The sequence below is a fragment of the Ctenopharyngodon idella genome, chromosome 3 (assembly GCF_019924925.1).
Source record: "Ctenopharyngodon idella isolate HZGC_01 chromosome 3, HZGC01, whole genome shotgun sequence".
Lineage (NCBI taxonomy): Eukaryota > Metazoa > Chordata > Actinopteri > Cypriniformes > Xenocyprididae > Ctenopharyngodon > Ctenopharyngodon idella.
In genome coordinates this window covers 38,203,619-38,347,797 of record NC_067222.1, presented here as the reverse complement: position 1 = coordinate 38,347,797, position 144,179 = coordinate 38,203,619, and the positions used below count along the sequence as shown (strand labels likewise).

General features: G+C 37.5%; 3 protein-coding genes and 1 long non-coding RNA gene across 35 annotated transcripts; 1 reads left to right on the top strand and 3 right to left on the bottom strand.

Annotated features, from left to right (window-relative positions):
- Positions 1–40,813: 40,813 nt before the first annotated feature.
- Positions 40,814–100,219, bottom strand: baiap3 (BAI1 associated protein 3). Its single transcript, XM_051888530.1, has 34 exons — positions 99,905–100,219; positions 88,108–88,269; positions 75,206–75,293; positions 69,460–69,537; positions 69,252–69,359; positions 67,346–67,405; positions 66,702–66,768; positions 66,124–66,337; positions 65,969–66,013; positions 65,803–65,880; positions 65,579–65,684; positions 65,371–65,478; positions 62,484–62,576; positions 62,294–62,397; positions 61,953–62,070; positions 59,454–59,578; positions 58,997–59,087; positions 56,811–56,867; positions 56,262–56,359; positions 55,753–55,804; positions 55,486–55,637; positions 55,138–55,261; positions 52,392–52,535; positions 52,127–52,225; positions 51,626–51,841; positions 49,405–49,473; positions 49,216–49,295; positions 48,906–49,014; positions 47,424–47,495; positions 47,260–47,343; positions 46,330–46,450; positions 45,120–45,243; positions 44,818–45,023; positions 40,814–42,701 (listed from the first exon to the last, which is right to left on the bottom strand). The coding sequence occupies exons 2-34, from the start codon at positions 88,254–88,256 to the stop codon at positions 42,598–42,600; spliced, it is 3,543 nt and encodes a 1,180-aa protein (XP_051744490.1). The 5' UTR covers positions 88,257–88,269; positions 99,905–100,219; the 3' UTR covers positions 40,814–42,597.
- A 3,695-nt stretch (positions 100,220–103,914) lies between these two features.
- Positions 103,915–108,524, bottom strand: LOC127509198 (uncharacterized). Its single transcript, XR_007929166.1, has 3 exons — positions 108,293–108,524; positions 105,589–105,649; positions 103,915–105,378 (listed from the first exon to the last, which is right to left on the bottom strand). It is a non-coding gene; the product is annotated as an uncharacterized LOC127509198 (long non-coding RNA).
- A 1,169-nt stretch (positions 108,525–109,693) lies between these two features.
- ube2ia (ubiquitin-conjugating enzyme E2Ia) lies at positions 109,694–118,904 on the bottom strand. Its single transcript, XM_051887507.1, has 7 exons — positions 118,737–118,904; positions 115,188–115,282; positions 114,625–114,708; positions 114,366–114,438; positions 114,153–114,262; positions 110,676–110,755; positions 109,694–110,581 (listed from the first exon to the last, which is right to left on the bottom strand). Exons 2-7 carry the CDS (start codon positions 115,251–115,253, stop codon positions 110,521–110,523), a joined length of 474 nt encoding a protein of 157 aa, XP_051743467.1. The 5' UTR covers positions 115,254–115,282; positions 118,737–118,904; the 3' UTR covers positions 109,694–110,520.
- Positions 118,905–119,513: 609 nt separating this feature from the next.
- LOC127509048 (interleukin-21 receptor) lies at positions 119,514–141,721 on the top strand. 32 transcript variants are annotated; one of them, XR_007929111.1, is made up of 28 exons: positions 119,514–120,054; positions 120,395–120,518; positions 120,737–120,845; positions 120,990–121,186; positions 121,845–121,990; positions 122,083–122,333; positions 123,318–123,411; positions 125,191–129,747; positions 130,013–130,155; positions 130,255–130,378; positions 130,470–130,663; positions 130,752–130,903; positions 131,071–131,260; positions 131,625–131,736; positions 131,828–132,021; positions 132,110–132,261; positions 132,429–132,615; positions 132,983–133,097; positions 133,189–133,382; positions 133,471–133,622; positions 133,790–133,979; positions 134,344–134,455; positions 134,547–134,740; positions 134,830–134,981; positions 135,148–135,337; positions 136,502–136,586; positions 136,679–136,763; positions 140,382–141,721. XR_007929111.1 is itself a non-coding variant. In XM_051887500.1 (21 exons), the coding sequence occupies exons 12-21, from the start codon at positions 133,283–133,285 to the stop codon at positions 140,886–140,888; spliced, it is 1,767 nt and encodes a 588-aa protein (XP_051743460.1). In that variant the 5' UTR covers positions 125,880–129,747; positions 130,013–130,155; positions 130,255–130,378; positions 130,470–130,663; positions 130,752–130,903; positions 131,071–131,260; positions 131,625–131,736; positions 131,828–132,021; positions 132,110–132,261; positions 132,429–132,615; positions 132,983–133,097; positions 133,194–133,282; the 3' UTR covers positions 140,889–141,721. The 32 variants fall into 32 exon arrangements, 25 of the variants coding, with proteins under 25 accessions (XP_051743460.1, XP_051743439.1, XP_051743438.1 ...); XR_007929112.1 differs by lacking the exons at positions 133,189–133,382; positions 133,471–133,622; positions 133,790–133,979; positions 134,344–134,455 and having other exon boundaries at positions 134,552–134,740; XM_051887500.1 differs by lacking the exons at positions 119,514–120,054; positions 120,395–120,518; positions 120,737–120,845; ... (2 more) ...; positions 122,083–122,333; positions 123,318–123,411 and having other exon boundaries at positions 125,880–129,747; positions 133,194–133,382.
- Positions 141,722–144,179: the final 2,458 nt, after the last annotated feature.

Below are 144,179 nucleotides of genomic sequence, written 5' to 3'. Positions count from 1 at the left end.
TTTCTGCTTTTCTAAAAGCGCCACCTACTGACAGAGAGTGAATTCACATTTTCATTCAGCCTGTCTGCCATTTTTTTACACATTGATCTGAACAGGCAAATCAAATTTAAAAATCACACATAATTTTCATGTCCAACATTCGTGATGGTGTGAACAGCCCTTTATTTTGGTATATATAATTTTGTCTCGTACTTGCAATTCCATTTTTTTTAAATAAAAAAATACAAAAATCCATGTTGTTACCTTACCCAAAGTCACAATGGTAAGGCTAATGGCAGACATGCTATACATCAGACAACAGATTTTGTCTGCAAGTAACTTGCAATGTTATGTTTGAACCAAAGAATCAGAATTCTATAGTGTATCTTTAAAGACTATGGAATTTAAAAAACAAATGTTTAATGCACGCTCAGATGTTATTGCATATAGCTAGGCCTATATTCTGGTGTGTTGTGCTCTGGTCTGGGTCTCATTAAAGATATTTAGTATTGTGCGGTTACTCTGGCACGCAGCCCACTCCCTGTGGCCCGCTATCCGCAGAAGAGTTTGCCAAAGGGTGTGTGCGCTTGTGTTTGTATCTATAATGTGCATAGAACTGGAGGAAATAAAAGTTATAAGCTTCAAATTTCAAATAATTACTGTTTATAATCTGTTGTGGCTTTCCGAACTGTTTTCAGTGCATCTAGATATAGGACGCTGCCTGAGCTCAGTTCAATCAGCTGATAGAAGTGCATGTGCGCTAGAGCCAAGTAGAGCAGTGATTTTCTAAATACATGACCATTAACTTCTCACAAGACTGTCCTGTGATGGGTAGACTCACCTCAGGAAGCTGTATGCACTGAACATGTTTATTGTTTGTTTTATTGATGGCTTGTGGGCATTGATATCACACGTCAAAATGTACTGTAAATGCACTACCATATCTGGAAACTGTGAATAAGATGCATGACTCTGTGCTTTTTCTGATAATCTTCAGATCAGCAGGTCAGCAAATGCTACTTAATTGTGCTGCCTCCTAAAGGTGCGGTCACGTTAGGAAGATTTTGGCAAAATTTCATGAGCAAAAAACGTCCATTGTTTACTGCCAATAGTCTAGCGATGTATGAAGCACAGCTCACGCAGAACTATTTCAAACCAAGCAGCTTTCTGTTGGTCAGTGTGGTGAATTCGCATGATCAACTTGAACTTGTTGTGTAATCTATATGTGGAAATCTCTGAGGCTAAATCACATGAATTCCTACTGAAATGGCTGGATATTGTCTATGAAAATTCGCCAAACAACAGTAAATGTGACTGCGGACAGATTTAATTTATGTGTTTATTCACATATAAACATTCATCAAGGCACACATAAGTTATGGTAAAGCTTAAGCATGTTTGCTTGACATGTGAGAACCAATGAGATTCATCCATCACGCAGCACGTTTGAACTTCGACAAGAACCAATGAGGCTTGTTGTAGCACGTCAAGCAGGTTCGGTTGAGCTTTTGTTTAAGTTACCTGATCAATGTTTATATGTGAATAAAAGGCTAAATTCAATCTTCATTTTTGGGTGAACTAACCCTTTAAAGGTTTTTTAACAGAGCTTGTGTTTCTGCTTCATATAGTGCTCAACTATTGCATTTGACCCCATTAGTTTAAAAACTGTACTGTTGTTCATCTCCTGTTGTTGAGGTTTGCATACGAGGAAGGCTGAGAATCTGATGGTCATTTTGTCCAGCATTTGTTGTCTCCGAATGTAATAGTCAGAAACATTTTTTGTTGTTTTCCTGTACACATTTTGTAGTTAGCATGGTAATGTTTGAGATTGATAAATGGCCAGGGATGACATAAACTGACCACATCCTTCTTAAGAAACCATTGCAGAATTGTTGCACATCATAGTTGGTTCCTTGAAAACAGTCCTGAAGGTTTTTTTCCTCAAACAAAGAAGCCTTGGTAAGGCATATGAGACACTGAAATAGTCAATGCCTTTGGCTGCCTGAACGCAGCCTGTAAAAAGAAAAAGAAAAAAAATCTAGTGAAGTTAAGTGAATTCGATCCATGAGCTTTGACTAGAGGGCCATTTACTTTCAGTTTGCTTGTGGTGATTTATCTTGGTAAATTGGAAGCTTGGTTGGTTGCTGTGAGAAAGGTGACTCTTAACAGGAGTATCTCAACAGGTACTCCATATTGATTCTCCCAGCAGCCTCTGAATTCATGGTACTTTGAATTCTAAAAACATGAGCAACAAGAGGGCAAATATAGTCAGGGAGGGGAAAAGGGGAGGAAAAAAAACTCTAAGCGTAGTCCTCACAGCTCATTTTGTAAATGCTTTCAACCAGGGGAAGCAACGATCTGAAAAGTGGGGGACACACATTTTAAACCTTATCAGCCTGGCTCATGAATATTAATTAGGTGATGCAACATTCACATTTTACTGATCTGCAGTACATGTAAAACGAAGCTCTTAAAATCTAATACATTTATAACAAATATAATTTAAAATCATATATAATTAATTATAAAAATATTTATGTATTAATTATATATTTTATAGAAAAAAAAGTGTAATAAATCTATATATAATGGTTGCTAAGTCCCTGTTTTAACAATTATTGTGTTTGTTAAACTAGCCTGACACTTCACCAACTCTTGTTTAATGCGGTAAGTTCCTCGACTAATTGAAGACGAAATCGAGACCAACTGAGGGCAAAGTATTTAAGCAACCTGTTTAAAAACACCCATATATTTTGCCATGCGATCTTATTATATAAACAAATCTTTTTTATCAATTGTATTCCTTTACTGAAAAAGTACTATAAACTACTTACTATAACTACTAAGTAGGGCTGCATGATATTGAGGAAAATTGCGATACACGATAACTCGTTAAATAATGTGATGCGATAATGCTTTAAGTGTGTAAAATAAGTTTAAATTATATTTAAATATATTTTAAAAAATGACAAAAATATAACCAACATGCATTTTACATTCTTAATGTGAGAAGAAAGCACCCCTTCAGCTTCTGAAAGTGAACAGCAGTGATTTACTGTAGCATTACATAAAAAGTAAATGTCATTTTAACATCATTGTGAACCAGGAGGGTTTGGGGTTTAATCAAATGTAAAAAAAAAAAAAAAAAAAAAAAAAGCTTAATTTTATGAATTAAATATATACTGATTCTTATTAAAGCTACAAAAGTTATTCAGTCAAGAGCATAGAGTGATTTTTCTTTTGTCGTTTGATTAACATTAAGCACACAGACGGAAACTGCTGTCACTTTAAGAGCTGCATAGATCCAATATATTGTTACCCATGCGCTTTCTGTTTACTCCACTTAAGACATAACTGACTGTGTTTAAACGAATACTCACCAAGACGGGCATTTTGACACAATTCGGTGTGTCTTTGGCCATATAAGTTGCAGAAGAGAACTGAATTCAGGATCACATGCTGTCAGAGCATGTGAGTACTTCACTTATTGCGTTAAATGACATTATTTTCTGCTGTCTGCATCGACTTAAAACTTGGAATTTTTGTAATCTTTTCGATTATTAAAAAACGCATATCGTAATATATATACATTTGCAATATTTCGATAATTTCGATATAACGTACAACCCTACAACCATGGTTAGCATGATGTTTTGCTTGATTTTTAGACACGTTAAATGAATATCATGTTTTTTTTTTTTAATAACTTGAAGCAGAATGGTTCAATATTCAATACTATTGCATACACCAACGTACCATGCTATTATCACTTATTATCACCATATCATGGTACCACCAGTACCTATTTGTAACCTACCAGCTAAATTTGTTTCATTTAGCTTGTAGTTTCACATATGGAGGAAAGGAGTGGCGCACCAGTCATGTGCAACTGGCTGTATCGGCTGTAAAGGGAACATAAATTTACTGGTTATGGTCTGTGCTGTGCATTTGCTCGTTCTCCGGAGTGTGTTCACAGACAGATCAGTGGTATTATGATGTCACGGGGTGCTTAGGGCTGAAGTGAACCAACACTGTGAAAACATTCGCATGCATCTTTGTTCTTTTGCCTGAGAAGATTCATTGCATAACCCCAAAAGACTTTAGGCTTTAGAGTGCTTGTATTCTGGCTTTAGGTAGAAATGGATTTTATTTCCAAGCCCTACCACTGTACATATCCAGTTTTAGCTGCCATTAGCTTTAAATGCATGTCTCTGTTAGGCCTGAACTCATCCACCGGTAATGGAAGAGCTACTCTGACATAGTATAAAAGACATCTTGTAACTTTGCTCTCACCCCTTTCCTCAAACTCCCACCAGACTGAATGGCTTTCCTTTGTGACACTGCCCCATTTATGTTCACTCCTGCGATGTCATACCTTTAGTCTGCTTCCAGTATAAAGATATTATAGATTGTCATTGTTTTAGTTTGTCATTGATCTGAACCGCAGTCAAAGAGTACTTGGGTATCCGAGTCTCATGCGTGTTTGTGTTGCACCAGGTGATCCGAGATGAAAGGCTCTTAAAAGCCGTTTGGAAGTGAAGCTCCCTCACTGCGGAGTGGCATAGGGCCTCCTGCGTGCAATCTTAATGGAGCAGAAATTGAACCCCTCCTTCCCACCCAGTTCCACAAGCTAAACCGGCCGAGCTGGCATGGGGCCCCTCGATCAGATAACACTAACACTGTTCTGCTCACTGGCCCAAACCGCACTGAAGGCAACCTTTGGCTCCAGCACGACACACAGGCGTTTGAGCATCTGTGTGCTAGGCAGATTTTTAAGGCGTGATGTTTATCTTAAAAATATTCCACCCTCAGCATCCATCAGATAAGACTGTATTACGTGTCTCTGACACATTGTTTTTACTCCCGTGGTTATGTTTCAGCGCAACAACAAAGAAATGCAGCATGTCTGCCCACAAAAACTCTTTCTGGCCACATGCCATCTGGCCATCCATTCAAAGGTGTTGCTTTCTGGAATGCCAACGCAACACATTCTTCCTCAGAACCACCAGTTACAGACGGATTTCCCAAGAATAACCTCTGTCCTTATTTTCCTGGATTACAAAAACACATCTATGTCACACAGATTGTTGAATTTCCCTATCGCTTACCATACTTTGTTTATACAGAGAATGTCATCATTATTTCCCTCAACTTTCTCTGTGTCTCACCAGATCAAACACATCAGTGGGTTTTTTATGTGGGACCTGCTTCTGTATTAACTTGCTTGCAGATTGCGGTGCACCAAAAAGAGTGCAGTTAAATAACCAACATTTATTACCCATTAGCATGCTACCCGAAAGCGGGGGAACTTTCCTATGCTTCAGTCTTCTCACATATCATGTTTGGCTACAAAATGTGTTTACATAGTCTAGCTCAAAGCCATTAGTGTGATATGGGTCAATGCAAAAGGAACTAGAGGAAGTAGACATGGTGGAAAAACTGCAAACAAGTCACCTTTGATACAGTCACGCCTGGACTCCATCATTTGTTTGCATGTTGAATTTTTGTTTTTCTGCAGATATATGGATATAAATAATACATTCTTTTAAAGGCACAATATGTAAATTTTCGCCACTAGAGGTGGCTTACTAAGGCGTAGCTTGATGATTTTTGCAGAATCATGGGAAGTGTTGTCTTCACGTCTACAGCCGGTGGAAAAGAAACAGGACAGGACTTGGGCAGAAATTATGTTCATGGATGAGATTATTAACGTAACTGCAGAATGAAGCAGAGCAGGGCCGAGTGCTGTGCGTGCAGAAACGAGGCCGCTGGAGCGACTGCTAATGAGAGACGAGCGCGACACACGGCTTGAGAGCAGCAGAACTTTTATTAAAAGCTTCCGCTTCTTCCGGGCAAGCATATGTGGGGTAATGCAGCGCTGTTTTATCATATTAGATACATTTGTGTGTTGAAAGTTGTTATACATATTTTTCATTTAATGATGCACCAAATGTTCTCTATAGGTGAAAGATCTGGACTGCAGGCAGGCCAATTCAGCACCCGGACTCTTCTACAACGAAGTCATGCTGTTGTAATTGCTGCAGTATGTGGTTTTGCATTGTCCTGCTGAAATATACAAGGCCTTCACTGAAATAGACATCATCTGGAAACCTTTATATACCTTTCATATACTCATAGCATCCAAGCATGCACTTCCAAAACATGCAAGCTGCCCATACCGTATGCACTTATGCACCCCCATACCATCAGAGATGCTGGCTTTTGAACTGAACGCTGATAACACGCTGGAAGGTCTCCCTCCTCTTTAGCCCGGAGGACACGGCGCCCATGATTTCCAACAAGAATGTCAAATTTGGACTCGTCTGACTATAGAACAGTTTTCCACTTTGAAACAGTTCATTTTAAATGAGCCTTGGCCCACAGGACACAACAGCGCTTCTGGACCATGTTCACATAAGGCTTCCTTTTTGCATGATAGAGCTTTAGTTGGCATCTGCAGATGGCACGGCGGATTGTGTTTACCGACAGTGGTTTCTGGAAGTATTCCTGGGCCCATTTAGTAATGTCATTGACACAATCATGCCGATGAGTGATGCAGTGTCGTCTGAGGGCCCGAAGACCACGGGCATTCAATAAAGGTCTTTGGCCTTGTCCCTTACGCACAGAGATTTCTCCAGTTTCTCTGAATCTTTTGATGATGTTATGCACTGTAGATGATGAGATTTGCAAAGCCTTTGTAATTTGACATTGCTTTTAAAGTATTCCACAATCTTTCCTTCTGAGAGACTCTGCCTAAGACATCCCTTTTATAGCTAATCATGTTACAGACCTGATATCAATTAACTTAATTAGTTGCTAGATGTTCTCCCAGCTGAATCTTTACAAAAATTCTTGCTTTTTCAGCCATTTGTTGCCCCTGTACCAACTTTTTTGAGACCTGTAGCAGGCATCAAATTTGAAATGAGCTCATTTAGCTGATAAAAGTGTAAAATTTCTCAGTTTAAACATTTGTTATGTTATCTATGCTCATATGATTTAAAAGTCTTTTAGTTTTCATTTTATTCGAATTTAAAAAACGTCTCAACTTTTCCGGAATTAGGGTTGTTTATAACGTGATTAGTTTTTTGTCGATGAATGTATTTATCCAAACAGTTGCTCATCTGTCTAATAAAACACATAATATATTAAAGCGTCTTTGGTGTTTCCATGGTTTCTAGAAACCGAGGGTAACGCGGGTATACCGTCATTGATAGGTGAGACACTGACACGCTCTGTGTCCTGGTTAAAATTGCTTATTTCTCTGGATTTAAACATTCTTGGAAACATTTGGGATAATGTAAGTACACAACAAAACATATCAAAATATATAGTCAACGAAATATATCACATTGTTCTATTGGTTTTTGGATATTTTAATCAAAAAATCGGTAAGACTTCACAATAAGGTTCATTAGTTAAACATTAGTTAATGTATTAACTAACATGAACTAACCATGAGCAACACATTTGTTACTGTATTTACTAATCTTCGTTAACGTTAGTTAATGAAAATACAGTTGTTCATTGTTTGTTCATGTTAGTTCATAGTGCATTAACTAATGTTAACAAGAGTTTAATAATGTATTAGTAAATGTTGAAATTAACATTAACAAAGATTAATAAATGCTGTATACGTGCAGTTCATTATTAGTTCATGTTAACTAATGTAGTTAACTAATGAACCTTTTTGTAAAGTGTTACCAAAAAATCTTACATATTGTGCCTTTAAGTACTTGGAATCTGAGATTGAAAAAAGGAGAAACAGTAAGACTTTCAAGAGACTGTGGCTATAAATATTGTTGGTGCAGTAAAGCGATCAGAGTTTGCTGTGGTTTTGTATAAGCCAGGTACACATCAGAACACAAGACGCTCTCTGTTTGGCAGCAGCTGCTTTGAAGAATCCAGGCCGAACTGGAGGAAAATGTCTCATCATAAATTCTGTGGCTTGCAACAGTGCTGTCTTCTGGCATCCGCTCTGTTGCTTGCTCAAGGCTACGCTTTTGGATTGACCTGTACTTTTGTGTAACTAAATTCTGAGATCAGATGGCATTCTTCAATGGATATTACAAAAGTGAGAAAGTTCATCTGTCTGTTTTGTTGAAGTTTAAAGATCAAAGTGTGCAGCCAAGAGAAATACAAGGTATTTAAGAAAGTATGCTGTTGCTTAGTTTCATGTGTTGTCAAAAACAGCTAATTGCTTTTATGGTATACACTACCTTTCAAAAGTTTGAGGTCGGTAAGATTTTTTAAATGTTTTTCAAAAGAAGTCTCTTCTGCTCACCAAGGCTGCATTTTTTTAATGAAAAATACAGTAAAAACAGTAATATTGTAAAATATTATTGCAATTTAAAATAACTTTTTTATGTTAATATATTTAAAATGTAATTTATTCATGTGATGACAAAGCTGTATTTTCAGCATCATTACTCCAGTCTTCAGTGTCACATGATCCTTCAGAAATCATTCTGATATGATGATTTGATGATCAAGAAACATTTATTATTATTATCAGGTGTTGAAAACAATGTGCTACTTAATATTTTCGTAGATGTCATTTCTGTCCCTTTTTTTAAGTTATATTTTTGGGCATTTTTGCCTTTATTAGATAGGACCATCAAAGAGAGACAGGAAGTGATAGGGAGGAGAGAGGGGCACAGGATCAGGAGTGGACCACGAGCCAAGACTTGAACTCGAACCATGGTTCTGTCATTTTTGTCACTTTTGATCAATTTAATGTATCCTTGCTGATTAAAAGTACTATTAAAAAATTATATATCTTTAAATATATTATTAATATATTGTATATTTACATTTATATTTCTATCTATCTGTCTACCTGTGGAGTGCTCACTAAACTTTACTCCACTTTTCACTTAATGGCCATCAAAATAAGAAAGTCATTTATAGAATATTTTTGTGATTCATTTAGTTCATTTAGTATAGTTCAAGCAAATGCTGACATAACAGGAAGCTGAGCTCATCTCAAGATTACGCATGAGATTACTTCCTCTGTACTGGTATTAGCCACAACATTATTTCATGACTGATAGCAACAATAGTTCCTGAGGAAAAGTTCATTAGTGCTGCTGGTGAAGGCTCTACTTGAAGAGTTTTGTGACCTAAGTATTGAGAAATGGGTTCTGGCAATTGAAAAAAACATAAACGCCTTAGCAACATCCTGACAACCATCTACAAAACCCTAAGATATAAAAGTTTTCTGCAAGCTCCACCAAAAGATAGGTGATTTTTGTGATTCATTTAGTTCATTTAGTATAGTTCAAGCAAATGCTCACATAACAGGAAGCTGAGTTCATCTCGAGATTACGCACATAGTCTATATAGAGAAAGAATGAATAAGGATGATGGGAAGAGATGAAGAGAGAAAAAAGAGGCACTTAGCAATCATTGTGTCAATAGGGAAATGAGGGCACCGATCTCTGGGAAATTGGATTGTCAGACTAATTCATAGCTGCTTTCTGATGCAATGCGTATTTCTAAAGAAATGTACTTCTTGCAGAAAACCTGCAGCTTATATATATATATATATATATATATATATATATATATATATATATTGTAATTATAATGGGCATTTATGTATGCAGTTATTTATTAAAAATTGATTAATTCATTTTAAGTCAACTGTCCCTTTAAGGATCCTCTGTAGGGGCTGCTCCATTTATCCTCATGTGAATCTGGAACTTGTATCAAATTTCAAACATATTGTCAAAGCGGCACTTTTCAAAAATATTAGTTTGCTTTTCAACCTGTTGAACAAAGAGAGGTCACACCTAAGATCTTATTTAATCTTCTTAATCCTGTAGAAGTTTAACAGTATGGTCAGGCGTTTGTTTTGTGATCAGGTTGTCCTCATGTTGTGTGGCCTGTATGTGCTGAAGCCCTTGCATGGGCCTCTTCTAGACTGAAGTCCTGCTAATCTCTTGTGTTATTTTGGTGGGTGTGTTCAAAGAGAGCTGTCAATATCAGTGGAGCTTGGCTCTACCCCAAACCCTCACACACACCTACACACACATTTATTTTGCTAGCTACTTATAGACTTCCATTGTTTAATTATAAAGCAGAAAATAATTAGTACAGATTAAGTACAGTTTTGCTTTTCAGAAATGAAAGTTAAGAGATTTACATTGTTACAAAAGATTTCTATTTCAAATAAATGCTGTTCTTTTGAACTTTCTATTCAGCAAAGAACCATGAAAAAAAAAAATCACAGTTTTCACAAAAATATTAAGCAGCACAACTTTTTTTTAACATTGTTAAGAGTAAGAAATGATTCTTGAGCAGCAAATCATCATATCAGAATGATTTCTGAAGGATCATGTGACACTGAAGACTGGAGTAATGATGCTGAAAATTCAGCTTTGACATCACACAAATAAAATGTATTTTAACATATATTAAACTGTTTTTACTGTTTTTTTGATAAAATAAATACAGTCTTGGTGAGTATAAGAGACTTCTTTCAAAAACATAACCAACCTCAAACTTTTGAATGGCAGTATGTACTGTAAGATAGTGTGGACTTTTCATAGTTAATAATACAAATATTTTTGGAGTACGTTTTGTAACGTAGGGTTTGCCTGAACCACACACACACACACACACACACACACACACACACACACACACACACACTCATATGTCTGTGCTTCATACTCCCTACAGCTGGATTATCCACTCAGTTCGTCCCTCAGGAACAAACAAACTAGCAGATGGCTTAACCTTCAGTCCATAAAAGAGTTTTGTTTGCCGTACGCTGTTCGCTCTCTGTATAGAGATTAGCCCAAAACCTTGTCTTCTTTTTGGGAACCAGGCTGATTTCATGATGAGTTTGCAAAATTGGCTGCAGTCCATGTGCATGACATGTTTTATAAAAGTAAAGATTAAGGATCTGAATTACTGAGAGCTTTTTGAATGCCCAATCAGACTTTTACTTCCTCTGTACTGGTATTAGCCACAACATTATTTCATGACTGATAGCAACAATAGTTCCTGAGGAAAAGTTCATTAGTGCTGCTAGTGAAGGCTCTACTTGAAGAGTTTTACGACCTAAGTATTGAGAAATGGGTTCTGGCAATTGAAAAAAACATAAACGCCTTAGCAACATCCTGACAACCATCTTCAAAACCCTAAGATATAAAAGTTTTCTGTAAGCTCCACCAAAAGATGGAGTCTACTGTGAGGTCATAGCTGAGGTGGGGCCCATAGAGAGGGAGAGGATCATTAAGGGAGTCTCTGTTTTTCCCTCCTCTCATCGAGCACCCATCACTGCCAAGAACGTGACTCGAGTTCTGCTTTTGTCCGCAATGTAACCTCTCCTGTTTCACACTGTAACACTGTCAGGACCTTCTGAGCTGCAAACAGTTTTGGTGCTGATGATATCTTGAAACAACTAAGCATTTCTTTGTTGTCTGTTACTTACAGTGTTTAATTTTTTTATTGTCTCCCTGTTTGCATGGTTCTGGGTTTGTTTAGTGCTGGAGCTACTACAGCAACTACAGCTCTAGGAGCCATGTAAATTGTTTTTGTCATGTGTATGTGTATCATGTGTTTGTCATGTCACATGATGACTGAGGTCGTTCAAGTAAAGACACCTGCGAGGAATAGTTAAAGGATTAGTTCAGTTCATAATTAAAATTTCCTGATAATTTACTTACCCCCATGTCATCCAAAATATTTATGTCTTTCTTTCTTCAGTCGAAAATAAATTAAGGTTTTTGAGGAAAACATTCCAGGATTTTTCTCCATATAGTGGATTTCAACAGGTTCAAGGTCCAAATTGCAGTTTAAATGCAGCTTCAAAGGGCTCTACATGATCCCAGACTAGGAATAAGGGTCTTATCTAGCGAAACAATCGGTCATTTAAAAAAATAAAAATAAAAACGTATATACTTTTTAACTAGAAATGCTCGTCTTGCACTAGCTCTGCGATGCGCCACGCATTACGTAATCATGTTGGAAAGGTAACCGTGTAGTACCGTGGTAGGGCGAAAAACATCTCATTTTCTCCTCCAACTTCAAAATCATCAGATATCATTATTTACCTTTTTTTTAAGTGCGTTTGACTTAGTCTTTGCACTTTCGCTTTGTAAACACTTGCTCTGTACTTACGTCACGTGTTTCTCTCGTGATTATGTAATGTGTGGCGCATCGCAGAGCTAGTGCAAGATGAACATTTGTGGTTAAAAAGTATATAATTTTTATTTTTTTTAGAAAATGACCGATCATTGTGCTAGACAAGACACTTATTCCTTGGCTGGGATCGCGTAGAGCTCTTTGAAGCTGCACTGAAACTGCAGTTTGGACCTTCAACCTATTGTACCCTGGTGAAGTCCACTATATGGAGAAAAATCCTGGAATGTTTTCCTCAAAAACCATAATTTCTTTTCGACTGAAGAACGAAAGACATAAACATCTTTGATGACATGGGGGTGAGTAAATTATCAGAAAATTTTAATTCTGAAGTGAACTAATTACATGAACTAACACCATTTTCAACTAAAAACAGAAAACTTTTTATGCATTTTGGCCATTCATTTACATACCAATACCGTTATCGTCCATGTGTAAACTACAAAAACAGTGACGTCATGTGTATCACGTGTTCAGTCTATAGACACATAATGTTTACAAAATGACATCGCCAACTACTGGCCTGGCATGAAAAATGCAAATGAAAAATGTTTCTGTTGCCGTGTAAACTTACCTTTATGTTTTGGATGATGAACTTTCATTTGAACTTTTCATGATGAATCCATTTGTAAATATATTTTACACACACACACACACGTTTTATATATATATATGTATATATATATATAGTTGTACTATACATACATACATACACTACCGTTCAAATGTTTGGGATCGGTAATATTTTTAAATGTTTTTGAAAGAAGTCTCTTATGCTCACCCAGGCTGCATTTACAGTAAAAACAGTAATATTGTGAAATAATTATTACAATTTAAAATAAATGATTTCCATTTCTATGTTTTAAAATGTAATTTTAGAAATCAGAAATCATTCTAATATGCTTATTTGGTGCTCAGGAAAGTGTATAATATCTAATAAAAAATGTTTGTATGTTTACAGTATATACGTGCAGTGTGTTTTATACACTTTATATAGCCTACAAGTGTTTACTCCCTTGCACAGCCCCTCAGTGATGTATTCATGTGTTTTGAAACTTGCCATCAGTCTGGCTGTGTGTGACTGTATCACTGTACAGTGAGGCAGCAGTGCGCACTCATCCCTGGAGCCAAACTGTCCCCTTTCAACCCTGCACCGTCAGCCTGTTTTAGAGCTGGAACAATGGCACAGCCTGAACCTCTTCTCACACCGCATCAGATAAGAACAAGCTCCAAAAACAGACACAGAGTAAGCTGAGCATTCCTCTCGGCCACACACAAGGAGCTCTTTGTGTGCCCTGCCATATTTGTGGCCTACATCGGACAGCGTTGCAGTGATGCCAGAGTGCAGGATGCATGCTGTTTATTAGATTGCAGAAGGCAGTGATCTCCTGCACCTAATTGGATCCTCTCAGGAAGGGGATTTGATTAAAGGCCACATATTCAGTCATTAATAGGAGTTTTCCCCTTAGGCAGGGAGGACCACCCACCCGGGACGCACTTGAACGGTGTTCTGGCAAGCACCGGCATAGCTGCCTTTCCCACAATTCCTGCATAGGCTGACAGCGAAATTTAAAGGCGTTCATAAAAGACAGTGCCAGTGGTTGGAGAAGTATTCGCATGAGTCAAACATGATCTTAGTCATTATTTACTGGTTGTTTACTGGTTACTTATTAAGACAGCTAGAGTGAAGCTGAATTTTTTTTCCCAGGTGAATCTTGGGAGAGTTTACGTCAGAGAAAAACTGGCTCACACTGTCCAAAATAAAGGCTGGAATACACTTACATGGCTTTTGCCCAGACTTTTGCCACAATTTACAGTCTGGATGAGCTGATGCTAGTTGCTGAAGCTCAGAGCCAGTCTGTAGATTTGAGTTGAAAGAAAATTCACCAAAAATTGCATAGTGTATGATGGGCACAGACTTTGATTTTTTAGCTTCAGACTTTGTTTCCATCTAGTTAAAGGATCTTAAACATGTTTGATTATTTGAGCTGATTTTAGAACACCTATTGTTTTCATTTGTCATGTGTCTCTGAGCAATGAGGTACTTGTTTCTGCCTGAGTTTGTTCTGTTTGGAACGACTTTAAAGTCTTGTAGTGTGAGATCCTCAGTCGTTTAGTGTACGACGCCATTTTTTTCTGTAACCAAAATTGTCAAGTGAATGATGCCTAGTTTTTTAAAAATTTGTTCAGATTTAAAAAAGTTGTGGGTATACTTAATTTTCCGCGTTCCGCTCCATCTTGCACACAGTTGAAGGATGAAGCCTTTCAAAGTATACTCCTTGGCCATAAGCATATACAGTTATTTTAAAAGCTCAAATCACTCGCACATGCAATGTCGCTGTCCGCGTGACATAATTTTTGTCATCAGGAGGTTTCGCGGACGTCCGCGAACTATAGTTGGCTTCCAACGACTGAAGAGACTTGCCAGTTGCAGGTGGAGAAGAGTTGAAAACGGAGACATTAAGTCAAACACTTTCTGCTTCTCTTACTGTTGTCTCATGAGGTGTTTGTGTACTTTATCACAGGTGAAGTAGATTAGACGCAATATTTGTCAAATACACCAACGTTTCAGACGTTTTCATGCAGCAACATAAACTTTTTTCATTTGAATACTTTATGTACTGCTTACAGGAGATAATATATGAGGGTCCATGTCTATACCATTGGAGAAAGCATTCAACTTGGATAACGTGTGCCTTGATAGCCAATCAAATTACAGTCTTGACGTCACTGAATTTCGTTCAGAGTTGTGCGACAGTCAGTCACTGTTTACGGATACCATAGAAATGAATGAGGAATGCTGTAAACCAGTGTTGTCAAGTCCACGGTTTTCCCGTGGAATTGGGCTACTTTAAGTTGTTGCCGCGGGTAAAAAAAAATTCCACACGTTGATTTCCACCCCTGTATGTACTGTAACACCTCCAAAACACCCCCCAGATGTACAAATTCAGTGGAAAATTTGGCCCCCCGATGAAGAAAATGGGCTATTTTTGTTGCACAAACCTGGCAACCCTCCTGTAAACTGAATCATACCTGTAGCAAAAAGTCTGTGACTTCTCTTATAACAGCGTTTTTTGTGTGTGTGCGTGTGTGTGTGTAAACTCTAAAAATAATTAAATCTAAAATGATTGTTTAATGGCACACATGTTGAAAATTAGACGTTAGGCTGTCGATTTATTAAATAATAAGCGTAGTGAAGCCTCTCCTCTATTGAAATCCATTAAAAAGAAAAACACTGTCCGGTCTCCTTCCCTATGTTTATTTTTTTCATTCCCTTTTTTTTTTTTTTTTTTTCGAACCTTGAAGGCTTGTCTTCAAGCAGCTTTGCTGCAGCTCCTGACCCATGTGGCTGGTCTTGTCTTGCTCTCGCTGTACTTTCATGGCACACGTGATAGTGACGCACCAGCGTCGCCAAGCAAAGTCTGACAGAATTTCTAACCGGAACTGGCACTGCGTTTGTCAGGCACTGATCGGTCTGTGCGGCGAACTTACCTTTTGTGTCGTCACACACGGACAGTGCGCAGATGTCCGGAGTATATTTTGGGCTTAATCCAGGTTTAACACCAACATTTTAAACATTCTTAAGTTGACTGTTGGATTTAAAACAGGAAAAAAAAAAAACATAATTTTGTCTTCTGTATGATAAAAAATTGTCTCTTAAAGAGGGTTAGTATTTAACTAGGACAATGACAGTTCATGACCTGGTCCTTTACTTTCTGTTTTGATACATAATGTTATGATCATTGTAACATTTGTTACAGACTCTCTTAAGTTGCTCAGCATGAGGCAATATCCCTGTTTTCCCAATGGGGATGTCAACAAGAGTTGGTAATACAGTATCAGTCCACAGAAAGGAGTACGATAGACACATATCATAACTATGACTACACAGCATTCCTATGCCATTGATTGTTACTTGTTAGCAAAACTATTGCATCCACCCTGCTGTTTCTGTTTTCTATCAGAACGATGAAGCATTTTTAACAAACTTCCAGACGTTTAGTCTTCAATCAATTTGTTAGCTTAGCAGCGCAAACATAGACCAGAAAATATTCATTATTACATGAAATGTTTTTTTTTCCCCCATTTCAAATTGGTGAAATAAATAAATAAACAGTTTTTAAAGTGTTGAAAATGCATTATGTCATGTCAAGATAAACCATAACAGAGTCGAAAGTGACAAGGTTGACTGTTTTACAGTGTTTTACAGTTTATCACTGTGCTCACAGTCATGAAAATACAAGTTGTTAATTAGAATAGATTTTAATGCTGATATTTATACAAATATCAACCTTTCAATAATATAAAATCATAATCTATGGTAGACTATTTGAGACTGTCTTTTGCTGAAAAAAATGTAATAAATAATGTGATAAAGGGCATTTACTTGTCTTTAAAGTGTTCAGATACTGTCATTAGAGTATTAGTAGACTGTTAGGTTAGTGTTAGGTGTTAGGGTTGGGTTAGTAAAATAAGTTGAAATGTAGTTACTTATAGTCATGTACTTATAGGTCTGTTGGGAGCATCAAAATAGTGTTAGCAGATATTAAGCAGACAGTCTAAGAATACTCTAAAGAAACTTAATTGACATGTAGTTGCAAAGTTACTTGTAGTTAATGTCTAAAGTGAACCGTCAAAATAAAGTAGATGTCAGCTTTTCATTGTTAATGTTCACACAAAGGCATTCTGCTCAAGGAATCACTCTCAAAGTGTTTGTATTTGAATCCCGAATTTGTATTTTTCTTCTGAGAAACAATGTTTTCTTCATAAGCCTTCAGAGTAAACACCCTTATTTAATTAGATGTGAGCAAAATGAAAGCTGTGATGGATGTAAAAACAGTTGCTTCAATTATTCAGTTTTAATCATTCCACCAATGAAACATTGATTACAAAATTTTCCCCCCTCTGGAAATTCCTTGAAAATATATCAAAGTTTTCTGGGCTGCATGGGTGACATCCAAGTACACAATAACTGAAGTATTAAACACACTGTATTTCCATCCCTCACATGCTCATTTCTGTTTGTGTCATATTCAATATGCTGTGTGAAACCGCTAAAATGAGTGTTTCATGCAAGGTGGAACATAAAGTTCTGTTGTTGTCAACTAAATTTTTCCTACAGTGAACGACAGGACAGCAAACCTTCAAAGACATTTTGAAGTCTCCACAAATTATTTTTCTCCACTGTACTGAAAGAATCCCAAAGCATGCTTTTTTTGTCTGTCTCTGCATTGTGAATATAATCCGAATGTGGACATCATTATTGTTTATGGGAAGCGGGGGGAAAATTAAATCATTTTGTTGAAAGATTCCTCGCCAAGTGATGCATAACGTTTTGGCAGCATATGCGGCAGCGCTTACTGCTGGAACACAGCCAGAGTTTGCACAAATAACTGCATGATTACATGTAATGAATACAGTCTTAAAGCAGCTCTGAGTCATGTATGACCCCTGGTTATTGAATATTATACGCTTCTCGTGCAAGCCCAGTCTGCATGTAGTTTCAAGCAAAGTCGTTTTAGTACAAAACTCCAGTTTTCTGGGAAAGTGTTGTCATATTTATGTACACTGTACTGAGCTTGCAGCATCTTGATGCTCATAATCTTCCTTAATAGCTCTCCCCTAATGTTTAGGACAATTAAAAAGAAGCAGACGGGGTCGTGCAATGAGCCAAAGCAGCGTTTTTTGCTTTTGCTTTCTTTGTGTGTTGTTGGCAGACATCAGCCGCTAGCAAGTTTTAGTTTGCCAAAGCAGAACTGATTAATGAGCAATACTGTATGTCAGTGAAATCATCTGCTTATGTGCATTTGTGTGCGCATGAGACAGTTTGTGGTTGTAATCTGCTGTAAAGTATGTCAGAGATGTCATAGCACCTCTGCTTCAGGGAAAGCAAATAAACCATGGAGGCAGACCTTGGCACTTTTTTCTTCCCTGGAAAGCTTTTAGCCTGCGGCCTGCTTTTTCATGGAGTGATTCCAGAGGAGCAGAGAATCTAATGTGTTTTTCCGTAACATTTCCCATTAGGTGAATCAGCCCTGCTGGGACTTCCTCATCTAAAAGTCCCCCACTGAGAAATAAAAATAGTTAATTACACACTTTATTTTCCATTTATTTTTACATTTTAATTGTTTGATAAAAAAGTTTTGTTTGCATTATTACACTACCATCACAAAATCACGTCAGCTCAGTTGCTGCTGTCATTAAAGGGGACCTATAATGCCCCTTTACACAAGATGTGCTATAAGTCTCTGGTGTCCCCAGATTGTGTCTGTGAAGTTTCAGCTCAAAATACCCCACAGATCATTTATTATAGCTTGTCAAATTTGTCCCTATATTTGGGTGTGAGCAAAAACACGCCGTTTTGTGTGTGTCCCTTTAAATGCAAATGAGCTGCTGCTCCCGGCCGCTTTCCAGAAGAGGGCGGAGCTTGAACAGCTCACACTTCGGTTGCTCAACAACAACAAAGCTGGAGAATCTCACGCAGCCAAAATGACGATTGTCAGTAACGGTGTTCAGCCTTACATTGTTCAAACCGGAGTCAGACACTGATGGAGAGACTCAGGAAGAAGTTACAACTTTTACAATTCATCTGGAAGTTTCTGAATGGTTTGTGGATAAATTTATGTAGTTGAAATCCAGTGTTGAATTGACCCTCCTTTGTGAAGCAGTCCGACATAAAAAAAAATGTTGTGGTGTTGCTTGTTAACAACACCACAACAACTCTTCCTCTTCTCTAAAGCAGCCCAACATGGCCTCACCCCCTTTGTTGCATGTTCTTGGGGTCAGGGTTTATGTAAATTTTAGGGTTAGTGATGTCACTAACCCGGGAAAAAGCTCGTCCCTATCAACCATTTGTTGTAGTCCTTAAAAAGCGATTTCTGTAAAAGAAAATATCTCCCTTTGCATTGAACTTTGAGCGTTGTAACTTTGCAGATATTGTTTATGCTCAAACAGCAACATTACACACTAACTAAAGTTAAAAAAGTGAAATCATAATCAATCACCCCTTTAAAACCAAAAGGGTACATATCCAATACTGAAAAATGCTAAATTAAAATAAATTAAATTAAAACAATTTAGAATGAAAACATTTTGTTTAAAATTAGAAAAATTTGAATTTCTATTTTTTACTATGCTGCTGTCATTGATGCAAAATGGGGGACACAATCAAGAAATGCAAAATAAAATAAAATAAAATTGTACTGAAAATATTTTTTCAAATTACAAAAATGTGAACTTAATTTTTACCCTACTGTATAGTCCAGTACATTGTTTGATCCTCCAGCTGCATCGAATAGTGTGTCTGGATCATTAATTGCTGTTTATAAAGTGTGCAGTAATGAAAGAGAGGAATGGAACCAGGAGGAGCAGAACAGGAAAAACAGGAGAGGGGAAAAAAGGAAGAAACAAAAGAGACCATTTGGGGGTTGTATCCAGACATTGATGTGCCTCCTGACAGCTATAGAAGAGCAAAGGGACAGTGCAGGCTGGTGTTATCAATTAACAGGCATCTGGATCTAGTTGCTCTCCCGGCTGGGCTTCGTCTTCCCCAGGCGGTGCTCACCAAACAAACATCTCCCCTTTGATTAGATCCAAACCCGCACACATACACGCTAATTTCATGTGTGCTTGTCAGGATCCCAGGTTTAACAAAGGTTACATCAGGAGTAGCCTCAGCTGGAGTTGATAGAATCCTCTTTAAGTGGGCTGCAGTAAGACTTTCTTGCTTTAGTGAAACGTCTCAGCCTCAGACGTCATGCCCATGGACCGCCCACACCCCGTTTGCTGAACGTCTAATGGATTTGGCACACAAAACTGGAAACACTTTCACAAAGGCAAAAGTCTGAATCTGATTGGCTGACTTCTATGGGTTTTTCAGGAGCCTGGTGTGCAGCGATCATTAACGGTCCGTCAGGAAACAAAGCCATGTTTAAAAGTTACAATACTGCAGCAACGAACACTAAACACTGGATAAAAAAAAAAAAAAACATCATAGAAACTTCAATACATCAAGCTTCAATACAAGAGATGTGTTTGCATGTTTACCAACGGGATATAGGAAAAGTGTAGGGCTGCCCTCAACTAAAGATTTTTCTAGTTGACTAGTAGTCATTCTTTTAAGTCATTAGTTGACTAATCACCTAGGGTGGCTTGAGGGTGAGTAAATAATGGGATAATTTTCATTTTTGGGTAAACTATCCCTTTAATAATAGTGCACATTTATCTAGGACTAGGCTAACATTAGAGCGAGCGGACTAAAGTAATGCTACTACTTATTTGTGTAGTAGTGATAAGCCATACTTGATGTCGATGAATGATAGGCGAATGTTTGGATTTCCTGCCGTTAACGACCACTCCCTCATGGACTGCGTGACTTCAATAAAATCTTGGTTGACCAAGCCTCTTCTAGTTGACTAACGGTTAGTAGACTATTAAGTGCTATTTTCCAAGCTTGGGCAACCCTTTTGATTTCCACGTGATCCCATTATATTAGTTGTGTGTGTTCTCACGTATATATCACGTATATATTTAGTAAGAAGGAAATATCTGTGGCATATGCCGGTCCAACATATACACGCCCCTAAACATGACACTGAACAAAACTGTGATTGGTCACGATTGGTAAGTGGGCGGTCCTTAGCTAATTGCAGTGGTTATAGAGCCCAGAACTTTTGTTGTTAGGCAAAAGTCAGGCTACATGGGGACCCAATGTCCTACAAAGTTTATTTCCAACCTGATTCAGCATGCCTGCTTGTGTGTTTTCAAGTAACCCTGAAGAGCTTGATGAGCTGGTCCAGGTGTGTTTGATTAGGGTTGTAGCTAAACTCTGCAGAAAAGTGGATACCCAGGAGCAGGGTCGAAGACCTAGGCTATCTCTGAAATCGTTCCCTTATACCCTTAAATAGAGCACTATTTGAGGGGACAGACATTTGTAGTGGTGTCCGAAACCATAGTGGACATTATTGAGTGCACTTATTCAATTCCACAATGCACCACAATAATGAGTGTACAACCTATGTACGCTCAATGGCTAGAGAAAACCAGTAATGCACTGTGAGGGTCGTGCCAAATGAATTCCCATGTCTCACCAGAAGATGCCAACCACAGATGAATCATCCATCCATCCATTTTCCAATCCGCTGGTCCAATGTGGGTTCAGCGTAATAGCATACAGGTATAAATGACTTTTTAGTTGATAATTAAATTGTTTAATTAAGGTTTATACATAGTTTCCATGACAGAGTTCAAGATAAATCTTTTCATTACTACTGGAGCTGCTATGCTAAGTTTCAAATGATTATTAAACAGCAAGCACAAACTATGCAAAAGCGGCAGCCCTTCCAGCACAATCAGTGTCCAAATTCACTCTCTTGTTTTCATTCACTCCTTCAAGCGAACTACTAATGGAGTAATGTAGGGAATAGCGAATGAGGGTATAGGGGGCGATTTTGAACACAGCCCTAGAGTTTAACCTCAAGTCTGTGGTTGCTGAATGCTAAAAGGACATGAGAACAGAGCTGTTAGTATAACCTTGAGTGTGTCTGAACATGATGGATGGAGTGACAATGTAGATGCAATGTATTTGAATAATCTTGCCCAGTGAAATGTACCTGATCTGTCTTTGCTATTAATGGTAGATTTCTCAAAGTGCTTGTGTTAATTTCACAGAGAGCTGCCTTTTTGACAGGGCTCCTGTTTTTGATAGATGGCGGTGTGTAAACAGGTCTATTAAAGAAAACTGTTTGCTAAAGCTCCTGTTTGTCAGCAAGGGCACATTACAGGAGCAAAAAAAGATCCCTTTATGCATGCAGTGAAAGTAAATGACAGATCTTTGAGAGTTGAATGAGTCATAATTTTCCCTCCAGATTTACAGAGCATTACCATACCAAAGCAGTACCAGAGAGGGGGCGAGCTTTGTGTAGGCAAGGGGGCTCATTTCAGGGGGCTTCAGTGTCTGTCATATGACAGTCACATAACATTTTGGCCGCACAGGATAATGTGTCAATGTGAGTCATACGTCATTGAAAAAGTGACTATGGTGAATTACGTCAACTCAGGTGGACACCAACTGTGATCACATGACTCTTTTCAATGGCGCAATGGAGGACGAAGGCTCAAACTAATATTTTGCTGACCTTTAAAGCCCCCATGAAATCAAAATTTATGTTATTTGGTTTTTAGTATAAACATGCTAGCCTTAAAGGGTTAGTTCACCCAAAAATGAAAATAATTCATAAAATAATAATTAGTTCACCCAAAAATGATTTGACACGCTGATTCATAACGCTCCAAAGCTTCATGGAGCAGTGTTTTGAAATCGGCCATCACTATATAAGTTGTTATTTTGTTTTTTTGGCGCACCAAAAATATTCTCGTCGCTTTATAATGTTAATATTGAACCACTGTACTCACATGAACTGATTTAAATATGTTTTTAGCACATTAATGGATCTTGAGAGAGGAAATGTCATTGCTCCCTATGCAGGCCTCATTGAGCCATCGGATTTCAACCAAAATATCTTAATTTGTGTTCTGAAGATGAACGAAGGTCTTACGGGTGTGGAACGACATGAGGGTGAGTAATAAATGACATTATTTTCATTTTTGGGTGAACTAACCCTTTAAGGTTAAGCTGGTGTGCTCCAAAACAATGACAAAATTGACATTCAAAAGATATAATTATTCAAATCTTACAGTCTTTTACTTTCGCCAATATGGATCAATGATCCTGCAATTCAGCTTCTCATTAGATTTTCTGTCCAATCAAATGCTCTCTAGAATCTAAAGCATCCTGCCCCTACACTATCAATAGCTGAAAATGCTGAAGCTAGGCTAAAATTAGTAATTTATTCACACAATTACTGTTCTATAGTGAATGACACATAATGCATAATGCTCCTTCAATATAAGCCTGCTCATTTAGAAAAATAATAGCACAGCTCTCCTTAAGAAGCTGCACTGTTTGAGGTATCATTCGTGATGTGGGATTAACTACATGCCGAAATGTTTAATACTTAGGATTTGGGGTTTTGGATATTCCAATACCAATAGTAATGCTATTATAACAAACACCACTACAAATGAATTTCATCCAAATACATGTCATACTTAAGAAAGAACACAAAAGACATGAGCGTTAAATAGAAAAACACATGTTCTCAGTCAAGTTCACAGGGGAGGAGGAACAGCTGAGACAGTGCCTGCTGTTGTTGAAACATTGTTTCTGTGCATTTTGGAAAAAAAAGAAAAGAAAAAAACGTTAAGATAACATTTTAACAGCTGCTCAGCACCCATCAAAACACTTCACTTGCTCACCTCCTGTAGTGGAGTATATAGGCCACACTGCCTGCCTCAGGCTGTTTGCAGCCGATGACAATGGGTGGTTTAGGGGCCATTGTGTTTTTGAGTAGTGGTGAGGGCAACATGGAATCTTTCTGTGCGGTTTTGACACACAGGGCCTGAGAGAGTTGCTGATGTCCTGACCAGCCCTAGTATACAAGAATACTGTACCCTCAAGCCCTCATGACCAGCAACCCTTGAGGAATTTGTGTTTCTCACACTCTGACATCCCAAGTGGAAAACATTCCCACAGTTCCTCAGCAACTGGCTGACCAGGAGCTCTAGAGGTCAGAGGGAAAGAAGAATGATGGCTTTTCTGAGCATGCGCCTCACACCAGGGGACATTTTATGGCACTTTTAATTAAGCCGTAGGATAGTAGTTTCACCTGATATTATTCAGACCTGATATTTTGGGTGTCTTTGACAAATATCCTAATAAACACATCTTTAGCACTTTGATTTACAAGGGCTCTCATGTAAATTCTGCCTAGGCTGGTCTGCCTACTCTGGTCCATTCATTGTACTGTGTAATGTTAGGGGAGATGTGAAATCACTGGGAATGTATGCGGTAGCCCTGGCCATCCATCCAGGGTGTTTTCTTGCCCTTGGCCTGGGACGCTGGGATAGACTCCAGCATCCATGTGACCCTAAAAAGCACATTGTTTGGAAAATGGATAGATAAGATGTGATATCACTCACATACACCTATTTTAGCTACTTTTTAACAACATGTCAAACATGAAGTTGAGATCAAGATAAAGAAAAAAGAGGTACTGTATATTTACAGTTTCATGTCTACAAAGCATACACAATAAAGATTCAAAAAGAGCGATTTCAGGTATTAAAATCACACTTTTTTCTTTTAAACCTGTCAGTGCATTGACTTATTTCTATTTTAAAATGTGTAAAATTCAATTTTTGCAATAAACATTGACATTATGGAACTTTTGTGCTGTTTAATTGCATCAGATCTGATACTAATCTATGTAACCATGGGGGCTCTTCAGAACCTGGACAAGATCATAAAAACTGTATTGCATTGTATTGAAGGTCGGATAAGGCCATTATGCAGAATATCGGCACCATCTGAGTCACATGTCATGATGAACCACATGTCCTTGTTCAGTTGTTTCACTGCCCCAGTGCTTCACTTAACAATATAGGTATTCAGCTGTTGTATTTTCAGTAGCACAAGGCCAAGCATGATAATCAGTGTGAATGATTGAACAGAGGTTCATCCATGAATTACCACCACTGTGCCCTTGAGCAAGACAACAAGACTCAGTTTGCTCTAGAGAAACTGTCTCTGTAATGAGTAAACTGTAAGTTGTCAGCTCAATGAAAAATTTGAAATTCATTCATTGAGGCCTGGAACTAATTCCCTTGGTTTATTTTTCTGAATTATTCTATGATAAAGGTCTATCTTGCTTGTTATCAAGCTATGAAGAAGCTTTAGAGGCTTTCAAACTCAAACGGTCGAAGTGTTGGTTCCTACAGCTTGATTGTATAAATTGAATGTGCCAAGTTGTGCATCAGCAGAACACTGAGAAGTTCCAGTGACCTATAAATGAACCAGGAGACTGCATTCATGGCAACCGGGGTCATTCTTTTTCTTTCTCTGCTGGTGGTCATGGCTACCATGGTCTTTGTTACTTCACTGATCATGAAAGACATCAAAGGGAAGGAGCTGTGGACACTTTGGCTCGGCGACTGACCACTTGACCGGCAAATGCCCGGCTTTTTAACACCATGATAGGAAATGAAGTATAGATTACTGCAGTGCGGTGTCACTGGATCTTGAAGGGGGGGGCACTGCTGTATTAGTTAAGCCTCTGATGGTATTAGTGCATCACAGAAAGAGGAACAGACATAAGCAAACACAAGTGCGGTGGTCCTTCACATTCAATTAAACCTTGTGCTGAGTAAGCCTGTGCTTCTCTTTGCTTACCCTTGTCCTTACTTTAGATCGAAAGCCTATAGAAGTGGAACTAATGGGAGGTGTTTAAATTAGGATAGACAAGTTCAAATATGTCCTGAAGTCTCTTTTATGGCCCATTCTTCTTGATGTATGACTAGATGGCTCAAGTTATGCTACATTAACTATTGTTGTTGATGAATTTCGTATTTGAATTTTGGATTTAGATTTGTTATGAGAAATTTCAGATTCAATGTTATGCCAAAAAAATAGCTAATCAGCGTCTTTGGATGTAAATGGTGAAAAAATATTAGGAGGTCGATAGAAACATAGAAGGATTAGTTCACCTAAAAAGTCTGGCATCATTTTCCAAACCTTTATAGCTTTATTTCTTCTGTGAAACACAAATGAAGTAGTTTTGAAGAATTCTACTGGCTGATCTTTGTCATGTAGTGAATGAGGACTGGTGAATGGTTTTGTCTGGATCAACTAATTCATTCAAAAGATCAGAAAGACTCAACAGAACAATTTGTTCTTGAATCAGACATCTCTAATGAACAGTAGCTTCATTTACATGGACCCTAATAACCTGATCGTAATTCGACTAGAAGCCCAATCGGAATAAAATAAGTCATGTAACCACGTCAATTGGAACGAATTGGCCAGATCCGATTAAAATTTCATTCGAACTGTAAGGGGTGGTTTATTCCTTTTCTAATCCAATCGAGAGGACATGTAAACACTTGATTGGATTGCAAACTGAAACTGGAGAGTACTCTGTATGTGCAATGATGTAGAAATAGCGTAATGATGTATGACACGTGGAACTAGTTGTTCTTCCTGTGGAATAAAATGTCATAAATGAGTGTCCTGTCATTCTAAAATTCTCTTTCCACTCATCATCTGTGAAGTGGAGCAGGACAAAGTCCCGCCAGTCCTTGTTTCAGACTCTCATCCACAGACGACTGGTTTTGGCTGCATGAAGGGGCACATTTACTGCTTGATAAATATAAGCAGCACAGCACAACCGTTCATGTGCTTGTGAGGGCCTAATTAGGACCTGAAATAGATAAATCAACCTGATCACTTTATTGAGCGTTCACGTAAACACTACGTTTGGATTCATCAATTGGAATGAATTCATTCCGACTGAAGCAAAAAGTGTCCATGTAAATGTAGCTACTGTTGCAGTATTTAAGGCTGGACTCAGTGTTTAAAGCCTGGAACACACCAAGCCGACGGTCGGCCGTCGGGCAGTTTTTGTTCGTCGGACGACTAAGTTTTCTCAGTGTGTTCTGCACCGTCAGCTGAAGTTGGTCCTCATCTGCTTTTTTTTTTGGCCAATTCGACATGTTGAATCGGTGTCGGAATTTGTCGGTCAGTCGGGCCATCTGATCATTCTGTTCGGCTGTTTAGCCACTGCCACCTGCTGGTACGGAAAGGCATTTCTTCTTACGCAGACGCAGAACGGACGTGCTACTTGGCCGTTGGGTGTCAAGCGTCGGTTTGGTGTGTCAGGGCAACTTTGCACCCAGACGCTGCCGACGTGAGCCAACCCCGCAGTCTGCTTTCGTCACCACTAGTTCGTCGGTGTTGGCTTGGTGTGTTCCGGACTTAAGAGACCAGGACCATATTTTCATGGTTCAGAACACTTGTAATTTAGCACACAAGTCGAATGAACTACTTTATACTACTTTTGTATCATTTCTGAATTCTGAAAACTTTCATTCATTATTACTGCAGGTAAAAAAAAAAAAAAAAGAAAGTCATACAGGTTTATAACACCACAAGGGTAAGTAAATGACAGAATTTTGTGATTTTCGGGTGAACTATCCCTTCAATAGGAAGTTAATAGGAAAGTTCTGGTCCACTTGCCGTCATTTGAGCCTGAGTGTGTGAGGTTTGCTCGCTGGAGCAGTGATGTGCGTGTGAGGAGACTGCAGAAAAAGGAGGCAGAATGTCTCAGTATGCAGAGCTGTAGGCATAAACAGAGGGTTGATGTGGCCCAGCCTCACCACAATAATGGGTACTCTGCAGTTCCCCCTCCGCTCCACCCAGAAGAACAAACATCCACCGCATTAGAGAGCTCCCAAAATGAACATCTCAGGATTCAGAAAATGCTCCCAAAGTGGGTTGACGTCACTCCCCGACAGTCCCCTACTTTTGTTGGGAAGGCCTTTCTGCTTTTATCCACACACAAAATTGCGAGCGGAGCCCAAATTTGGCTGAGGGCAGGAAAAACAAATGAGTCCGCCAATCTGATGTTATTCGATTGCACCGAAGGAAGAGAGCCAACCTTAGCTAATTAATTGCACAAGCTAAAGGCCCCTGAGACTATGAAACGTATGGACTGTTTGGCTCCTCTCTACAACACTGGCTTAACGCCATTCTGTTTCAGAAAACAATATCAACAGCAGAAGCACAAGGACAAGGGAAATAAATCAGATTAGGCTCATGTGATTCCCTGCCAGTGTATTTCTGGACACAACGGCTCCAGAAATGCTCAAAAAAGCAAGTCTCCTAGCAGGTATTCATGTAAACTCCTTCTAGTGAGGCCACATATAGAAATGGCTTCTAGCTCACTGCATACAATGTAATGCTTATATTCAGAATTGACTTGCTCCCACTTCCTAACCCTGAAGCTCTGCAGTGGTGTCAGCTGCTCTTTGTAATTGTCATCATGGGTTCTGTAGAATACTGTTTATGATTAGACGTTACTGTGATGCACAGTGTTTAATGGGTCTTTATGTTACATACTGTACATTGGCCCTGGGTTGTTTAGTCATTAAAGTTACTTCCCATAAAAAAGATCACGCAGAGGCATTTCTAGCCTTTCATCGGAACTAGGATAGAGGCTCTTTATTGATACTATTTTGGATATATGGATATAAATTGTCTTTACCTTCAGTAAAGAGTCATTTACAAGCTGCAGTGCAATAAAGAGCTGCTTTGAGAAATGATTCAATGTACGAGTAAACGGTCTAAATTAATCAAACTGAATGTCGAACAATTGGCAAACATTTGACCGATTAGATCAAAAGGGACATTCAGTTGTGAATCTGGCATCGCTAGTTGTGATTATTAACGACTTGATTAAAAAAAAAAAAAAGATCATTAAAATTATTCTCAGGTATATTGTAAATTACTGTACAGTAAGCTCCATGAACAGACAAGAATTTATCAGTAACATTTTAGGAGGGCAGTATTTCGTTGGGGCTCCTGCCCCAGTAAAATGAGTCTAGCGATGCCTATGGTTTCATGAGCCAGTATGATGAATGGCCACGAAATTAAATGAGCAATGTGGAAAACTATTTTAGGAAAACTCATTGTAAAATTTCAAGCTGACAGTGAAAATAATTGTAAAAGTAAGAAATAATAAATCCTAAATAGTCCCACAGAAAATCACACTCAAAACAAAAAAGTCCCTACTTCGAATCCCAGTTAAGCCAGGAAGCCTTTCTGTATAGAGTTTACTCCCTGTTATCCCTGTGTTAGCTTGTCTTTGTTACGATTTCCACTACAATCCAAAGACATGCAGGACAAGTGGTTTGGAAAATGTATGGTTGGACTTTACAACCTGGGCAACTGGACAAACAGAAGTAGATGATGATCTACTTCTGTTTGTCCGGTGATTCAGCACCATGTTACTGATTCATTGTTGTCCATGAAACTGTGTTGCTTATCGATTTGGCCTCCTAATATGCCGTAGTTAAAATAGCAACCCATATATTCCTTCTTCATTTTCCAAACACACTGTACTTTTACTTCAGCAGAGATTCTGCGCTTTCAGAAGTCCTCTAAGGCGAGAGGGACAGGGACGGTGGAACAGGGTTGAGAGTTTGCCGGTCCATTGCCAGTCCAGCTGCATTCCTCAAGGGCGAGCTGTCCAATATCATTTCTGCTCCCTTTGACAGGAGCTCTGGCAGCCACAAAGGAGTCTCTGTGTCGGTCTATCCTCACCCCAGCTCTCCCAACCTTCCTTTCTGAACTGCTTAATTACCCTGACGCCACTTCCAATCTGCAGCCCACCTGTGGCCTTCTGCCAAAGGTCCTTTCAACAGGTGCCTCTTAGCAACTTTTATCTGTGGGATTCTAATGATGTGCTCTGGTACAAAGCAAAAGATTTTACACCGCTTTTTTATTTATTTATTTTTTTTGTAGAACAGTTTGCCAAAAACTTTCTTTTCGCTTGTTAGTATAACTTTCATGGGATAGTCTGATTTCTTTGATTCTGTCTATAGATTCGTGAGCTGTGCAAAACCTTTTGTTTTAAGAGCGGATCAGTTTTCTGTGCCTTTGAAGTCAGCTTTGACTTGCTGGAAATCTGGAAGTTCCCCGCGAGAGAAGTTCAGCTTCTAGACAACATGTTTTAACATGAGAGAAGTAAAGCGAACCCTGCTGTTAATAACAGCCCAGCATGCATAAATCTCAAATGGAAACATATCCCCTCTGATATCATTACTAATCCTGAGGTGTGGGCTGCTCAGGTGAAGCAGAGGAACGTGCAGGTGTAGCTATGTGGCGGAGCCGCAGGGAGTTGGCCTGCTATTGATGAAACTCTTTACTGCTACATTTCTGTGGAAGGATTAGGGCTGTGTGAGAACAGATAAGGGACGTGAAATCAGAACGCTGTTAAACGTACCTGACAGAGCCAGATCCAAACTTAGACCCACCCTTGAACACAGATCTCCGCCAGCATTCCTCTCTCTCTTTCTCTCAGGCCCTTTCTCTTAAAAAGAAAACAAGAAATAGCAATATATTAAACTTTTTTTTTTTTGCTTATTCATACAAGTGAAGTTGATAATTTCTGTGCTACTAGCATCACAAAATGTAATTACAAAAACAAAGACAGTTTTCAAATAGGTTTCCCAAACTCCCACTCACACCATTGGTTAAGTCAGTTTTGAGCACTGGTTGAGTCCAATTTGCTGTGTGGGGCTGGTTTATCAAAGCAATGACTGATTTTGGAATGGCATACAATACTAGAATACAACTCTTAATATTTCTGCTATAGGCTGGAATTATATTTTTAATATTTGGCATAAATGTAAGATTAATATGCTAGGAGTGGTATGCTAATATGCTGCTTTGAATTTAACCAATGGCTGCATCTAAATATGCATAGAGTATGTGGAAAAGCAGTATGCGTAAAGAGTAGCATGTCAGAATTCACAGTATTTATAAAACTGAAAAGTACCCAGATAACCTACTACTTCCGGTGAGATTTAATGGACACTTTACTATCCCATGAGGCCACAGGAAAGGAGTTGTGTATGGCAGGAAAATGACACCGCTGATGCTGGTAGGTCACACATGACAACATGATGGATGTAGTCATGATTTTATTCATAGGCCTACTATGCACATTCATATGATATTGAACATACTTTTTAATGGTTACAAATTAAGTAGAAGTATGCAATTCTGGATGTGCAAATGTTTTGTTAGCACCATAGTTTACACTTTTTTATAAAATTAAGAATATGCTAGTATGCTAATCTGAATTTAGCCAACGTTTGTTAGCTCCATAGTTTACACTTTTCTGTGAAATACGGATTAGCATGTTAAGAGTAGTATGGTATTTCGAATTTAGCCAAAGCTTTGTCAGCACCAGGGGCGGAGCTACGGGTGGGCCTGGGCCCACCCAGATTGACAGCTTGCCCACCCAGTCAGATCCAGGTAAATATATATTTTTTTAATAAAACAATTTTCTAACGTTTAACAATTCTTCAATAACTTTTTTAAATTTGATTTGTTTTTGTTTTTTTGTTTGTTTGTTTTTTTTTGTTTTTCATGCATTAAAACTCTTAATAAGAATATGCTAATTCGTCTCTTCTTCAGTTACGTCACACGCCAGTAGTAGCTATTATGTTCTTCGCGCAAATATCCGGATTTCAACCAGCAGCGCCCTTTTTATGTTAAAAAATGGCTAACCCGCTATCTATGATGCATTTAATAAAGAAAAATGTCTTGACAAAGGTGACAGGACGCCGTTACAACTTTTATCGTTTGAATGAGAACTAACAGATAGGCTAAATGAGTTTATGACGATATCAACATCTTCAATTCAAAACCCAACCGATTCTGACTTGTTTAGAACAGACAAGAGCCATACAAGGTAAGCTATAGGTGTTTAGTCTGGCCCGCCGTGGCATGATAATGCAATATTTTTTGCATGTAATTTGTGAGCAAGGGGTTTTCTGAAATGTACACATATAAGTCAGTGGCGTAACTACAGACAGTGCAACCGCACTGGGGCCCGTGAGGCGGGGAGGCCCGCAACGCACGTGGGCCCTGCCACATCGCAAGCGGCCCCTGGCGACTAATATAAATATTAAGATAAATATAAATATTAATAGTACAATATAATTAGTGCCGAGATTCTTTACAGCAGTGAATAAATACATAAATTCGCCGATTTTTTTCGTGTACTGTAATGGTCTCGTGGTAGAATTTTTGGCAAGCGTTTTTGAGGTTCTGGGTTCTAATCCGTCCTCATATCTTTTTTTTTTTTTTTTTTTTTTCCTCATTAAAACCAAAGGTGTTCATCAGTGATTGTACATCAAGAGCAAGGACACGTTGTGTGCATGTTGTTTTGTGCTTTTACCAGAACGAAACGCTCGATTGTCTGTGTGAAGACTGCGCATGTGCACGAGCGCCAAGAGAACTGATAATAGCAGCGAGCACTGGCCATGATTTCAAAAACACATTCCAGCGGATAGATCAACTCTTATTTAACACAGACCTACGAATTTCTTATCGAATGGAGATGTTTCTTTCTTTTAGGTACAATTATTCGCTGTGTTTGAGTTCATTTTTGAGACGTTTCAGAAAGATTCTCGCAGAAAAACAGCTGAAAGCGCACCCGGTTTTTTATTTATTTTATTTTACAAAAGCACAAGGTTTTGTTGTTATTGTGAGCGTACACGAATAAAAAGTAGACCGTTTGTAGTCTTTCACCAATCTGTAGTCTATCGCCAAAAATGACGAAAGGCCTATTTTAAGTTGTTTCTGTCATGAGGTAAAAATCCATCAGAACGCGCCGGCGCGTTCGTCGACCAGAGGGATAAAAATAGCCAATTTAGTTTCATATTTAAATTTAAATATTAGGCTATAGAGCCTAATATTATTTTTTAAATTTTACCTATGTTGATTATGAAAAGTGAATAGCATGACGGATGCGCATGCAATGTCGGGAGACATGCAGCGGGTCAGACATGAGTTTGACCACTTCATTAAGTTTTGTTTTATAGTAAGCCTTTCTTTAAAGTGAATTTCGTTTTGTAGAAATTGTATCTTAACTTCAATCAATGTTTCATCAGCCAATTGCCTGTATTTAATAAATAGGAAGAAAACCAAGAACGTCGGGTGTGGAATGGATTGAAGTGCGTAACAAACGAACCCATGTTTCCGCGGCCTTTGAAGCAATATTCTGTTTTTACTGAATTTCTTAAATACATGTCTTTATTAGGCTACTTAATTAATTGATAAGATATTGTTGGTCTAACAATATATTTTAGTTGGTCTAAATTAAGTAAGTTAGACACAAATTTGCGTAAGGTTCCCTTCTAGACAAGCGCGTATGTCCTTGTATGTGCAGCCCAGGGGGGTCCGTCATAATAGCTGCACTGGGGCCCGTCATTACTATGTTACTATGCACTGATATAAGCCACTTGCATGGCAGGTTGTCGATACAGGACTCAGGGGCGCTCAAATTCGTTATTTCAAATGTAGCCTATAGGCACGCGGCAGCTGCGCTCATAATGGAAGCGACGCGCATGCAGTGCGTTTTCCAGGCGCATCGAGATGAAAAATTATTTTCAGAATGCCGCAAACGCACCGCAGGTCATGTGACAAGAACGCCACTGAGGGACGGTCCATCATTTTTCCCCCTCCCAAATTAAGCCAGCTGAAAAACATGGGATGATGCGCATTATTCTGGCCCACCCACCATCCACTTTCTGCCTCCGCCACTGGTCAGCACCACACTTTTCTTTGGAATTATTAGTATGCTAAAAGTAGTTTGCTAGTATTTTTTTATTTTAGCCAGTGTTTTGTTAGCATGGTTTACACTTTTCTGTGAAATTAACCTATATTTATAGTTGTCTTTGGATATACAACAGAAACTAATTTCTACTCAGATTGGAAAACATGTTTAGGGCAAATTCCAATTGGAAGTGAGCATCCCAATGCTCTACTATCTCTGAAGGGCAGAGCCCTTAAAGTGGGGACTTTGGAGGGATCAGGTCACTTGTGTGTCATAATGAAGCCATTTGGAACGCACTTAGCTAAGGAAGAAAGAAAAGACAACTGCTGAGTCTGAAACTGCATACTGTCTGAATTTAATTTGCGACAGTAAAAAAAAAATTCGCTCTATATAGTATGAATATGGGTAGTATGAATTAAATTTGGGTGTACTACATCTGCCATGTTGTTACTGTCACATACTATATAATAGGGAAGTATTTGATTTCAAACGTAATTTCCTCATTATTTTCACCTGGAATTTTACCATGACAATGCCGTGCAGCATCAACAGGATTTTTAATTATTGCTGTTAATATAATTGTTGCAAATAAATATACATTTTATAATTAAGTTTTTATTTTTTTAAAATTTTTTATTAAATATACTTGAACTGACCATCGCATGAACCCTTTGCTAATGGACTTGTGGAAGGGCCCTTTGCCAAGGGATTCAGTTGTTCAATTTAATTTAAAACGCTCCTACAAATGGCATCCCCTTCTTGAAGTGCCCCTCAAGGGCACAAAATAGTTTGTTATTTTCCCTTACAGTAATGCACATAGCAGACAAGTATTTTGGAGTGTTTAAAGGGGGAAATGTAAAGCTTTTTTTTTTTTTTTTCTTAAGTGCTGAATTTTTTTAGCTGTTTAGCCATTACACTATGCAATACATAATGTAACTTTAATGGAGTTTGCGCGATGTAGACGGTGCTTTGTGGATTCAACCACACTTTTATGCTAACACATTCTAAAACTAATCTTTAAGTGTTATGATTTCGAAACAGTGTGAAAAATGTTTGCATAACAGTTACATACCATTTATTCCATTGCTACAGCATTAAAAAGGAGTAAATCCATTTTCATTAATGTTTTCAAACTGAGGGATGAAGTTATTTTCTGTGCTAATCATTAGCATCTGTGGCAATAGCTTAAGTTGTAGGCTATTCAACCCAAGGGATGAAATCAAACTTTCCAAATGAGTCGAAACGAAACAAGAAAGTGCTGATTACCAAAATGTGGTAGTTTAGAGAATGAACCCGTGTTTGTGAAGACGCAGTACTGCATGTATAATAATTCAGGATGTTCAGCGGGGTGTGGGCGTTCCTATCAGCACATTCCATCTTATCAAACGCACTCTCGTTCTCTGCTTCTCATCAGTCATTCTATGTAATATTAATATAGGAATGACACTGGGTCTGCACTTCTCTCCTCATCTACCCTCTGTTCTTCATTAGCTGGCCCCTGCGATTCGGGACGGTTCCCCACCAAGATCCTACTCTGCAGCAGGCGTCCCAAGCACCATGTGGCCCTCACACATGCACTCAGAAGAGGGCCTCGCTCCCCCACAGAGAGATCCACATCCAGGACAGAGTCTTCAACGCCCCTGAGCGAGTGCTGAGGGGGGTTACAAAGGCCCGTTGCATCTGTCTCCTTTAACAACACTACATCCAGGAAGTTCAGGCTGGATGAGGACCATGTGTAAGGAGATGTCCATCATGACTAACATGTGTGACAAGTGGAATGGAAATGCAATTAGCCCTCCCCCCACCACCAGACACGGCTTGGCCTGTTATGTGTTAATAATGTGATGTAATGGTCATAAGGATATAACAGTTCCTGTACGTGACATCAGGGAATCTCATCTATATCCTCCCAGAACATCTAAAGGAACATGTGAGTGAACAAGTGCTTTAGGGGAATGAGTGAGTCAGTGAGTAAGCAAGAACATAAATCAGTTGCTCTTTTCCAAATCTTAGTTGACTGCCTACAGAGGCAGCATTTAAAGGAATCATTACTTCTTGTTTGTTACATGAAGGCTGTATCGAAAATATATGCGACTTATTTGAAAAAATATTCGACTTAAGCCGGGAAAACACTTAATGACTAGCTGAAACATTCTAAGAATGAGCTCAACACACAAAGGCGGTTTCCTTCGACTGAAGCAGATTTAAATATTTACACACGGAATTTAAACACCGACTGAACGCTTAGAAGGCAGCTGACAATGTAGGCCTGTTTTTTGCAGAACTTCTTTATAGGTGAAATTAACTAAATTAATAATTGATGATCTTTGTGGAGTAGGCAATCCACTGCCATAATCTCCCTTGTGGAAAAGAATTTCACTTAATTGTATTGTTCATTAAAGGATTAGTTCACTTCAGAATTAAAATTTCCTGATAATTTACTCACCCCCATGTCATCCAAGATGTTTATGTCTTTCTTCCTTCAGTCGAAAAGAAATTATAGTTTTTGAGGAAAACATTCCAGGAAATCCCAGACGAGTAATAGAGTCTTGTCTAGCACAATGATCGGTCATTTTCTAAAAAAAAAAAAAAATGTATATACTTTTTAACCACAAATGCTTGTCTTGCACTAGCTCTGCGATGCGCCACGCATTACGTAATCACGTTGGAAAGGTCAAGGGTGACGTAGGCGGAAGTACCGAGCAAGTGTTTACAAAGCGAACGTGTAAAGACTAAGTCAAACGACTTTTACAAAAAAAGGTAAAACAACAATGTCTGACGATTTTGACATTGGAGGAGAAAATGAGATGGAGTTGTTCGCCCTACCGCGGTACTTCCACCCACATCACGCATGACCTTTCCAATGTGATTATGTAATGCATGGCGGATCGCAGAGCAGTGCAAGATGAGCATTTGTGGTTAAAAAGTACAAACCCGATTTCAAAAATGTTGAGACACTGTACAAATTGTGAATAAAAAAGGAATGCAATAATTTACAAATCTCATAAACTTATATTTTATTCACAATAGAATATAGATAACATATCAAATGTTGAAAGTGAGACATTTTGAAATGTCATGCCAAATATTGGCTCATTTTGGATTTCATGAGAGCTACACATTCCAAAAAAGTTGGGACAGGTAGCAATAAGAGGCCGGAAAAGTTAAATGTACATATAAGGAACAGCTGGAGGACCAATTTGCAACTTATTAGGTCAATTGGCAACATGATTGGGTATAAAAAGAGCCTCTCAGAGTGGCAGTGTCTCTCAGAAGTCAAGATGGGCAGAGGATCACCAATTCCTCCAATGCTGCGGCGAAAAATAGTGGAGCAATATGAGAAAGGAGTTTTTCAGAGAAAAATTGCAAAGAGTTTGAAGTTATCATCATCTACAGTGCATAATATCATCCAAAGATTCAGAGAATCTGGAGCAATCTCTGTGCGTAAGGGTCAAGGCCGGAAAACCATACTGGATGCCCGTGATCTTCGGGCCCTTAGACGGCACTGCATCACATACAGGAATGCTACTGTAATGGAAATCACAACATGGGCTCAGGAATACTTCCAGAAAACATTGTCGGTGAACACAATCCACCGTGCCATTCGCCGTTGCCGGCTAAAACTCTATAGGTCAAAAAAGAAGCCATATCTAAACATGATCCAGAAGCGCAGGCGTTTTCTCTGGGCCAAGGCTCATTTAAAATGGACTGTGGCAAAGTGGAAAACTGTTCTGTGGTCAGACGAATCAAAATTTGAAGTTCTTTTTGGAAAACTGGGACGCCATGTCATCCGGACTAAAGAGGACAAGGACAACCCAAGTTGTTATCAGCGCTCAGTTCAGAAGCCTGCGTCTCTGATGGTATAGGGTTGCATGAGTGCGTGTGGCATGGGCAGCTTACACATCTGGAAAGGCACCATCAATGCTGAAAGGTATATCCATGTTCTAGAACAACATATGCTCCCATCCAGACGTCGTCTCTTTTAGGGAAGACCTTGCATTTTCCAACATGACAATGCCAGACCACATACTGCATCAATTACAACATCATGGCTGCGTAGAAGAAGGATCCGGGTACTGAAATGGCCAGCCTGCAGTCCAGATCTTTCACCCATAGAAAACATTTGGCGCATCATAAAGAGGAAGATGCGACAAAGAAGACCTAAGACAGTTGAGCAACTAGAAGCCTGTATTAGACAAGAATGGGACAACATTCCTATTCCTAAACTTGAGCAACTTGTCTCCTCAGTCCCCAGACGTTTGCAGACTGTTATAAAAAGAAGAGGGGATGCCACACAGTGGTAAACATGGCCTTGTCCCAACTTTTTTGAGATGTGTTGATGCCATGAAATTTAAAATCAACTTATTTTTCCCTTAGAATGATACATTTTCTCAGTTTAAACATTTGATATGTCATCTGTGTTGTATTCTGAATAAAATATTGAAATTTGAAACTTCCACATCACTGCATTCCTTTTTTATTCACAATTTGTACAGTGTCCCAACTTTTTTGGAATCGGGTTTGTATATAATTTTTTTTTTTATTATAGAAAATGACAGATTGTTTCGCTAGATAAGACCCTTATTCCTTGTCTGCAAAACTGCAATTTTGGACCTTCAACCTGTTGCATGGTAGCCGTTGAAGTCCACTATATGGAGAAAAGGTTCCATTATGGATGCTGCCTTAGGCAGCTGACAATGTAGGCCTGTTTTCTGCAGAACTGCTTTATAGATGAAATGAACTAATTTAATAATTGATGATCTACAACAGAACTGAATCAACACTGAACTGATTTCAGCTGAGCAATGACACTATTTTATTTTAGAGCTGCTGTATAGCCGAAATAAACTGTTTACATCATTGAATCATTTTCCTGTTACCACTGTAAAGCTGCTTTGAAACAATGTGTATTGTATAAAGCGCAAAATAAATAAAGGTGACTTGCAGTGAAAGGGCTCATTCAGAACAGAGACAGTGCCAGTAAGTAGAGTAAAAAGAGTCAGTAAATGTCATGCTAGGTTCAGGCAGGCCCACACACCAGGTGTGACAGTCCACAGAGCCTGACCATCAGCAGGAGCCACTTAGAGCTTAACAGCCCATGGCTGGCTTTATGAGACGCTGTCAGGACACAAACATGTGGAGAAAAAGGCTACAAAAGTAGACCTTTCAGGTCAGTTTCCAGCCCACGCTGATCTCCGAGCACAACTCAGTGGAGCAATGCCGGTGAGCAGGTATAAACGGGTAAAAAAAAAAAAAAAAAGTCGTACCTGGACAAATATCATTTGAATACACATGTAATGTGTGAATTACATACCAATACAAAATATTTTACAATTTAAACTATCCATTATTATATTTCATTACAGTTATATGCAATAATAAATAATAAAAGAAACATGAAAAAAATACTATAGTAAAGTACTTTAATTAATTTGTTGTGGTAATTCTATATTTGCTGTGGTAATATAGCAACTATATAAACAAATTACTTTACCCAATACTGTACTAAGTTTTCTACAACTATAGGGTATATTATACTACAATGAATACACTACAGTTTACTATAGTAGAAACTAAAGTATACTACAGTATTTATTACAGTTTATCAGTTCACTATAGTTAATACTACAGTATGCAGTAGCATTCATTAACAAAGTGTTGTAAATACTACAATATATACAGTATACTACAATTTACTATAGTACGGTTCAAAAACACAATAGTATTTACTATAAATGACTATAATATTCTTTCATGTGGGCTATAACTTAAATATAACAATAATATATAATAAACATTAAAATCTTTTATATTCTTTCATACAAACAAATATAGCTTTGTGAGGTTCACTCGCATCAAACAGATGAAATGCTTAAGTATTGACCTGCAAAAGGTGTCCTATAATGAGAATACACGTGCAAAGATGTTTCACGACACACCTCAAAAGTCAAAGCTGTATTAAAACACGACATCTAACGATGCATTGTAAACAATACGAGGCAATGTCTGCTTACTCATAAGTATAATAACTAATGATACATTTTAAACAATACGAGACAATGTTGTCATGCTAGTTTTGAACTAGGACTGCTAACTCAGAAGTAGGCTATAATAACTATGTGTAATACCTGGAAGTTAATAAGTAGGCGTCTTCTCTGTGCTTTAATCTGCTGCAACGCAACACAGATTAGCTTCCCACCTCTTCCAGTAGGCGTTTTGCCCTTTAGCCTTTTATAATACTGTTATTTGTCCATTAAAGAGCCCTGTCAGTTTATTAGTAACGATGCAGGATTTTATAATAACATACCTTTTTCTTTACATCTACAATAAAATGACCCGTCTCACCTCTTAATACGCCATCTAGTGTGTGGTCAAGGAACTAAAGACAGTAATACTGAAATCTATGGGGACACCTGGTGGTGACTCCCTCCCTCAGCTGTTGTACTGCAGTGTTTTACTGCAACACATAGGTACCATAACATATTCATAAATGCGATAGATAGATAGATAGACTTAAAGCAAACTATGCTTTACAACCAATCTCACATAGAGATTTAGTTTATGAATTATTAAACAAAACAGCTCTACTATTATAGTTCTAGTGTAACTAATGTGAATTTTAATGTTCTAAGCAATCATTGTATTATATAGCAGATGAGATCATATTGTATTATATGTTAAGTAATAACTGGAGAGGATCAATTGCAGTTTGGCTTTGAAAGCATACAGTGATAATGAGGCTGCAGACGTCTCTTCTGTTGGGAGATGAGATGTCACAACACCATCTGTGCAAAAAGGTCTCTCCTATTTAACTTGTTTTAATCATAAACACGTCTCTTTCTAATTGTTATCTCTTTATTGAATTCAAAGTGCACGCAGCCACACACGTGCATGCACACACACACACACACACACACCATATACACCATTACTGGAGTCACAAAGGAGACAGAGAGTTGCTGACAGTATCACATTCTTGAGCATGATTCAAGTTGAGCAGTAATATCAGTGTCGCTGGGTGTTGTGGTATGTTTCAGCAGGCTTTGGCCTTCATTTGTTTGCGAGTGGCTGATTTCTGGTGGTTTTCACTCACCAGGAGGTGAATAGCGCATGAGAAGTGTGAAGGTCAGAAGAAGAGAGATGCTGCTGAGGAAAAGTAACAGGCTGAATTATAATAGCTTAACAGGAAGTAGCCTGCTGAGAGCTATTCGTAATATACAAATAGGGAAAAATGTGATAGAACAGCCAATAAACTCCCATATAATGTACCTGCTTCTGTCATAAAAGTAGCAAAACGTGGTGGTGAAAAGCCTTTGCAATGTGAAAGAGTCCTAGTTTTTTTTAAACTAATCATTTACTGGCAATAAAAACAAGTAATTTGGCAGAGAAAATACAAGAGAAGCGAACCATCTGAACACTAAACCCGTAAATTGAAGAACCACTTGGCATAAACGAATACATTCTTTAGGAAAGACGACATCTTACAGAATTGCTACGATAAAATCTCAACACAATCCAGTGTGATTTCAAGGACAAATACTGAACATTCACAGTTTAAGATAAAGGACTTTTCTGAAAGTATTTTCCTTGATAAGAGTGAACAGAGAACACTTAATAAGGTAAACATTATCGTATCGGCTCTGCTGTATGATTACATGGAAAAAGTCATCAAAATTCTGTTGCCTTTCTTGCTACACGTATAGGCCACATACACACTGCAAAGTTTAGGGAGTGACAACTGCATTTAAATGTGGCAGTGTATGGAATACAGGAGTCACTCTTGACATGGCGATAACCATAGCAACGGTTTGGCTGTAAAACAAACAAAGATGCCAACATTTTCCATCTCAAATTGCTTGGGGAAATATTAAAGGGCAAATGAAAATAACATTGAGGGTTTGGACAAACTTGAGAGGCCGTATGAAACCATCTTGCATGTTTGCAGATTTCTGATGTGATTAATTTCAGCAACTGGTGATCAAAAGTTTGGGGTCAGTATGATTTATATATATATATATATATAATATATATAAAGAAAGAAAGGAATACTATTCAGCAACGATGCATTAAATTGATCAAAGATGACAGTAAGGAAATTTATAATGTCACAAATGATTTCCATTTCAAATAAATGCTGCTTTTTTATCTTTCTATTAATCAGATCATCTGGAAAAAAAAAAAAATGGTTTCCACAAAAATATTAAGCAGCACAACTGTTGTCAACATTGATAATAATAAATATTTCTTGAGCATCAAATCATATTAGAATGATTTCTGAAGGATCATGTGACACTGAAGACTGGAGTAATGATGCTGGAAATTCAGCTTTGATGTCACAGGAATAAATTACATTTTAAAATATATTCAAATAGAAAACAGTAATAATATTTCACAATATTACTGTTTTTACTGTACTTTTTATTCAAATAAATAGTCTTGGTGAGATGTCTTTAAAACATAAAAAAAAAAAAAAATCTTACCGACGCCAAACATTTGAATTTTAGTAAGCATAAATCTGACAAAATGTAGCTTTATATGGAAAAAGCAACAAAACAGTGGTAAGAAGTGTCAAAGTTATCTTGTGTTTGCGAACAATTTTTTTTCCTGTAAATGTCACAAATTTTCTTGTGGGGCAAGAAAAAATTAACATTAATTTGAGATAAATTCTCTGAAAACATAATATTTTACACAAAGTTGCTTATCGAAAAAGGATTTTGACTTGAAAACAAGACGAGACAGAAATACTGATTTAGAAAAGGGTTTTTCTGTAGTGAACCGTATTTGTCTGCAGTGTGTATGTGGCCTTGCAAAACTGCTGCATGTATAGAAATACTGTATCTTTTGTAGCACTTTTGAAAATCCTCAAGTAAACATCTAATTATTTCAAGTTCTCTGAGTTCAAGTCATAAACTATAGCTCAGATAAGCATTTGAATTCAATTCAACTGAGAAATGTTTCTTTCAAAATAGACCCTTCTACTACTAAATTCATACAATTCTATGAACAATAAGCTCCATCAGAGGGCTTCAACATCAAAACACAGCACACATTGAGTGCTGAACAGTGATAAAATACTGATCTTTAAACATGATCATTTACCTCACCTTTTTTTTTCTTCTGGACAACAGTGAAAAATACATTTAAAAGAGTTTGCATTTGAAGAGTAAACATAGTACAACAGGTAAAAAAGACCACCATCAGAAACACGTGCACTACAGGGGACACATTACTCTTCCTCCATTGACTTCTCAATCTCTTTCAGCTTTCTCACAAACTCTTGAGCCTCTTTGTCTCCCGTTCTCGCCTCCAGCATCTTCATGATGGGCTTCTCTGTATCAAAACAAGAAATGAATCCATCAGACCAGACGCAACAATAATGTTGAGGTGGCAGACCTCTCGATAGAGAGTGACACATGTAATTGGAAATCTTTTCAAGAGGACAGGCTGCAACAGACACTAAACACCAAGCAATGCTGACAAAACAATGAAATCTTACCAGTACACTACTTCTTTTTCTATCTGAAACCTTGAAATAATCATCAGTCTTGCAATAAAATGTCATATTTACTGCAAAACTCCACATTATTCTATTGGGCTTAACCCTGTTTCAAGAAAGTCACTTATTATGCAGAGTTTATACTGTTCTAAAACAATTGTATTTACAAGATATTTATGCAAACTTGGAATTTTCTTCAAGGCCGACTTTCTAAGTCAAGGCTGTGACAATTCATGAATGTAGAAACAATCTGTTATTGAGTAAAATAGGACGCAATTGTGAATGCTTACTCTATAGTTAAGTTTGTGTACTTTTTGAGTAATGTTGATAGCGACAGCCATAAAGTTTACGGGAAAACTGTACCCATTTAGCCGATTTATGGCTGCGTCCGAAAACTGGAAAATGCTACCTTCGGAGGACACATTTCAGGGTAGGAAGGCATCAAGGCACGTCCGAATCCAATGTTGGCTTCACTTCCTGTTTCCTGAGATACCTTCATCTAATTGATTACTGAAGGCAGCATAGATGTATCCTTCACGGCCTTTGATATCAAACAATCCTGTGCATTTATTCTGTAATTGTTCAGCTAGAAAATTAAATATGGCTTCCGAAAGTTGAGTTTGCTGGTCAGTTTGTGTGTATGTATGTTTTTGAGTAACATTTTCCACTTTTGATGTAATTTCTAGCTAGAAATTACTAATGTAGTAATTAAATATTTGTTTAGTTCTCAACAAAGCTCGCACTATTTTGCGGTAGATCATTAAACTGTTACGCTGCCTCAGAAGTTTGTCCGAAATCAGTTTCGTGAGGTGCCTTAGTGCACAAACACTGCCTTACAAGTCATTGCCTGATAGGGCAGCGAGGCAACAAGTCAGCTTCCTAGGTTTTCGGATGCAGACTGTAACTGACAGGTTTGCGAGACAAACAGCAGCACAAGAATGATAACATACATAGAAAAGCATCAATAGCTATGTGTCAATTCACCTGTTTTTATGCACATTTTGGGATATTGCATAAAAAAAGCTGGATGGAAATGCCAAAATGTGCATAAATTCTAAAAATGGGCATAAAAAACATATGTGCAACTTTTTATCCGTTAAGAAAACTTGCACATAAACTACAATGGAAACACATTTACTGAATAAATTCCTCAATGCGCATCAAAAAAAGACGTGACTAATCAGCGGACCAATCGAGATTTATCTATCTAATTACCTCCCAGAACTGTCTTACATGACTGTGTTACCAAAAATCAACCATCCGCCTCCGAAAGCAAATAAACTTTATTGCGTTTCGTCTGGGCGCTCTGAGGCACAAGTAATTTATTATATACAAAATTATTATATACAGTGGCTTCTCCTACTGCAGCAACTTTTATTAGTGATATTTAGCGCCAGTTTATCAGGAAGTTACGATTTAGTTCTTTTCATCTCACTGGATGGAAACGGTGCTTTATTCACAAATGTTTTATGCGATATTCCAATTTTGCACATCAGTTAAATTCACAGCTTTTTATGGAAACATAGCTAATTATGCAGCAATTGAGCATTTTGTGCTCTTCATTTATAGCAGTAGCAGAAAAGCTTCCTGTGTCAGTCAGGGATTAAGAATGAGAAAGAAATATGAAATTGTCTAACACTCCTGTTTTATTCAGATCAAAATCACTTGACTGCTGTAATCACGACGTAATTGCGAACTCATGGGTGGGAATTTTACCAGAAGTACTTGAAAGTACCATTACCTTCAACCCTAATCAAACACAGTTGATCCAGCTAATAAAGGTCTTCAGGATTACTAGAACATTACAGGCAGGAAAGAACAGCACTAGATCTAAACTCTACAGGAAGGTTCAGTAGGTCTCCAGAAGCAGAGTTGAGTACCCCTGATTTTGTTGCTACTCTTAAGGAGAAATGTCATGAGTAGGTGGATAAATCGGACAGATTAGCATACCGCTTGGTTTTTGCCGGGACAAGTGCAGGATGACGGGTTGAAGGGTCTTTCCAGCAGGTGTGGCACTCGGCCTACCCGGCCAGCAGAAGTCACTCAGTGGGGCCACAGCCTCGCCAGCGAAATCATTAGTGGACAACCAATCATAGTCCATCACAGTGAAGGTCAGACAGGCACACCTGTGCCTGTACTGCTCAGGGCTGACATGGCTGTGATGAAGCAAATGGGATTAAAGGGCTGTTTGAGGTGCTGAGACACAAAAGTTAATAGCAAGTGTTCAGGTGAGCAGTTGATGTGGTACTTACAAGTAAAAAAGCTCATCAAAAACAGGGTGCAGGGTTTTGAGCTTCACTTGGGTACGCTGACTCCGAGCCATGGGGAACAGATGGTGAGGACACAGCTCCACGATGACAAACGGGTCACTGAGGCCTAGGAACATAGGAATTAGGAGACAAATCCAATAAACAACAGAAAATTTAAGCAAATAACTAGATTTGGAAGGAAATACCAAAGTTTTAGGAAAACCTTCAGTTCTTTATAATCAACACTCAATGCAACACCGTCTCTGTGATGTGAAATGGTTAAAATATGCATGAAAACCAGATGTAAAGAAGGGTCATTGTGATTTTGGCAATTCCAAACATATTTTCTTGATCTTGGAACAGCATTCCTGTCTGAAAATTTAGTCCTAACCCTATCCCTATCCCTAAACTTAACCCTACCCGTAAGACATTCCTAAAATCAGAGAGAAAAGATTGGCGAATAACACTGATGTAGAAGCACCGACTAAAGCTGCGTTTCCACCTAAATTACCCGGAACAATCTGTCCCAGGAACTTTTTTTCCCCCAGCTAGCTGCGTTTCCATAGTGGTCTAAAGTACCGTGAAGATAGTCAGGTGACATAGGTCTGCACGTGACTTTCCAGTTCCCACTGATTTCGTCCTCCGCATATAAGCTTAATAAAGCCTGAACCTTATTGTCAGTCCATCGGTCATATTTTTTAAACTCCATTGTTGATTCGAATAGCAAACAACTCTTACTGCACGCACTGCAACAGATTAAAAAAAAACCGATGGTTGAAATAAAATGCTGCGTCGAGTCAACCAATCAAAATGCTCCGTGAACTCAACCAATCAGCATGTTCAGAGCCCAAGTCCCACCCCCGAAAGTTCCGTAACTTAGAAAAAGTACTACCTCACGAGCAGGTACTTTCAGAGGGGGAATTTTTTACCTGGAACTTAATTTAGACCCTGGTTCCTGCGGTTGAAACACACTGAGTACCATCCCAAAGTTCCTAGTTCCTGGGGAAAGTTCCTGCGGTGGAAACGCGGCTTAATAAATTCTTGGTCGACTAAGCCTCTTCTAGTCAACTAATATTTAGTCAACTATTAGGGGGCAGCCCTAATGTGTAGTTTTATGGATAGGGGTAGGTTTGGGGGATAGAATATACAGTTTGTACAATATAAAAACTATTGTCTATGTGCTGCCTTGCAAATTGGTGTAATTGAGGTTTACCATTAGCATCCAGGGCAATGAGATCAGCTGCATGCAGTATCTCCACAGTGAGTCTTTGCTCAGGGGCATCATAATAACACTTCACACTGATACGACCAAAGCGACTGTGCTTTAAGATTCTCTGTAAAGCAAATGTGCATTTGTTAAAGATTACTGTCTACATCACAACAGTAATACATATAAAATTGGCATCTTTTGTACTAATAACACATTAGCCAAGGTTGAGACTCTACAATTGATTTTAGTAAAAATATTTGTAACAGGTTTTATCTTAAAAGCTAGTGATATAGCATTTTTGGGCACCATAGACAGTTCCCTGGCATGAAGATTGTCTTAAATTGTAGGTAGCGAAATGATGCTACTTTCTGAGATTGGTCCACCTCTTTGTGGCCAAAATTTGAAGCAACCCTAAATATATATCTTTCATGTATAAGGTGATCATGGATAAGTTATTAGATAATGCTGCCTTCAAGTCATGTTGGAATGATCATATTTACTTCTCATGAACACAACCAAAATGATGCCTGGATTTTCTTTGTCCGCCTCAGGCATGTCAATATTCGAAGGCACAATTATATTTTATTCAACACTGAAAGATTTAGCACAAGTTAACTTTATAATGTTTCTGTTAAAGTTGCTGTCTGTTCAGATCAGACATTTATGAGGTTCGGTTTGGTTTTATAACATGCTGGTTATGTAGACATCTGCCCCCGTAGGCAGCAGACAGCAAGTCAGCTTAGCGGGATTTGAGACACAGTCAGAGACTGCGAAATCTTACACAGTGCAAAGAACGCTTAGTCAAAGAGGAAATGACTGATGTAAACTTTTAATCATCAGAGGAAGGAATAGTATTTGCGATGTCTTAGCTCCTAATCAACACCTCCTCTCTGGAGCTAAAAGCTGTGGCGGCCCAGCAAGACTCCTACCCACCTGCTGGGAGATTTTCTCCAGGAAATACTGTTCGATCAGCTCAAAGGAGGAGCATTTGTTCAGACGCAGCTCCTCATCCAGGCCCTAATGGGAAAAAAGAGGAAAGGAAGATGAAGCCATGTTTAATTCATTTGGCCAGCCACATTGGTTAAAGGTGAGAATACCTTATAATCTCCACTCTTAAGGTCTTCCAAGAGCAGTCCTTCTCCATCAGCGTGGAAGAACCGCACCAGCGTCTGCACGAAAAAGAACTTGTTATTAAGGTGTCTGATCATTACCAGTCTGACAATCAATACATGTTAGTCTTCTGTTATGCCATCATATTTTTCTTCTGCTCTTTCTTTGACTGCATGGACTCCAGCAGACAAGCACAGACTCTCGTAACACACTCTTGAGGCTTGTTATGCTAATGGACCAACTATATGATGAACAACATGTTCAACCCACATGCACGCTGAGCAGTTCATGAGTTTTCATGTAAATCTGTGGTGAGTTCCTGCCAGTTCCTCTCTGCTGGAATACTGGATCTCACATATTGACATGCTGCTGGGGACGTCCTAAATTCTCCACTGAGCTGTGGCCAAGAGCAGTGGCGAATATATCAAGTGACTGTGACCGTGCAGGCTGAGGGAAACCAGACATGACCCTTACAGTCCACAGAGTTCTTGTAAAACACATTGTTGGGTTTCAGCACCATTTTTCTAACTAATCTAGTACTCCTTTCCTCCAAAAATGGTGCTGGAACTCAACCAACGGACCTGCGAACCTCTCTCAAAACCAATTTCTTTTTAATTTTCAGACTATGATTCCATCCAGTCGGAGAATAACAAACATGTTTGATCATTTGAGCTGATTTAAGAACACATTTGTTTTCATTATTCATGCGTATTTTAGCACCGAAGCACATTTCTGTAGTGGTAGTGTGTAATCCTCAGTCGTTACTACAGTCGTCCTGTAGTGTAATCCGGTATTACAAGTTTTGTGAACATATATTAACATCTTAAGTAATTGATTCAGACTCTTTATGAGCCGCTTTTATGCAAATATATAATGAATACAATTTATGGTAATCATATATGAATGTATTGCTTCAACACATTGGGCAATTATATGGGGATCTAGTTTTGTAAATGGGAACATTCTCCAAAACTGGACAATGATGTTAATGGTGGTTTAAGATCACAGTGTTTTTGAACCATTATGTAGCCAGTTTAGCTTGCCTAGAACAACCTTGCTTCCAGGAATTTGACAATAGCTCTGGATGTGATACCAAACCAGGATGGTTCATTCACATTACACGCAATATAGCAGAATACGTCCTGCCTTCAAAATAAAATAGCAAGTGGCCAACTGGCTAACTAATTGCATCATTGCAGCTGCTGTTAGAAGCTCCAGCTTTTTAAAACCATTTTTGAGCATAAGAAATAGCAACAGTTTGTGTCAGATGTTATTGCTGAAATATTTGAAATATGTTATTTAAATGTGAGTTTGGCAAGTTGTTTTTGATACTTCTGTTTTTCCCCATTCAATTATACAGGAGTTGGTCTTGCATGAGCAAATAGCTGACTGGAGGCATTGCAAATATGGCTGCTGAGTGAACTTAGTATCATTTTTAGTGATACTCATTGTGACTCATCTGTACTGACCTCTACAGTGTACTGGAACCGTGAGTAGAATTCCACCTGGACACCCCTGTTTTCCGCCACAGTGTCCAGGATCATCCGCAGGAGCAGCTCCCACAGACTCTGCAGAACCCTGGGGTACACAACAACCTGAAAGATCATGCTCACAGACACAGTGACCTCCTTCACATGCAGCCAATTACCACTTTACAGTGCCCAGATTACTTGGAAAACATGCTTCCAATGGTAAATCTATGTGTCATTACTGTTATCGCTACAGTATGCCCCCCTTAAGGCCGCTCTTATACTTTCATCAAATGATGAAAGTAATTACCTTGTTAGATTCTCTTTAACCAATGACTCATTGAGGATGACTAGAGTGTCATCTAGGTACTTCATCAGAGGAGCCACAGCCTGGAGCAGTTCATCAGAGATTACATATGTTGAAAAACACATTAGACCATAGCTGAATTATGCTAACATAAAATAATTAAATGTTCTTTCTCTATTCATTCATACTTGCCTCATCATTGTTAATAGAGTCTGGAGATAGGCTGATGTGTTGAATGCATCTCCTGAGTTCAGAAAGCATCTGTGTAGGACAAAGATTTATGTGATGTACTCAAGTGTTACTCATTACTCAGCCAATCTGTGCAGAAATTGTGCAATCAGGGGCACTTTTCCCAAAAGCATTGATAGCTAACTATAGTCAAGTTTGGTTGTTAATAACGAATTTGTGTTTCCTGGAACCTGAAATAGTTCCAACAAACATTCGCAAACAGCTTCGCAAAGTTGTGTGGTTGGAACTGGTTGGAACTACTCTCGACCTTTGGTTTGAAGCATAATTTCTTGTTAGTATGACTTGGGGACTTAAATAAATCATGCTCTTGAGCAACATATACAAGCTAACATGCAGTACAATCAATATCTTCCATTCCATTTATACACAGACTTCACTCTATGTCTTTTAGTTTGTCAAGAGAATAAAAGTGCCGATTTTGAGGAGTTTTCTAGTACTCTGAGGGAATTCGATTCCAGGCTGGTTTATGCTGATAGAGCTGATACAGAGCCATGGCCAGTTGCATAAAATATTATAATATTAATAAAATATAATAAATAATAATAAAAATACTAAAATATTAATATAAAGTTAGTCAATTAATTTATTTTCTTTAAGACTGGTCATTCTTTAAGACTAGATTGGTCTAATTGTAACCTGAAAAATAAGACTGATTACCCCTTGGATGAGTGCTAGTTGGTAAGACTAGTTCTTAAGACATGGTCTTAACATAGAGGCTAAGTTTATGCAACTGGCCCTTGGTCTAGCTGGTGGACCAGCATAGTCATGCTGTTCTCAATCAAAATTGAGCTGGTGTAGTTGGTCCACCATCACTTCCACTTCCCATGTTGGTGACCAGCAAACCAGCATACCATGCTGATCCAAGCATGCAAAACATGCCTTATGCTGGTGACCAGCAATGCTGGATTTTTCAGCAGGGAAAGCAAAACAATGGAGAACAAAAATAATAAAGAGGTCATCAGATGCCATGTTCAATATTTAAAGCAATACTCTGACATGAATTCAATTTCAAACTGATTTATTAGCAGAAGTTATTACTCCATCACCTGCATGACGTAATTAATGACTGTTCTATATTGTTGAACCAATATGGTTCAAATGACGGATGTGCAACAAAGTTCTTGCAAAGTTTTTCTTACAAAAATCCATCACTTCACTTCTCTTCAGAAGGCATTTATTAACCCACTGGGGTCTTATGGGTTACTTTTATGATGGACGGATGCGCTTTTTGGAGTTTCAAAAACTCGGGCACTATTCAATGCCATTACAAAGCTAGGAAGAGCCAGGATATTATTTAAAGGCACGCTATGTAAATTTTCACCACTAGAGGTGGCTTTTTTCAAAACAAAGGCGTAGCAGAATCATGGGAGGTGTTGTCTTCACGACTACAGTCGGTGGAAAAGAATCAGGATGGGACTCGGGTAGAAATCATGTTCATGGATGAGATTATTAACGTTACTGTAGTATGAAGCAGAGCAGGACTGAGTGCTGTGTGAGCAGAAACGAGGCCGTTGGAGTGACTGCTAATGAGAGACAAGCACGATACATGGCTCGAGAGCAGCAGAACTTTTATTATGACACAGTCGCTGCTTCCGCTTCTTTTGGTCAAGCTTATGTGTTTTGTCGATGAATGTATGATGTCATCGATAGGCGACGTACGGACACGGTCCATTTCCTGGTTAAAATTGCTTATTTCTCTGGATTTAAACATTCTTGGAAACATTTGGGATAATGTAAGTACACAAGTCAACAAAATATATAACATTGTTCTAGTGGTTTTTGGATATTTTAATCCAGAAATCGTACATATTGTGCCTTTAATATAACTCTGATTGTGTTCGGCTGAAAGAAGAAAGTCATATACACCTAGGATGGCTTGAGGGTGAGTAAATTATGGGATAATTTTCTTTCTTTTTTTCTTTTTTTTTTTTTTATGGGGAGGGGAGGTGGGACTATTCCTTTAAGTAGCGAGCTACATCATTGTATGGGAAACGCACCCCAGATTGGCCTTTATGCAGAAATCTAATTTTCAGAGAACAATGTGTGCAATATGTATCAGCATTAACATAGCTTGCTTGTATGTCACCATACTCATAACACTGAAGCTGTTGATGTAATCAGGTCTCTTAGCACTTGAACTGTGATCTTTAATGTATGCCATTACCCTATCAGTAAGATGTGTGATTAGGCGCTTGGCTTCCCTCTGCAGGTCGATATCAGCGTTGTAGAGCTGCCCATTCAGGGACTTGTTGACCTGCTCCTTCCCTTCCAAGCCGCACGACTCCTCCATGGCCTGTTCTACCCCCCGCCAGTCCAGCTCCCGCGGCAGACCTCCCAGGTACACGCGCACATGCTCCGTGCTGTTCAGAGCGATACAGACCTGCGCCAAAGCAGCAGTCAGGAAGAGGAGGAAGGGAGATCGGAAATGAGGAAAGGAGAGGTAAAAAGTGGAAGGAACAAAAAGGAAGAAAATAAGGAGTTCTAAACGGGGTGGAGGGAGAGAGAAAGCATACAGTGCAAAATGAAAAGGGGGCGCTAACGAGGTCAGACACACTATGACACAGGCGCACCACTGAGACGTCAGTGTTGTCAGGGAGAAGCACTCAACGCTGACATTTACTTCGCTCATAATGAAAGCCAACCCTCCCTCGCCCAGAAGCGTTACCTGCACGATGAAACTCTTGTTGTGGTCTCGTCCCAGCTGGCCCCTCTCAATCTTGCGCTTGATCAGCTCAGCGTAACACACCGCCTCGCTGCAGAAATTCTGCCATACATCAAAAAAGAATTGCGTTATGTGTGTGAAACCATCAATTCTCCTTTCCATTACGAGCATGCTTTTTATTTTCAGTGTTTTTGACCGCCGCTCCCCAGCTGTGCAAGCTTAAACTGCATGCTTATGAAAGTGGAGCTTAGAGATCAGTGGTGCTCACGTCCGTCAGGCGTGTGATGAAGATAAAGGCTCCTGCTGAATCAGGCCACGCCAGCTGGGTCCAGAACTCCCGCACCTGGCTGAAGCATGTTGTAACGTCCACCGCCGAGGAGCTGTGTTTGGTCTGACTCTGAATCGGCTCCATCTGTACCATTAAAATACACACGTCACGCTATGCAGCCAAAACACCCTCACTAACACACTCTCAATGAGGTTACGTTAAAGGGTTAGTTCACCCAAAAATAAAAATTCTGTCATTAAGTACTCACTCTCATGTCGTTCCACACCCGCAAGACTTTCGTTCATCTTCGGAAGACAAATTAAGATATTTTTGATAAAATCCGATGGCTCAGTGAGGCCTCTATTGCCAGAGCCAAAAAAACAAAATAACGACTTTATTCAACAATATCTAGTGTTGGGCAATTTCAAAACACTGCTTCATGAAGCTTCGAAGCTTTACAAATCTTTTGTTTCGAATCAGTGGTTCGGAGCGTGTATCAAACTGCTAAAGTCATGTGGTTTCAGTAAATGAGGTTTCATTACGTCATAAGTGTTTGAAATTTCAATGGTTCACCACTGGGGGGCGTGACTTTGGCAGTTTGATACACGCTCCGAACCACTGATTCGAAACAAAAGATTCGTAAAGCTTCGAAGCTTCATGAAGCAGTGTTTTGAAATCACCCATCACTAGATATTGTTGAATAAAGTCGTTATTTTGTTTTTTTGCTGCACAAAAACTATTTTCGTCGTTTCATAGCAGTAAGATTGAACCACTGTAGTCACATGAACTGTTTTAAATATGTTTTAGTAGCTTTCTGGGCATCTGAAAGTGTTCATTATCTTGCTGGCAATGGAAGCCTCACTGAGCCATCGGATTTAATCGAAAAAATATCTTAATTTGTGTTCTGAAGATGAACGAAGGTCTTACGGGTGTAGAACGACATGAAGGTGAATAATAATAATGATTTTTTTTTCATTAATTTAATCATTTTTGGGTGAACTAACCCTTTAACTTGATATTCGATTTACAGTGTCCTTGTTACATGTTAAATTTACTTACTATATTAATAACAGTTAATTATGCAGAATTACAGCATCTAACCCTAAACCAAACCCTATAGTAAGTACATGTTGTTAATTAATATTACTCACTACATAAATACACTGTCACAAGGACACCTTAAAATACGGTATAACCAATTTTTCTTATTCAAAGAAGCTAAAATCAAAGTAGCTGTCATTTTTTAAGTGCCTTTATCTAATATGAACTGATTGTATAGGTCTTTGTAGTGATAGACTAATATATCAGCTACGGCCACATTTCCAAAAATAATTATAAGTAGGTCATACAAATTTTCTTAAAGTTATAGGTTAAAGCATATCCAAAAAGCATTGTAATTTTAGTACTTAAAAATCATTGTAGGTGTAAGAAGCAGCATCAAGTGCATAAAAAACACAAAATTATATCTAAACTTAATACAGTTGATGTTACTATTCTTACACTTTTTTCTTTATTTATTAAATTGAAATTTATTAAAACTACTACATCTATATTTAAATTAAAAAACAAATAATGTAATATATATATATATATATATATATATATATATATATATAAAATGTAAACATAAACGAAGTCTTGGCCTGATGTACACTGTAAACAAAAATATTTTTTCAAAGTTAGAAAAGTAAAAAGAATGATTATTGGAGTATGTTTTACGAGGAAATACAATTTCAGTCTACTTCAGAATTTCAAATTTAATTCAGTGTATTACTTGTTTCTTTATAATTATTGGTGAAATTTACTAGCTATTTTAAATTGTTTCATGGAAATCCTTTTTTTTTTTCAGTGTATGAATAAAATTCTGTATGCTGTCTTTAAAGCAGAATGGGTTTTACAATGACTCACTGGAAAGCATGGAAACCATTGTACATGTCTTGGCTTGTCATCATGTCACCCAATGCCTCATCTTCCATAACCTATTTCTCTCTGACAATTCACTTGCAGAATTGCTATCGCTATACAATGAATCTGATTAAAACACATTACAGACCCTTTTCAAAGACTGTGACGATGCGTTTTAACGGTCATCAATATCGAAAATTCTGCAAAGTTTTTTATATTTTTATTTTTTTATGTACATTTATAACACTATACTTAGTATTATACTACCTTTGCATTAAATTTTAAAAAAGTATTTGCTGCTGTGAGGGTGTTTCTAATACAGCAGCTGTGGGAGTGACAGTAAAAATAACATCTTTCTCTCAATCTCTCTCTATTTTTTTTCATCTTTTTGAAAGTTGTGAAAACACTATTATTGAGTTTTTCTTTTTCTATTTGTGCAAATGGAAACACAAAAAATATCTCTCATTCACCACTATAAAATTTACCCAACTATGATGACTTCCGCTTCTGAGAAACCCGTAAATGTGAAAAGGGTCTGTTGTGCGCCCCACAATACACCTGGCAAAAAAGTTGACCGGGATTGTGACAACAGGTCCTCGGTGTGGTTTTCTAAGGTTACATTGCAGGACTTGACAAGCAGACATCATGTAAAGTGCTTGCATGTTCATGTTAAGTCAATGTTTGGGAGATCCATAGTAAACGGGCCCAGGCCAGTTAATCTGCTATTCTTTCTGACATCGCCATTGAAAAACTTATATTGGTTGACCATGTATTGTATTGGTAGCTATAATATATGCTATAATGCTAAAATGTTTTGTCCTTGGTTTGGTCCCCAGCTCACCTGATCCATTTCCACAGCTTTGCGGATCCTGTCAGTGGATCTCTCATGAACAATCTGAAGCCATTTGTGAATAGAGGTCTTGAACCAGTTGTGAAATCCAGTTAGAGCCAACATCTTAGTGTCTCTGAAAAGAAATGACCACCAAGAAATTGGATTAACTAGTTATGATTTGGCCATACTCATACTCACTCAAGAGTGGATAACCTCATCAATTATGGATAAAATCATTTATCTATCAACCCTCATATGCATTCACTCTCTCTCTCCATGTGAGTCACTCTTTACACAATAGCCTAGCTGATGAATTAGCACTCATGCAGATGGATGAAGGGCAACCCAATGACTAACTTGAGAGGCAGGTACTCCCTAAAGCGTTTGAGGGACTTCAGAGACATGTAGAGCTCAAAAAGGGTCTCTCCCATGGTTTGGGTGAACCGAAAACTCTCCTGCTCCAGGTTCCCACACACTCGCTCCATTGCCACATTTACGTCATCTGCCACCTAGAGACACAGCACAACATTAAAGCTCCCTCTCTATCACCCGGCTCCTGTTTATCGAGGCAAGACTTATTTTTAACGGAGATCTATAAGCGTTCCCAGGGGTGCTCAAACTTACAAGCTTCTCTAACTGCCGGTAGGAGATGCTGAAGAAGTCAACCTTCACAGAGCTGAAAGACAAGACACAAAAACATGTACTTTTTGGATTTTTTGTTTTGTTTTATTTTTAATGCTGCATTTCATAGTTGGTGTGTCCCAACCCATCTCATTATGGCTGAATTGTGCCTTTTTTTCCACTGTTAAAATAATTTCTTCTATCTCAGCTTAATTTGCAGAGACAGCTATAAATAAACTATTCGTGGGTTGATTTTCCAGCAAAGTGTAAACACTATGGCTGTGCGGGGTAATCAAAACATTGCTCTGTTTGTTTGAGCATCCCAACCAGCCCAACACTGACTCAACCAATGGTATGAGTTTAGGGCAGTATTATTTGTTTGACTGACCAATAACAGATGGGCAGGGGGCAGGGGGCTTTGGTTGTTCTGGAAACCTGTTTGAAAACAGTCATTGTTTTTGCAGTTCTGAAATTATACTCCTCATCTTTATGCAAAGTGCTACAAAAGTTACCTGTAATAAAGCTTGTTATAGACATTTTGTCCTCTCTGCACATCATCACATACTGCATCCACCACCACAACCAAACGCCTCAGCTGCTCCTCTAAAGTCTGCAGAGATGTGCAGAAAACAAATACATCAGATCACAGAAACACTTGACCAATGCTATCTTGCTCAGTTATGGCCAATAGAGAAATTGCAGGAGCTCTATTCACAGCAGTATGCCTTTTCAGATATAATATACTACTATATAAACTATTCCTGTTGCTCAAACAGTAAAGCATGGCTAGTGCCAACACTAAGGTCACAGGTTTGATTCCCAGGGAATGCATGAACTTATAAAATGTACATGTACACAAAGTGTACAACAAATTATTTAGTTTGTTCCAGTTTTATACAATATGCTGGGTAATATATAAAGTAATATAAAGGACCATTGAAACTATGTGACCATTAGTTTCCAGCTTATGTTGTGCTGCAGGTAAATGGTTGGAAGTATATTTGGTTATATATATTTGGGTATATATTACAAATTGCAAGTGTTATAAAATTAATACTTACTCCTTCATCTGGTTTAATGTTTGATATTATTCCTTCATACCACTCAACTGTGCCTTTCTAAATTCAGGAACAAGAAAAGAAACCAAAAATTACAAATAGTAAAAATATATCAATGCATCCATAATACAATAAAATATGCTCCAGGTACTATTTCACATTCAAAATGTACAATTTATAATCAGTGTATGCAGTGGCCCCAAAAATATTTGGACACTTACTGTTAAAATTTCTGAATGTCTCTGCATTAGATATAAAATGTCTGCTTGAGCTTTTCTCAGAACTACCTTCCATTTTCTGTGCCATTTTTGCAATGACCTTTAACCATCTGGTCTCAAGATGAGAAGTAGATGAAGTCAGTTCCTCTTCAGTTCACAAAAGTGTCCTAGATTAACCACAGGTGGACTTCATCACATTTACTATGTTCCACAAACTTTTGACAACCAAAGAGACACAAAACTTTTGTATTCATTTTGAACAATGTATTTAATTTATTTAAAGGTGCAATATGTAAGAATTTTGCAGTAAAATATCCAAAAACCACTAGGCCAGTGTTATATATTTTGTTCACTTGAGTACTTACAATATCCCAAATGTTTCTAACTATTTGTAAATCTTGAGAAAATTGCAATTTTAACCAAGGCTCTGGGACGTGTGAGGAGTCTCCTGTCAATTGCGTCATTCCCACGTTATCCTCGGTTTCTGGTTTTATTTTGTAGAAACCAAAGACACTTTAATATATTTCATGTTTTAATAGACAAGGGAACAACTGTTTTGATATATTTATAGACAGAAAACTAATTATTGTTATATAGCTCAACATGTTTAGTCTTGTTTAAATCTAATTTTCTTGATTTTTTGTGAGTACCATGCTTTACCACGCCTCAGAGAAAAACACTATTTTGTCAAGTAGCTAACATAGCATAATCAGATGCAGCTTTATTTTTGGTAATAGTAATACAGCATTTTTTCCATCGTACAATACGTTTTAAAATTAATTCCATGCCATTTATCAACACAAGCCATCCAGCATTTAATATGATATTCTAAAATCGATCTAACTTACTTCAGTGTGCAAAAAGTGTCTCACAGCAGCCGCCGAGCGAACGCACAGAGTAACGTTATTACATCATTTTCAACACTCTCTAATGTATCTAATATGATAAACAGAGCTGTGTTACCTCATATTCATGACCAGAAAAGCGGAAGTGGCGCTGGCGACTGTGGCATAATAAAAGTTCCGCTGCTCGTGAGGCGTGTGTTGCGCAATCGCTCCAGCGGCCTCGTTCAGCTCCCACAACACTCGGTCCTGCTCTGCTTCATACTACAGTTAATAATCGCATCCATGAACATGATTTCTGCCCGAGTCCTATATCCTGATTATTTTCCACCGGCTGTGAGGTGAAGACCACATGTCCCAAGATTCCGCACTCAAACTTGCCATCATCAAGCTACGCCTTTGTTTTGAATAGGCCTCTAGCGACCTCTAGCAGACAGAAAATATTACATATTGCACCTTTAATGGAAACCAAACAAACTTCCTTTTTTGTGAAATGTTTAGTTTGAAAAGTGTGCTGTATTTCTTGAAAATAAATGTAATTTGGTTTAATGTTTTGTAATATAATGCAAAGACATTCATACATTACCGTTCAAAAGTTTAGTGTAAGATTTTTCTTTAAAGTTAAAAAAGTCTGATGCTCACCAAGGCTGCATTTATTTAAACAAAAGTACAGTAATATTGTGAAATATTACAAGAATTTAAAATAACTGTTTTCTAATGTAATATAAATTAAAATGTAATTTATTCCTGTGATCAAAGCTGAATTTTCAGCATCATTACTCCAGTCTTCAGTGTCACATGATCCTTCAGAAATCATTCTAATATGAAGATTTGATGCTCAAGAAACTTTTTGTACTATTAGCAATGATGAAAGCACTTGTGATGCAGTTTTCTTTGATTAATAGAAAGTTCAAAAGAACAAAATTTATTTGAAATAGTAAAGACCTTTATACAGTAACAAAAGATTTCTGTCACTTTTGGTCAATTCAATGCATCTTTGCTGAATAAAATTATAACTGACCCCAAACCTTTGAACAGCAGTGCACATTTTTGTCAAGTGTGGCTTCAGTGTCTAAATACCTTTCAGGACCACTGTATGTTTCAATGTTGGTCTGAATCACCTTATTACCTTTATAACTGTTGCTATTTCCAAGTGCAGTTCATTGCGGTTTGAACACACTGCTCTAAAGGCTGCCATTGCCTGCATGTGACCAATGCTCCTAAAGCACACATACACAAAGATCAATATCCAAAAAACAGCGACACTATCTGCAAACTGCATGTATTGTGCATGTTGTGTCTCAGCACCCAGAATACTGTACTACATTGTAGTAGCAACACTAGAAAACCCCACAGGATATCCATTTTTTGTGTGTCTCACTACCCAATACAGATCTACCCAGAGGAGTCCGAAAGGGCAGATCACCATGAGCTCGCAGACACAGCTGCTGCAATTGCTGGCAGAAATATCTGAATTCAAATGGATTTATTTTGGTCCTTCGGCCAGAAAATCAATTGTACGAATGCCGGTCTATGAGTTCATGATTCTTTGTAGCCTGTGTGCGTGTGTGTGGGTATAAGTTTACCTCAGCATAAGCTCACAGCGTATGATGGCGGCAGAATTGTTGCAGGGGAATACTTGACGCATACTCTTCATTTGAGACAGGCAGTAATCACAGTAAAGTCTGAAGCTCTCTGCCAAAAGACTCTCCTGCATTCAGAAACACATAATTACAGAGTGGACCCAGAAGAAAAGAATTAGTTCCAAACTAAAGTCTTAGGAGGGAATCCACAAAGAATTAATTACACCTGCTCATAGCAGTGTTTATTTGCACACGCTGACAGTTTTGTTTCAGCACTCGATTCGTTAAAGTAATGACGCATTAAATTAGCGCTAAGTGCAATTTGCACAGTGCAACTCTTCGATTCTGAGTGCAAGTTTGTGGGGTGGGGTGGAATGGTATTAGCAAAATGTTAAATCCACCAGATAAATAGCAATGAGTATAATAAGCCTAGTTTACATGGAAAGTAGCCGTGTTTGTGATGAAATGACTGAAACGACCTGAAATGGAAATTAACTCTATATATTTTGTAAATGCATGTGATCTTATTGTGACGAATTCATGTCTGCATAAGCTTAATTTTTCAAAATCTTTCAGTGAAATGACAGACTTTCTCTGTTGACGTATGCTGGACTTCTCCAATCATTTAGTCATCTTAAACTCCATCCCTTTCTTACAATTGAGTGCAAGCTCACATTCAGATCTGCCTCCATCCAATCATCAACCGATGGATAGTCCTCTCTCTACTTTTTTTTTCTTTTATATAATCCGTTTCACTCAATGTCATAATACGGAAGAAAACATCTGTTGCTAATTATGTCACATACTTTATATAAATATGCATGGCATATTGCACCTGATTAAAAGTACTGCAAGCAAAAGTGTCGCAACTGTTTACACAACAAAAACAATCCTTCTTAGGAGCTGTTCACACAGGTGTTATTTTTGGAATCTACTGCGCTGATTTTCTATTTTTCCATGTAAACATGCGCTTACTGGATGTTTTTGACATCTCGTATTTTTTCCTAAAAACTCGACACTCAAGTTAAAGAATTTTAAATTTTTTAATCTTTTTTTCAACATAAAAAAACAGTTTCGCGACCCCACACTTTCTTTAACGGAGTGTCTATTTACACTAAGTGCAAATAGCATTCCTTGTTGGCAAACGTTATTTACACTAGCTCCACCCACCAATGTCTGGTTGGTTCACTCAAGTTTATAAACAGACGTGCATAATTCATCATCTTCAGTGGCATACCAGTAGTGAGTAAGGCTCACCTGGCTTTTAACGCGATTGACAGGGGTTCGAATCCACCTTTTGCCGAGCTTGCTCTTCTCCATTTTCCCATCACATATCACACCAGAAAGGTATTTATTTTTAATAAAAATTAAAATAATATACTAAAAGTGGAAATAAACTGCCTAATGAGTATTTAATAAAAGTGTTTATTGGGTGGGGTTAGGGGAAGGTGTAGGGAGAGATTTTATTCTCCCAATAAGGCAGCATCCGTTTAATAATTTTAATAAATATAATCATTTACACTCTATGATATTATTGCATCCTGTTCATTTAAAAAATACTGAGGTGCAAATAGTATCTGGCAATATAAAATATAGATAGCATACTATTTACGCTTATTGCAAAGAACTGCTACTTTTACATGGCGTAAATAGAATCTATCGCTATTTTCACCTAGTGTAAATAGCATCTATCGCTAAGAAAATATGCTATTTTCACTTAGTGTAAATAGCATCTAATCGCTATTTACATTTGGTGTAAATAACATCTATCGCTATTTTTACTTGGTGTAAATAGCATCTATCGCTGTTTTCACTTAGTGTTAATAACATCTATCGCTATTTTCACTTGGTGTAAATAGCATCTATCGCTGTTTTCACTTAGTGTTAATAACATCTATCGCTATTTTCACTTGGTGTAAATAGCATCTATCGTTATTTTCACTTAGTGTTAATAACATCTATCGTTATTTTCACTTAGTGTAAACAGCATCTATCGCTAAGAAAATATGCTACTTTCACTTATTTTTACTGGTGTGCATCTTGAGACAAAACAATGGCACTGACATATTTTAAGATATGTCAGTGCAAGTTGCTTTCAGTTAAAACAGCTCAAACATGCATTTTAGTCTGGGACTAGCTTAAGTCTTTTCTGTGAAACCGGGGGAAAAGTTTAAACTATTTTTAAGCATAAACATTTTTTTTTAGGTTTACACTTAAAACAGGAACAATATTGTCTCCAAATATTCTCAGACAATAAATCCTAATATCATGCAAATTTGCTTCTCAATCAAATGTGTCTTGTTCTACAAATGTTTGAATTTTACTGGAAAATGGTGGACAAAAATACTGATTAAGAAAATGCTTTTTTGCAGCGGAGTGAATTCGCCCTTAATGTGTAAAACTCGAAAGAGCACTGAGCCTTAGAATGATCCAGACACTGTGTTACGGCACAAGGATGTTCCCCCAGACATTCAGGGTCAGCGAACTGTTGTAAAGACCCACCAGCTCCCCGTGCACAGCGGTATCCTCCCACTCTGCCTCCACGGTTTTCAGCAGCCTGAGAAGCAAAGCGTAGCTCATCCTCTGAGAGCGGTGATGGCTGCTGTAACACTGCCAACGGCTGCAAACACATGCAAAAACATCCGTTTTACACACTAGTGTCAGTCTCACTGTTGGCAGGCATGTGTAGCTGAAGCATGCAGCGATTATCAGGATGGGTCTTGGTGTTATAAGCATTTGCTGTTTTCATGCTGTTGTGCTCATCCTGTCAATAAACACGCCGACTGCGTGGCGTCTCACAGCCGAGCTATGATCTCACTACAGGTTTGATGTTTAATACGCACATGATGGCCTGCTGCAGAGGAGAGAGGTCAGCCTGCACTGCATGATGGGACAGCACAGTCCATGCAGCAGCACACACTTGTCCATTCCAGTTGTAAGGCTCTTTCTGCAATTAAAATGAATTATTTATGACAAGCTCTAGGCTTAATGCAGACGAATGCTTGGCAATTTAAAACATTAAAAAAGTTCAACCTGAATTTGATTGTGTTCATAGTCCAGAATCTGACTCAACATCTTCTTGTGAATGGTTACATTGGAGGCCATTTTACTCAGTGCTGTGTCTCTCTATTGAACAGAACAAAGAGTGATGAATACATGTTATAAAGATGAATAGCCATTTATTCACCATCCTGTCATTCCAAACCCACATTCATTAGAACGTAAATTACCATTCAAAAGTTTGGGGTCGGTAACGGCCCGTTCACACCAAGAACGATAACTGTAAAGACAACTATAAAGATAACTATATTAGCATCCACACCAGCCGATGATCACAGTCTGTCGTCTGCCGCTTTAAATGCTTGAGCTCTTTAAAGCAGGATGGATACTGACTGGTTGTCAATGTTTGTTTTTGTTCATCAGCTGGAAAAAAAAATCGTTCTGAAAGTAATTCCAATGATATTGTTTCTCTGTGCTATTATTAAATCTGTGGTGCTATTCTTTTATAGTTGTAAAAATCGTTCTGAATATATCTTTAGCATTATATTTATCGTCCTTGGTGTGATTCTCTCTTCTGCTCACCAAGGTTGCATTTATTTGATCAAAAATACAGTAAAAACAGTAATGTTGTGAAATATTATTACAATTTAAAAGAACTCTTTTCTATTTGAATGCATTTTAAAATGAATTTTCAGCATCATTACTCCAGTCTTCAGTGTCACCTGATCCTTCAGAATTCACTTTAAGATGCAGATTTGCTGCTCGAGAAACATTTACAGGTGCTGGTCATATTATTAGAATATCATCAAAAAGTTGATTTATTTCACTAATTCCATTCAAAAAGTGAAACTTGTATATTATATTCATTCATTACACACAGACTGATATATTTCAAATGTTTATTTCTTTTAATTTTGATGATTATAACTGACAACTGAGGAAAATCCCAAATTCAGTATCTCAGAAAATTAGAATATTGTGAAAAGGTTCAATATTGAAGACACCTGGTGCCACACTCTAATCAGCTAATTAACTCAAAACACCTGCAAAGGCCTTTAAATGGTCTCTCAGTCTAGTTCTGTAGGCTACACAATCATGGGGAAGACTGCTGACTTGACAGTTGTCCAAAAGACGACCATTGACACCTTGCACATGGAGGGGAAGACACAAAAGGTCATTGCAAAAGAGGCAGGCTGTTCACAGAGCTCTGTGTCCAAGCACATTAATAGAGAGGCGAAGGGAAGGAAAAGATGTGGTAGTAAAAAGTGTACAAGCAATAGGGATAACCGCACCCTGGAGAGAATTGTGAAACAAAACCCATTCAAAAATGTGGGGGAGATTCACAAAGAGTGGACTGCAGCTGGAGTCAGTGCTTCAAGAACCACTACGCACAGACGTATGCAAGACATGGGTTTCAGCTGTCGCATTCCTTGTGTCAAGCCACTCTTGAACAACAGACAGCGTCAGAAGCGTCTCGCCTGGACTAAAGACAAAAAGGACTGGACTGCTGCTGAGTGGTCCAAAGTTATGTTCTCTGATGAAAGTAAATTTTGCATTTCCTTTGGAAATCAGGGTCCCAGAGTCTGGAGGAAGAGAGGAGAGGCACACAATCCACGTTGCTTGAGGTCCAGTGTAAAGTTTCCACAGTCAGTGATGGCTTGGGGTGCCATGTCATCTGCTGGTGTTGGTCCACTGTGTTTTCTGAGGTCCAAGGTCAACGCAGCCGTATACCAGGAAGTTTTAGAGCACTTCATGCTTCCTGCTGCTGACCAACTTTATGGAGATGCAGATTTCATTTTCCAACAGGACTTGGCACCTGCACACAGGGCCAAAGCTACCAGTACCTGGTTTAAGGACCATGGTATCCCTGTTCTTAATTGGCCAGCAAACTCGCCTGACCTTAACCCCATAGAAAATCTATGGGGTATTGTGAAGAGGAAGCTGTGATATGCCAGACCCAACAATGCAGAAGAGCTGAAGGCCACTATCAGAGCAACCTGGGCTCTTATAACACCTGAGCAGTGCCACAGACTGATCGACTCCATGCCACGCCGCATTGCTGCAGTAATTCAGGCAAAAGGAGCCCCAACTAAGTATTGAGTGCTGTACATGCTCATACTTTTCAGTTGGCCAAGATTTCTAAAAATCCTTTCTTTGTATTGGTCTTAAGTGATATTCTAATTTTCTGAGATACTGAAATTGGGATTTTCCTTAGTTGTCAGTTATAATCATCAAAATGAAAAGAAATTTGAAACATTTGAAATATATCAGTCTGTGTGTAATGAATGAATATAATATACAAGTTTCACTTTTTGAATGGAATTAGTGAAATAAATCAACTTTTTGATGATATTCTAATTATATGACCAGCACCTGTATTTATTATTATCAATATTGTTGAAAACAGTTGTGCTGCCTAATATTTTTTGGAAACTGTGATACATTTCATGTATTGATCAGTACTCTTTGATGAATAGAAAGTTCAAAAGAACAGCATTTATTTGAAATAGAAATCTTCTGTACTTTATAACTTAATTTAATTTATGGTCACTTTTGATCAATTTAATGCATTCTTGCTGAATGAAAGCATTAATTTATGTTTTAAAATCTTACTGACCCCAAACTTTAGAACAGTAGTGTTGTAGCCTCTCTTGTTTATATAATAAAGTTAAATGGGGATCTGGGTTTTTGATTTCCAAAAATTATAACTGAAGCTCAACAGCATGGATTCCCTTTGAATAGGTAGATGGAAAAGCGAAGCCAGTATTCTTCAACATTCTATTTTCATGTTCCACAGAAGAATAAAAGTCATGCAGTATTTGAAATACATGAGGGTGAATAAATTATAATAACATTTGTATTTTTCAGGGTGAACTACCCCTTTAATGAGTGCTGCTACATCTCAGATGAGCAGCAGTACCTGAGTGGTGAAGAGGCGAAGAATCAGGTGACATTCTCCCTGAACTTTAGAGGCGCTGGATCTGGGCTCCAACTTAAACCATTTATCATAACCAACGACCGGAATCTCCTAGTGAGAGACAAAAAGTGGCACAAAAGTGACAAAAGTGACAAACTCAATGAGTTGCCTTGCTGTTGCAATAACTTAAGTGTGCAGAATTAGAGCTCACGTTCAACGGGATGTTGATGCAACCTAGGAAATCATCTGCATTCTCCTCACTTCCTGATGCAGCGGCCCCATTGGCCCTCACGGATTTGGCAATTTGCTTGAAATATCTAATATCATGATGCAACAGTTTGAGTCATACATTCGGCATGCATTTAAACTAGTATTTGCAGAGAATGTGTCAGATGTGTCTCAGGCTCATTAGCTTTAAGACAACAGACGATCTACCTGCCCATTCCTCTGAATCCACTGATTTCATTCAGCTTCTTACAGGCTTCCGCAACAGAAACATCGTCATCGTGATCCCTAGGGTGGAAAATAACAAACAAATTTTTGGTGAGAAAAACAGAGATGGCTGTTCCCGTTCTGAAGGACATCTGTTGATACATCTTACCATATGTCCAGATGGAGAAGGTCATTGTGAACGTCATCAATGTCACTGTGGAAAACAAACACTTTTTAAAAAACACTGTCCCACTTACTTTACAACTGGTAATTACAGATCATAAAATGATAATATCATTTCAATTCTAACAGTAAGATGCTCACAAAACGAAGTGTTCATTCCACACTGGGTTAAGAGTCTCTGGTTTGACTTCGGTCACTTGGATATCCCTGCCCGCCAACACCTCCTTAACACTGGAGCGCTTCTCTAACTTCTCCCGTCTCTTGCGAAAACTGAACTTCCTCTCTTTCTTCTCCTCTGTGTCTTTGGGTGATTGTCCCAAGAGAATTCCCAGCATGCAGTAGGGGTCACTGTAGCCTGCCCGGTGTGACATAGGCAAAAATGTTTGCTAATTAATTCAATAAAGGTCAGAATAAATAGTTTCAAAGATTAGATAATTTATGTGATGTGAATTCTGGCTCTTCTAAAGGAGAACAAAAAACTTGCAGACAAAATAAAGTCTAAAACTAATACGATTTCTCTAATGCATTAAGTAAAATAAATAAAATATCCTTTGAAGATTTTCTAAGGGATGTAGGTATTATGTATAGATGTGAATGTTTTGTCTTACTGTTCTTTTTGTTGACTCCAAAACAAAAATCAATGCCACAGACTACATCAAAAGGACATGATATTAGAGGTAAAACAAACAAATAACACACGAAAGGCTAAAACATCTTACCATTGGCATCTTTCGCCATGAGATTTTTGCCTTTCATTACAGAGACCCTGAGAGAAAAGCTGGCTTTCTACAAAAGAACATTTCAGACATGGATTAGAACACACAGCGGCAGTAATAAAAACTGAACACGTTTCATTTGCTGTTCGACATGGTGGCGGCACCTTGAGTGAGTGCACAGTAAAATAAATGTAAGCATGCCGTGCTTTAGTGCCAAAGCTTGTCGAGAGCAAAGAAATCAATAGAGGTTTTCTTTTTCAGATGTTAGATGTGAGTATATTATGTATGACACAGGCAGTGGGAGACTGCTGTGCAAATGAAGGCTTGGATCATTGTGATGCACATTCAAACATTCTTCCGTTCTTTTCAAAGACCTTTTACGAGGTTACAAGAGGTATCTGGGGCTTCTTTCACAGTGACATTTTAAAGTTTAGTCTTGCAAAAGATAAAAATTGCTTAAATAGTTTCTTTTATAGACTTTACATCCATTTAGTAAGAGAGGCTCTCTATAGATATCAATATTTTCTACTTGTTGAAGAATTCTTCCTCTTCTGAAGAATTTCTCTATGAAGAAATAAGCAGCAGTATATGCTGTGATCATCAGAACAAGAAGAGAATCATGTATGTAGTATCAGACAAAACATTACCTTTGATTCTCTGACTCTCTGGAGGATAATGTCATGCTCCTCTTGACCCATATCAAAGACCTGAGTGAGAGAGTGATCAGGGGAAAGATTTGTTTCTAGAAAAATGCATGACTTTAATGGCTTAAGAAATGCAATGACAAGTCTCAGAGTCAGTTTCAAGTCTTTGATGGTTTAGTTCTTTTACATTGTTACAAAAGTTCAAATAAATCCTGTTCTTTTGAACTTTAAAGTCATCAAATAATCCTGAAATGTATCATGGTGTCAGCAAAAATATTAAGCAGCACAACTGTTTTCAGCATTGATAATAATCTTGAGCAGTCTTCTTGATCTTGAACACTGAAGACTGGAGTAATGATGCTGAAAATTAGCTTTGCCATCACAGGAATAAATTACATTTTAAAATCTATTACAATAGAAAACAGTTCTTTTAAACTGTAATAATATTTCACAATATTACTGTATTTTTGATCAAATAAATGCAGCTTTGGTGAGCAGAAGATCTTACCGACCCCGAAACCCCCGACTTTGGAAGTGCATGTATAGATGGTGTACTGTGTGTAAAAACATGTTTAATCTTAGGGAAATTTCATCATAAACAAACATATTGTAACCATTATGCTTAGTTTTGGTTTTGCTTTCATTGTTTAGTCTTTCTGTTCCATTCGTTCTGGTTTTCCCGCCATACCATGGACACTCGTTAACCACCACAGCTGTTAATCTTTATGCTCATCATCTCTGTGTATTTGAGTTCCTGATTGTTCTCTGTTCATTGTCGGTTCTCGTTAACGTCTACACTGAGTGAATCTATCTTCTTCATCCTACCTTTATATCTACACCACGCTTGGATAACGTGACATAATCAATAGGCTTATTAAACTTCTAAACTGTATATGAGAAAAAAGTGTGAGTATATGAGATAATAATATAATGAATAATAATGATGATAATAAAACATTATATTAGTTTAATTATTATTTCAAAAAATTGTCTAAAAATTGTTTGAAAAAATCAACAACTTTGAGAAAAGAATGAACTTTTAGACAAGTTTGTTCTTTCATGGCTACTCAATTGGAAATTTGTATATAAAAGACTCAACTTATGAAGAGTGTATGAGATGTTGTGATATTTGGAGAAAATGTTTTTCCTTGTAGACATAAAGAGTTGTGTTGGTCACGGGTCTCTTATTTGGAATCCAAGTGAAGTATCAAGCAATTGCTTATTAAACTTGATTCAGAAGTTCTGATTAGAGTTTCTATCACAACTTTCAACTTTCGAAAACTGTTTACCGCTTCTAAAGCTTATCAGTGCTGACGACCATTATTCTTGAGAAAGGGGTTTTTGCCTTTTACAGAAGTGATGGTAATCAAAGCTCAGGCTATGTCAGTTTTTTTTTTTTTTTTTTTTTTTTGAAGGAAAAACATTATAGATCCGACACTTCAAACGTAAGACCTGCTGCACTTCGGTGTTAGAGGTCTCAGAATGGAATCAGGCTCCTCTGGAGTGACAGGGTTTCATAGGTGTAATATAAGCACTGAACATCAATCCCCATTGGGCACGGGCTTTGATGTTTAATCATGTCTGAGACAAGAGCATCTGCTCCAACTCATAAAACCAAGTCAAAGTAAACAAACCCCCCACCACCACCCAAACACAACCCTCTGTTCCCCCATCCCTTCAAGGACTAGCTTTTCTTCAGGAACGCAAGCACTTTGAAAACAAAAGACAAAACAAATATTTCTGTCTATTTCATTTCTATTTAGAAATCAATCAGAGCATGATATTTATTTAGGTCTTGGTGGATTTGGAGCACCAGAGGCACAACACGCATTGTGATATTTGTGTTGTTATGGAAGGATGCGGGAGTGTTTGAATCATGCGATTTATTAAGAAAATAACAGTGTCGCACCTTTTGCAAGTAGTTGAAAATGTCGCCTTCGCTGGTAACATATTCTGGCGATGGCACCCCAACCCGATTGACCACGGTGTAGATAGCCTCCTCATACAACAAATCCAGCTAAAACAGAACGATTTATTTGACAAATAATACAAATTTAAAAACAGAAATGTACCACAAGAAGGAATCAAAGGATTGAAAGGATGACCAGGAGTCTCACCTCATCCCTGGTGGCTCTTTCTGGAACAAAAGCCTGGTCTTTGCACTCTGGGGGTGGAGGAGCGCAGCTGCTCTCCTCCTGTAAATGCATGAGGATGGAGAACCAATAGAAAGAAAGATGACAGTTGAGGTGATCAATGAAGAGTGAGAAGATCATTAATTGTGTATAACAATGAGCTCAAAGCAGTTCTGTAACCATGTAGATTCAAGGGCTTCACCGGCTGAGAGAAATGAGCTGCCGAGAGGAGAGTTTATGAGCTCCTCAGAACTATCGTCTGTGAGAAATGGATAATTTGATCCAAAATATGAGCTTTTATCTGGGTTACGTTAATAGACGAAGGGGATCTTGACAATAGCACAGCGATAAACTCGCACTTTTGTCAATGAACCTCATTTAATTTTTAGTCTGTGAATCTACAACACAATCAGTTCTCCGAGGGGAGTGATTTGAGTCAAAATGTTCTAATCAATGACTTCACAATCAGCTATCAGGAGTTTCATGGAGAGTCTGAAACAAAAATAAAATAGAAAATATAACTGGTTTTATTCACAACACAGTCTTATGAACTTGAAGTGATTTATGAAGCGCAAAGTTTTTTCTACCATGCTTTACTACATATTATTGTAATACATTGTGGTAGTTCCACCAATTCTCTGATTGGTGGAAATTTCTTTGCACAATCATAGGTAATATAGTTTTACACCAGGAATTCTGCTGTTAAACATAATTATTTAAAAAATAATTTGAAATAATGTAGACTGACAGCTCCAACAGAAGCATATCGATTAAAAGATTTGTAGCTTACAGTAGATCTGTCTTTAACCGTTTATATGTTTTCTTTAAAAATCAATTGGGATTTTTACTTTAGGAATCCGACTGTTGCATTTTATTGTAATCCAGTAAATTCCACTTCCTGTAATTCCAATTCAACTTCCTGTCGGTGTGGCCAATTCAATTAAAATATTAGCAACAGTCACTTGATCATAAAATCCCAATGATTTGCTAGCAATAACTCTAGCAGACTGACTGCTGTCAGAGTTCATGAATCCACTGTAAGGAAAACACTGAGCAAGAGATGTGCGCGTGGGAAGTTATTAAGGAGGGATTCACTGCTCACCAAAAAGAACAGTGCGGCACATTTCAGCTTTGTTACAGACCACAAGAAATGTTCAGACACATTGTGCCAGAGTGACATAAAATTTGATCTTTATAGCATAAATGGGAAAGTTATTTTCGTCCACAGCAAAATGGTGAATTCCGACATCAGACCCTCACAGCAGACGTGCCATATGGTGGTGGGAGTATCATGATTTACAGCCTAAGAACTGGATAGCTTGCGGTCTTTGTGGGCATAATGAATCCTAATTGTATTTTGCATCTCCCCAGCAGAAATGCTAGCAAATTTGACTGTCTGCTTTCTGTTTAATCTCAACAGGCATTGTATTTTATTCTGCACTGCATTTAGTCTCTTTGCATTTATTATTTATCGCCTGTGAATTAGGTTAGCTGACATTTATTACATGGCATTTCCTCATATCGTTGTCATTGTCGCTGTAAGGCTCTGGTGATTACATTTTATTGTTTTTCTTAAAGCTGGATTAATGAGAAGAATGGCACTAAATAAATTTATACAGAAAAATATACTAGTGAATGTCATGATATCCATCCATGAGGTCATGGTTAACAGAGTGTAGGTCGTGCATCGCAATGCTAATGATCCTAAACACAAATAAATCAATAGTGGAGAGGAGCAACCAGAGAAATTTTCTGTTTTCCAATGGTCAAGTCAAAGTCCTGACCTTTAGTCGGATGAAATGTTGTGGCATGACCTGAAGTAGGCAACTCAAGCAAGACAGCACAAAAATCTCAATGACTGGGTTTGCCTAAAAACATGCAGCCTTTCTATATATATTAGAGCTGCATGACAACTAAACAAAATAACATGTAATAGAGGTTCTGACAAAATGTTAATTCACCCTTCGCCGGGAGTTTGATTGACAGGCGATCTAACCAATCATAACACAGAATCTGCCGTTCTGTCTGACAAAGCAGTCAGGGGAGTTAGTAGATTAACGTTGGTGTACTTGAACTTGAAAAATAGTGTGTACTGATGTCTTTCCGTGGTTGAAACAACATTCCTTCTAATGTTCATTTATGTTTATTTGATGCTATAAATGAACTAGTAGGAAGAGATGATCGGTTCATGAGCCACGAGGCGCTACAGCGATCTGTCACAACACATTAAAGAGCCACAAAACAGTATTTATTGTTTAAATTTCTTTAAAAATTACAAAATTTGAATATCAAAAGTAATCTGCTCTGTCTTGTCTGTCGACGCATTGTCAGTGTCCTCTTTGCTCCGCGATGTATTTCTTCACTGAGTGAGAACAGGAAGTGTGGCGTGAAAGTGGCATGGCTTATTGGACATAGCAACAGTAACTAAAGAGGGCGGGTCTTTGCGAACGGTCAATTGCCGCAGTCTATTTAAAAATGATTTTATGATTTATGATGATTTAATGACTCACACATAAAGACTTCACTTGTTTCATTAGGAATTAGCGTTTTCGAACGAATCTCTTGAATGAATGATTCAATGACAAATACATTTTTAACAGTCACTTGTCGCCACCAACTGGTGTAACAGTGTCATTGATACAATCTTTATTTGGTTGGCACCAATAGCCTTGAGGGCAGTGCGCCGACATATTGCGCAGTTGCTCTTTGGGCATCCCAAACATTTCCTTATCCCCCTCTCTCTCTTCAACTTCACTTCCTGCAAACTGTCCTGTTGTAATAGGCAAAAACGGAAAAAATTTTTTTTTTTTTTTTTTTAAATACTATCTTTATTTGAAGCATCAAGTTGCTTTCAAAAGGTGATTTACTCTATTTTGTTCACTACCATAGACATCAGAGTTTATATCCGAACTATAAACTTTTATCCTAGTACTTCTGTGATAATTCAAATGTTTGTAACAGAAATAATGAGACTGTGGTTGAAAAGACTTTTTGAGAAGCTGTTTCAGACCTACAGCCTACATGACAACTGCTCTCTCTGGCTCAGCGGCAGCACTAATGCAGATTTGAATGTTCGCTGTGATCGTACTTGTCAAAGGTCTAATAGCCGAACCAATGTCATTTAGAAGATTGCGACGTGTTTGAATCAAGATCTTTTAATGATTAATTGTGCAGCTCTAATATATATTAGGGGTCGCACCAACTAATCGACTAGTCGACTTTAATGCTCTGCCATGACGCTTTAAGCATGACTTCGACTAGTCGCTGGTCCTTATAGAGGGCACAACAGGGTAAGAAATCTTTGAAGTCCACATTTACGCTCCGTATCCAACAGTTAATGACAAATAAATGCATACTCCAAGAGCGCTCCACAAGATCTGTTTGATTATACCATCTGGATTCTCAATATTGATCGGATGAATGCATGTTTTAAACATTTATTGTACACATAAGTTAATCGCCTAGAAACTGAAAAGTTCTAGCATTTCTAAGTAACTAAAACCCACAACTTCGCTATTTGTAGAGAGAAGCTGCCAGGTAGAATTAATTCACACATGCAATCGCTATCTCATATTACTGTGCTACTTTTTCATATCAGCGTCATATGCTATAGCTGTGCACAAGGCTACCCACGTTCGAGTCTCAGCTTGAGGTTCAGACTTAAGGCTCGTTCACACAGAACGCTTCTTTGCTATCAAAAATGCAAGACGCGGGCAGTGGAATGGGAAGAAAAACACAAGGCCTCGAGATGCGAGACAACTGATTTGAACTTGAGCGCTGTGTTTTTAGAACGCCATGTCATGTGCGAGAGACACTGCAGAAGACAGAAGACATGAGGGCAACGGTCATATGTCTGTCTATTGCGTGTTTACATAGAAAAACAATGGAAAAGTAGCGCATTTATAATTGGAAAAAAGACACTTATTTGTTCATTAATGCCGTCATCATCGACTAGTCGGCGTCGACTCGACTTTAATCACATAAATGTCGACTTTAAAAAATATGAAGTCGTATATATATATATATATATATATATATATATATACACCGAACACCGATCAGGCATAACATTATGACCACCTTCCTAATATTGTGTTGGTCCCCCTTTTGCTGCCAAAACTCTGACCCGTCGAAGCATGGACTTCACTAGACCCCTGAAGGTGTGCTGTGGTATCTGGTACCAAGATGCTAGCAGCAGATCCTTCAAGTCCTGTGAGTTGCGAGGTGGGGCCTCCATGGATCGGACTTGTTTGTTCAGCACATCCCACAGATGCTCGATTGGATTGAGATCTGGGGAATTTGGAGACCAAGTCAACACCTCAAACTCGTTGTTGTGCTCCTCAAACCATTCCTGGACCATTTTTGCGTTGTGGCAGGGCGCATTATCCTGCTGAAAGAGGCCACAGCCACCAGGGAATACCGTTTCCATGACAGGATGTACATGGTCTGCAATGCTTAGGTAGGTGGTACGTGTCAAAGTAACATCCACATGGATGGCAGGACCCAAGGTTTCCCAGCAGAACATTGCCCAAAGCATCACACTGCCTCTGCCGGCTTGCCTTCTTCCCATAGTCCATCCTGGTGCCATGTGTTCCCCAGGTAAGTGACGCACACGCACCCGGCCATCCATGTGATGTAAAAGAAAATGTGATTCATTAGACCAGGCCACCTTCTTCCATTGCTCTGTGGTCCAGTTCTGATGCTCACGTGCCCACTGTTGGTGCTTTCGGTGGTGGACAGGGGTCAGCATGGGCACCCTGACTGGTCTGCGGCTATGCAGCGTTCACCACTGTTCATTCCTTGGACCACTTTTGATAGATACTGACCACTGCAGACCGGGAACACCCCACAAGAGCTGCAGTTTTGGAGATACTCTGACCCAGTCATCTAGCCATCACAATTTGGCCCTTGTCAAACTCACTCAAATCCTTACGCTTGCCCATTTTTCCTGCTTCTAACACATTAACTTTGAGGACAAAATGTTCACTTGCTGCCTAATATATCCCACCCACTAACAGGTGTCGTGATGAAGAGATAATCAATGTTATTCACTTTACCTGTCAGTGGTCATAATGTTATGCCTGATCGGTGTGTATATATATATATATATATTTTGAAATTTTGTAAATACTTGGCAGAATCTGTAAAACATTAATGATTTACAACAAATAGGGTGGATAAAAAAATCCTTCTAATTCATGTATCCGAGGGCTACAGGAGGATATATATTTCTATAAATCAAGGTTTCCATACTTTTCCCCACAATGATGGTGAATGTTGGATAACTGTGTTCAATGAAGATGTGAACAAGCGTAATTGCATACATTAATTGCGCGATTAGATCATCAGGACTACATATTTCTGTAGGACACTTCAATAGTAAGTATACAGCAGCCATTAAAAGTAGAAATGTCGTTTTATCACCAAGGACCACTTGGAGGCAAAGTCTCAACCAGTATTGACTGCTGTCCTTTTAGAACAATGGGAGAGGAATGCTCTTCAATAAACATCTAATTCAAGCACATTAACTCTGATGCTGTCTTTGTTCGAGGGGAAGAGGGAGGGTGAGTTTCTGTGTCGCTGAATCCCACAGCAATGTTCAGGAGGGAGAACTACTTTAATATGACCTGATTCTTCAGATTGAGCACACAGGGGAATTTGGTGACAGGGATACACCCTGGTGTCCTGGTAAAAAAAAGCAGGGATGCAATCTTTTGAAAAATGTGGTTACCTCCATTTGGCCGGCAGACAGCAGACTATCCTGTTTCTGGAGGATTTTATTCATGCGGTCAAAGAAGTCTCCGTTTCCCCTGGCAACCCTGGAAATAGAGATGGATCAGTTCAGTTGCGAAACATTTCACCCTTGTTTACATTTAATTACACAATGTGGCTTCAAAAAGAGTTTCCCTTCCAACCGAATCTGGGCGTTTTTTCCCCAGCTCTGCTTCACTGTAATCAGTCTCACATATATGCAGAAAGCTCATCTGGACCTCTAGAGTGCTGCTCATTCACACTAATAAGATAAGATGAGCAACACTGAGAGATCTCTGACAAGAATCCAGCAAATGCTTGTTTTGCGTTGACATGCAATTACTTGAACATAGATAAATGGAGAAGTGGTAATAAACTGTCAAATTGTCAAATTTGGGCTGAAACTGAGAGCGATGCTGACATAAGACAGGGTGAGGACAAATTAGCATGAAGCTTTTACTTTCAGACAATGCTCATGGTTTCAGGAGAAGTAAAAGTTATTCTTTGTTATAACAGTAAAGTTCAACTTCTCTATTCTATGCGAACAATAATGTGAACAATAATACTTAGTAGCAGTTGCTACTATGGATATTCTGAATACCTTCTGAATACCACAAATAATGACTAATAACAAAATGAATAATAAATCAACTAAATAATAATTAAAGAAAATTTGCTAAAAGTGAGTATCTAACTAGCAAAAAGTAAATTTTTAAAATTACAATGCAATGGTGAGTGTATAAAGCTAATAGGACTAACGTGATGTGATCTCAAGTTCTGGTGGTCACATTGTGTCTCAGTTTATTGGGCATCTCAGAAATTCAAATGTGTCAACATTAAACTATGATACTACATCATACTTATTTTCTACTGTTTAAAATGTATAAGTAGCCTACATTTCTTAAACCTTTCAAGATAACATGCTTCTGTTTTTCACTTTATTTTACCTAAAGGTTGTAATAAAAAAGGGAATAAATAATTTTATGAATTCTACAAGGCATATTTGCAATATGAAATACAGTTACATCAAAAAATAGGCCTTTCATTAATGTTGATGAACTTCCTGTTTAGGCTGAATATAGAAACAGATCATTTCGTCTTTGCAAAATTCTCTCATGGCAATTCGTAACTAATTTTACATTTTGGCAAATTTGTGCCCAATTTGTATGAATGTATATGATATTTTCATGTTTTCATACAATCTGCGTACACCTCAATGACAGTTATGTTTAGGGTTGGACATTCATGCTTACTTTTTTTATAAAAATCGCAAGTTTTCGTACAAATCACAATCATTATACGAATTCATATGAAGTTGCCACCTTGTAAATAGTTACATTTTCTAATAAAACCAGGTTGCAACACTTGCACAAATGTGACCCTGGAACACAAAACCAGTTATAAGGGTCAATTTTTTTTTAAAATTTAGATTTATACATTATCTGAATAAATAAGCTTTCCAGTGATGTATGGTTTGTTAGGATAGGACAATATTTGGCCGAGATACTCTTTGAAAATCTGGAATCTGAGGGTGCAAAAAAATAAAAATATTAAGAAAATCGCCTTTAAAGTTGTCCAAATGAAGTCCTTAGCAATGCATATCCACTCACAAAAATACATTTTTGATATATTTACGGTAGGAAATTTACAAAATATCTTCATGGAACATGATCTTTACTTAATATCCTAATGATATTTGGCATAAAAGAAAAATCGATAATTTTAACCTATACAATGTATTGTTGGCTATTGCTACAAATACACCCGTGCGACTTATGACTGGTTTTGTGGTCCAGGGTCACAAATAGTGTCTTTTCCGCACATCCCTAATTGATATACTTTTGCTGGTTTGTTCTCACCAGGCAACTTAACCTTGATCAAACAGCTTCTTCAGATACATTTCTTTGGTGAACATTGCTTTGATGCTTAACCAGTACCAAAAAGAAACCAGCCGGGTGCATAATGCAAATTAATGCTGGTCTTTTCAGCGAGGCAGGTAATTCGTTACTTTACACACCTAAAAGAATGGGATTAGAAACCAGATGTGTCTCAGCCAAGCGAAACAAACAAACATGCTGAGAAACACTGACAGCAGATTTCAGAACTTGTTGTGGACCTTGTTGCTTCGAGTTTATCTACAGAACGCCTGCGCTCACTGGGGATTGAGGTGACAGGCCTCCCCATCCCTCTGACAAGCCTGAAAATCAACAGCTTGAAGCGCGTCACCGAGAAATGGCCTCCATGGAGATAAGAAGATGATGGACATTTTCCACCCTCATTAGAGTCACTGCTGCATGCACTGCTTAAACATCATCAATGCAACAAATATACAATCGCGTCTTGCCGCTTCCCATCAAGACTCTTACACACTGTCCAACTTCATTTATATTATTGTGAGGCGATCCTGGGAGGGGGGCAGGGAGTGTTCAACTCCCGCAAAGCGGGGTGAACTCCTGGACCCCTGCCACTTGCTAATTTTCCAGCCCCGGTCGTCATGGTGATGATAGCCGTTCAATGCGGGATTGGTTGGCAGAGCTCAGCACCTAGGGAATATCATCCATCTCTCCTGCTCTGCCCTGCCTGACTTCAGTAGAGTGTGGAGGAATGAGCGGGGAATGCATTAGTATGGCCATACAGCTGTCAGACCCCCTCGGTGAGCTCCAGCCCTCCCGTCTCTCATTATTTATCCAGCCCACAGCACTCCAGACCATTTCTTTATCAACGGCATCACAGCAGGTGAGCATTAGATACCTGCGCCCCCAGATATCCAACAGAGCGCTCTTGGGATTCCCTCAGGAGATGAATTAGGGATGACACTTTGAGTCTGCATACATCCATATAAATATACACTAAACGAGGCCACACATTATATCATTGTCTGATAGATCTAGGGCTGTCTAGACCGTTTTGTTCTTACTCGTGAGAAAGAAAAATCGCAAATGAGATTTGGAGATTAGAATTTTAATCTCTCAATTGTTCCTCATAGACAGCAATGAGGTAAAAAGAAGTGCAAAGGTGATGCGAGCGAGTTTAGTCATTTTGTTAACTTCCACAGTTTTGTTGATTTCAAGACCACACCCTTTCTTCAAAACCCTATCTTCCAAAAACATGTCAGCAAACCACAAGGTGTCAAAGTTTGGCTGGTTAGCATGGACCTAGTCTCAGCCTCAGACGTCACGCCCATGGACCGTTGGTTGAACGTCTGATGCATATGGCGCACTTAACTGGAAACACTTCAGGATTTTCGAAGTCGTCATCTGGTTGGTTGAATTCTACAGGATGTCCGGGAGACGTGCGTGTTGAGTTCTTTAAAGGTCCACCTGGAAACAAATACTGTGATGCTAAACCCCCTTGCAGAAGAAGAATGCCGTCATATTTACAACTGTGAGAACGAGCGCTTACCAGGATCAACTAAACGAAGTTTACAGCTCCATTGTTGCAGTAAACTTGCACAACGTTCTTGAATGAATAATTTATTAGATGCAAGCCGGTCTGTTATTGTAGGGACATCGGCTAAAGACAAAAAAAGAACAAAAACTTTTTGTTGGCAGAAAATCGCAGGGAGACGCTTCTCTTGACAACAACAGATTTTTAAATGATCCTCATTGCGAATTTGGGAAGATGGTTGCCGCATATTGCGTTCCCAAATGCAAATTATAAGAGACTCAAACACAGCACTTACAGAGTAGCGATTTTTACTCGCATTTGCCGCTTTGAACCCTGAAAAACATGCTAAAGGTATCCCAGTTCTGTCAGAAGCAATCAGTGCATGAAAGTACTATTAGAAAACACAATATTTTGGAGTCTATTTAGTAAATGTTTACTGCAGTTTCGTGATTTTCAAACGAACCCCCCCCCCAACTTCTTTTTTTTTCTTCGATTTACACAATTCACGTGGGTGATACTTTGCAGGTCAGAAAATAGGTAAATCCATGTAAATCCATGGAAAAATCACATCCCTGTTTTTCAGAGGCTGCTCTTTTCACTATTTTTAGCTGTTTACAGAGCCTAGTACTGTCATAGAGACAGGTATTAATATGTATTTCAGTGAAATATGTCAGGAAGTGAGGACATTTTATGTGTGGTATTTGCTTAGACATTGCTTAGAGCACATTTACGTTGCCTGTTTCTTAGATTTCTCTCCTGGGAAAAGACCATAGTCATCTCCTCTAGAGCTTCTCCACAGTGTCAAAACTGTGCCAGTATATCAAAGTTTGCCATAAAAAGTCAGAGATTCTCATATAAACTCTTAAACACTTCAGAATATCAAATTACTTCAAGACCAAATCATCTGAGCTGTGTTATCTGATTCATTTTGTAGCTAGATGTAACGGAGGCCAGCTAGTAACAGCTGTGTGGGAAAACTTTACTCTCCTGGCCTCAAGAGGCACACTAGTGAGTGATGCTAGAGGCTACAGGTCTTTAGCGTCCTTGTTTGCGTGGCCGCCGGTTTGAATCCTGCTCAGGGCAATGGAGCAGTGCGAGTAGAACCGAAGGGGTTACATTGGTGCTATGGCTCAGATGTGAATGAGGTTTGGGGGGTGAGAGTAACGGAGGCCTGCTAGTGAGAACTGTGCAAGTAAACCTCACTCCCTTGGCCTCAAGAGGCGCACTAGCGACTAACACTAGAAGCTGCAGTCTTTAGCCTCCTTGTTGGTATGGTCACCTCCCATCCCGGAAACGCCAGTACTAATCCTGCTCAGAGCGGTGCGAGTAGAACTGAAGGGGTTACATTGGTGCCGTGACCCGGATGGGAGTGAGGTTTAGAGGGTGAGTGTAACGGAGGCCCGTCGATTTCAATCTTGCTCGGAGCAGTGCGAGTAGAACTGAAGGGGTTACATGTACATATACTGTATGTCAACAAGTATCTCAACTGTTTCTAGTTTTATTTCTCCTGATGAATTTTATAAGATACATCTGAGAACTTCTCCTGAGCTAATAAACAGCGACCTCTGAGCTATATTTTACTCTGGGTGTTGCCAAAGACCAATAAGGTTGCTGCTTAAAAGTCATGAACACTTTTGTGTCTGTGCTTGGCTTTACATCTCCAATCAAAGCTTTTAAACCTTCCTGTGCTGTTATTACTTGAAAAGTGATTGCATGGGAAGCATGGATTATTACAACTTCTGTGATTTATACGAATGCAAGTGACACACACACACACACAAATAGGCACAAAGCTTATTTGGCTGTCCACATTCATGTTGCTAGGAAACAGACTTTTCCATGAAGCTTTTTATTATTTTAGCAATATTGTTTATTTTCATTATTCAGACTTCAATGTTTGTATTGGAGAGCAAAAAAAAAAAAAAAATGAAAAAAAAAATTATTTACTGACATATCACATACACACAGATACAAGCATATGAATACAGGAGCTTCCCCTCAACTAGATTTCAGAGCCAAGGGGAAAAAATACAGCTTGGCACTTACGAATCAGATGAATGCCCAGCAACATTAAATGTTAAGTATGCAATAATCATTCTTTGGTTAGGACGACATTTAGCGACAAATCATTTCACAGAGATCGTGCAGAAAATAAAAGTAATGCTCACCCACACAACAGGAAATAAAATTCTGGATGGAGCTCATTACCTCTGATTCCATTCGGGCCCTTCAGGTCGTACTGCATGTGATTACGCTAATTTCTAATGCTGCTACCAATCAGCCAGATTCCTCATATTTTCCTCAGTGTACTGTGGGCGCATCATAATACAAGATCTTTTTCTTAACCAGGTCATTTAGATGTCTGTCACAACTATATGAAAGTTACACATTGAGGCTCCATACTGGTGTGTTTCTCACAACCAAGTGATTACTGTATATCAAGCAAACATGGAGCTGAAATATAACAGCTCACTCTTGTCTTAGTGAAAGTCTTCATTCTTCTGGATGATTAAGAATGAAAAATATTTAATCTATAATTTAACATTATTGTTTGTTTTTTGTAGTTTGTCACGTTCCAGGCTGTCAGTTCTCAATTTATTCGATTAGCTTTCACACAGAGCGTGCAGTATTAGCATTGGGCAATATGTGGAAATTGGTCTGCCACAGACGAAGCCCAGAGCTGCACAACTAATACACTAAATCGAAATGTAAAAGGTAATATTTATAGTGTGTTAAGACCCTAAGATATATTGTCTGTTTTCATCTGTCATTGTATACTCTCTTTCTCTGTGTATAGTCGTGTTTGTGTTCCAGGTGGACGTGGCTTCCATTTACCGTTCGAGAAACACTGATTGGTCCAGCTAAGCACCTGACCTGTACTTAAGGACCGCCCCAAACACTCAGCCTTTGCCTCGTGCCTCGCTGACTTTGTGCTATCGCCATCGTTCTTCGCTTACTTTGACTTTTGATAATACTGTTTGTTTCGTCATCGTTTGTTTGAGAGTGCCAGAGAGATTGTGAGTGTATAAGGAGATTGTGAGTGTTTGTTTATTGTTAATATTTTTGATTACCCGGTTTATTTGATCTCTGCCTGTTTGACTACGCTAATTGAATTCCGAATCTGATTTGTTTGCCCAAAACCCTGTATATACTGCTGTAAAAACTCTTGTAAATATTATTTTCACTTTAAGAGAGGTAGGGGGTTTGACGCCAATTTATTTGTATCTTGATTTCACTTTGTTTATGGTTAAGGGAGATAGGTAAGTTAAGTTGTATTTTGTTTTCTTTATTTTTGGTGAGGTAATTTAGTTTCTAAAAGAAGATTGTTTTGTTTTTTTGTTTTGGCCGTGTCTGCCCCTGACGTTGAAACCCTTATTTTCATTGTAAATAAACTTTGTATTGATTTTGATATCTCTCTGGTATTGAGACTCACTTCCTTTCTGTTACGGCTCACCCCTAGCAGTCGTAACAAGTGATATATTCAATTTTTATATTCATATAAATACAAACCCGATTCCAAAAAAGTTGGGACACTGTAAAAATAGTGAATAAAAAAGGAATGCAATGATGTGGAAGTTTCAGATTTCAATATTTTATTCAGAATACAACATAGATGACATATCAAATGTTTAAACTGAGAAAATGTATCATTTTAAGGGAAAAATAAGTTGATTTTAAATTTCATGGCATCAACACATCTCAAAAAAGTTGGGACAAGGCCATGTTTACCACTGAGTGGCATCCCCTCTTCTTTTTATAACAGTCTGCAAACGTCTGGGGACTGATGAGACAAGTTGCTCAAGTTTAGCAATAGGAATGTTGTCCCATTCTTGTCTAATACAGGCTTCTAGTTGCTCAACTGTCTTACTTCTTTGTGGCATCTTCCTCTTTATGATGTGCCAAATGTTTTCTATGGGTGAAAGATCTGGACTGCAGGCTGGCCATTTCAGTACCCGGATCCTTCTTCTACGCAGCCATGATGTTGTAATTGATGCAGTATGTGATCTGGCATTGTCATGTTGGAAAATGCAAGGTCTTCCCTGAAAGAGACGACGTCTGGATGGGAGCATATGTTGTTCTAGAACTTGAATATACCTTTCAGCATTGATGGTGCCTTTCCAGATGTGTAAGCTGCCCATGCCACACGCACTCATGCAACCCCATACCATCAGAGATGCAGGCTTCTGAACTGAGCGCTGATAACAACTTGGGTTGTCCTTGTCCTCTTTAGTCCGGATGACATGGCGTCCCAGTTTTCCAAAAAGAACTTCAAATTTTGATTCGTCTGACCACAGAACAGTTTTCCACTTTACCACAGTCCATTTTAAATGAGCCTTGGCCCAGAGAAAACGCCTGCGCTTCTGGATCATGTTTAGATATGGCTTCTTTTTTGACCTATAGAGTTTTAGCCGGCAACGGCGAATGGCACGGTGGATTGTGTTCACCGACAATGTTTTCTGGAAGTATTCCTGAGCCCATGTTGTGATTTCCATTACAGTAGCATTCCTGTATGTGATGCAGTGCCGTCTAAGGGCCCGAAGATCACGGGCATCCAGTATGGTTTTCCGGCCTTGACCCTTACGCACAGAGATTGTTCCAGATTCTCTGAATCTTTGGATGATATTATGCACTGTAGATGATGATAACTTCAAACTCTTAGCAATTTTTCTCTGAGAAACTCCTTTCTGATATTGCTCCACTATTTTTCGCTGCAGCATTGGAGGAATTGGTGATCCTCTGCCCATCTTGACTTCTGAGAGACACTGCCACTCTGAGAGGCTCTTTTTATACCCAATCATGTTGCCAATTGACCTAATAAGTTGCAAATTGGTCCTCCAGCTGTTCCTTATATGTACATTTAACTTTTCCAGCCTTTTATTGCTACCTGTCCCAACTTTTTTGGAATGTGTAGCTCTCATGAAATCCAAAATGAGCCAATATTTGGCATGACATTTCAAAATGTCTCACTTTCAACATTTGATATGTTATCTATATTCTATTGTGAATAAAATATAAGTTTATGAGATTTGTAAATTATTGCATTCCTTTTTTATTCACAATTTGTACAGTGTCTCAACTTTTTTGGAATCGGGTTTGTAGTTATTTGGTTTCTATCACACAATTAGGACTGAATTATTGAGCTAGCATCTTCATTATCAGTAACACCATAAGCAATGCAAACCATTGCATTTTGGTTTTGCTTCAGAGCATGAAGGACATACTCACTTATACAGAAGTACACAAACATTCACATTTTGTCATGTAACACATCTGTGATGATGCGATTCAATAAAAAGGTTGTGGTGGAGAAACCCCCCACCTCTTCCTCCTTTTAAAATGATGACAAATTGTCCTCTCTGTGTTTTAGTGTGAGCTCCGGTCTGCGGTTGGCTTGACAATGCAAAATTAAATGTTTTCTTATTTGCTGTAATGATCAACTCAAATTAGTGTGCATGATTAGATACTACCAAGACAAAAAAGCTATTACAAACTGTCTGATCCAACCAATACAACCATATTTTATTCAGCTCTACTTGTATTGTATTAAGCAGCCATTTTGGTTTGCTGGTGTTGCTAATAGTATGTACAGCACTTAACAATAGTTTTTATCTATTCATAGTTTTCTATCTATCTATCTATCTACCTCTTTTACAATTTGTATGACAGAGATGGCATATCATGTCTTTTACACACAAAATATAAGCATAATTGCATTAAATTAGTTAAAAAAAACTATAAATAATGACAAAAGGCAACAATACATCTCTGAAACCTTATAACAGAGGTGTAATATTTAAAATGAGCATTAATATACAAGTAATAATATAGTAATATAAAAGATCTCTCAAGAATCTGTGCCTGACATTTGGATCTTATTCCACATAATAATTTTTCAAATGTTTCCATAGATCTTACACAGGCTGTAATCAGGGTCACCTGTGATGTGAATAAGGAAGGGACACTCTGCACAGCTTTGTATCATTTGCATAATATTAATGAGTGAGTATCTGGGTTACAGGTATTACTTCTCTTTGGCGCTAATGAAGGAGACAAACAGCTTCCTGAAAACCTAATGATGGCAGTCATACAGCCCAAGGCAATGCACTATGCACTTCAGAGTCTCATAGGATGCTGACTAAATTCTGTCTAGTCCAGCTGCTAGTTAGGAAAACAATGGATGGACTGTGTTATTGACCGCTGCTAGTTACATCTGGCCAGCAATCACCCTCACATATGGTATAAATAACATTAGCTAAGAAGGGTACATCAAATCAAGTGCAAAACAATAATTTAGTTCAGTTCTGCACGTAACAGGTGTTTTTTTTTTTCCCCCCTCCTAGACAGAAGAGGTGCAGTCATTAAAAATAAAGCAGCTCATATTTTAGAAGCAGCTGTGATAAACAGACATGTTCGGTTGCTATAGAAACCTCAAGGTTCATATGCCCATCATTACGTTTGGCTTTGAAATCAGTCGAAAAAAGAAATCAAAACAAGACAGACCGAGAGGATGGATGAAAAACAATCAACTTTGTTTACCTACAGCAGTGAACCTATTCACCACATACATGTCTGTGGACATAACTTTGATCATATGGCATTGAATGGTCATGCAACCGAGGACACAAAAAGTCACGTCCATGCTCAAAGGGATGTCTTTACGGGTATTTAGAGCAGTAAACATGTCCAGATCGGGTAGAAAAACATGTTCTGTTCTTGTAGCACTGCTGGAGAAGTGCTGGAAAACATTTTAGCCGTGTTATATTTATAGCCTCTGGTATTAGGACTTCCTTTGCCTTTTCGTAAAGATCAACCTGACTTGCATTATCGTTCTTATCTAGCCACAGAGACCAAACCACTTTTATCTTTGCTGCCTGGAAATTGTCTAAAAAACTGGCCTGAATGGAAAAGAAAAAGCCTTGTGATACTGCATTGAGCCAGAATGTAATTGTTGCATGATCCGCACAAAGGCCTTCTTGTACTGAATTGTTAACACCGATAAAATTGAAATGTGATAGAGCAAGGTGTCGAGATTGAGCCATTCTCAAAGCATGAATGTACTATAAATGTAGTAGGCGTTCAAGAGCTAAATGAGTCACTGGCCTCTTCATGGACATCAGATATCCCACCATCTGTTAAGATCTGGGGGAAGTTAATAGATCAATACAAAACGCTAAACATTAAGAACATTCAAACAATAGCCTCCGTTTGTTATTTTGTTGCATTAACCTCGGCTGTATCACTCTTAAAAATAATGGTTGTTAAAGCAACCACGAGATTGAACTTTAGTTTACACACCTGGCAAATCCACATTTGACAGGTTGATCATGGATGAAAACCGCAAAGACATTTTCAAAATGAATAAAGTGCAGCCGCTTTCTCAGTAACTAATTGTTGGTTGGGAAAGGAAATTAATCAAAAAACCATGATTTGCTGCTTCTTCTAGTTAAAGGCAGATAGTAAATTATAAAATGTGTACACTACTGTTCAAGAGTGAGTTTTATCAACTTTTACAAGTACAATTTTATATTATACTATATTATTCTATGACTGTATTACATCTGTTTTCAATAAATCTGTTCATGTGTACTTTGAATAAATGTGTTGCCAGTGTTGTGTGAGAAGGTTCCCTTAGTGCTGTCAAACGATTAATCGCGATTAATCGCATCCGAAATAAAAGTTTCTTTACATAATATACGTATGTGTACTGTTTATATTTATTATGTATATATAAATACACACACATACATGTATTTATTTAAGAAATATTTACATGTATAATATTTACACATATTATGTAAACACAAACTTTTATTTTGGATGCGATTAATCATGATTAATCATTTGACAGCACTATCGTATTCAGTTTTTCCCTACCTTTTCCTTTTCTATGAGGTTTGCAAGGCAATATTCTTTATGAAGCTGCTTTGGAACTATATATTGTAAAAAGCACAATACATACAAATACAAACTGAAATGATTTTGTGGTTCTTTAGAGATTATAACTCATTCTCTTCTTTAGAAAATATATATCTTTTTATTGGTGCTTTAAAGCAGTGGTTTTCAATCCTTGGCTGTGTTCCACTTCACTTTTAGGCATTCTAAGGTAATGAACCGTTATGTTTTTATTACCTTAGAATGAGCCATTTCTATCTCATACACTGCGGGTCCCCCCTCCATGTCAAGTCACCATTATGTGCCAGCATGTTTCTACAGCAGCCCTAAACGGACAAACTGCTCTACAGAGCGCGTTTAGTCACTATGTTGTTCTTCTTCTGAATCGTTCGTGTTTTTAGAGGCTGCGTGCATCGTCACTACATTGTAGAGCTGCACGATTCTGGATAAAATGAGAATCACGATTTTTTGGTTTCAAATAGAGATCACGATTCTCCCACGATTCTGAATATACAACCAAACAAAATAACATGTAATTTACTAGAGGTTCTGACAAAATATAAATTGCTGACTCTAATTGCTGGAAAATGTTTGAATGAATTATTTAAAAAATGGTTTTGAATGAATTCAATGACTCATTAATAAATACTTGTTTCATTGCTGGATGAATCAGTGTTTTTGAACGAATCTTTTGAATGAATGATTTAATGACAAATACATTTTTTAACAGTCAGTTGTTGCCACCTAGTGGAATCAGATGTAATTGATACAACCGTTATTTGACGTGCCAAGTTCGTTTCAAAAGATAGTTTGCTCTATTTTGATCGCTATTGTAGACATCGGTGTTTAAATACTAACTTAAAACTTATATCTCAGTACTTCTGTGATAATGTGAATATTTGTAACACAGAAATAACTAATGTGTGATTCAAAATGGCTCTCTCTGGCTCTGGCAGCACGAACACAGATTTGAACGTTCCGGTTTGATTTTGTCAAAGGTTTAATAGACGCGGGAGAATCGTTGTCATTAATAAAGTAGGATCGCGTGGGTGCTTGAATCGAGATCGAGATCTTTTTACGATTAATCGTGCAGCTCTACTACGTGGAATATGCACAAAGTAGTAGTAGTAGTAGCAGTAGTAGTAGTAGTAGTCGTCTGGTTTATTAGAAGCATAGACCGTTCTTTGTTAGAAGTAAGAAGAAACCTCATTGCTTCACACAGGCTACTCTCTGCTGTCTCAGACGATGACATCTTTGTGTTGTGTCAGCCAGACGGCCACCGTAGCTTCTCCGAAAGGGAGGGGTGTGCACCGTTAGTTGCAGTTTGCAACCTCACTGCTAGATGCCGCTAAAATTTACACATTGCACCTTTAAGCCCAGTCCCAGAATAAAATGCATGTTTGAGCTGCTTTAACTGAAATCAACTTGCACTGACATATTGTAATTTATGTCAGTGCCATTATTTTGTCTCAAGATGCACACCAGTAATGTTTTTTTTTTTTTTCTAAGGCACGTTTATAAAAGCCCTGTCTGTGAAACCAAGCCTTAGTTTTTAATGGGAGCTTTAATTTTTAAGAGTGTGCTCTCATGGTACAGACTCACCTGTGTACGATGGTGCCAGAGCGGCGTGCGAGCGTCGGGGGACTCCCTCCAGCGCTGGTGCTGGCCGGTGGCTCCCTCCTGGCCCTCAGGGACTGGCTCCTCTGCACCTGCCTGAGCACACTGCTCTTCAGATCCAGCAGTGTCGACATGCTCGTTCACTGTCTGCAGAAAATACCACACATTGCATCAGCTACGCCATAGGAGAGGTGGAAAGGTGACAGAATGAGGGGACGTGTGGGGCCATTATCATAGAGCACATCTCAGAAAGGGGGGAGAGGGGAAACAATTAACCCAGCGTCCACCTCTTGGGCCGACCATTGGCTGTGCTCGCAACAGGCACGATGAGTAATTACAGGCATCATTCCTCCCTCTCGTAATCCAGTTATAAACACGCTTTGCATAGGGCGCATGCGGCTGCTGTCCAGTGTTAATTGACGTACGTGTCAGGCACATTTGTCTTCTGCCACAGAAAGCGGTCATCTGTGTGAGAAGCGAAGCCTGCAATTACTCTCAATGTCAAGACGGCAGCAAATTTTTCACCCGACAGCTCAGATGTGGTGCAGATGGAGATTGTGAGAGTTCAGCAAAGGCTCTTAATACAGTTATGACTGGAACCACAGGCTTAAACTCTAGGCCCTTAACCTGAGGAGTTTGAGAGCACAGAACAGCCACTTCTAGGTACAGACTCACTGGGTACATGATTCACTAGTGAGCCACATTCACTCACATCTTGGAAAAAACGCAACGGCTCTATTCAGAGAAAGAATCAAGGGGGGCGGGGGAGGGGGGGTGTAAGAGACTGACAGAATGAGTGAAAGAGAATATTTTTGATTGAGATGTCACATGCAGATGTACAAATTGTTCTTTCAGCTCATGACAGTTTGCCTTTGTCAAATCTCTAAATGTTACGAGGAGGAGTTCTGAAGCCCTCTGTCATATCAGTTGTTTTCTATGCAATGACTCTATGTTTACATGGAGATCTAGCGTATCCCTGGTGCATTACGTCATAATACTATATCGGATTGCCAGGTTTTTGGAGTTAGGGTATATTTTTCTGAAGATCTTGCATTTTAATTCACTGTAAACCAGTTTGGACCAGTATATTGCAACATCTATGCTGGTTATTGCAGTCCGGCTTGACTAAGTCTTGGATACAGCATGAAGGTGCCTCAAAACACCTTGCACTGGTGAAGAAGATGCAACAAACTGGTAATTCATGCTGGTTACCAGTTGCAGGGTTGCCAGGTTTTCACAACAAAACCCGCCCAATTGCTACTCCAAACTAATCCAAAATAAGCCCAATCCCCCCGGTAAAATTAGCATTCCAGGGGTTAATTATCATGTTATTTGGGGTCGCTTCAACTCGCGGACATGAAAAACAACCCGCGGCAACAGTGTTAAAGTAGCCCAATTCCTTGGGAAAACCGCAGACTTTGCAACACTGACCAATTTAGCTAGTTTAGGCCATTTGCAGGGTTGTTTTGAATCTAACCGTCCTGAAAAAAAAAAAACCAACAAAAAAAAACATCTTAGCCTAAGGATTCAATCCTGCTCCTACAGGACCACCTTCCTGCATATTCCTGATTAACTGGTTTAGATGTGTTTATTTGGGGTTTGGAGCTAAACTTTGCAGGACAGTGGCCCTGCAGTAGCCTATGCTGGTTGCTGGTAGGGATGAACAGTTTTTCCCAGAATGAGTCTGATACTGATACTTTCATTTTTAGTACTTGCCAGTACAGAGTACCGATACCTGTATTTTCATTGCATTTTCATTTTGAAAAATATCGGGCAGAGAAACCAAAAGAATATGAATCAAATTAGTTTGCTTAGCAAATAGATATTTCCTTCATTATTTTCACGCCTAATTAATTATGCCTGTTAAAATGTATTGTAGGAGCTACAGTTACTTTCACTGTTAATATTGCTGTTAATCAGATTTTATCTTTAATTTAATAGCACAGTAAATATTTAGAGCTGCTCCAGCAGGGCTCAACATTAAGGATTTTTTTTTTTTTTTTTCTACAGGCCTGGTTGGGCCAGTAGTTCAAATTTTTAGATACCAGTGAAGCATGACAATTTTCAGGTGCAGAAATGAATAAGGTATACAAATGTAAAATAATACTGCATAGTCTTCGCTGTATAAAATAAATATAGATTAATCATTATTAAAGTTACAAAAGTTATTCAGTCAAGAGCAGTGAGTGATTTTCTCTTTGTCTTTTGTTGTTAGATTAGCATTGAGGACAAAGACAGCAGTAGGTTTATTAGGCTGCTGTCACTTTAAGAGCTGCACGTATCCAACATACTGTTACACACGTGTATTCTTTCTCAACTGTTAACGCTCACTTAAGACTTAACCTACTGTAACGCGTGTGTGGGTTATATGCTAGCTTCACAGTTCTTACCCAGTGCTGTTTTGTGGGTTCTTCTTGGCTTTGTTCTGTCGATCAGTTTATCACCGCTATATGGTGGACACTGACAAGGAGCTCTGGTGATCACAACACTTGTTTTATTGAACATTTGGAGGTGAACATCATGAATTGGCCACAGCCGATTAAAGAGTGCATCTCATCTCTCTCTCCGCTATCACAACTGCCGCAAAGACTGTTCTCTTCTGTGATCTAAATCATGAGGTGCTGTTCTCACAATATTATCCCCCAAATACTATTTAAAATAATAGAACATTATTTATAACCTTTAATTTCACTCCCTACACTACTATGTTTCAAAAGGACACTTACCTATACGAGCATTTTGACATAATTTTGTGTGAATTTGTCCATTCATGTGCAAGAAGACATGAAAGAGAACTCAATTTAATAGGTTACTCGCACGCTGTCTGAGAGGCAGCTTTCTGGGTGCGTGCTTCAGATGTTTTACACGTGGCATGATATTTTTTTTTTTTTGTATTGGAGCATTTTAATGAGTACGAGTACACAAGCGCAGTGTCGGGCCTAAAACTTTGCCAAACTAAATGACTGAAGATCACACGCTATCCAGACTTTAAAGATGTTCTGAACACAACAAACTCATGCATGAAACATGCAGCTCGTTGCTAGAAGATGCCTGACAAATGAAAACAATGTGGTCCAAAATCAGCTCAAATTATCAAACATGTTTGAAATCCTAAACTAGCGTCAACTTGTCCAGACTGCAAATCAGGGCAAAAATCTGGGCAAAAGCGGTATAATGTATTCCCACCTTTGGTTTGGTTTATGATCATGTCTGGTTTCTCTCAGCTTGATTAATCCTGCAAGACATGGGAAGATGATGTGTTTGCTTTTCACCTTCCTTTAATCTGACCAGACGTGCATTAAGAAATGTTGAAAGATGAAACAAAGCAAAGCAGTCTATCAGACTCCCAGCATCTTTCTCGACTCCCTCCACAGAGCAGATTCCACCAGTCGCTGTGCTGGAATCGAGCGTAATGTGCATCGAAGGGCACCGCAGTGCATTCACCTGAATTCTCAGCTCTTGCTGGTGGCAATTAGCACCAGGCCACCGAGCAGCTGCTTCCCAGGTGAACTCATTTCAATTACGCACTTCGCCACCTGAATTGAATGTCACTCCGTCTCAGTCATCAGCTCCCATGAAAAGCGAGAACTGACATGCTACCAAACACAAGACAACAGCTGCCAAGGAAACGTTGCCATGGCCGAGAGCAGGAACATCAGCTCCTTCTCACCAGGTCGTCCCCGCTGAGCTGCTGTCCCTCGCAAAGGCTCTTAGGCCACGTGAATGACACCGCTGCTCAATAGAGATGGTAAGCCTGGCAGTCAAAGGCTTCTCCGCTGGGGACGGCGGGTCTCTATGGTAACGGTTGAGCGAGAGGAACGGCCAATGCAGGTACACAGGATTCAACAAAAGCTGCACAAATCAAGCTCTTGTTTTGCTTATATCACCTTTTGTTGGGGCATTTGAGCTGGCAACACAGACCAGAGGATTCTGGGAAAGATTCAACATAATTTTCTATTCCTAAACTTGAAAGTAAAAGTTAAGAGCGCCCCCAGCAGATTGCTGATATGCTTCTCTCCTTAGCTTCAGGTTTATCGATTTCAATTTCGCCAATTGCTACTAAATTGTTTTATTGATTTCATAATCTTCTTTTACATAGATTCCCACTCTCATTCATATACAAAGGCTGACCGACTGCTTTGGCATATGGATTTTCATTCTCATTCATAGAGATGAGTTAACCTTCTGATCTTTGTCAAGCGAAATGAGGCAGGGCTGCTGTATAATGCTTTCGCCAGTCTGACACACGAGCCTCACCAGTGCCTGTTCCTCAGCCTTCATTTATTTGTGGCAAATTCTTTCTGACAAGATGTGTCATCCCAAGAAGACCTTTCAGACTACAATGAGGTTTTTCAGGTCAGTATTTACCTTTTTATGTGAGATGTGAGCCTCCAATAGCCATATGTCACTAAATAGACCATGTTGTATGATTCTGGTTTCATCAGATAGCAAATAAAGTTCTGTACTGCATTACTTTGGAGATATTTCAACATAAATCTTATGTGCTGGGACCGTCTGAATGCTCTTTACACTATTTCCTATTTATTCTCTCTGCCCGCTAATCCAACAGGAACACTGTTTTCATAATAATTTATGATGGCGGGCCCTGTGATTGTCATTGACGCAATCACCGCTCTCTTCTCTCACAATGAAGTCTTTCTGGATAAGCACTGAGAGACGGCCCATAACCGTGCCTCCTGTATTTCATAAATTGGAGAAATGTCAAGTGTCCTTCTCATTATGAAGCTCTGAATGGTGGGGTAAAAGGTTGCCTGTAAGGGTGCCAATTTTTTCACTTCAATAATGAAATGATATACACATAAATTTAATATTTTAACCTGCCTAGACAGAATGTAATCCAATCAAATCAGACCCACAATTCTTTCCCAAAACGTGTCATCTTTATTGGTTGTGTGGGTGTGGAATACCCTGAGCTTTTCCCCCCAAGTGAGACCTATGAGTCAAAGCAGTTTCTAACCTGACTGACGAAAGACAGATACTGCTGATCAGTGCAGAAGAGGGGCAGAGCTGGTGCTGCAGGTATGTGACATGGGTTTGCTTGTGTTATGCCAAATCAAAAGTGTGACAGCAAAAGACTTTTGACAGCTCCCAGGCTTTCATGACAAAGGCAGTTTCTTTCAGTTTTTCCCCCTCCGTTTGGCATGAAACATTCGTATAGTGTTGGGGGTAACGCATAACAAGTTACATAATCAGATTACTTTTTTCAAGTAACTAGTAATGTATTACTTTTACATTTACACCAAATATCTGAGTTACTTTTTCAAATAACTCAAGTTACTTTGTTTTCCCATTTATTGACTGACAACTCTCCTGTTTCCATGTTAAGAGAAATCAGGAGAAAGTGCAGAGGCATGGTTATTCTAGACTAGTTCTAGATTATATGTGGGCATACATTTAATCATTTACTTCTTCTCCAGCATCCTATTCTTCTTTAATCCAGAATGGAGCACAGCTGAAGGGTTTGTTTGGGCTGCGCCCTCTACTGTACAGGCGTGAATTTGCATTTCCTTCAGCCTGAGGCTTATTCATTTCACTTTTGGTGTGAAAGGGCCTTTACATTTGCCAAAAATAGAACTTTTTTGTTGTTATAAAAACAAATAAACAAACAGCCCAGTCCAGACGAGAAAAAGTAAAGCAATATTGTAATGCATTACTTTTAAAAGTAACTTTCCCCAACACTGTTTGTAGTCATCCAGTTTGAAATGTTGACTACAAACTCTGAGGTTTTTAAAATTTCCCGTCACAGTGTTCTTTCCATATTTACCATTCTTTAGTCACTGCCTACCACAGGCTGGATCCTTTACTGGAAACCAAAAGTAACTCACTCCCGCTAAATGTGACCTATTTGAATTCTTGCACACAGGAACAATACATTTCGACACCAATTAAGACTAAAAGTTTGCTAAGAAGTATTTCCTACTAAAGCAAGGCAGTTTTTGACTTTGGTCAAGCGTATCCACAGCAGACTGGTGGGAGTGGCCTTGGACGGCAATATGCCCAGTGCATTATGGGAGTTGAAGTTCACCTACCTATTTGGCAAAAGGGAAGACAACAGCCTTTTCTTGGTTTTCTCTAGTCAGGTAGCACCGATTTCAACATTTTTCACAACAAGGCTGTATTTAATTGATCAAAAATACATATATAGTACTGTACTGTGAAATTGGACATACCTCTTTTGTCACATGCTGTTTTTCACCTACTATATAGTAATAAGGGAAGTATGTGATTTTGCGGTTTAATGCGGTTGGTTTGGTGGGGGGTAATTGAGAATGAATGGGGGAAATTCATGTAAGAGGAGGCAATGCCTCCGTCACACTATGATTGGATATGATTTGTTCGTGCAATAAATCCTGCCTCATGTTTTCATGCGTGGTCACGAAATGGTCTGAATAATTGAAATTATGATGTTAATAGGAGGACTAATTAAAAAGTACCTGTAAATGGCCTGAAAACATGATGACTGTCTGTGTGTGTGTGTGTGTGTGTGTGTGTGTGTGTGTGTGTGTGTGTGTGTGTGTGTGTGTGTGTGTGTGTGTGTGTGTGTGTGTGTGTGTGTGTGTTATGGGGGGGGTTAGTGAGCAATCAGCTTGGTGTAATTAAAGGTACATCTTCATGTCTATGACCAGTGTTTACTGAACTGGATGACTAATAAAAATAAGTTAAGAACAGCTAAACATCAGTTCACAAATAAAATATAAGCCTATTGTTTAAACTGTTAATGCATTAGTTAATATTTTAAACATATATAAATATGTTTATTTAACCAGGGAAATGTGACATATATATATATATATATATATATATATATATATGTGTGTGTGTGTGTGATATATATCATAAACATTAAACATTTCAAATTGACAGAAGGTGAAATTGTCTTTTAGCAGAACATTATCTGCATACAAAGACTACACAGAGGTAGATTTCGAAATTGCTTCAAAATTATTTCAGTATAATATAAGTCAAAAGGAAAATATCTCTGGTTTGATGGGAATGAATTGGTACTTACTACTACTGCTGGGCTGTGGGGGTCCTAAGACAAAAAAAGGTTAGGAAACACTAATGCAGGGCAGGTAGCACAGGGGAGGAACCGGGCTCATATCATTACGATCTAGGAGCCGATAAGACCAATAATCCTTCAGACTGTGATAAAGGTGTATGGGGCCATCAGGGGATCTATGCCAGCTTATTCCCCACTAGGCCATTTTCACAGAGCCAATCTGCAGTGTTGATCAACGTTAACGTCAAGCATAGTACCACAGAGACGTTTCACAATTGGGATCGATCCGACTCGAAGACCTATTGGTCTCTCTGAAATGAAACTAAATAAGAATAGTTATAGTTCTGTCTGTCCAAGATGCATTTGAGCGTCGACGTTTGCACTCAACATGTGATGGAACAAATCAGATAAGACATCCAGTGACACAGTCTTTTACTCCGAGTGTGTTGTGTAACTGGATGCTAAACAATGACAGAAGTGAAATATTAGCCCTGTTCCAAAACCTAGTAAGCTGCATCACTGCCTACATAGGCAACTTGCCTGTAAGTCAGCATCCTAACCATCATGGCACATCAAATGATTTTAAAAACTCTCCACATAAGCCAAGCACACACTACAAGACTGAAAATATCTCCCTGCAGGCACTAAAAGACTCAGTTTCTCGTCTCCTGGTGTGCGCACACTATACAAGTGATCGCTGACTAGGTGCGTTCTTCTCCCTGATCCTTGAATACATTCTCACACAAATTTGAAGGCATACAAACGGGACAGCTGATTCTTGACAACATGTCAACATGCAGTCATCTCAAGTCAGCTTGTTAGATGAACTTCATTGGATGGCGAGCACTGTGATCTGTGACTATTTGCTGCAAACTAGTCATCAGCTTAAATCAATCAACATGTTTGAGTCCTGTACTGTGTATTTAGCTATAGGCAGCAACGTAAATAGCTCTCTGTATAGGAGACTGGACACACACAACTGATTTCAATAGAGTTTGATATTGTTGCTGAGGTAACACTGCAATATACTTAAGCATAAAAAAAAAAAAAAATGTTGAGTAAAATATTACCTGATGTTTTTTTATTACATATTATTTCATTTTTATTTATTTGAAGATCTATGGATCTAACTATGGACTTTTTTTCAAATTGACTTGAAAATTGAGATGCAGTGTCTTTGTTCAAAGTACTATCATTGTTTTTCATATCTTAAAAAAACATGGCCGCCATTGACCAATCAAATACAAAGTTCTGTCATGAAGGTACAGCCTGATAGGTCCTTAACTCAATCTGCTTGCAATCACATCATTCTCTATCTCTCACTGCTCAACCCTCAAATACTTGGTCAGAATTTGCTGTAGCAGTGCAGCACGCTTTCAGAAACCCTCCACCTTCCCCAGCTCCACCTGTCTAGATCTGCTATGGGTAATTCATGTACGCTATATTGTACAGAAGCAGCATGTCTTACTTGCTCACAGCAGCATGTCGTGTATGCAGGGCCTAAAATTAACACTCGCCAAATGAGAGTAAAAATCGACATTGGCGAATATATGAAATTGTGTCAGTCACCAGTTGGCCAGTAACAGTTTTTTTAACTCTAACAATGCAATGTTGTGAGAACATGAACGTGAACAATGCTCTGTACATTTGACAAGTCAGTGCTGCATCATCATGAAAGTTTCAGCCTTTCCAATGTAAATAGGCACTTTAAGCAACAGCTGTTGATGGAACTGCCGACTGTCAACTGCAGTAGCTAAAGAACACAAAAAAGTGGCTAAGCAACAACAAAGAGGACGAGTAACGGATCATTAAATCATTTGACATAGTAAAAAATAAATTACATTTAAATAAAAGCAAGTGAATGTTGCATTTGGCATTAAATGACATACATATTCAATTAAAATGCCACAAAACCATAAAACATAACATTTACTTACCTAATCTCTCACGTATTATCAGTTACAGTAGAAAGTCAAGAAGTAGCAGTTAAATTTGCGCATGCACAACAGAACGCCGTTGCCGTTGTATCAGCAGCTGCTGCTTAAAGTCCCTAATATTGTTGGAATACGCGAAAGGGAATTCGTAACTCATGCGCTCTGTGGGAAGTTTAAACATCCGCCCTGAAAGGCGTGTCTCACAGCAAAGTTGAGCTCTCTTTCATGCCTTCCTGTGCTTCAATAGACAAATTCACTCAAAGTTATGACAAAAAAATGCCCGTTTTGGTGGGTATCCTAGTAAATAGTAATACAATAAATCGCCGCTATAAATCGAGAAATGATTTTGGATTCGATTTTCTGAATGCATCACGATTCTCGCTCTAATCAATTCTGAGCTTTTTTTTTAACAGCAGATGGCACTGCATGCTTTAGAAACAGCCTATAAAATAATCATTCATAAAGTTTGAAAAAGTTTAAGCGAATTACAAGGGTGTTTGCAGTGGGCTGTTTACATTAATCTCGCGTCATAAAAGCTTTCTGAGGTGCAAGTACATTCTCAGACTCAGCCGAACGCACGAGCGCTCTTCTTCATGAGCATTTGAGCGTGAGGTTGAAAACTAGCCTAGAGCGCCATCTGCTGTTACAAACTAAGCTCAGAATTGATTTGATAGAGAATCACGATGCATTTGGAATCGATTCAGAATCATTTCTCGATTTATTGCAACGATTTATTGTCCCAGCCCTAGTAAATAGTCGGTTATGTCTTAAGTGCACACAAACACAAAACGCGTAATCTGTGTGTGAATACAGTCTTAAAGTGACAGCAGCCTAATAACCCTGCTACTGTCTGCATTTTTAATGTTAATCAAACAACAAAGGACAAAGAAAAAAATCACTCACTGCTCTTGAACTTTTACAAAAAGTCCACTTCATAGCATAATATCATTGGAAATTTACCATGTGATGCTTATTTCATATGACAGAATAAAACAATAACATTACAGATTTATGTTAACATTTACAGTCATGGTTTTAACAGGCCACTGTTAGAATAAGAGTGGAATATTTATAAGTACTCAAATCAACAGCAACTTTCAAGAAGCCTTTTTAAATTAAGCAGTAAATGTCACTCTACTAAAGTGGAGCAGCTGATTATTGGCTAAAATAAAGGGTAAATGATGACGATCCATCATGATTTTAGAGAGGGATGAAAAATGGATAGACTTTTGCAAGCTAACAGCTCTAATAAAATACAGTTTAACTTCAAATTAAAGGATTATTAAATTCCGAAACGGCATCTGACTGCAGCGCATTAAAACACATAGTCGCTGGAATAAAAGTAAGACAATTCCACTTGTCTTTCTATAGCTGTACTGAGACGTTCACAGCAACTCACAGAAAGACAGATGAGAGAATGGAGTGCTGTCTTTCACCTGTGGCAGGAAGCTCTGCTCACACGTCTGCTCGAGCCACCATTAAGAACAGCACAGATTTAAACTGTCAATCAGAGACCAAAGGGAAGTCTGCCGAGCTTTCACATTCAATTACACTAGGACAAGCTCATGTCTGAGCACTTGCTTCTCTATGGAAAAAGAAAAAGATGTATTTTTCATCTTGATACCTCAATCTTGTATATGATATTTCTGAGGTGTCAACCATTTATTAAATGATGTTTACAATGAATACAAACGATAAACCTTTATTAAAACCATAGAGAATTTGCGAATTCACTAAAATCATCAAAGTTGTTATTTAAAACACTGTTATGAATAAACGGCACTTAATCTAACCATCTATTAAGTTGTTTAGGTCCAATTTGCCATTTAATTCTAAAGCATTTTTTTTCTATGAGATTTTTATTTTTTATTTTTTTGCATTGAACTGAAAAGTTTTTGCACTGTGTTTAAATGAATATACTACTTATAAATTATAATTTGATTTATAATTTGCTTCTCGGATTGTCAACCTTATCTTCTGTCTATATGTGTTGTTGTCTTGGAAACTAACTCCCTTGTGCACCATCAACACATTACTCGGGGGTAAAATTGAGTACGTGTTCGCATTTTTATAGTTACTCTAAGTTATCCAGACACACGTCTTTCAATTATTCCTGCATTATTTCTACTTTTGGTAGTTGAAACTTGCACATATTTTACATTTCTGATTTGGAAAACAAAATATTTTTAGATTGTGGGCTGTTTTATACTATTTAATTCATTATCATTTACAATCTGGACAACTGAACATGAACACTGCATCACCTAATACACCAACAAAACACATAAAACCATAATTCATTTACTTTTGTCTAGTGACTGCTCTTTGAATATGACAGAAGCAAGATGATGGTTCAGTTTCTGGGCATTTTTTTTCTTCTTCTTTTTTTTTCATTGTCAGTCAATCTAGACAAAAAAGCGCCCTCTGAGAGCTACTTTACCACCCATAACATCTGTTGAGACATAGCTACAGGTGTTTAACTATAAGACATAAACAGATTTGAACGCAGCAACATTAAATCAAATGCTTTAAAAATCTCAAGCAATTCTTTAATGTATCTAAAACGCAATTCAAACCCACAATAAGCCATTAAGCAGACTAAAATACAAATATTATGATTTAGTTTAGTAGAGAAATCCTGTAACAACATGAGTGAGGTATAAAGCAAGACTAAACAACATATACACTTGTACTCTCAGAAAATAGATTAAGCTAGTAGCCTAATATTTCCCGCTCATGCTTATTAGTCTATAATTCCCAATGTTAAATTAATGAATATCATTCACGCAGCACAATGCACGTATAAATCCATAGAAATGTGTCTCACCTGTGGATTTCTCATTCACTGCTGTGCGATGCGCGCGCGACTGTTTCCGTGCGTCTCAGACTTTTCTTCTCCCATCGAAATCTACGCAACTGGTTGGTGGTATATCTCTTTAAGACGGGAGATGTCAACTAAGCAATAAACGTTAATTTGTCCTCATCTGATGACAGGAAAACGTTTTAATTTCTCCGAGACGTTTCCGTCTGCTCTCGTGCGCACCGGTATAATCCATATATGGTAAAGGGAAGTGCAAGTCTACTTTGCATGCCTCGAGCTGTTGCTGAGGGGCTGTCAGCCGCTTTGCCAAGAAAGAACGGCTTTGCCGTGTTTTATACTATTACAGAACAAGAGTCTGTTTCTTTTTTATGTGTAGTCCAGGTACTATAACATTAAATAAATGACAAGCATATCACAGACTTGTATGGAAAACCATAAACAGCAGGTAAAAACGTACAGAAAGTGTGGATATTTGTAGCTACAGCAAGTCAGTTGCTTTATATAGGGAATAATAGATTCTCTATAATGGTTGCATGAGTGTTGCCTGCCAAACAGATGAATATCACAATTTGGACAGCCTACAATTTTATAAATCAGCCTAATAATTGACTCTGCCTTAACTGTGGGTTTTGCGTACTGTGCCAATGCATAACTAGGGCAAATTTCACAAAATCTCCATAAAACCTCTAGGCTATTGTTTTCCGAGCTCACAGAAAGAAAGCCACAGCCAAGACTTGGCATTTATGTAGGTCTCCTCTATTTTGTTCCAATTAGACAAACCAGTAGGAGGAGGTGCTACCCTGCAGACAGTAGATCTGAGACATTTATTAGTATGAGTAAAACAGAAGCGTGGACCCAAGCTCCCAAACAGTGCGGTGACTCATACTGTCACAGACCAAACGTGTGAGAGCCTTGTGTTCATGCACATGTGTGTGAGAATATGATGAAACATGATGTTTTTAGTGCTCGGAGCAAAGGAACAAAGGCACAGAACATAGAGGAGTCCTTGCAGATAGCAAGAGGAAAATTACCTCCATTCTCAGATATTGTTATTATTCTTTAGTGTTGTCTCCAGACAGGTTTCATTTAAATGTTCACATGTGACAGGCTAATATAGATGGGGTGTTCTTTCAAATTGGCCCACTTCTTGATTAATATAGGCTGATCTTATTGAGCTGTGGTTATTGATTACCGGTCTTTCAACATGGGAAACTAGATTAGAAATAGATTAGTGTCAACATAGCTATTGGACTAGCCAACGTCAGGCTCAATAGACAAATCTGGCAAGCCAATTCAGGAAATTAAATGCAATCTTTGCCAAATGCCAGTTGTTAATTTTGTTTAAAGTCCCACAAAGGGGCTTTTAGGCTCAAGCAGAACCCCAGGTGATTCAGTCATCGGCCATTTTTGTGGAGAGCACCTGGGGTTCGAGACCTACCTTAATATCGCAATTGTTGCTCCTACAGCAATCAGTTTGAATAGAGAGGGAATAAAGACATTAGTCTAATTAATTCTGCTCATTTTTTTTTTTTTTTTTGTCTCAGAAAAAGACCTTCGCACTCCTTTAAAAACAATGTCTCAAACTCTGCTCTGATTTGTTGCTAAGTTGCCAGTGTCTGCAATTAGACGTCAGATTTCAGTATGAACTCAATTTTTTGAAATCTAATCCAAATGATCTGAGTTATGCCAACCAAATTCATTTTACACCTCTTTACTCTTCCCGTGTCAACAATTGTCTTTTTTATTTTTCATCATGAATTTTAGGGGAAACTTTTGACACAAAATTGATATTTAGACTCTTAATAATAAAGTTTTCAGAGTGATGCCATGTGCTCCTAAGGTTCTTTATTGAGAATGATGGTTCCGTGAAGAATGTTCAGCATCAGTGGAAACTTTCCATTCCAAAAACGTTTCTTTATAGTGGAAAAAAGATTCTTTAGATTTTTAAAATGTTCTTCACACTGAATCTTTTCAGAACACTGAAAGGTTGGGGAACCAAAAATCGTTCCTCTATGGTATTGCTGTAAAAAAAAAAAAACTTAATTGGAACCTTTTTTTGGAACCATTTTTAAGAATAGAACTACAATTTTTGGTTTCCCAAAGAACCTTTCAGTGAAAAATTCTTAAAAGAACCATTTTTTTCTTGTGTGGATAACATTTTTAATAATCTAAAGAACATTTTAAAGAACCTTTTGTGGAGTGGAAAGGCTATATAGATGTTAAAGATGTCCTTTGTGGAACCAGAGATGCTAATAAAGATCTTTAATTGTTGCAGAGTGTTGTTGAGAAAGCAGAATTAATACTGAGTTCTGTTGAATTGATCTCAAACCTTGTGTACATGCTTTTTTTTTGTAAAGAAGAGGTAAAAGTAGAATGATTTGGAGATCCTCTGAAGATCAGATGTTTCTAGACTTGATTCAATTTGTGTCTTTTATTGCTACCTCAGACCCTGTCTCAGGGCGCAAGTCCTGATTTTGGCGAGTTAGACGTGTTCCTGGGTCAACATATTTTGTTGATCCTGGAATAACTTTCCTGCACAAAAATTTTATCATCCCTACCCCTAAACCTAACCCTACCCATAAGTTATCCCTAAATCAGAGGGAAATGATAAATAACACTGATGTAGAAGCACCTAACCCTGGTTGTAAGAATAAAGACATAAACAGAAAACTTATCTCTCAAATCTGATTGGTTCACTGGAATGTTATTCCAGGATCAACAAATATTTTGATTCAGGAACATGTTGTAGGCTACTTGTTAAAATTAGGTTCTGCGTCTCAGGACGTTTCACTATTTGTCATCCAAGTATGAAGCCTCAGAATTCACGACCAAGAGGCAACACAAAGTGTCACTTCCCCCCCTCCGGCTCATTCCTTACACCCCACCACCATGCGTACCCCTCACCCATCTACACCACCCACGTCTCCACTGCCTTTCCTCACGACTATAAATAGGCTCGGACACATTAATTACGTAGCTGCTGGGGTGAGGTGCCTCTCAGTACACTGAAATTATTCTTTAGCGGAGCCAATAAAACAAAGCACCAGCCAGGCATCTCTTCTCAGCCAAGGATTTCCAAATGGCTGGAAGAAGCTCTAAACAGCTTTACCTGCACACAAGAAGGTGGGAATGGGGGATGTATCCAACGGTTATTTACTTCATTGATTTCACAGCTGCGCTGAAATCGTAGCACCTGGATTGAATGGTGGAATGGATTGGGATTGTTCTTAGGGAAGCTGTTTTAAAACTGCAGCTTTTCAAGAGACAAGATAACCACAATTAAAGTACAGTCAGGTTACTGTTTTGAACAAGTAGTTAGCTACGCTAAAAGCTACAAACAAAAATTAGCTAACTACTCTAAAGTTACTTAAGAAGAAATTTTTACTTTATGGTAATTTATAATTTATAGAACACCACTGCTCACCCTCATTATGCATTTGGGTCCATTCTGACCCTGAAGAGATACATAAAACAAAAATATTTTTAGTATGTAAACCAAACTATCAAAATACACTTTTTTTTTTTTTAATTAAGAGATATGACCATTAAAGGGTTAGTTCACCCAAAAATGAAAATAATGTAATTTATTACTCACCCTCATGTCGTTCTACACCCATAAGACCTTTGTTCATCTTCAGAACACAAATTAAGATATTTTTGATGAAATCCGATGGCTCAGTGAGGCCTGCATTGACAGCAATGTCACCAAACCTCTCAAGATCCAGAAAGGTACTAAAGACATCATAAAACAGTTCATGTGACTACAGTGGTTCTACCTTAATATTATAAAGCAACGAGAATACTTCACATGAACTGTTTTAAATATGTTTTAAGTACCTTTCTGGATCTTGAGAGGTTCGGTGACATTGCTGGCAATGTAGGTCTCAGTGAGCCATCGGATTTCATCAAAAATATCTTAATTTGTGTTCTGAAGATGAACGAAGGTCTTACGGGTGTAGAACGACATGAGGGTGAGTAATTAATGACATTATTTTCATTTTTGTGTGAACTAACCCTTTAAAAAAAAAAAGTTATACTTTCTCGCTTCGGGTCCATTTCAACCTGTGGATCAAATGAGGCTTTACACATTATGCAGACCTTTTTCTGATATATGAGTTAGATTTGTCTCAGAAATACTTTCGTAAAATATATGTAGCCTCTTTTCCATATCTCACACACACTTTTGTAACTCAATTTTGTTGATAAACATGAATATGCATGCTTATTGATTGACCATTGCAGCATGAAATATGTTCTTTTTTATCAAAGTGAACATTTATGCAAGTAAAATGTATTTATTTTCATTAAAAACATTATAAAGTAACATTTATGTTGCTTTAATGTTGTTTTGTTTGAAAAAGAAAATGTAGGTTTCATAAATTTGATTGTTTTTTAGCACACTGTTTAGATTTAATTAAATTATTTATATTACCTAAATAAGATGATACAGTTAATTCTTAGATATTTAAGATTTCTCATGAATATTGAAAATATATACATTTTTTCTTGTATCAGAGTGTTTCTTCTTCTTCTGGAGTTCATGTGAAATTTTACATTTCAAAACCCAAGAATGTCTGTTGGGGAGCATCAAAATAAAGTGTTAGAAGATATTAAGCAGACAGTCTACTAATATTCTAATGACTGGTAGTATGTTGCAAAGTTACTTATAGTAGAATGTCTAAAGTGGACTATCGAAATAGTGTTACCAAAATAGCTTGTTACAGAAAAAACTGCACTCCAGTTTAACTAATATGGCTGTTAGTAGCATTGCTACTTTTAGTTAGTTATTCCTCAGCATGGAGCACCTATAAAGCACGGAAAAACTAAAGTTACAGCTTACAGCTCATTCTATTATGACACATTTGTTTCCACTGCTGAGTGGCTACATCTAATGTGTCCAATTTAGTCATTTATAAATGCATTAGCACTGAAACATATTTCCCACAACAAATAAAACATGTTAAAAGTCATAAAAACCATAATTAAGAGTTGGAGCCACTGTTATTGAGCCATTATAGCCAATGTAATGAGCTCCATTGGACTACAGCATTCACGTTTCTTTCTTTTTGAGCGAATGCTAAGTGGTTGGGTCAGAATGAATTAGATTTGAACAGGATGCTACTGTGTTGTGTTCCTGCAAATGCTGAGTGCTTGTAACACGGAGAATTAGGGCCTGCACTTTATAAATAGCCAGTCATCGCAATTGATGGGTCCTTTGAAGCTCTAGAGGTTTCCACTTCCACCAGCCCACTTGTGGTGCTGCGTACTGTTTTGTATTAAAATACATCACAGTTTGAAAGGATCAAATGGAAATATTTCTTTCAAGCTTCCTTCATCGCTTGCACTCGATGCTTTCATGGGTCGAATCGTCATCGCACAGACGTCTCCTCTTTTGTGTAATTGGAAGCGCTCATTTATTAGGAGGTTCTTCAATGCCGTTACAAGTGATCATGATAGAGCCTCTTCAAATGTTACATAATCTAAAAACAACAACAAAAAAACAGCATCAGATAGAAAGTTGCGATCTTGCAGAAGCCCGTTTCCACCTCAGAGTGAAAAACTGAGCTCAAGTTTACAATAAGAAATAAAGAGATCACATTTCAAGATATAAACTCACAGCTGGGATATATAAAGTTGCAATTACGAAATATTAATTCACAGCTGGTTAAAATAATAATAATTGCAATTACCTTTTTTAACTCAGCAGCAGAAGCAGGCTTCTATACTTCCTTTAAGGTAAGCCAGAAGGAGCTGAAATAGATTTTAATGAAATAGTTTCAAGAGCCTACAATATAAAAATACATGTTAATAATGACTCCCATGGTCTAATCAGCGGCAATAGCAATTTAGCTCTGCCAGTTACCAAATATAAGTGCCTGCATACTTTTTACATTAATTATTTTGGTTGTACAAAGCATCTGTTCATTAAAAATACAGCACTGTCAAATGTTGTGCATGTTGCTAATTAAATAAGTCTGTTATTAGTACCTGGATGAAGCTGAAATCACATTTCATGAGTCATTCATGCAGAAATCTAGTTAATTCGAAGGGCTTCACGAACGTCAAGTCTAAGTTGATGAAAAACAAAGCTCAGCTCTATAAACAGTAAGACGCAAATACAGGAAAGTTATTTCTTGATATTAAAATGACTCATATATTTGAACTAAGGCATCAATATATGCAGAGAACTTCTATTCCCACCTAATAAAGGACAGCTTCTTGACATTATATAATGTGTGGTAGATCCCCTCAGTGGACAACTGGAGATTACTGTTAAGTGTTAAAGGTTCAGAATGACCCTTCCGTCTGTTTCCATGGGCACATCATTAGTGCACCGCCCCGGCTGGCACAGACTAAAACAACAGCATAATACAACTACAGGCGGGTATGGGAATGGACAGTGCTGGGTAGATTACTTACAAATTGTAATCAGTTACTGATTACAAATTACATGACAAAAACTGTAATTAGTAACATAACACATCACATTACACATTTAAGGTAATGTAATCTTTTTGATTACTTTTAGATTACTTTTGACCAAACTCAATTCTCACATTGATTGAATAGGATAATCTTGAACCATATTGATATAAAATACAAAGAAAAGGAAAATATATAAAACACAAGGATGCATCAAAGGAATTCCTCTTCCTGGTCTCGGACTGTGACACCTGAAAATGTATAATTTGTCATTCAGTGATTCCTAAATCGATATTATATGCAGCGATTCTAGATAGTCATTTAAAATTGAAATAGATGACAGGAGTAAAAGGTCTAAATGGCAATCAGCATTTATGAAACGTGACTGAGAAAAATAATCAACGCCACCGTTTTCAAAGACTCAGAAAGGCATGAGTTGCATCAGTGTCGAGGATGTGTGTAGAGCAGTGTTAATGATTTAATTTGCATTGCAGAACTGTCATTTGCATTGTGTGTTAATCTTATTTAACCAGCTAATCAAAGATGGCAATCAAAAAGGTTACTGTAAGAAACCCCTCAAGACACACAAATTACTCTAAAAGCTTCTGAGGACATTCTTATATTCGACATTATTAGCAAAATGCAGATTGATTCATATGGTTCCAAAAGCCCATTGTGTCATGAATGGATGGAGAATATTACTCTCCAATTAGATCTCAAGAAAACATGAGCCATTTTCCATTATAAATAAAGCCAGCACAATGCTAGTGCATTGTTATGCGGTTGCTAAGGTGTTCTGAGTGGTTGTTAGGCCATTTTTGTGGTTGCTGTGGTGTGCTGGTTGGTTGCTAGATGGCTAGTCACAAGCCCAAGAAAAAAAGAGCCCATTTCAAAGCTTCTATGATATTTAAAACCCTATAGATGGCTAAGGACTTTCATTGTAGGCTATAATTCAATGGGATTTTTCCACTCATTTATCATCCGCTGGTCAAACTCTTAACTTAGATCATGCGGAAAGGTATAGCACACCTTTGATAACAATCTGCAAGATTTAAGCACAATTCATACCTATAGCACAAACAGGATGAGTTGCATACCAAGAATCGTAAGCTTTTTGAAAAATCTCACAAATATGAGCAATAGTAATGATGTTTGCCTTAGCAACCAACACCAATTATATAGTGACAGCTTTAGTAATGCTGAGTTTTTGTTATAAAAAAAAGTTATAAAATATCAAAATACGCTTTCAAAAAGAATTAAATAAAACCAGTAATTACCACGAAGTTACACTTTAGAAATCTCTTCCTGCAATTAGCTGTCTCTCCACTGACAGGGTTTCCCGCTAATAGTTTCTAGCCAGTTTCCTTACAGCTCAGGCTGTAGAAATCATGCTAAAAAAATATTCATATTCATAATTGTGCTGACCTCCGCAAGTGCCTGGAGTCCAGTGTTTCCCCCATTCTATCAGAACAGCCTTGACAAGCTCACAGAATTCAATGCTACAATTCTCACAGGAGCACAGTGAGAACACCTTACCAAGTTAATGTCAGCGTGATTAAACATTACCTTTGTTAGGAAGAATGCATAATTAGCATGGAAATTCTCCAGCTTTAACATCTCATTTCAATGAGAGAAGGCTTATCAAATTCAGGGCCAGCTAGTGATTCACCTTTAACATGCAATGTGGGGCATTTTCCCATGGGCATAATAGCTCTCTGACTGTTATATTCCTTTAAGCAACCCAACAAAACACTGATCTTCAAAGTAGGGGTCCTGGTCTGTAACTGCTAGGCAGCATCTACCTTAGAGTGCTTCTGCTAAATCTGATGGTGAATTTCTTAGTCCTATCACATAAGTAGTTTCAAACCAGAGGTCGGTTGCATAAACTGCTAAGACTTTAAATACTGCTAAGATATTTAAATTGAATAAAGCGGCAAAAAATAAAAAGAGCTAGCTAGGTTAGCTGATTACCTCAAATGTCCATAGGCTATCGGCGTCAGTTCGGTACTGCCGTTAACACTTTCTCCGACAAGCAGATGTAATGCGACCTGCTTGTTCATGTGACGTCCGGCTTAAAGCCTATTGATCTCATAAATGGCTAATATTCCTGTAGTTATGAAATCGCATGCAAGCCTCATAACTTAAGATGGCACCCCGGTAAAAAAAAGAAAAAAAAGAACCTACACCAAAATCTATTTATAGGCTACTTCAAATCCACATTTATTTACATCAATTTACTTACTGATATAATTAAACTTCATTTGTAGTAGCCCATTTCTTTATTGCACAATGCACATTTCTTAACATAGTGCCTAAAATGAAGGATTGTATGATCTCTGAATATCTTTCATTTAAAGACTGATATATAACGTCTAAAGTATACTTGCAATAATTCCACTTTAGCACAATCAAATATACTTAAAAGTACGTCTTTAGTTGGACCTCAGCACTACTTCCGCACAATTAAAGAGCATTAAGTACAGAATTAGTTTTTATACCAGTTTAGTATACTAAAAGAACAATTACAGGGTATTTTTATTAAGCACAAATATGTAAATATTTGTAATATACTTAGCACAATATAAATGTATTTCAAATACATTTTAGCATATTTTTCACTAGGGACTGCACTGTCATATTGGTTCATCAATATCATGCTCAAAACAGGAGTGCTGAAACTACTGTTTGAGTCAAAAGCAGACTCAAAAATGTACAATTGACAATATGCATTTATTGTTGCTAACAATAATAAAATGGTATCAACTGGTATTTTCGATTGTTTTCCAATTCCTGTTGACGTGAACGTTTAAAAAAAAAAAAATATATATATATATATATATTTTTTTTTTTATATTTTTTTTTTAATATATATATATATATATATATATATATATATATATATATTTTTTTTTTTTTTTTTAATATATATATATATATATATATTTTTTTTATATATATATATATATATATATATATATATATATATATATATATAAAATTTTATTTTGGTATTATCATTTCATCAATTTCATTATGAAATTGTATTATTTCATCATTTACTACATCTCTAATATAACTACTATTATTAATAATGTGCCAGGCGTCACACATACCACATATACAAGTTAAGTTATTTGCCGCAGACATTCAATTCCAAACCACAAAATGATTCGACATCTGTTGGTTTCTTCTCACTACATAAAACCCAGACAAATTCAACCTCTTGAAATCAATCCATTCCAGTCACATAGAAGTCTTCGAGCATAAGAGTGACCATGACCAAGAACCATGAGAAGACTTACCTTTCAAGCATGGTTGAAATCAATCCATTCATGTTGTGAACCATGTGAAGAATGTACCTGCAGTCACGACTGGCTTTGTATAAACATTTTTTATTTACTCTATACACTTACATGAACAAAACACCATATAAACACAAAGAGACTGATGCAGCGGTTAACTAACCATTTGATTCAGAGGCCTTTTACTTAAGTCTTTTTTTCTTCTTTTTTCCTTTTTTTTGCGAAACACAGACGGCCGAGGCAGCACAATGCTATGATACTGAACGGTACATGCTTAGTACACTGCCTGCATCAGGAATGGAAATCTCTCTATAGACACTAATTCAAAAGTAAAGAAAGTATAAAAGTATCATTTTACAGCAGTTGAAATACTGACATTAATAGCAAGTTTTAAATCATTAAAACCATGAAAGAGACTAAGGAGGCCAGTCTGAAAGAAAAAGATTAAGCGAAACAAAAGCAGTTTTAGGCTCATGCCTCTGCATCTGTGGAATATCATTTCTTCTGCATGTGGATGTTTATTGTGCCTTTTTTGTAAATATGTAGCACTGTTACCAAGTAACCCCACCCACAAAAAAAAAAAAAAAAAGCCACACCTCACACAACTTAGTGTGAGCTCCTCTGCTGTGGATTTGCCCAACTGGGAAGAAAAAAAAAAAAAAAAAAAAAAAAAAAAAAGATATATAAATATATATATTATACAAAAGGCCAAATTTAAAACCTCCAGGAAGAGTTTGTTAGGACGAGCATCAGTGGATCAACAATGGCACGACACATTCATTTCTTTAAGCCCAGCAGTAAATCAGTATGAAGTGGATATGATTTGTAAAGGGGGAGTAACAGGGGTGAGGAGACCTGGTCAAAACCCATTTCCATTACAGTGCGAAATCTTGAGGTTTACGGCGAGAACTTTTTGGCTTGTGCTCTGACCCTTTTTTCATACTCCACTCTGTTTTGGCTGAAACAGAAATGCAAACACAAGATTCATAACAGAGGCAATAAGAATTTCAGTCACAACAGGCAAGACTATATTTGAACTGGGAGGTGCGTACCAGTAAATTGTGTATGCCTCAGCCTGTGCGGGGTCCTGAATATTTGGTTCATTAAGGAGTTCTTGGATTCCTAGCAAGATCTAAAAATATAAAGAAGATGTGGTGCTTCGTGAGATAATACTGCCCTCTTCAGGAACGCATTGAACACTGGCTTATGGGGACTCTTAAAAATCACCACACAAATCCATGCAACATTTGTATTTCAAATCTTCCAAAAACAAACAAACAAAAAAAAAAATCCATCACTTAAATAGAAAGACCAATGAAACAATTAGTCCTTAAATATCTTGAATTACACTTTGTTATTGGATATACCATTTGAATGGACCTTTAACAAATGTGTCAATTTTAGGGATGTTCATTTTTTCATGTTCGTATTTTTTACCGAACGACAACAGACGCTCGTTAACCAATCATTATCCGACAAGATTTCTAATTTAATTCAGATTTAACAATGAGAGAAAAAAAAAAAAAAAAAAAAAAAAAAAAACACACACCACAACATTTGTTTTCCAGGGGTTTAGATTTCATGCGCAAATAGCAGTATAAAACAACAGAACAAGGATTCACGCATCGTCAAATCACGCACCTGCTTTAATTTTGTAACTTCATTTGAATAACATTTGTGAGATTTTGGATTTGTAGAGTAAGTGACTTTTTTTTTTTTTTTTTTTTTAACACTTCAAAATAAAAACTAAGGCCCCGAAGGAGGCCCCAAGTGGCATGTTGCTACGTGTTATTACTGTAATTAATGGGTTTATTTAATTTTCCATAAAGCTACATTTCAGACATCTTTGCTTTCATTAAAACCTACAGGTTAGTTGAGTGAAATCATTCAATTTGATTTCACAGCGTTTCTATTATGACATCTCTTCAATTAAAATAAGGGCAATTAAATACGTAAATATTCATATGGCTGCACATAAGTCATTGAATAATTTTTCCTTTCAGATAAATCTTTTACTGGGATTCTGGTTTGTCATTGGTTATTCAATTATTCAACTAATTTGTCAAAACAAATTAAATAGAATAGTTTATTAGCAAATGTTTTTATTCATTTCCTACAACAACACATTTGTTGATACATCATCCTGAATGTTAAACTCGTATCTAAATAAAGTAAATCCCCATTGTTCTATATGCAGAGTTTCAGTTCATTATTTTGACGCACTCCACAAACAAGTACACGGAACGGAAACCAAGACTGTAGTAAGCACATCCCGTTTGTTTTCTTTATTTTACAAACGCACAAGGTTTTGTTTGTATTGTGAACGTAAACAAATAAAAGTAGACCCTTTACAATTTCAAATGATTATGCATCTTACTCTTATCTGAAGGACCATAAATGGAGTATTCTAAATTGTTTCCACTAGGGCTGGGACAATAAATCGTTGAGTCATGAATCAAGTAATGATTCTGGATCGATTCTGAGATTTTCTGAATGCGTTGCGATTCTCTTGAATCGATCCGGAGCCTCATTTTTTTAACAGCAGATGGCACTACGTGCTTTAGAAACAGCTGTACTCTGCTTGCTTCTAATTCCTTAGAGACACACACACACACACACACACACACACACACACACTCTATGAAATAACCATTCATTAAGTTCGAAAAGGTTGAAGCGAATTACAAGGGTGTTGCAGCGGGCTGTTTACATTAATCTCACATCATAAAAGCATTCTGAGGTGCAAGTACATAGCCAAATGCATGAGCACTCTTCTTCGTAAGCATTTGAGTGCGCGGTTAAAAACTAGCCTAGAGCGCCATCTGCTGTTAAAAACTAAGCTCAGAATCAATTCAAGAGGGACTTGTGATGCATTCAGAAAATCTCAGAATCAATCCCCAAATTGATTTATTCTCCCAGCCCTAGTTTCCACTGTTACAAAGAAGCGATTCAAGTGATCGCACCGGCGCCACACACACACACTCTAAAATTGCCAACCTAACATCACACTCTGGTCAACATGAAAATAGAAGTCAACCAAACATATATTTAAAAAAAAAAAAAAAAAAAAAACCCTTACACGGTACAATTTGTGCCATTCAGCATGAGCACCGTCCCACGGTGGTGTTTTTAATGCCAAAAACATTTCTGCTCATGTGAAGGATGATGTTTTACGTTGATATTGGAACACGAGTAAAGTACAAAGTCTATTTTGGTGTCCAAATATATCACAAATATGGAAACATTTGGATTCGTGCCTAATGAGCAAGGTTGTCTACATGAGCTCAACACCGGCTTCTGTTTCGCTTTAAATAAATTTGTTTTGGCTTGACATTTATATAGCTACTTTTTTTTTTTTTTTCTCTTCATTCTTGTTTTGTTAAATAGCCTACAGCTATGTTTATAGTGTTTGTAATGATTGCCAACATTTTGCTTTATTTACTGGTATTTTATTTACATAATAAAATGTGATTTCCCCCCCCCCCCTCTTAAAAAAAAAAAATATATATATATATATATATATATATATATATATATATATATATATATATATATATATATATATATATATATATATATATATATATATATATTTTTTTTTTTTTTTTTAACCATGCAGCAAAATGTTTTCAAAAGTTACTTAAAGGGTTAGCTCACCAAAAAAAAAAAAAAAAAAAAAAAAAAAATTATTCGGTCATGAATTACTCACCCTCATGTCGTTCCACATCCATAAGACCTTCGTTCATCTTAGGAACACAAATTAAGATATTTTTGATGAAGTCTGAGAGGTTTCTGTCCCTCCATAGAGATCCAATGGAATTACTGGAATTACCACTTCAAGGTCCAAAAAGGTAGGAAAACACATCAATAAAAAGTACTTCATGTGACTCCAGTGGCTTAAATTCAATTTTATGAAGCAACGCAAGTGCTTTGTGCAAAAAAAAAAAAAAAAAAAAAAACAAAAAGGATTTTTCAGATTCGCACGTCAACTCAACGCACATGCGTATGTTTACCAGAGCATCACAACACATGCATTTTGTACATTCACACGAGAGCTGACATTGTTGCATGAACATGCTTTGGATAATGTTATTTTGTAAATAAAGTGGTAAATTATGATTTTTTTTTTTTTTTGCACAAACAAAGCACTCACATTGCTTCATAAAATTGAGTTTAAGCCACTGGAGTCACATGAAGTACTTTATTGATGTTTTTCCTACCTTTCCAGACCTTGGAGTGGTAGTTGCATTGGATATCTATAGAGGGACAGAAACCTCTCACACTTTATCAAAAATATCTTAATTTGTGTTACAAAGATGAACGAAGGTCTTATGATGTGGAACACCGGGGGAGTAATAAGTGACAATTTTAATTTTTGGGTAAACTAACCCATTAAAATTATTTTTAAACCACTGAACTGAGAATATTAATTAGTCAAAATTAACCATTTAATGAGCATCCCTAGTCAATTTAGAAAGGTTTTTAAAAAAAAAAAAAAAAAAAAAAGGTGTGCAGCCTTTACAGCTTACCTGCTTGATTGTAATGGCAGGCCTCCAGTCTTTGTCTTCCTCTAAAATAGACAAGCATACGGTACCAGACGGATATACATTCGGATGGAATAAAGGAGGCTCAAATTTACCTGTAGAAGAAGTCACATGATAAAAATCTGGCACAATTAGAAACAACATAATGTGCATACAAAGTACAGATAACAGATTAGCCCCACTGGACATCTGATTTACACTTTGGTGGAGAGGAAGGATAGTCGTCCTTGAACAGCATCCGAAGTTTGAACAAGCCTCCCTCCCACGGTGTCTGAGAAGAAAAAGGTACTCATTTACATTCTGTTTAACATACAAATGACATTCAGTAGTCACTGAGGGGAAAAAAAAAAACAAAAAACAAAAACAAACAAAAAAACAAAAGCATTTGATAAGGATGTACATACCAGGCAAAAACAGTTATGCACATCTGTACTGTAAACATCAAAATAGCACTTACCCCTTTTTTCCCTGGGATGGCACACTCCCAGTTCATCAAGTTCATAGTTCCATCAGGGTTTTTTGTTGGTACGGCTACAAAACCCTGAAAAATAAGAGAAATTTTTTTTTTTTTTTTTTTGGAAATCCTGTAGGTGGCTTGAAAAGTTTCAAAATGTCAGACTCTTGAAGCTTTTTAACCTATGGTCTCATTTGTGTGAGCACATACACCCCAACAGTTTCAATAGTGACTTCTCAGCTGAAAAAAAAAAAAAAACCATTAAATAAAAGCGACATCTTAAAATAACTTCTCCAACGCAAATGGAAAGAACTCCCCTTCAGTAACCCCTTCGTTGCTTTTCCGCCAAAGGTTAATACTTCATCTTCATCTAAATAAATTAATAAGACATTTTGAAAATAAGTTTCTAAAAATGTTGTTGATTTGGAACTGATAAAAATACCCTCCACAGGTCTACACAAAGCCTGTTGCTTCTCAAACATTTAAAAGTAAAACAAAACCTCATCTCGCCCTCTTAATTTCTAATATAACAGCCTCACATCCGTGATCGGAAACATCATACTTACAAAAGGATGGTCTTTCCGCCAAGCCTTTCGTTCTTGTGCGAGGCGACTTAACGCTATACCAGACATGACTTGTGGCCCGCTAAATGATTGAAAACCTGCAAAAGAGACAATATTTTCTCTTATAAGCAAGACGCATGTATCTGTAAAACTACACAGTCATTGTGCAATTTTCTTCCTTGCTATTCACTATCAATATTTAACTCAATAACCCTGTAGTTATTACGATAAAGAATTATGGGGGGGGGGGGGGCATTTGCTTCCATTTGGACCTTTTTTTAAATATTACATTAATTGCAATCTCAGTGGTTGAGAAAAGGTAAACCTTAAAAGTACATTGGGTTCATACCAATGAGGAAATGTAATTTTAGAGTCTGAAACATATCTAGGGAGCGTTTGGATTTTTATTTCCTAAGAACATACAGCAGTGAAACTGTAGCAGTAGCGATACGCACTGTTGATTATGGTTCTATTACAGAATATGTGTACATTTCACAATCTTCATCATTGCAAAATCTGACTGAATCATACAAATCCTGGTTCTCTCAATCAAAAGGTCCTGGAGTCCCCCAGCATCTGTGATTATGTACAGTATAAATGAAATGTGCGCTAATTGAATTAGTAGCGATAAGGCTATTACTTAACTATTTGACTGAACATGTTTTCCTAATTAACACATTAGTAAAACCTGTTGTCATTTCCTCTGGGGTTTCTAATTATAACAAATATTGCAGCTCTCCCTTCAATTCAATGAAGTTCAAAATAGACAAACAAGATGGTTTCATGATTGACACTGTGGGTTTGATCATCATGAGTCAAAATGAGCATGATTCACAGTGTTTACATCTTTTCAATGTTACCAAACAACTACCACGCAATAATGTCATTTTCAGATAAATTCAGGGGCTGTTAACTTTATTAAAGACCCCCTGTGGTAAAGTTTTTAATGCTGTTTATAAGTCTATGGTGATTTTAATATGCTTTAAGACAAACCATGAGCAAATTCATCAGTCAACACCATTGCCGAGTATTTTCTCTTTAAAACTGCAGCGATCTAAAGACAGTTTCAAAAACGCAGTTTGAAAAAAAATAAAAATCGCTGGTGTCTGTGACGTCACAAACTGCCTTGTAACCAATCCGGTCAACGTGCCGGCGGACTTTAACATAACATTAACTGACCGAGCAAGGGAGTCTCAAGACAAGCCAAGTTTATCCCGGTATATTTTTCTGTTAATATGAAAAGTCGTGTAGATTTAGCAATATTGTGGGTGTATGATGTATATAACGATATTATGATGAACTATATGGCTTTCTCCTCTGACGTTCTGAGTTGTTCAAAGCATTTCTAAGGATACTGATTGTTAGAAGGCAGCTGTCTGACTCGTGAACAGGAACATGGCATTAGCTGTTTGATAACGTGGTAAAGCAAAAGGCTAATCATATTAATTACTATTACGCATGTTGTAAAGAGCGATACCATTGTGCAGCGTTTACCTCAGTGAGTTGACCGAGTGGATCTCTGAGCTTGTGTGAGTGAGTGGAGGCGGGGCTAATTAACATTTATAGATCAGCATATACTAAATAAAGCAAGGGTGTAGTGTTACTATTTTAAGGCACAATTTTTTCAAAACATTTAAATATGTCATTTGGGTGATCAAAGATGAGCTTTGTGTAGGGTTGAGATTTGGTTCCATGTATCAGTTGTTGTTGGTTTTTGAGACCGCTTTTTAAAAAAAAAAAAAAAAAAAAAAAAAAAAAAACTTGCAGTCAATTATAAGAAAGGGGCAGAGTTTAAGCGGACAAAATGATTGAAGTCCAGCATGTGTCACCTGTGGTTTCACTGGTTTCACTTCATGTCGACTTTAAAGGGATAGTTCACCCAAAAATGAAAATTATCCCATGATTTACTCGCCCTCAAGCCATCCTAGGTGTATATGACTATCTTCTTTCAGATGAACACAATCAGAGATATATTTAAAAATATCCTTAGTCCTCCAAGGTTTATAATGGTAGTGAATGGGGGGCCACGTTTTAAAGTTTAAATAAATAAAATTATTATTATTATTATTATTATTATTATTATTATGCATCCATCCATTAAAAAAGTAATCCATACAACTCCAGGGGGTTAATAAAGACCTTCTGAAGTGAAGCAATGCGTTTTTTTAAGGAAAAATATACATATTTAAAAACTTTATAAATTCAAATAACTACCATCCGGCGGACGACCGTACACAGAATGCTCAAGTCGATTTGCGACAGAAGAGTATCCTTTGACCTGACGCACAACGTACTGATGAACACAGAGGCGCAGAGGATAGAGCAAAACAAAACACCAGTCACTGATAATTTTTGAAGAGAATTTTCAGAGGATTTCAATATAAGAGGAGATTAATTTGTTGCACAGCCCTATTTGTTTGAACCGTGAGGCGTCTAAGCTTACAATACGCCTACATCCTGCGTCATACATCGCAGAGGATTACTCATTTTGCGCAAGTCGACTTGCGCATTCTGTGTACGATCGTCCACCAGAAGCTAGTTATTTGAATTTCTAAACTTATTTGTTTATTTATTTATTTATTTAGAAAAACGCATCGCTTTGGAAGGCCCATTATAAACCTTGGAGGACTAAGGATATTTTTAAATATACTTATTGTGTTTGTCTGAAAGAAGATAGTCATAAGCCATTCTAGGTGTATGAGGGTGAGTAAATCATGAGATCATTTTAATTTTGGGGTGACCCATCCCTTTAAGAGGAGCTGTTAACTGTTAATCAAACCATGTAGGACGATTAGCAGAAAATGAAAATCTATAATAGTGCGGTGAGACGACAATGTATAAATGGAGAAGCGAGAATATTTATAAAAAAAAAAAAAAAAAAAGTAATGTTTTCATAATCAACGCATGCGAAAATGATAGTTTAATCCGACCCAATGTGTTAAATTAAGAAGCCGTTAATTCTAACAAGAGGAGTTGATAACCATTATCATACAAACATGTATATTAAATCGCTGAAAATAATTTGCAGAAAGTTAAAATCCATAATTACAGTGTATTGTAAATCTTCTGAGAGAGAACAATGCATGAATGGAGAAGCGAGAATGCTTAAAAAAAAAAAAATGCAAATTACTCCCTGGGTTTCCATAGTTAGCTCAATCGAAGCAACTTACTCTAATGAATATGCTGCCCGCCTATGTTTGATTAAAGAGCAAATAACCCGCACTGAATGAATCTACCTGTCAGATGCGCATTTTTTGCGCGATGCCGCACAGCAGCATCCCTCACTGCGCGCACAGCAGCAGCTGACTGAACCAAATCACGCTTTGTTGCGAATAACTGCTCGCGTCAAACTACACGGACGGAGCTGTTTATTCTGTATGTGTGCAATTACAATATTATAATACATGCGCGCTCTGTAATTTGTCGCGTCGCGTGCGGTCTGGATAGGCTGTTAGCCTAGCATAGCTGGCTAGCTAACAAGACCCGCAAACAAAAACACCGCAAACTACAGTAAACGTTCACAAATGAACCCGGTTTTTACATCAGACATACCTTTTCAGTGAAGATGAGTACCGTACTCTAGATCAAGAGCCGTTTAATTTGAAATTCGCGTCAAACTCAAAGCAAAAATCTAGCGAAGTTTCCCTCCTGGATAAAAAGAAAACACAGACATTTACCCAAGATAATTAGGACCCATGAGCGCACACGCAGATGCCTGAATTAAACTTTCAACAATATCCATATGTAATGAGGAAAATTGAATGGATTGTTTCCTATAATTACAGGCTGATGAATTGCAAGGTATTCTCTATAAACGCAAGCTGATGGATTTCACCTGAACGTTCAATTTAAAGTAAAACACGAACAATTAATTGATTAACGAAACCATGTAACTGATTAAAACATCCTGATTTATAATTTTTGTGATTAGTGCAATAACACTGGGTTTTATCTTCTTTACTGCTTGTTTTTACAAAGCGAGTCAGAGAAACCCATAAGATTTTAACATTTTGGTCAGGCATTTCTTGGACACCTATAGGATGTCTTAGCTCGCAAGCGCACGTATGATTGAGGATATGAATAAATATTATACCCCCCAGTTTCACAGACAAGTCTTAAGCTAGTCCCAGACTAAAATGCATGTTTGAGCAGTTTCAACTGAAAGCAACTTGCCCTGACATATCTTAAAATATGCCAGTGTTATTGTTTTGTCTCAATATGCACACCAGGTTTTTTTCTGGGTAGGCTACGTTTATAAAAGCTACTTAAATATCCTAATAATTGAACTAAGGCCTAATCCTGGCTTAGTCTAAGCCCTGTCTGTGAAACCGGGCCCTTGTATAATATTCAAAACATTTTTTTTTTAATGCAGTGCTGTATGCTAGAGCATTTTTTTTTTTTTTTTTTTTAATATTTTACAGTACTCAGACCAAAATATAAAATGTCACATTATCACTGCTTTTTCTTTCTTTCATTTTTTCTTTTTTTTTTTTTTCTTACCCATGTCAAGCTATGATTTATCTGTTTTCTGCTATATTGACCCTCCAAAAAGAGATTCTGATGACACTGCACATTTATCCAGCCCCTGATGGCAACACCTACACAACAGGAACTATCCTTAATTGGCTTCATTCGGGGCGGAACATCTGCAAATAGGCTCCTGTTTTATAACCACAACCACATCCTTCATGTCATACTTTCGTCACAAGCACTCTGACTGTGCATGTAGATCAGTAGAAGATTGGCATAACGTAAATGTCAGGGGGATTTATGCAATGTATAAATGGTGTTTGATTGAGAACTGCAGATTTTTATATTTTCACCAACATTTTATATTTTTGTAAACGGGGTCAATGGGAATATTATCAAGGTAAGTTTTGGAATACTTCTACTTCTTTTACAGCTACTTTACAGTTTTTGTTGTTTTTTTTTGTTTGTTTGTTTTTTTAACTCGATCACATATGTTGATTATAGACTAAACTATATATGATGATAAACATTGTAAACATTTGTGATGCTTTTCTATATTTTTTAAAAATGTAACTGTATGTTTTAATATAATCATTATTATTTATTTTTCTTTAATATGTCGTTGTTACATTTTATTTTTTTATTTAAAATGAACTAAATAAATGTATAATTTAAAATTTGGTTATACATTAAAACATGGCATTTCAGCCAGTAAAATAACATATTTACTTTCATTGCAGTTTGCATGTGGGCTCTGTACAATGCATTTGAGCAGGCTTGACCACAGTTCCTGTCATTGTTTCTCCACGATGGCTCTATGGCAAGCCATATTCTTGCTTGTTGTTTGTGGACTTATTGAGTGCAGTAAGTTTGCATTTATTGCAATATAACCATTTCCATAAAGTCATTCTGAACATCTTGTAAGATAAGTGTAGACACAGCAGAACATCCTTAGAAGGATGTAGTTGCAACAGTATGATTTGTCTCGCGTCCTTTGACCTATGCAGGTGTTGCTTTGAGAAGAAACGCTACCGTTTTTGTAGCTCGATTGACCACATTTCCTTTCACATCACTGTTTGCAGATGACGGCGTTTGCAATGTGACCTGCACCACAGACTTCATCTCCAAGCTGAACTGCTCTAATTCTGACTTGGCAGGATCAGCTTCATGTAATGTTGTGGCAAATTGCAGGTACAGATCTAGCAGAGTCCTACAAATGTGAATCATTCTACTGAAACATTGTCTGGTCTCTGCTCATTGTTTTTTTTTTTTTTTTTAAACTGTTATTACTATTGGTCAACATATTGTTTAATAAGCACATTTCATGTCTTCCAGGGATGAATTTTCTGTTGTGATTGGGAACTGCAGTATCATATCGCCACAATCCTGGTGCACAATGGAACCAGAGGAGCTGGATATGATAATGTCCTTTGATACCAACTGTTCCATCATAGTAACGCAAATGGACAAACAAGGCAATGCGGAGATCCCGACAAAGAGTTACTCTGAAACAATCCTTTTATACAGATCTAGTACGTTCCTCAACCCACTTCATCAGCAGTGTAAAGCGTGATATACAGTGAAATCCAAACCTGAGATCACTAGTAAAAATGCTTCGAATTTTTAATTGAATACACTTAAAAGAAAAGGTTGTTTATTGGCATCTATGGTTCCATGAAGAACCCTTCTATTGCATAAAAGATTCTTTATAGTGGAAAAACGTTCTTTAGATTATTAAAATGTTTATCAGACAAGTTGTTTGGGGAACCTAAAATGGTACTTCTGTGGCATGGCTGCAAAAAACCCCTTTTGGGGCTTTTTGTTTTTTAAGAGTGTATGAGGATTTTCACGATCTTGTAGTTTTTGGTTTAAAGTTTGTGTCAAACCTCAAATCAAGCATGATTTGAGATGATCCAAAAACATATTAAGCTTCAGTGGAAGAAGAACATCTGACCCCATCTGTACAAAGAGTCACTTTGTTAAGATCATTGTTAAATATGTACTTCACTGATTAGTATAGTTCTGCTTCATTTTACATCATAACCTTACTCAAAATCCCATAAAACTTCTGGTTGAAATTAGATTTTAATTCCATGTGATCTCAGACTTTTTGGATTCCATTGTAATTCAACAGTCTTGTTTACTTATGTACAGCATTCACTAACATTTGTTTTCTTTTCTTTTTTATAGTTAAGCTAAAGCAACCTTTCAACCTAAACATTGCAAAAATTGACAGGGGTTTCAATCTCACTTGGGATGTGGATTATAAAGGGGAAGATCTGTATAAAGATTTATACTACAAAGTACGATTACAAATTAAAAATGACCTGGATAAGGTAAAATATCAATTTATCTATCCATATGGAGAGAAAATGACACATATTTTGCAGATTTTTCTGAACAACATGTAATGCTGATTATTCCACAGAAGGAGCAAATTTACACCCTGCAGCAGAACCGACAATCCATGGTTATCCTCAGTGAAAATCTTCTGCCAGGGAGGCAGTATGCAGCAGACATTCAGGTTGCCGTACATCCGAAGGTGTTTGAATCCATGTGGAGTGAATGGAGCAACAGCGTTGAATGGACATCTGACTCTTCAGAGACAGAGCAGTACTATTTCCTGCTGCTGGCACTTCCTGTTGTGGCAGTGGTGCTACTTGTGTACAGTGGGAAACTGTGAGTATCACTTTTACTTGTTTTTATTTGTCCAGAATTTCATCTTGGCCTGGTTTCACAGACAAAGCTTAGATTAAGCCAATAAGTAGGCCTTAGGTAAATTACGACATTTAAGTAGCTTTTATAAACGTGCCTTAGAAAATAACTGGTGTGCATCTTCAGACAAAAAAAAAAAAATGGTGCTGACATATTTTAAGATACGAAAAACATGCATTTTAGTCTGGGACTAGACTTAAGCCTTATCTGTGAAACCAGGCATGTTTCAGTTCAAATCTGCGTTGGTCAAAAAAAAAATAAAAAATGGCATTCTCAGTACTAACCGTTTACTTTTCAAAGATAAATTTCAAAGTTGCTCCTCATGGAGGCCATGAGGTACATTTTAAGACTTTAGGGAATTGTACAAGCTTGTACAGAAGTCACTTTGTGGAATATAGAGAAGTGAAGACAACTCAAACCGCTCTCATTATGACTGTTACTTCATTTATGAGTCACATGAGCATCTTTATTATCTGAAAGTCATATGTCTTTGAGGTCTATATTAACCTTTCAGAACATCTAGATCAGTTCACTCCTTCTTACAAATCTTAAAGATTATGTACTGTGAATTTTGCCTGATATCCCTCATAGTGGCGGGCTTAGTGAAAGACTACAGACAAGTGTGATCTTAAATTTCGATAGCGCCTCCTCTAAATGAGTTTTCCAGTAATCTATATGACAGCACTTACCGTATATGAATAGTCCTTTCTCACCTCCCACGTTCACGAAAACCACAACAGCAGCAGATATGTTTGTGCAGACTGTCTATTTTCATGTAGGTCAAAAACTGAAGGAAGTCAGAGCTCTGCAAGTGCATAAAGCTAGACAGTTTCCATGACAGCTGCTGATTTCATTTCTTATTCAGCACATAATTATCATATGTCCAGAAATAATGTCAGCCAAACCACACTCCAGTCCTTTAACACTTTGTCTTTTTTGCATGTACAGAGGGAGCATCAAAAAGCCGACTTTATGGCAGCACATCCCAAGCCCCCATGAGTACTTCACACCGCTCTACCATACATATCAAGGAGACTTTAAGGTAGGTTGTGTTTCTAAAGCTCTTGTGCATAAGCAGAAGTCTCTGTGTGCGTGTGAGTGAGATAACATTAGGGGACTTTTATACATGCGAATGTGACATTTTTCAAATGAGTCAGTCTGTAGGGGCTTCAAAGGAACAGGAGGGCTCACTTAACATTTGGTAGAGATTGCGCTAAATGTGAAAACTGAAAGTATCTGTTTTCCCCTCTAATGGAAAGTACTATGAGTTCAAACCTAAACTCTGATAAGGTGGGTAGTTATAAATAGTTGTTTTTAACTAAAGGGGAATTTAGTGAATATTCCACTGGGCAGGTTTATGTGAGCTGAAAATACTACCCTCTATCAAAAGATCGGCACAACAAAATAAAAAGTGTTCCTTCTTGAGTTGTTGTTGTTGTTGTTGTTGTTGTTGTTCCTCAGAGCACTTCAGTAACACTAGCACTTCATTTATTCGGTAAATATATTAATAGTCGCAGCTTGAGGATTTCTCTGAAACAATAGCGTTATAAAAAGTGACGGTGTCGTAAACTTTAAAAACTTGAGGCACCAGCTTTGAGCAAAGCAATTAATGAGGAAATCGTGGCAGCTGTGTGATCTTTATTTTCAAACTGTAAAGGAACACGTATTCCAGTAGAGGTCAGTAACATGATGCATTAGCAACAGCGAGAGCTGTGCGACATCCAATGTAAAGTTAAAAACGTCAAGCGTCGTGTTAAAAAAAAAAAAGGATAGGCTATAATTATCAAAGTATTTTTCCGTACGGTGTGAAAACAGTAGAGGTGTAGTGATGTAATTGTTTTGATCTGCTCCGTTTAGGTGTAACTTGCTCCGTGACACACTCTGTAATTTTCCAACCCCTCTTAATTCTAAAATAGATTTCTCATAAAATGCTACAAAATCAAAAATTGAAATAATTGAACATTGGCTTTTTTACCTGTATGTTATTTCTTTTATTTTGTAGTTGTGCTGTTTAGCGTTCATAATGTCAGTTTTTATTCGTTGTGCAAAACACCTGACAAATGCTTTGTGAGTCATTTTGACTTCAGCACATCCCAGGTACTAACCATTCATAAAGATGAAATCCTTTAATGAATGATTTTTTTTTTTTTTTTTTAATTAACACATTTTTAAAATGTCAGGAAATGATGATTGCGATAAGTGCGGATGTTATTGATTTATCTGCAAGTAGGCGTTGTTTTGAAGACGTGTCTTGACATTATCACAGTGTTGTTGTTGTTGTTGTGTTTTTATCGGGTTCATTTAGTGGATTAGAATTTCATACAGCTGAATATATATGTTCTAAAGTTTGGGATCAGTAAGATTTTTATTTTTTAATGCTTTTATTCAGCAAGCTCTCCTTAAATTGATCAAAAGCGAGATTAAAGACATTTAGGCCGATAATTTACAGCAGATTTCTATTTCAAATAAATGGTGTTCTTTTAACGTTCGATTCAGCAAAAAATCCTGAAAAAATGTATTACGGTTTACACTTAAATATTAAGAAGTTTTTCAATATTGATAATAAGAATATTTCTTGAGCAGCAAATCAGCATATTGGAATGATTTCTGAAGGATCATGTGACACTGAAGACTGGAGTAGCCTAATGATGTTTGTTTATGTTAGCAACTGTTATTTGTCATTGACCATTTAGGAATATAGCAAAACTGGAAGTGACTTCCATCACCTGGCCAGAAAACTTTCACACTTCTCACATACAGACTGTTAATGTAATTTATTTTCATGCAAAATATAAAAAGATTTACTTGTGTTTTATTTCAGAGATGGGTCGGACCAGTCCTGACCTTCAATAACTTCGATTTCCAAGAGAAGAGCACCACTTTACAGGTGCTTTGTGAGAAGCAGCAGAATGAAAGCTCTGAGGAACCTGGCAACGGTAGGAGCGGTGAACGGGACTTTGGTCTGTCGGGTCAAAACTCATCAAAACTCTACTTCCTTGGAAGCAACAGTCACAGTGTCGCACACTCCGGTGGCCACATATCGATGGACACCGTTACAGTTTCTGGGCAGGAGGGCATCATGGCCGACTGGTCCGGTGACAATCATAGACGGAGCCTAGAGGACTTCCTCAATGACAAAGACGGCAATCAGAGAGTGGCTGAGATCGCAGACAGACAGCCTCTTGTACCTGAAGGCAGCGGCAGTTTACGGGGTTTAGACTGCGATGACTGGCATCTACAGGAGCACGACCTGGAGAACATTGAACAGGTCTCGCTGGACTCTTACAATTCCAACGAGCAGTCCGATGATGGTTACCCACAAATGGGATTGGATTTAGACACCATAGACAGTGGATTTCTGGAGTCAGACTGTTCAAGCCCGTCGGCTTTTGATGGGACCGAGCAGATAGAGACTGAATCGCTGGATGGCGTGGGAGGCTCCCATTCGAATTATGTCAAACAGTGGGTGGCTTTTACAGCAGTTCAAGTTGATACCCACAGCACTGGAAAGTAGCTGATCATGGGAGTTTCTATTACTACATTGAACTGAATAATAAACAGTTGATGGTGGAAGCGTCTACATAATATCTGAAGACATCACTGTTTGGACCTAATTTGCTCACAATGCGTTTATGTGAGCAGTTTCTTCTTACACTGAACTGTATTTGTGGCATAATGCCACAAAATAGACTAAATGTTAGTCAGTTGTATGATTGTTCACAGGACATTGGTTTACATTAGGCTGCAGGACAGTATGTATGGATGCATCTCAATCTGCATACTTTCAATCCTGTGGGTCAGAGTTTGCGCAACTAACAATCAATATCCATCACTCTAATTGTAAATTTTCTGTCATGCTCTATTTTTATCTCAGTAAAATATTGTAATGCTTGGCATTTTTAATGCGACATTGATATCACAAGAACTTCTGTGGCAATGATAATGGACAGAATCCCATTAATTATTCCACTGAGCTTTACTTGGAATTTCTTGGTTTTTCTCTTTAACTTGTCCCTCTCCTGGTCAGTTTTGCACTTTAAAACTTTAGTAAAAAAGAGTAAAAAAAAAAATGTTGTAATTGAAAGTCACAATTACGAAATGACAAGAAATAACGTTCCAGAGTAAAACTAAATAAATAAACAGGCAATTGTGACTTTATTTGTTGCAAATAATCTGCCACGAATAAAGTTCCAATTGTCTTTTTTTATTTACGGTATATGAAGTCTATACTTTACAGAATTCTATAATTAACATCTCTTTTTCTGGGAATGTTGTTAAAACAACCTATAGAATGCAAGAGTACAATTAGTGTTTCAAATCAGCTTGTTGAAAATATTATGCCAAAAACGCCTGGGTGGTTTACTATCCCAGCTAACAAAAATATGTTCCAAGAACATTTTGCTAACATTCCCATTAAGTTATGAAAACATCCCTTTTTTTTTTTTTTTTTTTTTTTTCTCGGTTCTCTGACTGTTCAAAATGACTCAAATGTTAAAGAAAGAAACATTTCATCATTCTTAAAACATTATGTGAAAGTTACTATTAAATATTCTTTGAACATTCTAAAACAAGTAGTAGCATTTAAAAATATGTTAGATGAACGTCCAACTAAGACATTTCAGGAAAAAAGAGTTATATGAACAATGTATAAATAATGATTTTGTGCTAACATTTTGAGAACATTATTAAAGAGCAGATAACTTCGAACGGACGTTCTATTAATGTTACTGGAAGAGAGTTTGCTCATAACTTTGAGGGAACCCTGATAAAACATTAGCTAATGTTCTGGGAACATTCCCTGTTCGCTGGGATGTCAGGTGATGTGTCCAAAAACCATTAATCTTTTTGAGCTGACAGGGTATGCAAATATTCAAGTTAAAAGTTTAAAAACTGATCAACCAGTATTCTTAATATTTGGGGGACATGTAAATATATTTGAATCTAAGAAGAGTAATGAACATGCTAATGTTCACATGTTAACATCAACAGTAGGCTACATGACAGTGGACTGTGGTGATTTTATAATGTCAATTTTATACCTCTCAATACTGACACAGCATCTAACTACATACTCTGCGTCAAGTACATTTAGCGTGTATAATAGAAGTACTAAGGGAAGTGAGGTGCGACCAATGTCTAGGTACTGGTTATCTGTTGAGGTAATACTGAGAAATTATGCACTTTGCAACTTTTTTTCATTAGAAATATGTGAGCTGTGCAGTTCTTCAGTTATTGCACACAATGTTGGAGTTATCAGTGTTTGCTGCACAGAGCAAGATAAGGCATGAGTCACGGACGGATCTACAAAATGCCAGACAGCTGATAATACTATGGGTATTTCTACATATCAGATCTTTTGAACAAACGATTAGCTCAGCAGTCAGAATCTCTTAGTTTTTTTTGTAAAGTGCTTTTTGACCCTTTTATTTTTTTATTAATGCTAGACACATCTCTTGATTTTCATGAAATGATTAAATGCACTTTATTTTCATGATCATGTTATTTATTTCACATAATGGAGTAGACACTTTGATGGCTGGAGGTGATAGACTTAATTTGCAACTAGAATGGAAGGTTTAAAAGCAAACTTTATGGTCCTTTGGCCTTGACAAACAACATGACTTAAGGCCTGTTCACACCAAGGACTATAACGATAACATTAAAGATATAGTTCTAAAATCGTTCTAAATATAAAATAATAGCAGTCACACCACAACTATAATGATAAAGGCCGTTAACACCAAGAATGAAAACTTTAAATATAACGTTAGTGATAACTATATTAGCGGATGAGAGCGCTGCTGTTTTGTCTTCTGTCGCTTTAAATGCTCAAACTCGTTAAAGCAGAATGGATTCTGATTGGCTGTCAATGTTTATAACGTTCATCAGCTCAGCTGGGGGAAAAATCGTTCTGGGGGGCGTTTCCCGTACAACTACGTAACTCGCTGTTACGAGTTTACACAACAAAGTTGTGGAAAAAAAAATAGCTAGTCACGACTGTTGCACAAAACCGTATCGTTGCAAACCTGTCGGTGGAGTAGTAACTTCTTTAAATGAATCCGTTTGAGATCAAATTATTGCTATATTTTTTGCTATAAATTATGGACATGGCATGTGAGCACTAATTCTTATTTTTCTCAGTTATTTTTCTTTATTTCCAGATTCAGTCTCGTTCTTATCAGAGCACTATAGGCACTCTTAAAAAGCGGTGCTTAAAATGCTTTTGACAAACTAAAATATGTAAATGACATTTGTATATATTCGAAATAAAAGATATACATTGTACTTAATGTCAGTTTGCTTATTTTGCTCAAGATAACGATTTATTAAGTTCACATGTCATAAAAACAAGAAACTATTCTTCCAACCACACAAGTTTGCGATGCAGTTTGCAAACTATGGTTTCGGGAAACACCAAATCGTTGAACTATGTTAGTAACGACGGAACTTGCGATGCTAGTTAGCTAACAATGCTTTTGGGAAACGCACCCCTGAAAGTGATTCCAAGGTATTCACTGTATCATTATCGTTATAGTTGTGGTGTGGAGTAGGTATCTTTACAGTTATCGTTCTTGGTGTGAACAGGCCTTTGGCCTTATTATTTTACAATGAACCTATTTTAAAAGCGATATAGCCAAGTATTAACAAGTAAGTACACCTTATGTAAGACACAGAAACTTGTATAGCAACATTTGTGGCCTTATTTTCCGAATTGTACACGCAGGAGCACTTTAAAAGTTCTCTGCAACATCTGAAACTGGAAGATCAAAAGGCACAGTGACATACAGTAAGAAGCCACAAATAAAAGTTCATATTTGTACCGTTTCATCTTTAAAGTGACTACGCTAAATGTCAGCTGCCGTCATTTATAGAATCAGTCATACATGGGAAAGTCACATCAACATTTTTCTGGCTGGAAATGTATAGGCCTATTATTAATTCTGTAATGTAGTATAAGTTAAAAGACGATAAAGAATTATTTTAGGGCTATTCAAAATGCATTCAGATCCTCCCTTTGGTTTAACACTTGTAAACTTTCTATGTACTTACTGTATATCATAATGTGAGGAAACTTTTTCTTCGCTACATTGTTACATTATGTTGTTTACATTGTTGTATATACTCTTAAGAAGGTATGTTCACCTGGACAGTTTAATTTAATGTGAGAATTTAACTGACGTGATTTCATATGTGAAGTTTGGCATGTGAAATGAGAACCTTGTGATGCCATCTTAAACGACTAATCAGAGATTTCAGATAACTTTGAGGTTAAGACCTCCTACATAAACAGGAACTACTCTGTATATAAAACCATCTTGATGCCCTTCACTGCTACAGACGTCAACTAATATTTCTCTAATGCTTCAGAATAAATTTGGTGAGTTGATATAATTGTGTCTGTTCTAATGTGTTCTTTAAAATTTGAGCCTAACTACAGGAGTGTATGATACATGTGTATTTTGTGATTGTTAAGCATCATGCTTTGACTTTTAATGTTTATTTTTTATTAAATACACGTTCAGAATAAACACCTAATTTGTAAAACTGTGCCTAGAATTTAAATCAATGAAACCTGAGGGACTTTTATTTAAAGTATTTCTTTATCAGTTTAATAATTGTTCCATTTATGGCTAACTTTTCAGGGTCTTTTGAGTTGCATGTGCTGAATTATGCGTTGAAATCTGGAAGTGTGTGTACATACAGTCCTGTACAAGAATGATGAACCGCATTGGAATGATCTGCATTTTCTTGGCTTTTTCAGTGGAACTTAACGCCAGTTCACAGGGTAAAACATGCTTCTCAAATCTACACTTTCAGTCACAATGGATTTTACATGTACAGTACTTCCAAAAATATGTGACCAATTTCCTGTTGCATGTTTCAGCTCTGAAAGAAGGGCTCAGCTGTGTGACAGATTACTGTAAATCTGTCAGCTGCTCTTTAAAGCTACCAGACACATCCACTAGAAACATATCACACTGGCTGGAATTTCAATGGAACAATCACATGTAAGCCATTATTCATTACCATTGTCTGTTTAGAAATTCATACACTATTTTTCAGTTGAATTTGTATGTCAATGTAAGTGTGCATTACCAGTACAGATTATGATGACTTCAAACACGGGCCGTATAGATGCCCACTCCAGAGAGCACGCGAAGATCACACCTGCACTTTCACTGTAAATGGAACAATGACTGATCTTGATAAAGTTGCTGTGAAACTTCATTATTTGGAAAACGGCAATAAGAATTCATTTCTGTTGAATGATGGTTGGAAGCCAACAGAAAACAGTGAGTAAATCGTTATATAATCAAAGAAATACTTTTTTTTATTATTAGTATTATATTTCACATACATGAAGCTTCTCTCTTTTCCCAGTTAAACCAAAAGCCCCACTTAATCTGACATTACAATATACAAATGGGACGTATCATTTCTCTTGGACTAATGGATATGAAGATGAACGCTATGGACCTTATCTACCCTTCACGTACACATTCCTGTACTACAAAGATGGAGATAATAACAGCGTAAGATTAATTACAGTGATGATTCAGCTGTCGATGTCCACCATTCATAGTGCATGTTCTCAGAGCACATCCTCTGTTTCACCCACATCAAAACGCCATCTATATGTGTGTTCTTGCTTTGAAAATGAATGTTTTCTATAATGGTTTCACATTGTTACTTTTTAAAGGAGGTCAGTGTTCATCCAGAAAATAAAATGATTCAGATTGATGAAATGAATCTTGATCCGGGTACTACATACACTGCTATGGTGAGGTCTGGGATACGTGAACATCGGACATACAGAGGAACGTGGAGCGAGTGGAGCAGCGCAGTAAAATGGAAAACAACATACAGAGATAAATACCGTGGTACCCCAGGTGAAAAAAAGTAGATTTCTATAATGTACTTAAAGTGCTCTATTTTTGCGCCTTAATTTTGTACTTAATATACTAAAAATTCTTCTTTAATACTTCTTAAGATAATATTAAGAACATCTAAGTGTACTCAACTGTGCTATATTGAGACACCATGAAATATGAACTAAAATGTGTGTAGTACTATAAGTGGTAACTAAATACATTGTAATGATCTGCATTTTCTTGGCTTTTTCTGTGGAACTTAACGCCAGTTCACAGGGTAAAACATGCTTCTCAAATCTACACTTTCAGTCACAATGGATTTTACATGTACAGTACTTATATGTGACCATTTTCCTGTTGTATGTTTCAACTCTGAAAGAAGGGCTCAGCTGTGTGACAGATTACTGTAAATCTGTCAGCTGCTCTTTAAAGCTACCAGACACATCCACTAGAAACATATCACACTGGCTGGAATTTCAATGGAACAATCACATGTAAGCCGTCATTCATTACCATTGTCTGTTTAGAAATTCATACACTATTTTTCAGTTGAATTTGTATGTCAATGTAAGTGTGCATTACCAGTACAGATTATGATGACTTCAAACACGGGCCGTATAGATGCCCACTCCAGAGAGCACGCGAAGATCACACCTGCACTTTCACTGTAAATGGAACAATGACTGATCTTGATAAAGTTGCTGTGAAACTTCATTATTTGGAAAACGGCAATAAGAATTCATTTCTGTTGAATGATGGTTGGAAGCCAACAGAAAACAGTGAGTAGATCGTTATATAATCAAAGAAATACTTTTTTTTATTATTAGTATTATATTTCACGTACATGAAGCTTCTCCCTTTTCCCAGTTAAGCCAAAAGCCCCACTTAATCTGACATTACAATATACAAATGGGACGTATCATTTCTCTTGGACTAATGGATATGAAGATGAACGCTATGGACCTTATCTACCCTTCATGTACAAATTCCTGTACTACAAAGATGGAGATAATGACAGCGTAAGATTAATTACAGTGATGATTCAGCTGTCGATGTCCACCATTCATAGTGCATGTTCTCAGAGCACATCCTCTGTTTCACCCACATCAAAACGCCATCTATATGTGTGTTCTTGCTTTGAAAATGAATGTTTTCTATAATGGTTTCACATTGTTACTTTTTAAAGGAGGACAGTGTTCATCCAGACAAAACGATTCAGATTGATGAAAAGGAGCTTGATCCGGGCACTACATACACTGCTATGGTGAGGTCTGGGATACGTGAACATCGGACATACAGAGGAACGTGGAGCGAGTGGAGCAGCGCAGTAAAATGGAAAACAACATACAGAGATAAATACCGTGGTACCCCAGGTGAAAAAAAGTAGATTTCTATAATGTACTTAAAGTGCTCTATTTTTGCGCCTTAATTTTGTACTTAATATACTAAAAATTCTTCTTTAATACTTCTTAAGATAATATTAAGAACATCTGTACTCAAGTGTACTCAACTGTGCTATATTGAGACACCATGAAATATGAACTAAAATGTGTGTAGTACTATAAGTGGTAACTAAATACATTGTAATGATCTGCATTTTCTTGGCTTTTTCTGTGGAACTTAACGCCAGTTCACAGGGTAAAACATGCTTCTCAAATCTACACTTTCAGTCACAATGGATTTTACATGTACAGTACTTATATGTGACCATTTTCCTGTTGTATGTTTCAACTCTGAAAGAAGGGCTCAGCTGTGTGACAGATTACTGCAAATCTGTCAGCTGCTCTTTAAAGCTACCAGACACATCCACTAGAAACATATCACACTGGCTGGAATTTCAATGGAACAATCACATGTAAGCCGTCATTCATTACCATTGTCTGTTTAGTAATTCATACACTATTTTTCAGTTGAATTTGTATGTCAATGTAAGTGTGCATTACCAGTACAGATTATGATGACTTCAAACACGGGCCGTATAGATGCCCACTCCAGAGAGCACGCGAAGATCACACCTGCACTTTCACTGTAAATGGAACAATGACTGATCTTGATAATGCTACTGTGAAACTTCATTATTTGGAAAACGGCAATAAGAATTCGTCTCTGTTGAATGATGGTTGGAAGCCAGCAGAAAACAGTGAGTAGATCGTTATGTAATCAAAGAAATACTTTTTTTTATTATTAGTATTATATTTCACGTACATGAAGCTTCTCCCTTTTCCCAGTTAAACCAAAAGCCCCACTTAATCTGACATTACAATATACAAATGGGACGTATCATTTCTCTTGGACTAATGGATATGAAGATGAACGCTATGGACCTTATCTACCCTTCATGTACAAATTCCTGTACTACAAAGATGGAGATAATAACAGCGTAAGATTAATTACAGTGATGATTCAGCTGTCGATGTCCACCATTCATAGTGCATGTTCTCAGAGCACATCCTCTGTTTCACCCACATCAAAACGCCATCTATATGTGTGTTCTTGCTTTGAAAATGAATGTTTTCTATAATGGTTTCACATTGTTACTTTTTAAAGGAGGACAGTGTTCATCCAGACAATAAAACGATTCAGATTGATGAAAAGGAGCTTGATCCGGGCACTACATACACTGCTATGGTGAGGTCTGGGATACGTGAACATCGGACATACAGAGGAACGTGGAGCGAGTGGAGCAGCGCAGTAAAATGGAAAACAACATACAGAGATAAATACCGTGGTATCCCAGGTGAAAAAAAGTAGATTTCTATCATTTACTTAAAGTGCTCTATTTTTGCGCCTTAATTTTGTACTTAATATACTAAAAATTCTTCTTTAATACTTCTTAAGATAATATTAAGAACATCTAAGTGTACTCAACTGTGCTATATTGAGACACCATGAAATATGAACTAAAATGTGTGTAGTACTATAAGTGGTAACTAAATACATTGTAATGATCTGCATTTTCTTGGCTTTTTCTGTGGAACTTAACGCCAGTTCACAGGGTAAAACATGCTTCTCAAATCTACACTTTCAGTCACAATGGATTTTACATGTACAGTACTTATATGTGACCATTTTCCTGTTGTATGTTTCAACTCTGAAAGAAGGGCTCAGCTGTGTGACAGATTACTGTAAATCTGTCAGCTGCTCTTTAAAGCTACCAGACACATCCACTAGAAACATATCACACTGGCTGGAATTTCAATGGAACAATCACATGTAAGCCGTCATTCATTACCATTGTCTGTTTAGTAATTCATACACTATTTTTCAGTTGAATTTGTATGTCAATGTAAGTGTGCATTACCAGTACAGATTATGATGACTTAAAACACGGGCCGTATAGATGCCCACTCCAGAGAGCACGCGAAGATCACACCTGCACTTTCACTGTAAATGGAATAATAACTGATCTTGATAAAGTTGCTGTGAAACTTCATTATTTGGAAAACGGCACTAAGAATTCATTTCTGTTGAATGATGGTTGGAAGCCAGCAGAAAACAGTGAGTAGATCGTTATGTAATCAAAGAAATACTTTTTTTTTATTAGTAGTATTATATTTCACATACATGAAGCTTCTCTCTTTTCCCAGTTAAACCAAAAGCCCCACTTAATCTGATATTACAATATACAAATGGGACGTATCATTTCTCTTGGACTAATGGATATGAAGATGAACGCTATGGACCTTATCTACCCTTCACGTACACATTCCTGTACTACAAAGATGGAGATAATAACAGCGTAAGATTAATTACAGTGATGATTCAGCTGTCGATGTCCACCATTCATAGTGCATGTTCTCAGAGCACATCCTCTGTTTCACCCACATCAAACACCATCTATATGTGTGTTCTTGCTTTGAAAATGAATGTTTTCTATAATGGTTTCACATTGTTACTTTTTAAAGGAGGACAGTGTTCATCCAGAAAATAAAATGATTCAGATTGATGAAATGAATCTTGATCCGGGCACTACATACACTGCTATGGTGAGGTCTGGGATACGTGAACATCGGACATACAAAGGAACGTGGAGCGAGTGGAGCGGCGCAGTAAAATGGAAAACAACATACAGAGATAAATACCGTGGTACCCCAGGTGAAAAAAAGTAGATTTCTATAATGTACTTAAAGTGCTCTATGTTTGCGCCTTAATTTTGTACTTAATATACTAAAAATTCTTCTTTAATACTTCTTAAGATAATATTAAGAACATCTGTACTCAAGTGTACTCAACTGTGCTATATTGAGACACCATGAAATATGAACTAAAATGTGTGTAGTACTATAAGTGGTAACTAAATACATTTTTTAAATACAGAGATAGTATGTTAAAATCACATTTTAGTTCATATTCATGGTGTCTCAAAATAGCACAGTTGAGTACACTTAGATGTTCTTAAGATTATCTTAAGAAGTATTAAAGAAGATTTTTTTTTGTATACAAAATTAGTGCGTGAAAATAGAGAACTTTAAGTACATTATAGAAGTGTATTTTTTTTCACCTGGGACTTTCTAATCTATCTGTTGCTGTGAGATTAAAGGTGCAGTAAGCTATTTCTGAGAAGCGTTAAAAGTTGGTCAGACTGAGCAGCACAACACACTTGTAGCCAATCAGCAGTAGGGGGCGTGTCCACTCATGATGGAGGAGGAGAGAGAGAGTGAGCCAATCAGCAGTAGGGGGTGTGTCCACTAATGATGGGGGAGGAGAGAGAGAGTGAGCAAGAAGGAGATTTGAAGAATGACTGTAGAAAGAGAGTTGGCTGAGAGACATTACAAAAGAGAAAAAGTCAGAGGAATTTCCCTGGGAAAAGAAGAGTTATGATCAGGCAAGAGCTTTAAGACCCGCGTTAATAATATAAAAGCGTTCCAGCACTGGGGAGACCTAAGCAGGAAAAAGGACACTGGGGTTGCATTGTTTTTCCATACGTGAGCAACATTGGCTTTGCTATGTTTCACAGAGCTAAGATATGCTGTTGTTGTAGTATTAGCTTTAGTAACAGCTTTTGAGTGTCGTTGAAACATTATTTAGCTTCAGCAATGATAAAAAGACATCCACTCTTGCATTGCATGCATTTTAGGGACGGAGCAATGAAGGGAGGTGTGTGTTTGTTTGGGTTGATTTCAAATATGAAGTGTTTCTCAGAAATCGCTTACTGCAACTTAAAGTCAATCCATTCCATGTTTGTTCTGTTGATTCTTTTTTCTCTGTTTTTATTCATTTATTTATTCAGTTTTGTTTGTTTGTTTGTTTGTTTTGTAGAAGATGAGCCCAATCAAGTTGGCAAGATTGTCATTGTAATGTTGGTTGGACTTTTAATTCTGCTCATATTTGTTCCTGCTGCAAGGTAATTGTTTATCATACACCTGCTATTGCCATATATTTACTGCAAAATGATGCAGTACACCAACACCAACAGGTGATATTTATGTATTACAGATTTAAGATGAAAGAAATTTCATGGGTGCCGACACCAGCAACATATTTCCAGCCCCTTTATCAAAATTACCAGGGCAATTTTCAGGTACAATTTCATACTTCAAATATACAAGGGTTTCCCAACTGAGGGTTTTGAACCCTTTTGTGGCTCATGAAATGACTTACAAGGGTCTTGTAAGCAAAATTGCAAAAATACTTTCAAAATGCTTTCAAGTTCAAACACTTCCATGCATTGATCACTGTAGCCAATCACAGACGTATCTGATGAGCACATGAACACAATTGCCAGAGGTGTTTACGAATCCGCTCAAAGCGTCACATTTTTAAAATGTCAGTACCTGACTTGGTATCGCGGTAGGTACTTCTGACAACACTAATTTATATATATATATATATATATATATATATACACTCACCAGCCACTTTATTAGGTACACCTTGCTAGTAGGGTTGGACGCCCTTTTGCCTTCAGAACTGCCTTAATTCTTTGTGGCATAGATTCAATAAGGTTCTGGAAAAACTCCTCCGAGATTTTGGTCCGTATTGACACGCAGTTGCTGCAGATTTGTCAAGCTGCTCATCCCGTTCCACCACATCCCAAAGGTGCTTTATTGGATTGAGATCTGGTGATTGTGGAAGACATTTAATTATAGGGAACTTAGGTAACGCTTTAGATTACAGCCCGGAAAGTACTGCATAATTACAACGTATTTACAGCATAACTTCTGGTAATTAGTGTACCTATAAAGTAACTATGTGTAAGTATAGGGGAACAATATGTAAAGTCTGAGGAATAAAGGGGTAACATCCAGGAAAATATTTTGTTTTTATTGCAAAAGTGCACTGATTGAGTTGTTTCAAGGCAAGTAAAACTACAATATTGCAATTTTTTAATACTGGGGAAATATACTCTTGTTTCATGTAGTTACAGGGTAAGTACAATAAAAACACATGTATACACACAATCTGATATCACTTGGAAACCTTTATTTGAAAAACAACTTATTTCAAAACAGATTTACAACACTTCTTATTCGTTTCTCTTGCTTGGCTTCCTCCTCCTCCTGTTCCTCTTCTACTTTTTCTTTCTTTAAATTCTGTATGTATTATAAGAAAATACAGTACACCCAGTAATGTCCTCACCATTTACTCATCTTTTGACTTTGACTTTTCTTCTTCAGATGAACACAAACAAAGTTTTTTAGAAAAATAAATAATCTCTGGGAATGCTTTATAATGCTTTATAATGCAAGATCATGTGTTCCTAAAAGTCGAAGCATCAAACAGCACACACAGAAAAATACCAAACATTTTAAATTTTTAAAATGTAGACTAATGCTTCCAACTAACTGTCACCTGTGCGACGTGTGTGTGCATGAGAGGGTTGAGAGTTCATGCTTGACGTAACTTGAGGCGTGACGTAAGCGCGCCAAGAAACTCAAGCGAAAAGTCATGTGGATGTCGGATGCCATCCGTTTTTTTTTTTTTTTTATTACTACTCAAAACAAAATACACAGAATAACAGATAATAATAATGAGAAACAGACAAGACAGAAAAACAGATAGCAGTTCTCGCACAAGTTTCACATGAAACACCCGCAAGAATGTCATTAAAGCTTGAAGCTTCACGTTGTTTCTTCAAACGTGAAGTCGACTCTCATGCACATGCTGGTGATGGTTGGAAGCAAAAAGATGAGTAAACCATGAGAACATTTCTGGGTGTACTGTATTTTCTTTTAATACATAATACAGAATAGCAAAAGACATGGGATTCCTTCTTAAGATTCATCAGTGGTAAGACTGAAAAAGAAGAAAAGGAAGAAGAGGAGGAGGAAGCCAAGCAAGAGAGAAAAAAAGGACAAAATGTGCTACTTTCTGTTAAGACTATGGACACTATGGACTTTGAAATGAAAAGTTGATTTAAAAAAAAAATAATAATAAATGAATAAGAAGTGTTGTAAACCAGTTTTGAATTAAGTTGTTTTTTAAATAAAGGTTTCGGAGTCAGTGATATCAGATTGTGTGTGTTTGTATTGTACTTACCCTGTAACTACATGAAACAAGAGGGTAACAAGCACCACTTTAATTTACATCCCGCAGATGTCATACTGTAACTATGGAACAAGAGTATTTACCCTAGTATAAGTACCCCTTAGTTCTAAAATACTTACAGTATAATTCATTTGTTATTTTCCTGGGTGGTACCCCTTTATTCCCCAGACTTTACATATTGTTCCCCTATACTTACACATGTTACTTTATAGGTACACTATAATTACCGGAAGTTATGCTGTAAATACGCTGTAATTACGTAGTACTTTCCGGGCTGTAATCTAAAGCGTTACCGGAACTTATTGTCATGTTCAAGAAACCAGTTTGAGATGAATGATTTGAGCTTTGTGACATGGTGCATTATCCTGCTGGAAGTAGCCATCAGAAGATGATACACTGTGGTCATAAAGAGCTGGACATGGTCAGCAACAATACTTAGGTATTGCGCAATTACACAACATTTTAAGATGAAGAGGTCCTCTTTGGTTTTCAACTTCGGTAACTAATGTGCTCACTCACAGAATTGCACTATTGCTTTTATAACACATTTCCAGTTATGAATTATGATATTGTTTGGTTCGTTGGGTTGAATTGCTTTCATATATCAAGCAAACCACTTCAGAGTTCGTTTGAAACCGTACCGTGACCTTCTTCAAGGAGGTCTCGGTACGTTTGTTTGGTCCACTTTTGGTGCGCACCCGAGTGCGATTACTGCATTCACACTTGCCCAAACGAATTGCGCCAAGTGGGACAACGAACTCTAGTGCGATTCAACCGAACTAAATGAGGCAGGTGTGAAAGCACCCTTAAATCACCTTTCTTCCCCATTCTGATGTTCAGTTTGAACTTCAGCGGATCGTCTTGACCATATCTCTACATGCCTAAATGCATTGAATTGCTGCCATGTGATTGGCTGATTAGATATTTGCGTTAACAAGCAATTGAACAGATGTACCTACTAAAGTGTCCAGTGAGTGTATACTTATAATATAATACTTATATCATAATATTTAATATAATACTTATAATATAATATAATACTTATATCATAATCTGTATTTGTTTACACAACACCGTTTTCAGTGAAAACTTTTTATGTGTTTTGGCCGTTCATTTACACAACAGCATTTTGGGGGTTAGGGTTTCAAAGTGCAAGTTTTTGAAAACGATACCATTATCATCTCTGTTTAAACTACAGAAATGTGAATTTGTGAAAACAGTGACGTAATGCTCATGCGTATTATGTGTTTAGTCTATAGGTGTGTAGTGTTTCTCAACAAAGTGACAACGCCAACTACTGGCAGAATAATACAGTGTTTTTAGTCTTTTTTTCTTTTTTTTTTGGTGAACGAGGATCGTTTTGATAATGTTGTCATCTGTAGTCAAAAAATGCAAATTAACGTGAACAATTAAAAATGGAAAAACAACTTCAGAACCTCTGTAATATAATATACATTAATTATTGTAATATATATATATATATATATATATATAGTGTATAATATTAATTAACAGTACACTTCTATTTACAGTATAATACTATATAAATTTATACTGTATTTTTAACACACATTTATATATATAATTGTGTAAGATATATCCTCATATTCATATTCATATCAGAATAATATGTATCCTTTTTTTCCATAAGTGTTGGGTTTTGGCAAAAAGTCCTTTACAAGACTTTCATGTTTTGGAAGACTTTTCAACAATCGACAAGATTTCCGAGGTCATGATGACTACACTACAGGATGAGGAAGAGAAAACGGGCATGTATCCCGCTGCACAATGCCATCAACCCTATGTGGGCCCCACAGCTGAGGTCTGGGTCCCACGCCAAATGCCCGATACGTGCAGTGAGACGAGTATCCCGTGTGAGGAATTTTCTTTGCTCTGTGAAGAGTTGCCAGATAAAGTGCATGACATCATGCAGTCTCTCGGTGTGGCGTGTCTGAGTGGGGATGTTCTGTCTCTGAAGGACTCTGCTCTTAGTCTTGAGAGTCTTGAGGACTGTGAGGAATCTGAAGCACCAGTTATCATTAACCCAGTGCCTGTGTGTTCCAAACAAGACTACTGCACTCTTACCAACACTCCCACAGGCCCTGTCTTCACCTTCACCAGAGATATAGAGCTGGACGAAAACACCTTTAGTGATTAAATGCATGAAGACACCTGCAGTAGACACGTGGACATTATGAACTGACATAAATCATTTATTCACATTTTGATTGTGTAAAATGTATGTTGTAGAACAAAATGTGAAGGTCTTTTCAAATAATGTTAACAAGGAATTCTTATTCTTCACTGAAACAAGTTGTCTAGGCTACAAGGTGTTAAAATAGCCATTATACTCCCTCCACTAATGCTGACAGTTCAAATGAGGTTTGACGATTCGTGTGCAGCGATTTGATTCTGTTTTTCATCAAGTAATATCATTATATTTCTATTTGTGATATTTGTACCTAGAAGAAAATTAAAATAGTGTGTATTTTATGTGGAAAAACTTAGAACCTAGAAGAATAGCAGATGTTATTTAGCAGTTTACACAGGAATCCAGTCTAATTCAAGAAAAAAAAAAAGAAAAGAAAAAAAAAAAACTGTTTTATTTCAATTGTATGTAAATAGACACCTGTTTTTACATTTTGCATATCAAAGAATCACAATATGTAAAGAGTGTGAATGAATTTTGTATGATTTATCATTGAATCTGCATTATGAATTCAGAATCAGAAAGAGCTTTATTGCCAGGTATTTTTACACAGACGAGGAATTTGTTTTGGTGAAAGAAGCTTCACAGAATGACAGTGACAAGACACAAATAATAAAAAGAATAAAATAAGTACAGAGGAAATAACAATATACACACAAAAAAAAAAAAAAGCAATATACAAAACAATAGATGGTACATATACAGGTATGTACAAATGCAAGGAAATGTAAATAAGAAGTGTGGTGTGTTAAATAAATGTATAAATAGTGTTGTGTATTGCACATTTATTGGGTCATTCCGTGTCAACTCAACCAGAGGTCCTCGGGTCAAATTTGTGATTTTTTTCTGTAGTAAGACAAGCATAAATAGTAATGAAAGCCAAAATATTAAATGTCACAGATGTATATTTACTGAGTAATCTATTTTGTAGAGGGGGGTCAAAACGACAATTTTCACTTCAGATTTGGAGCCAATTTACAGGGGTGTAAAAATGACTTTAGAAAGATGGCAGCATTATTATTTTATTTTTACACAGAGATTGGTAGGTCTATTAGTTAAATTAAATTTGTTGACTTTAGCAATCTTTGTTTTATTATACAGTATGCCAATGGTGACAGTTCAAAAATGACAAAAAGCACTTCTTGTTTTTTTCTTTGCCTCAGGTTTGCGTGCCTGTAACTCAAGAAGTATTAAAGATAATATCCTTTTGGAATCTGGTTCTTAACAAACTTTCCTTCTGGTATCTTAATTTTAAAGGCCCTCGATGGTTCAATCCCAGAGATATGGACATGTTAATGCGGCTCCATGAGTAAATTGGTAAATTGTACACATCTTCAGTGGTCAAAAACCAATTGTGGTTCACTTTGCATACTGCTGATACTTTTTAAGTATAAAAACAAATAATGTTGAAACTAGAAATATATATCAGCTCAATTACAGAACATACCTGTCTGAGTGTCATAAATATTCTTTTTCTAAAGTTTGCATGCCTGTAACTCTAAAAGTATTCAAGATATCCTTCTAGATTCTCATTATTGATAAACTTTCCTTTTGGAATCTTCATTTTTAGTGCCCTGTATCGCTTCAGAAGCTGTTAAAATGAACAAAATCCCTTCTTTCAAATATCCCTTAAACTGATTCAAATATAGATTTTTATAAATACACTTTTGAGAGCAAGTTAATGTGCCTCAACCATTTTTAGTGGATTTTTTGGTACTCAGAGAGTTATGTTTTATGCAATTCTTTTGATAAAGGGAAACAAGATACATTTCTAATTTAAACATTATTTATTCTTCAGACCTTCCTCTTTAAAAGCAATAAGTATCAGCTGTGTGCAAAGTGAACCACATTTGGTTTCAATCACTGAAAATGGGTAAGATTCAGCAATTTGAATATGGAACTGCTTTGAGATCTTCATATCTATGGGACTGGACTGCCTTGAAAATGAAGATTTCAAAAGGAAAGTTTATCAATAATGAGAATCTAGAAGGATATTAAGATATCTTGAATACTTTTAGAGTTACAGGCATGCAAACTTTGAAAAAAGAATATTTATGGCACTCAGACAGGTATGTTCTGTAATTGAGCTGATAGAAAAACATGAGATGCATTTCTAATTTCAACATTATTTGTTCTTCAGATATTCCTTTTTAAAAGAAAATAGTATCAGCTGTATGCAAAGTGACCCACATTTGGTTTTTGACCACTGAAAATGTGTACAGTTTACCAGTTTACCTATGAAGCGGCATTAAGATCTCCATATCTCTGGGATTGAACCATCAAGGGCCTTTAAAATGAAGATTTCAAAAGGAAAGTTTGTTAATAATGAGAATCTAGAAGGATATTAAGAAATCTTTAATACTTCTTGAGTTACAGGCATGCAAACTTGAGGCAAAAAAAAACACAAGAAGTGCTTTTTGCCATTTTTTAACTCAACGTTGGCATATAATGAAACAAAGATTGCTAAAGTCAACAGATTTTACTAACAGACCTACCAATCTCTGTGTAAAAATAAAATAATGATGCTGCCATCTTTTCTTATTTACTGAGTAATAGTGGATTACTCAGTAAATATACATCTGTGACATTTAATATTTTGGCTTTCATCATGATTTATGTTTGACTTTCCACAGAAAAAAAATATTAACAAAATCCAAAATTTGAGCCAGGGAAGTTTAACTGTTCATGAGATGGATTGCCTGAGGGAAGAAACTGTTCCTATGCCTGGCCGTTCTGGTGTTAAGCGCTCTGTAGCACCGACCAGATGGCAAAATTTCAAAGAGGAAGTGCCCTGGGTGTGAGGGGTCCAGAATGATTTTGCCAGCCCTTAACTCACTCTGGATGAGTACAGTTCTTGGGGAGTGGGGAGGGTTGTACCAGTGATAACAGTTCCTGGAGGGCCACAGCCCTGCAAGGTTTAGTTTCAACCCAGCTCCAACACTCATACCTGAAGTTTTCAGATAAGCCTGGAGGACTTGATTAGCTTGATCAGGTGTGTTAGGGTTAGAGCTAGGCCCTGTCCCAAATGGCACACTTCATGTGCACTTTCGGTCTTGTGGACTTACAATGGCCGCTGCTTGCACGTGTCCGTTAAGTCCACAAGACCGTAGGGTGTCCCATTCGTCATTTAAGCTTAAACAAGGGTGCCGTGAGCGCCCCCTTTGAGGCTGCTATGAGCCCTCGATGCACACTTCTGCTGAGCCCGCAGGACTGTGAGCTACGCAGAGGACTTTACCCGGC

Coding starts and splice junctions, on each gene's coding strand:
- ube2ia (XM_051887507.1), bottom strand. CDS start 115,253: ATGTCTGGTATAGCGTTAAGTCGCCTCGCACAAGAACGAAAGGCTTGG. Junction 114,709..115,187: donor GGCGGAAAGACCATCCTTTT/GTAAGTATGATG, acceptor CTTATTTTTCAG/GGTTTTGTAGCCGTACCAAC. Junction 114,439..114,624: donor CCATCCCAGGGAAAAAAGGG/GTAAGTGCTATT, acceptor TTTTCTTCTCAG/ACACCGTGGGAGGGAGGCTT.
- baiap3 (XM_051888530.1), bottom strand. CDS start 88,256: ATGTCGACACTGCTGGATCTGAAGAGCAGTGTGCTCAGGCAGGTGCAG. Junction 55,638..55,752: donor ACCGGCAGTTAGAGAAGCTT/GTAAGTTTGAGC, acceptor CTGTGTCTCTAG/GTGGCAGATGACGTAAATGT. Junction 49,015..49,215: donor GTTAAAGAGAATCTAACAAG/GTAATTACTTTC, acceptor TGTGTACCCCAG/GGTTCTGCAGAGTCTGTGGG.
- LOC127509048 (XM_051887478.1), top strand. CDS start 130,086: ATGATGAACCGCATTGGAATGATCTGCATTTTCTTGGCTTTTTCAGTG. Junction 131,261..131,621: donor TAAATACCGTGGTACCCCAG/GTGAAAAAAAGT, acceptor CAACTCTGAAAG/AAGGGCTCAGCTGTGTGACA. Junction 134,741..134,829: donor TTGGAAGCCAGCAGAAAACA/GTGAGTAGATCG, acceptor CTCTTTTCCCAG/TTAAACCAAAAGCCCCACTT.